Consider the following 144,179-nt stretch of genomic DNA (forward strand, 5'->3'; position numbering starts at 1 on the left):
CTGCGATCTCTCACGCCTGTTGTGTGCCAGCTTGGCCTGTATGAAGAAAAAAGAAAGGCATGTGATGAGGAGCAGAGGCTGGGTGAGATGCGTGTTCCCTGTGTGTGGTGAACCCTCCCCAGAAGGGAAAGAGGATAGAGCGTGAGCAACATGATAGATGGGATGATGATGATGTGAAAGTCTCGGTGAGAGAATGAGTGTTAATATATGTCCCCCGCTAATGGTTGTGTGAGACCCCTGAAGAAAGTAGCCGTTTGAGTGCATGAAGGCATGATGAGAGTTTGATATTGGAGGGAGTTGAAGGATGACTTACCCTGGTGGAGTGGATATGATAATTCATCCTCTTCCTGCACTGGGTGGCATTGCAGGAGTGGTTGCCAGCAGCGCTGACCTGCTCTGTGACAGCCTCCCAGGCTGGAGAAGTGAGACTTCCTGCAGCCATCCCTGGGATAGAGCAATGTTCTGTGAGCCTGCACCCCTCTGATCAAGGCCTGGAGGGCCTGTTGGTGAAGCGGGATGCTGCCTTCTTCTTCAGGCTCTCAGCCTTCTTCTTCTGGTGCAAGACATCTCTGGTGGGCTGGAGAGAATGATATTGTGTGTTAGACTGGCGTTTAAATACTGCACCCGGATCTTTGAGCCTACCAGCTGACGGCTGGCAGACGAATCAGCTCCCAACCTGCCAGGTGATTTGGACCAATACGCGCCTGTGAATAATTAATGACCCTCCAAGCACAGAATCGGGAGCAAGTTCCCGACCATTCTGGATAGTGGAGTGGGCGCTGCTGAAACTCCCACCACTGCACTTAGTCTCATTAATGGAAAATTCCGCCCAAGGTGACAGACACCTCCATTGCGCCTTGCAATCTGAGGAGTGTAGTGGACATCCCTTTCTGATGTTCCTGAGCTTGCCTTTGCAGCTCCAGCAACCGAGGTATGACCGAGTCCAGAGGTCCTCATCTGACTCAGAATCAGCTGATTTCTGGCCTCCAGCAGTCCTCCAAGTGCCGGAAACCTGGGAAGTCTCTGCTGTTGCCTGCAGCGGATCAGACAGTGTGATGTGCTCACCAGATTGTGACCCTGAGACTACTCTAGAACTAGGTCCCACCGAGGTGTGTGACTCTGTGCAGATTGAGGGCATGGGTGAGCGCTGTGACGGCTCTTCAGTTAGGGTGTCATCAGATTCTCATTCCAAGGTGCCTTCGGGGATTGAGTCGAGGATCTGGCTTGTGGACCCACTTGGCTGTTTTCCCAACGTGCCTGTGAAAGCAAGGAGAGATAATTTTTTTTATTCATTCAATGGATGTGGGCATCGCCAGCTAAGCCTGCATTTATTTCCCATCCCTAATTGCCCTTGTTTAGAGGGCATTTTAAGAGTCAACCACTAGTGCATGGCTGGGGACTGCAGAATGGGAGAATGGACGCACAGCATGGTTGTCTGATGGATGTTGCATTGCTGGATTCTCACTTGGTTGTGCACCGCTGAGCTCGCCGTCAGCACAGGAACAGTCCAGATCATCGCCAGCTAGCTCGATGTCTCTATTTTCAAAGTCTTGATGTCAGGCATTCTTCTACAAGTTTGTGACCTTTCCCTTTTGTTGTGTGCCAGCTTGTCCTGCATGAACATAGATGGAAAGAGTGTAAGCAGGACACCTGCCAGGCCTGATGATGAAGATGCCTAGCATGTGTGGGTGGTGAGTAGTGCCATGGACGGGATGAGGACATGATCTGCAGGGCAGTTGAAGGTGTGTGTGAGAGTGTGAATGGTGATGTCCCTTGAACTGGTAGTGAGTGAGATCCCTGTGGATGTGTAATGGGTTTGTGAGTGTGAGTTGAGAATGATGAGAAGAGTGATCACCCTGGTGGAGTGGAGGAGATCATTCATCCTCTTTTGGCACTGGGTGGCTGTCCTTTCCAGGGCATTGGTGCTGACCAATGCTGCCACCACCTCCCTTGCTGGATGGGGGACCTTGCTTGCTGGTCTTTGCCCAGAGTGGGGATAGAGGACTTCATGACGGGCCTCCACGGCATCCAGTAGGTATCTGAGGGGGGTATCGCTAATGTTTGGGGGCAGCATCTTCCCTCCCTTTGACAGTCCTGTCTTTCCAGCAGCTTCCAATGCCTTAGAGAGTGCTAGCTATGTGCAGGTCACCTTTTAAATATGGTGCCCTGATTACTAAAGGCGTGAGGTGATGGCGGGTTGGGCGAATCAGAGATCACCACAGCAGCGAACGGGCATGTTTCCTGGGAGTGCCTTATTAATGAGGTGGGATGTGCTGGAAATGGGACGATACAGCGTGACAAGCTACCATTGCGGCCGGCAGGTAAAATATCCTTTTTCCTGTCACTACTTTGTGCAAATCTGGAATGATTCTGCCCCAAGTGCGGTGGCGGTTGGGTTGCCACACCAGATCATCTGTTTTTTTGCTAATTATTTATGCATATAAATGAGCAGTTCATCGAATCTCGTGGCAAGGTGGGCAAGAATTCATCTGCCCCACCTTTACCTCTTTGGCTCAAGTTCCGGCCGTCACACTTAAATGGCACCCACACACACATTAACTCTCTGCAGCCCGCGACCTCTTTTGGCAAATAATGGACCCCAGACGAAACAAGCCTTCTGCCCCAAAGTTCAGCGACAGTTGCCTGGAGAGACTCCTCCAGGCAGTCCCGGACCAGTGGGAGGTCTCTGCTCTCGTGATAGAAGCTGGAGGCCCACCAGCAGGTTTGGAAGGAGGTTGCCAGGGAGGTCAGCACCTGTGGACCTCAGAAGAGGAGTGCCCTCCAGTGCCAAAAGAGGATAAATGGTCTCATCTGCTCCACAAGGTTAAATCAACCTTCTCCTCAATCTCAACTCACATTCTCTTAAGGCTATCAGGCATATGCAGGGTTACAGTCGACAGGGATCTCACACACTACCAGCAGAAGGGACATCACCACTGATACTCTCACATAAATTTTAACATCTTCATCTCTTGACATCCTGTGCAAGTCACGTCTTCAGCCCTTATATAGGATCACTCAGCACAGACAGCAGACATGCATGTTTATCATCTGTTCTTGCCCCTGTTCAGTCTATTCCTTTGACTTTATGCAGGACAAGATCGCCCACAACAAGATGAAGAGATCCCAGAGCAGAGGGAGTTTGCTAGAGCTCAGGCCATTCACCCCCTTTGAGGAGCAGGTGGCAGAGCTGGCTGGTGAGGATAGGGACCGTTGCTGTGCCGTAGGTGAAATCGGCATCTCCCAACAAGACATTGAGGGTCCATCCAGTAGTCATCGCCCATCTGCTAATTCTGAGAGTGCTATTTAATGTAGGTGACTCTCTAGCCAATCACTAATCATCCATTCTCTCTGTTACAGCCACCAGCAAGAAACTGCCTGCCTGTCCATCAGCCCCAGCCATCTGAACACCTCGGCAGTATCCAAGGAAGACCCATCAACCAGTGGAGAGAGACATACCTTAGTCATACCTAGTTCTGGAGCAGGCTCGGTGTCACCATTGGGTGAACACAGCACAGAAATGTGTCCACAGCAGACAGAGCAGTGACAGCTAAGGTCTCCAAAACTAGGAGAACTGCTGGAGGCCAGACTCCTGCTGAGTTCTTGTCCGATGACAAACTTCTGGAATCTGCCCTCTGAGAAATGTTGGAGCTTCAAAGACAGGCAAGGTTGTCAGAGGCCTTCTGTTCACATTCTACCTGATGTCATGTGTCCGACATCTGAGCGCATCGAGGACTCCATTGGAAGGGTGGCATCTGCCATGGAAACCCTGATCCAGCACTTTATGCCTGATGTGTGCTTGGACCTGCTCTAGCTATGAGTGGGATCTATCGGTAGCTAGTCGAGAGGGGTTCAGGACACCTCGATCTCCCTCCAGGTATCCCTTCTCCTCAAGGAGTCTAGAAGTGGCCCTCGGGCACTCACAGGCAGGGGGGCAACAACCAGACATCCCAGGCAATCCATCCAGGACTCTCCAAATGTGTCCAGCCGCTCCAATTCCCCTCCGCCTGTGACCCAGCAACTCCAGCTGCTAAGGCTGCCCCACAGCAGGACACTCAAATCTGGCTGGGGCCCTCCAGGCCTCGGGTCTCCAGAGGACGCACACCAAGGTAATCTCAGGCAATAGGGCATAGCAGTCAGCAGGCTGCCTCCACCTCTGCTGCAGATTTCAGGAAAGCACCTGGATGTGGCGGTAGGGTAAGGAAAATTAAGAAACACTGAGAGCACAATGGTGGCCCTGGTGTTCACTCACTAAATATACTTTGCACATGTGTAAATAAATGTTGACTTTCTGGAAGTCTCAGCTAGTGAATGGCTCTACTATCTGATGCAAAGCTCTGAGGTCATCCAAATATAACAGATGCCCCTCCAACCCACTTATCTCTCATTGTGTTCCTCAGGTATATGGTGTCTCGTTCAATTCAGTAAGTCACTTTTACGTCCACAGGAGTGACATGAACGAAGCCAGTTGCTCTATCTCAACATGGTGGTTTGGCAATTCATATGTAAGACTTGCATCAGAGGTTCATATCATGTGGCCTCATGAGTATAGATGTGGCAGTTTGGTCTATTCTCCTCATGCTGCTGCACTGAATTCTGTTCTCTGCAGATGTTATAGATTTTAAAGGCAACCAGCATTGGAATCATGCCAACCAGGTGCATTTTCATTGGCCTCCATCTAATCTCTGTCAGGTTTGGGCGTGGGTTACAGTTTAAGTAATAGTTGGGGACCTTAGCCTTTCATGGCGGCCTGCAGCGTGATGTTGTGACCATGTTTACAGCTAAACATTATTCTATTAATAGTTTCTACTCCCCACCTGCATGATGCAGAGTAAAGGCCCTAGCTAGCACTTGGTGGCTCCTGAAATGCCTGCTAGATGGCCACGGCTATGCAATGCTACAGGTGTGCGCTTAGCCTCATGATGCCAGCCTAATACATGTGAGGATGCTGGTTTGCACCTGAAGCTCTGGCCAGCATGACTTGACATAATCCTTGTGCTGGTTCTCAGAAGGGCAATCAACATGGTTTTTTGATTGTGGCAGTGCAAATCAGTGCCCTGGGCTTCCTCAAACATACCTTCATCTGCTAGATTGAAAATGTGGAGTCCTCTAATGGCATGAGAGCGGAGATCCAATACATATGCTGTGTGGTCTTTACTATCAACAAAGTTACTAAGTAATGCTTAAATGCGATGTCGAGATTGACTGGGCCAACCTACTCTCAGATGCCATAGAAATGCTGAATGTAAATTTAAGAAGCTCCTGATGAAGTTTGGGTCATGAGTGCTTGTCAATGATCAGACGATGGTGCTGTTGAAACTCTCTCTGTTCACATAAAGGTAACGTGACTTGCATCCATGATTGACAGTGACAGATCACAGGGACCTAAAGAGCGATCTCATGCTGGGGACTCAGTATGAGGATGAGGCCAGAACATTATTCATGCACGAGAGGTGGTCATTGGAGAGATGCCGCAGTCCGGATTCAGATCAGTCCTCAGACAGTCAAGTGAGAACCAGTGATTGATAATTTTCCTCCTTGAGGCACCTATGCAACATAGGCAGTGAAACGTTGGCATGATAATTAAACATGATGTGCCATATCTACTTGAGTCAGCATGTGCTGGTGGAGTTCTTATCCCATTACAAAATGGCCACATGCTCCACAGGCTGTCTAGCCTTCCAAGGATGACTCCATGCAAGATTATGACTGCCCATTCTGAGATTGATGAACTTCATTGCTGAGGATAGCAAAGAAAATGTTAATGTCTACACTGCATTGAGGGGACAGGCGAAATGGGTTTGTATGAGCTAGTCACCTTCATTGTCCTGTAGTCTTGTTGCTATAAGGGTCTCACTGGCATGTCCGCTCCATCTGGCCCATACTATGGCCTCTCCTTCAGGGGTGCCAACATCCTCAGGCTCCCAGGGTACTTTGCACAGACTTGCATAATCTGCTTCTGGTGATCACAGATCAGCTGCCTGTTGAGAAAGTGCAAGATTTTTCTATTAATAAATCATAGTGGCTGCTGCCAGGGAGCTCTTAATGTCACATGTGTGCAGTCGATGGCACCTTACACGTGTGGGAAGCCAGAGATCACTGCAAATCCCACTTCTCCGGCAGCCTGGCTAGCTTCATCCATGGAGAATTGGATGTAATTTTGTGTCTTACTGAATAGGGTGTCAGTGATATCTCGGATGCATTTGAGTGGAGGATTGTGATATTCCGCAGATGTCCCCAGTGGAGCCCTGGAACAAGACATTCACAAAAAAGTTGAGTGCGGCAGTCACCTTTAGAATCACTGGCAATGGCTGGCCTACCAGTCCCTGCGGCATCAGATTCTCCTGAAGAATGTGGTAGATGTGAGCCGCCACATCTCTTGACAAGTGAAGGCATCTTCGACATTGTCTCTCGCTCAGCTGCAAATATGAGAAGCATCTTCAGTACACCCTGGGTAGTGCCAAATGCCTCTGTGGAATTGGTCTCTCCTCTTCGGCTTCTGTGTCTTCATGGCGCCCGCTAGCCCATGTTCCTCAGGGTGAGGCTCTTCCCATTGCCTTGTCTTGAAAAGGGACTGTTGCCTGCTGCCTCCATTCTGTACTCCCTGTGTCTATGTTAACAGAGTTCAGAGACATGATTGAACCTTACCCTGCAATGATCACCTTCCATCACCAAGCTGGGGAGTCATTGTGAAGCCCTTGGGCTGCCCTCATTCCAGACATTCCATCCCCAGTTCCTCCCTTGCAGCTGTAGCAGAGCCTTAAGGAGTATTGGTAGCTGAGTTTCCCTGTGCACCCCCTGCGCTCTAAACCCCAGGCATGATAGCGCACTCCCACAAGGGGTTGGATCTGGATGAGTACAGCCAGGCGCTATCAACCTCAGTCAGGGCACTACCAGGCTGCCTCCTTTGGAGTAGACTAGAGCCCAGCCTTGCATTAATGTAATGACTGCAATTGTTGAGCCGTGTAAAGCCTGAGCCTCTCAGCTGCAATGTGTAGAGCTGTTTGGAGCATGTTGCATATGAAATTTAGCAGTGGCCCTTTTATAGTTGGATCTTTCTAATATTTTCACATTCCTCTGAGAGGGACAAATAGTCAGTTATACCAAATCTACACTTGGCCCCAAGCCCTAATGGATTCTGGCAAGAATGTGCACCATGAGCTAAGCTACAAAAATCCTTCAATTGGCATTTGAGTCTTCCTAACAACCATCAGCTGAGTCTTGCTCTCCATGTCCTGAAGTGGTAATTATTAGGCTGTCCCTTCAATTGGCCTAAAAGTACAGTGGTCAACTTCTCCCAAAAGCCCTCAGACCCCCCTCCCCTAGTGATTTTCTTCCAAAGTTATTTTTCAACTGCCTCATTCCACCGGTTGTCGAAATGGTGCTGCTCTGCTTCTACTACGAGAACAGCTTCCAACCACCACGCCCACCCTCCCAACCCCCTGTGACCATCTAAGTCCCTCCTATTGTCTTGAAAGAATATCATGTGCAAGCTTTCCTCCCTCTGATCACTCTCCTGCTTCCCACTTTAGCCCTGGAGCCCATTGTTATTTTAGTTAATATTCCTGCCCTCCTCACTGAACCATTTTCTGTTGATGTCTCCATGCCTTGTATCAGCCTCACTCCTCCCCAGCTTGAGGCTCTATGCACAGTGACCTACTGAAACACCCACACCACCACCCCCCCTCCCCCCCCCCCACCCGACCTTAAGACAATTGAATGCTCCCCTCTTACTTACCAGTTCCCCATTTACAGGCTGCAGATGCCTCCCCTGACTGTGACTGTGCCAACTATTGACCTGTACCAAGCCATCAACACATAAGACACAAATGTGTGAGGGACTAACCACATCTTGCACACCATGCGGTGCAGGCCGATGTAAGACCGTCTACCTGGTCCAAAGGTTATTTTGTCTTTACTTTGGACATCACTGACAAAACAACTTGAATGAAGTTTCACCAAAGGCAATACACCTTTATTAAATCACTAATAGTACATACTCAGGATAATACCGGGTGCTTAGCTTCCCTGCGAGCCAGAGTCCACCCAGTGGTCAATCTGATGACAACTTCCATGCACATCCTCTGAGCGATTGACCAAATTGCTCTAACCCACTGCAGCCAAAATGGTTCTGTGGACTCTTTCTCTATATCTTTCTTTGCTTTGGCCCTGTACCATATAAGGTAAAGCCTGCTTTTGCTCCATTTAATTGGTTTTTAATTACATCACTGTTAGCCTCCATATGTTCCCTGGATAGACCCCTTTGAAGTTCAAACTTGAGGTACCATAGCCAGCTTGACTCCACTTTGTTATCTCCAACACTGCTATCAATCTCCAGAGCTGGGAAAAGGAGGCACATTTATTGCCCCCTTAACAAAACTCAGTCTGTTTATGTTCCGTGGTCCGAGCCCTCCAACAGTTTATCATTTTGCAGAACTTGCTGATTCTAGTAAGGCATTCACTTGACTCAATTATGAGTCCAATGAGCCCATAGTGCAGTTCAGTACAGTTCTTTACATTTCTTCAGTCTGGGTCCTTCTTTCGCCTCAATGTTCCATGTTATTACCATGAGACAGACTCCACACACTGGGTTACACCACATCTGGTCCACATTTAATAATATAAAAAAGTAAACAGTTACATAATTAAAAAGTGATTGTACATTAAAAAAATAAATAATACATTGGTTTACACTGACACGACTCACTCAGGCCCTCCCCCTCCCCGGCCTGGGGCCAAGTCATGCATGCCAGGCATAGCCCCAATTACATTGTACACAATGCTCCTGGACTGCCTTTAATTTCGGGCCACAACTACATTGTGTGTGCTGCCCCGACTACCTCAGACTTAACCCCCTCTTCTTTTAACACCCATCCCCCACCCAGTCATTTGTCTCTGTCCACAGCTTCCCTCCTGGGCTCCAGCCACCCACCCTTCCCACCCAAGCATGTGCCCATCTTCCCTTCCTTCTAGTCTTGCCTGAGCAGCCTTGGCACGGAATTGGAGCAGCTGCAAGAGCAGTGCAGTGAAAGGTAGGTGAACGCTACGCATACAAACCTCGAAGTCGTGATTGAAGCGTACACAGGCGCACATCACTTATAAAAACAAAAAAACTGCGGATGCTGGAAATCCAAAACAAAAACAGAATTACCTGGAAAAACTCAGCAGGTCTGGCAGCATGATGCTGCCAGACCTGCTGAGTTTTTCCAGGTAATTCTGCACATCACTTATATTCGGTCGTGAAGCAGACTGATCTAATTATCCGCTGGCAGGGCAATTAGATTGGGAGTGTGAATGTGATTCTGGTGACTGGGTTTTTAATGACCATTCATAGGATGCAAAGGCATGCAAATGTGGTTCCTGACATGGCGCAGCGGGAAATCCAACCTGCCATGAAAGCCTGGAGGAGAAAATTGCAACCTGTTTCTTGCCAGCGGAAAGCTGACTTTTGGTCTCACTACGAGTTTTCTGGTCCTGTCCGCCATGATGGCCGCTGCAAGCAGGACTGGAAAACCCCACCTAATATGTTTGGGATTACTTAAGAATGCAAATGACATTTCCTGATGTAGACATCCTGCTTTCACCAGCTCAATGGAAGATATTCTCCCATTGCGCATCAATCAATCCGGCTCCAATCCATTATGTGGATAACGGGAGGCACTGAAACTTGCCATCATATGATCAAAACTAGCTGGAGGGGAGCTGAGACCTTGGCTGAGATTTTCCATTCCTGCGGTGTCCAAAATCACTGGATCTTTGGCTGGTCCATCAAATCTTCGTCCCACCTGTGACGATTCCCGCCACAGCAGGACCAGAAAATCCTGGCCCTTATCACTCCACAAGAAAACACAGCAAAGCAGTCTGAAACCAACACAACACAAGGGGGACCATTCCTTCAGCAAGAAGAATAGAACACTGCCTGAATAACCAGTCAACCTAGTCAATGAGAGAGAGAGAGAGAGAGAAAGAAAGAGGGAGAGGGCTAAGCTGTCTTCACCTGCAAACATTTGCCTCTGCAGAAACTCAACCATGACTTTGTCTGGGAAACCCGGAGACTTCCAAGTTGCATTCATCCAAAGAAACATGAGAGAGAATCCAGCCAGTCCTGCAAAGCTTACATCTTAAAGGACTGAAATTTGAAAACCTGATTTACTCCTTTTATTTTTGCTAGTCAGCCAAAAACATGCTTTGTCTCTAGAATCCATCTTTACGTGTGTGTTTGTCTGTGCATGAGGGAGTGTGTGTTTTGTTGCATTTACATTTCAGGGTATTGTGTGAATAATCATCATATTTTCTTCTGGTTTAAACATACCCAAAAGCCTGCTTCATGTTTATTACTGAAAATCATAACACCCAAAAGATTTAAAATACTCCCTTTGAAGCACATCTTGTTGCAGATAACCGAGAGGTCAGAAGAAAGGGGAACAGTTATCCCACCATCTCTCTCCCCGTAACAGGCAACTTATCTAGGTCACCATCTGACCCCTGGCATTACTGGCAGTAACCTGGTCAACACTGGAGCACAGGTTGGCTGGCCTGACATTATAGCTGTCAGTGTTTGCATAAAAATTTGCCATAAACTGAGATAATATCTTGTCAAGTGATGCCAACAAATTGATTAATAAAATCTCTTACAAGCAGTTCCTCAGCCAATACCTTGATCCTATGCTAGTTAGATGGGTATTGCTGTCCATGGTACAGTGATTGGGACCATTTCTGTTTGTAGCCTGGCATTAAAGCTATTTAAGGCAAGGTGATGCAGAGCATTCCTCAAGCACTATATATTTAAGGGCAAATTTTACAAAGGGTCCCTAATTATGTTCAGCTAATTGTCCAACCTGTCACCTGATGGGTGTTTCACTGCTCCAATCTCTGTCTTCCTGCATTAAATTAAATTGAAATTTGACATTCTGTAGACCAAATTTTCATTCCAAGGCTGTGAGCTGAGTATGGAATTGGTTTCACAAAAGGGTAAATCATACATTGTTGGAAGACAATTAAAGCAAGTGTCATGCTATCTGTTATTGAGAATGGTGATACACCATTAAAATTGTGGTACCAGGTACTGGCCAATGGCTATGAAGATAGTGTCAAGCAGGGTCAAATCAATCCGAAACTGTGATGCAAAAGAACACTTCAATGGAACTTAAAGTTTTGGTAACATTTTCTCTCCATTTTTTAAGTGTGTGAAGCAAGAATATAAACGAGCTAACCAGCAAAGACAAAAGATGAGTGGTGGATGCTGTCAAGGAGGTGAACGAAAGTGATTTTGCTAAAGAGGTGGCTGTGGGGAAATAAGCAGAGCATAGGGAACATCAAGATACTAGGGGTCTGCTCTTCCTATTCAGCTTGGCATGGCAGCCGGGGAAGTGGGTGGGATCAAGGACAGAGGCATGGAGGTACTGACCTCTGTAGGATTTGTAAGGTAAAAAAACAACCAAGAAAGTCCTAGGGTTTGTGCCCAGTATGTGCTAATTTATTTGATTCCAACCTCAGGTGAAGGAGGCAATGCTAAAAATGACCTCAGTACCCTTTAGTTAGAGAGAAGAAAATTGGCCAGAATTCATCTCCTGATTACCATCCCACAATTCTTGTCAGCAGTGCATGTACAATCTATGGACTTTTGGTCAAGGCAGGGTCAGGCTTGACTGTGGTAGCTTTCCTGAACAAAAAGCCTGCCAGTGTCAATGATCACAGTTCACTTGTATAGAATGGCTACTTGGGTGAGATACTAGAGAGTGATGAGCACCCGTAGAATCAGAACTTCAAAGAATCAAGCAGAAGATTAGCTAGGGAGAAAATTAGTATAAAATTATGGAGAAAAAAAGAGCATGGTGTAAAACAGATATTGCTTTTCTGTTGGAATTTTAAAATGTGGTTACATGTTCTGAACTTATACAGATGAAGGGAAGTCACATCTTCAACAAATACAAAGTAAATTTAAAACCCATAATTTAATCTTTCATATTCACCATAAATCATTACTCTGCTTCTGAGCATTCATTGTGGGGCTTCCTGGAATCAGGCATGGGTCTGAAATCACCAAAACCTATATTAAAGTAACATAACCGATGCAAAGAACATATAGCTTGAATGCCAATTCTGTTATTTATATTATGAAAAGAGATATTAGAACATAATTAAACTATATTCACAAAAGTGAGAGAAAACTACATGTTGTTATATAAGTTATGTCTTACCTGACACCATCTCCATTATACATTTACTTATTTTCCATCGAAATAATAACTTGAATCCTCCTCAAAATGTGAAATTGTCCATTTTGGCAGGAAGAATGAAAAATAAACATATTATCTAAATGGTGAGAGATTGCAGAGCTCTAAGATGCAGAGGAATCTGGGTGTCCTCATGCATGAATCACAAAAGGCAGGTACAGCGAGTAATTAGGAAAATTAATAGAATGTTATCGTTAATCGCAAGGGGGATTGAATACAAAAGTAGGGAGGTTATGCTTCAGTTGTACAGGGCATTGGTGAGACCACATCTGGGGTACTGTGTACAGTATTGGCCTCCTTTTTTAAGAAAGAATGTAAATGCGTTGGAAGCAGTTCAGAGAAGGTTTATCACTAATACCTGGAATGGGCGGGTTATCTTATGAGGAAAGGTTGGACAGCTAGGTATGTGTCTGCTGGAGTTTAGAACAGTAAGAAGCAGCCTGATTGAAACATAAAATCCTGAGGGGTCTTGTCAGAGTGGATGTGGAAAGGATGTTTCCTTTTATGAGAGAATCTAGAACCAGGGGTCACTGGGTTGCCCATTTAAGACAGAGATGAGGAGAATTTTTTTCTCTCAAGAGTGTCATGAGTCTTTGGAACTCTCTTCCTCAAAAGGCAATGGAAGCAGAGTCATTGAATATTTTTAAGGCAGAGGTAGATAGATTCTGGATCAGCAAAAGGCTGAAAGGTTATCAGGGTAGGTGGGAATGTGGAGTTGGGGTTACAATCAGATCAGCCATGGTCTTATTGAATGGGCCTGAGGGGCCAAGTGGCCTACTTCTGCTCATAATTCGTATGTCGGTATGTTCATGTTGCCAAAGTAGTGCGTTAGTGGCAGAGCAGAATTCTACCTGCCCACATTAGTCACTGTCAATTCATTGCGATTTCTTGCTGAGGTTTTGCTTATGCATACAGGGTAGATCTGAAGTGATGATCCTTTTACTGACAAGATTCCCACCAATGGGAGGAAAGCAAATTCAATATGGGAATATAGGAACAGGAGAAGGCCATTCAGCTCCTCGAGCCCATTAAACCATTCAACTAATCATGGCTGATCTGTTTCTTAATCCACCTTCCTTGGTTCCATAACCCCAAATAACCTTGCCTACCAAAAATGTAAGCTTTTAAATTTTCAACTGACCTCGCGTCAGCTGATATCTGGGGAGAGAGTTTCAGATTTCCACTACATAACATTTATGTGAAAAAGTGCCCCTGGCCTGACACCACCTTTAAAAGGCCCAGCTCCAATTTTAAGATTATGGCCCCTTGTTCTGAACCATCCCACCAAAGGAAACAGCACCTCTCCATGATACTCCATCAGCCCTTCCCAAACAGCTCACACAGCTCAATCAGATCACCCCTCAATATTCTACGCTCAAGGAAATACAAGCCCTTGCAACCTGACCTTACAATTTAATCTTTTTGACTTCTATTTTATCCTGGTGAATCTGGGCTGCACCATCTCCAAGGTCAATGTATCCTTTAGGAGGTGGACTGCCCAGTACTGAAAGCCATACTCAAAATGAGAACAAACCAGAGTTTTAGGAAAGGGTCAGTAGGAGAAAGAAGTCCCATGTTCTCTGCTGCATCTGTAAAAGCCAGACGAGCAAGACCAGTAGCAAGGGCAAAAACCCACGGAAGAGGGTAATTCAGGCTGTATGAAGGGAGGTGGCAGAGGCAGTTAGTGTACCCGCCATCAAGAACTAGAGTTGATAATTTCACACAGGTAGCTAAGTATAGGCACTGGTGCCAATACACACCTGGCACTCATTTAGCCTTCACTCACCTCCTTAGCTATTGTACTCTGTATTTGAGTTTCAGAGAAACTCATTAACACAAAGAGCAGCAACAGCAACAGCCATTTGCATTTATATATCACATTTAACATGGAAAATATCACCAGGCACTTCACAAGTGCACACTCAGACAAAAATGGAGGCATTAACAAGGGTGACTAAAAATTGTTTGATGACAGAGTCCATTTGTTGGTAATAGATTGGAAAGAAAGGATGTGGGAGAGAGGAAGGAAACTGATTGATTATAATGTAGGCTTTTGTGTCTCACCCCATGCTCTTGGAGGAGTATATGGGAGTGGAGGAAATGGATGAGGTTAAGAGTGAGGGAAATCACAATGGAACAATATTTCCTACAACAGCACCCTAAATACAAACTGCAGCCATTGGTGGCTCCTTCCCCCACTCCACCATCCCATACAATCCACCAACTCCTACCAGAAAGGAAACAAAAGAAAAAAAAAGCAGAAGATAAAGTGGCAAAAAGACCAAAAAGCTGCAGAATATGTACACATGTATTTGTGTCTGTGTGTCTATTTTCTGTTTAAAACAAAAACTTAATTTCTGTTACTATTTGGTAAACCTACCCTATTGTAAATTCCTATGTATGTGATAAATAAGATAAATTGCTTATGTAAACAAATCGCAATATAATCACATGTTCCTGCCGATGGCGGTGCTTCAGTGTCACCACTGGTGAGAAGGTGTAATAAGAGTGTGACAAGTTTACGTAGGCAGTTTCCATTATATTGTGGTTTTGTCCATGGGAACTCAAAATTCAGCCAGCAGTCTTCAGGTGAAGTAAGATTGGAGGGTGGAGGTTAATTGGATTGGGGTACACAACTGTCATTTGTCCTACAGTTTAAAGTCATGTTCTTATAAATTTTTATGACCAGACTGATGAATGATGTACTGAAGTTGTACACCACGCACTTCCTGTCCATCATGCTTTGTCACAGTTAAACTTCTGTGTTGAGCTGAGAACAATTCTGAAGAAACAAAGGTAGTCATTTGGAAATTAGAGAAAATCTCTCCAGGAACAAAAAATATTGAAGTCAGCAAGATAGATTTTCTGCTTTAATGTCAGAGTGTAAAAGATTGGTGGGCTGAAACCTTTATCACAAAATCAGACAAATCTTCTCAGACTTTCCATTCATTGAAATGAAGGGACTGCAATAACGAGCAGCTTGTACCTGATTGTGCGATAGTGGCTTTGTCCTGCTGAACACTTATGTTTCAGTTTTGAAGAGGAAAATCTGCCTCCGAATGTCCCTAACATCTGAATTGACTTCAAAGAATAAAAAGAAAACCTGGCTTCTGTACGCTGTCTGACCAGAAATTAACCAATTACCTCTGAATATGCCCCACCCCCGACATACATTCGCACACCCTGACTAACCCTCAGCCCAACTACTCTCCCCAGCCCCGATTATCCCCCCCAGCCCCGACTACACCTAACACCCGATTAAGCCCTCACGCCCTGACAACTCCTCCACACCTCCCTGCCCTACTAGCTCCCCTGACTATCCTCCCCACATCCCATTACACCCCAACCCCCTATTAAACCCCCCATACCAGAATTACCCTCCAGCCCCCGATTAACTCCCCACACCCCAACTACACCCCACCCCTCTATTAAGCCCCCCCCCCCAATACACTGGCCACCCCTTACACACCAACCAACCTGCCCACCTCCCTGACTACACTCCCTTGCCCCCCGACAAATCCCGATCCCCCCGATTAACCCCTCCACACCATGGCTACCTCCAACGCCTGATTAACCTCCCCAACATCCTGACTACCCTCCTCAGCCCATGACTAGCCCCCAACTCCCTGACTGGTTCCCAATCCCCCAATTAACCTCCCCACACCCCGACTATCCCCCAACCCCCGATTAACCTCCCCACACCCAATCTACACCCCAACCCCCTCGGCTATCCTCCTGAAACCTCCCACCCCCCAACTATTCCCCTGACCACCTTATCCCTCTCCCCCTTGACCACCTGATCCCTATTCCCCCTATACAACCCTCCTCCCCCTGACCACCTAACCACACACTGACCACCTTACTCCCCCAACCCAACTCTGACCCCTCCACCACCCGACCCCGACATTACCCCAGCCAACTCGACCACCCTAACCCCTCATCTTTCTTACTTTCTCCCTGGCTTCTCAAAGTGGCTGGAACCTTAAAACTTACCTGGTTTACAGCAGCTAGTGCCATAAAAGGAAGAGGGGGGGACATGGCTTCACTTCCCCTGACACTGCTGCCCTGTACTCAAAGGACTTGGGATCCAGGTACGATGCACATTTCTCACCAGGCCAGGGTCGGAAGTCTGGGCGAGAAATGTTCAGCTCCAGACTAAGGTAAGTAAAAAGGAGTGGAGTGGCAATCCGACTGTGATTGCCACTCCATGGAAGTTCTGGCCATATTTTATATATTGCATCGATAAATGCACCTAATCTTATAAAACATCAATCTACCACAAGCAGTACTATATCTAAAATGGCACATACACAAGATACTACTATGTTAGCTGTTTCTGAGCTGCAATATGAAACATTTTAGTCTGTAAATCATATGAAGCTACTGATCAGTGACATCAATGCTAAGCTTGATGGCAACCAGTGAGAAATAAACAGTATGATGGAACCCCATGGGACAGAAAACATGCTCAACGGAAATGACAAGTGTCTGCTGGACCTCTGCAACAGGAATGGGCTCAGCACTGGGACTGCATTCTTCAAACACTAGGACATCCACAAAAAGAAATGGAGATTTCCAGATGGTAACACCCTGAACAAGATTGAAAATATCAGCAACAGCAGCAGATGGAGGGCATTCTTGTAACATATATCGAGATAATGATGTAGGATCTGACCACCACCTTGTGTTAGTCAGGATGCACCTGAAGCTGAAGAAAACAATGACCATCAAGCCACAAAGGTCATTTGCAATGTTGAAACTGAAGGACAAGGGCATGTCGGAGAGTTTTCAGCTGGCTCGCTCCAACAGTTCCAAAGTACTAATGAAGTCGAGCAACATTGAGGAACAGTGGGGAATCTTCAAAAGAGGCATTAATGAGAGTGCAGAAGTCGCCACTGGGCAGAGGAGAGGAACCAAAACAGAAAGGCCAGGGAAAGAACATTGAACAAAGACGAGAAGATAAGTATAGAAGACTGGATAATGCCGTGAAGAAGAGCTGCAGGAAATGAGGATAGATAGAGTTAAAAAGCTGGGAGGAACAAGAAGCAGGAAATCAGAACAACTTCAAGACACTGTACAGGATCGTATGGGAACTGACTGGTACAAGAAGCAAGATCACTGTACCAACTAAGGCGGTGTCGGGATCGATGTGCACACAAGATTTGGCAAAGCAAGGACAGTGAGCTACTATTGACAGATGAGGTGCAGGAAGCAAAGTGGGCGGAACACTTTTGGGAGATCCTCAACCAACCAATCCCTAGCTCCAGCTTTGAGTTCAATGACAGCGTTACACTTTAGCAGCTCAATGTCAACCTGGGAGAAATTGCCAAATCAGAGATCCAAAGAGCCATCAAGAGCATGAAGAACAGCAAAGCACCTGGGATCGACGACATCCAGCAGAGCTATTGAAATATGGCAAGAGCACCATCACAAAAGAGCCCACAGACCTGTTCAACAAGATTTGGACTGAGGAGGACATCCCAGATGACGGGAGGTGAGGAGCAATTGTCAAGCTGCCAAAGAAAGGGAAGGTCATCAACTGCAACAACTGGAAGGACATAAAACCGCTGCCATAACTTGACAAGGCCTTCAGCACGGTGCTGCTCAACAGATTGAAAGCAGAAATAGATGGTACCCTTTGCGAGGAACAGGCAGGTTTCTGGGATGACAGATCATGCTATGAGCAGATCATCATGCTTGGGAACCTCATACCGCAGAGCCCAGAATATCAGAAGCCATTTGTCATCAAGTTCATTGATTTCAGGAGGGCTTTCGAAAGCATGTATCAGCAGTCACCCTGGTACATTGCAAGACACTAGGACGTCCTGGAGCAGTATATTAACATCTTCAAAGTCTTATATCATGAGTCTAGCTGCTGCATCAAGACCAGCATAGGCATCAGGAGTACGGCAAGGCTGCATACTCTCCCCTTTCCTTTTCCTCTTGGTTATCAATTTTACCATGGGGAAAGCAATGGTGAGTGCAGACTTTGGCATCCTGTGGTAACACCGCTGGTTGACAAGTCTGGATTTCACAGACAACATTGCCTTGATAGCCGAACAATCATGTGCGCTCCAAGACATGATACTAATCTTTGCGGTACCATGGTTGGTCTGCACATCAGCTGTGAAAAGACCAAGACAGTGACGGTTGGAATGTAACAAGGTTCTTCCCATCACCATTGAGGATGTCAACCACTTAGGAAGCAACATCTCCAGAGAGGGTGATGTAGAGATTGATATCCAGACAAGAACAACCAAAGCAGCATTGGTCTTCCAGTGTCTCCACATGGTCTGGCATCTAACACCATCAGCACGGCCTTGCAGCTGCAATTCTACATGTCCATAGTAATACCAACCACAATCTATGCCCGCAGGACATGGAAGAAACATCAAAGGTATCACATATGTTGGACCTCTTTCACAAGAGTTGACTATGTAAGATCTTGGTCATCTCATGGAGAGACAACATCACCAACAAAGAAGTGCTACCAGGAATTGGTGTGAAGTGCCTGTGGGACATCATTATAGAGAGACGACTGAGACTGGCAGGACATGTAATTCATCTGCCAGATGTACGCCCCACCAGAGTGACAGTAGAAAGGATACAATCAGGAGTAAAAAGACCCGAAAAAGTACATATAAGGAGGACATTCAAGAGCCAGACGCCACCTGGGCTGGAGCAAAAGAGATTGCAATTACCAGGGTCGGTGGCGGGATCTTGCTGCTGATTGTCCTGCATGCAACCAGGGGAATTAAGTCTAAGTCTAAATATACCTCAAGTTCAATTACCAGATAACTAATTAATCTGAGTAACCCCAGTTTGTATTTCCATTTGTAACAACTAATGGGTTGACTTTGGATTTGCTCATGAAAAGTCAGAAATGAGTGAATGTTCCCCAGTCAGTGCTGCTGTAGGTACAAGTATGGGAATATGCAGCTTATAGAACTTCTGAAGCTCAGTCTAGTGGTGAAAGTGTGCAGTTGCAGACTTACCTCGGTATTACAAAATGCTGATGCCCAAATAGGGAGTACAACAGAGAGAGAAAACTTAATTCAGACTGTCTGACCTTAAAGGAATAGTACATCTTAGACAAACACTAGTTTAGCACAACAATACATTGTGAATTATTTGCTAAAATATCCCTTTCATTCAAAACAGAGTATCATCCAATTCACTAAAAGGAAGATTTGCAAAGATTAGATTAAAAATGGGATGGCTGTGAATGCAGGTGCCCAAATCCAGGCATCACAGTTTATTAAAGGCTTTATTAATTAAGTTTATTAATATGTTTAGGTCTCTGGCCTGTCAAACAACACCAAGCTCAAGGAATTTCAAGAGGAAATCAATCAGAAACTACAGGATTGAATTGTCACACCATCAAGCAACATCCAAGATTTCTAGCAATCATTGAATTCCATCATTACTCATGCCTGCAAAGAAATCCTTGGATACACAACAAAAATACTCCATGACCATTGATTGTAAACAGACAGCATTCCAAACCTGGCAATCGGATCCAAACTCTACAGAAAAGAAACTTGCCACACCACAGACAAAGCTGAATTTTGAAAAAGAACCCGTGATTTGAAGAACAAATAGAAGACAAAGTAGGGTGAGCAAATTCAACTCCTCGCTGATATGCATGACACGTGTGCCTTTTTCAAGGCAACCAAAGAGACCTATGGACGCTCAACTCGCAGGCCAGCTCTGGTAAAGTCCAAAGATGACAAGGCTCTCTTCAAAGACAGGGACAGTATAACATCTGTTGGAAAGAGCATTTTATAGAGCTACTGAATTAGAACGTCACAGTGGACATGCACCTGCTGGAGAAGCTCCCACAACCTACAATCAGAAGGTGAGCTAGGTGGTGATCCAACACTCGATGAACTGATAACTGCTGTCAAACCAGATGAAAAACAACAAAGCTTATGGTCCTGACAATATCACTGCAAAAGTACTGAAACACAAAAACATGCTGATCTCATGGATGCGTATCCTCTTTGTGAAACTCTGGCAGAATGAAGAAATTTCAAGTGATTTTAGAGATTCCATGATGATCACAAACTGTACAACAATACAATTATTCATACAATTACTCTCAAGTTTTGGCAAAGTCCTAGCTGGGTTATGTCATAATTGCTTCTCACCAATTGCAGAGGAGGCCCTTCCAGAGTCCATTGTGGCTTCCAACCTGCCAGAGGAATAACCAACGTGACCTTCACAGAACGGCAACTTCAGGAAAAGTGCAGAAAGCAAAACATCTCTTTGTAAATGGCTTTCTTTGATCTCATAAAAACTTTTGACTGGGTGAATCAAACTGCCCTTGAAAGGTGCTACAGCAATATGGATGCCTGGCTAAGTGCACAAAAATCACCCATCTCCTATATGATAATATGCAAATGTGTAATGACTTACCGCAGACCCCTCCCCTGTCAAAACAGACATCAAATATGGGTGTGTCATTCACTAAGAGTATTCTCAATCTTTCTTGCAGTAATAACTTATTGCATTCATGGTAAACTCTTCAATGTTAATCTCTTGTTAATTACATTGTTAAGGTTTGTTAATTATATTGTTATGCTTAAGAGAAACAGGTGATGGGTATTAATTGTCTTTGAGCACATATAAATAGGGGAACCCCATTTATTAGTTTATTTGATTGATTTTTGGTTTTATTTAAAGAAAATATTAATAGGGGATAGCTGAGACACTGGGTAATGTGGAAGTAGAGCTATGAGACTGTACAAGTCAAAAAACTCAATGAATTAAAAAAAACTCTATGTCTTGGTTTTGGCTTCACTAACCGGCTTGGATCCTATTAACATTCAACCTCAAACTGCTGAGGGCTAAAACTAAGACAGCAACCACTTCCATAATAGAACGACAGTAGGCTGATGATGCATAAAATAGTGCTCACTCTGAAGAAGAAATACAACACGTAGTTGATGTATTCACTGAAGCCCACAAGAGCTTGGGACTTTCCATAAACACCACAAAGACCAAAGTCCTTTACCAACCCACACTAAATGTATCAAGACCGATAACTTTATTTCAAGTTCATGGTGAAGTGTGGGAAAATGTCCTTCACTTCCCGTATCTTGGAATTTGTCTATCTCAAAAAGCTGAAGTTAATGAAGAGGTACACCACTGAATCCAATGTATTAGCTTAGCCCATGATAAATTAAATAGTCAAGTTTACAAGAATCATGATATCAGACCTGACAGAAAACTCAGTCTATCAGGCAGTGGTTCTCCCCATGCTTCTCTATGGTGCTGAAGCTTGGATATCTTATCGATTCCATACCAAAGTCTGAGAGCAACATCATCAGTGCTGTCTTAGGAGGATCTTGCAAATCAAGAACAAACATGAACATCCTCCAAAACCCAGACATGCCAAATATAGAGGTCTTAGCTGATATGAGATGATATAAATAATCTCACATCAGCTGAGATGGATGGGATATGTCACCAGAATGCTCAGTTCAACACTACACAAAAAGGTGGTCTACTCAGAGATATGTCAGGGACCCCATCCTAATGAGGGCCAAAGGAAATGTTTCAAAGAAAATCTCAAACCTCCATGAAGGTCTGCTCTATTAACATCAACACATGGGGACCTTAATGCCCAATCACAACAAAAGTGGCAATCGGTCATCAAAAATGGTGTCAAGAGCTTCTAATCAAAAAGAGCAACCACTATAATCAAAAAAAGCTGTCACTGAGCGAGAGCAGTGAGAGAAATGGAAAGAGAGGGCAGCTATTCAAGCCAACATTCTGCCATCACCTCTACCAGCCGACAACCATTGTACTCACTGCAGGACAGCCTACAAATTTAAAATAGTACTCATAAAGCATCTGCAAACACACAGCCAACACTAGCATCTCACTTAAATCCAGCCATTCACATGAAGGAATCTTTCTCGACAAAGGAGATTGCCAAAGATGATAATGATGTGACTTTGTGGTCATAACAGCCATCTCCAACTCATCAGATGCATTAAGCCCTACGACTATCATGGTGTAAAACAGAATTTATCTGACTTGACTTACATGAGCAATGCCATGGAAACCTGAATATGAACTAGTGACAACTGCTCTATTAATTCATGGGATGTTAAGCATGTGATAAGTAACAACAATACCTGAAAATATGGTATAATAAAGCAGTGAGCAGAGCTGGGTCACTCATGTTGTGGAACCAACAATGGAGGCAGCTCTGAAACAACAGTGGGATTGTTAGGTAAGATTTTTCTATGATTTAAATGTTAATTTACTTTGCTTAGTTTTTCCATTAGGAATGATTACATAGAAGTTTTATTTCAAATATTGACATAAAAAAATCACAATCTATTTCTGATAATACAAAGCTGCTTTATTGAACTAAACAAAAACAAAAGATTTGAATTAGGTGAAGTAAGTAGAACAGCCAAATGGGAAAATTACCCTTAAATTGAATTAATAAATTATGCAGCATTGAATTCAGCATTAATTATACAAAATTGTGACAACAGGAAGTAAGGCTTGTGAACAGGAAGTGAGCAGTGTTGTGAAACTTTGTCTTCTGTCTAGCATGTGTGAGCCACACTTTAGACTGCAATGGAAAAGTATATACAAAAAACAAACTTCATAATTTCTACTTTGATAATTTGACATATTCCCCAATGCCAAGAACCAGGAGTTTGCTTATTTTAATTAAACTGGTAAAGGTGACACTTTTCCTCAGTGTGTTTGGCCATAAAGTCAGTATTACGATGGCCCCCTGAAAGAGCACTCTGCTAAAAATAATCTAATGGAGTTGAATCAACTAATTGAGGATTAACATGGATTAGATAGATATTTCATTATTTCAATTGAATGCCCTGCCATGTCCACAAGTTGCAGAAGGCCTGCAGCATACAGTGAACAATGCATGTTCCCTATCCAAGTCCAATTGGCTAAGGACAAGACTGTGGAAGAAAGGCAGGATGTTGGAGCAACACCCCTGGGTGCAGGGAGCAAGAATTTTCAAGTATCTGTCAATTTATTAAACAACAACAACTTGCATTTGTATAACAATTTAAAATGTCCCAAGGTGAAGTCTTGCTTCAATTGTATAGAAGGTTGGTTAGCCTGCACCTGGAGTACTGTGTGCAGTGTGGGGGAGGCAATGGCATACTGGTATTGTTGCTGGACTAATAATCCAGAGACCCAGGGTAATGCTCTGGGGACCCAGGTTTGAATCCTGCCACGGCAGATGGTGGGATTTGAATTCAATGAAAATCTGGAATTAAATGTCTAATAATGACCATGAAAACATTGTTGTAAAAACCCACCTGGTTCACTAATGTCCTTTAGGGAAGGAAATCTGCTGGCCTACATGTGACTCAAGAGCCACAGCAATGTGCTTGACTCTGAAATGCAAGGCAATTTGGGATGGGCAATAAATGCTGGCCTGCCCATGTTGCCCACATCCCATGAATGAATAATAAAAAAAAGTTTTGGCCCCCTTACCTCAGAAAGGATATTACTGCCATTTAGGGAATGCAATGAAAATTCATTTGACTTGTTCCGGGGATGATGGGACTGTCTTATGAAGAGAGTGTGGGCAAACTGGGCCTGTACTCGCTAGAGTTTTGAAGAACGAGAGGTGATCTCATTGAAATCTACAAAATACTTAAAGGAATAAACAGGTTAGTTGCAGGTAAGATGTTTCCCCTGGTTGGGGAGTTTAGAACCAGTGGTCACAATTTCAAAATAAGGGGGAAACCACTTAGCATCAAGATGAGAAGAAATGTCTTTACTCACAGGGTTGTAAATCTTTGGAATTCTCTACCCCAGAGGGCCGTGGAAGCTCAGTCATTAAGTACGTTTAAGGTAGAGATTGATATTTCTGATTAACAATAACGTAAAGGGTTATGGGGATAGTGTGGATAAAAGGCATTGAAGTGTTCGATCAGCCATGATCGTATTGAATAGCAGAGCAGACTTGCCGGGCTGAATGGCTTTCTCCTGTTCTTATGTTCCTGTGCGCCGAAGGTGCTTCATGGGAATGTCATCAGCCAAAATTTAACACCAAGCCACATAAAGAGCTATTTGAACCAGTGGTCAAAAATTGGTCAAAGGGGTTTTAAGGGACATTTTAAAACTAGGAGCAAGAGGTATACAGGCAGAGAGGTAGAGCAAGGGAATTCTAGAGCTCATGGTCTAGGCAACTGAAGGCATGGCCAGCAATGGTGAAGTGATTAAAATTGGGAATGCACAAAAGGCCAGAAATGGCAGATCAGAAGAGCTTGGAGGATTGCAGAATGAATCCATTTGGATGATTGCACTCCAGGGAACATTTGATCAAATATCCCTGTCTTATTATCTAATGGAGTCAACTGGTGAAAATGTTAAATATCAGATAGCTATAGAGTAGACCCATCAGGTTCCCTCAATGGTTGAATGACTTATGTACTCACTACCACAGAGGCAGTTGAGATTAACAGCATAGATGCATTGAGGTGATGCTAAATGAGCACAAATGAGAAAATATAATATGCTGATAGGTTAGATGAAGAGGGGTGGGAGAAGACTTGTAATGTAAACATTGGGTCAAACGGCCTGTTTCTGTGCTGTAAATTTTATGTAAATCTATATGTAAATCCACTGAATCTCTGAACCATTTTGACCAAAACAGGCATAGGCTTCAGAAATGGTCTTTGCTGAATTAGCTGATTCTTATAGCACATGTTATGAGAGAACTCAGTGGCTAGGGTAGGAGAGATTTGGTCCAATTGCCCAATTCTGACTGTTATGCTGTGATCCCTGTTAGAAATGCATGTGTGTGGTTCACATATAGTCAAGATTCACATACCATTAATGGACATTTAAGCAAAATATTGAACATTGTCCAGGGCAGGCAGAACTAAATGCCATTGAGGAGTCATAAACAGAGTCTTCCATTTATATAGCACCTTTCATAACCACCAGACATCCCAAAGCATGTTATAGATAATGAGTGCTTTTGAAGTGTAACCACTGTTTTAATGTAGGAAACATTGCAGCCAAGTTGCACACAGCAAACTCCCACAAATACCAATGTAATAATGACCAGATAATTTGTTTTTGTGATGTTGATTGAGAGATAAATCCCCAATGCTTCTTTGAAATAGTGTCATGGGATTTTTTACATTCGCTTGAGGGAAGACAGGGCCCCACTTTGACATCTCATTTGAAAGACAGCATCTTGAACAATGCAACATATGCATGAAGCGTCAGCCATGACTGAGCTTTGAACCCACAACCTTCTGACTCAGAGGCAAGTGCGCCATCAAGTCATGGCTGACACACAGATCAGTGGGAGTAATTTTAACTTTGATCAATATGGAATCAGCTGCCCATTGTAAAATCACCCAATTATCATTCCATTGACTTTGGCAGAAATGTGTAAGGGGCAGCTGTTCCAATATTACTCATTTTATACTATAGCCAAAGTCAAAATTATCCTCTCACTATCTCTTCAGAGGAGGAAAATGAGCAGGAAAAGTCTAGTGAAAATAAATATAAATAATAGAAGACTTAAATGTTGGTGTCAAACTAAATTTGCCTAGGTCGGTTCCAGTCAATACATGTGATTGCAGATGTAGAAAAAAACCTCCCCTGCCACCCAAGCCCAATAAGGGAATCATGAGAAAAGAGAGGAAGACAGACTCACTTCAGAGGATGAAATTGTGAAGGTAATTTATAACAGGAAGCTTGGCTGAGCAAATAGTTACCTCACAGAATTTCTGGTCCACTTCAGAAACTGAACATTTAGAAGCACAAGTAACAAGGTATTTGGCACACCGCTTGGAGACAAGAAAGCCGTTTTATATCAAACTGCACATACGTCATGGCTTTACTTGAATAAACATGACTAAAATCATATATTGCTTTTTTTTCCCCCAAGCTAAAAGTTCCTATAATTTAAAACTGATTTATTTTTACATAAACATGCACCATAGGAATTGCAAACATTGTAATTCCTTTAATTGATTTTAAAAGAATTTACCAGGTGTTGCATTATTTGTAAATATTTAAGAGCCAAATTGTTATTTGCACGTACATCCAGAATGCTTCATCACTCACTACTCCAAAGAGTCAAATGGTGAGCATAGCACATGGTGATATCTATGAAATACATTCGCAGAAAACTCCAGCATTTTGTGTTAAAAGCATGATCATTTTGAACTTCTGGGAACCACAATGGGTCAATCACTCATTCCACCGGGATGGGGTCATCATTATTATCGTCTTCACTGTGGATGCATCAATCACAGGCCAAAAAACAGAGATGGTCTTTTAAATTCCTATGTTATATTATTTTCAAAGCATTTTAAATTAAGCAAACTAACTAATTAGTATTGCATTAGGATTTGTTTGCAAGGATACAATTTTATTTTAGCAAATAGAATTCAAGTTGGAACATGGCTAAGAGAGATTCTATCATTAAGCAGTCAATTATCCTTAAGCCTTCCAAAGGGGAATATAACAAATTCCAATAAACTTGCACAGAATTGACCCCCCCAAAATAATCTGAAATATTATACTGTGGAAGCTAGGAACCTGAAAAAAATATTTAAAAAACACTCACCAGATCAGATATGTGAAGAGAGGAACATAATTAATGTTTCAAATCTGACTTTTTATGAGAAGAGCAATCTTATATTCCTTGTGTTATAAAATCTATTTATCTTTAAAAATGTTGGCTAGATGGCTGAAGTGTGGTGCACCATAAAGGCGCTAGTTCAATCCAGTACAGTGAAGGGCTTCCTACTTGTCTTGCCCCATGCGTGATGTGGATTGGAGCCCCCAGTGGCCCTGTCTAATCATCTTATATAGCAAGCAAGTCATGCAAACTGAGCTTCAAGGATTAAAATATTAATGTGCAGAATTTAGCTGTGACAATTGGAGACGGTCGCAAACATTGTAGAAAGAAGGAAAAAAGTTGGAAATGATCGACTGGTACTGGTCCGAACTGGAGTTCCATTTTAAGGTATGGACGATCAGTTCGGACCAGCACCAGTCATTTCCAAGTTTTACTGATAATTGAGATGATTGCAAACATGAATGATGGAGATGCAACACCAGCCAGCATCAACAATGATTGACAGCGCCGGCTCGCGCTACCCGGTCCCCGCTACTTGCAACCCACATGGTTATGGCCCCCTTTGTTTAGGTGTCCATTTCACTGCCTGACAGCCAGAACCCAACTAGGGTGACAGGGACACTCTCTTATCAGCGGGGTGAGAGTCGCCGCGGTGTTGTTGCTGTTGCGAAGCCGCTGCCCGTCGTCGCCGCCGTGTTTGTTGTGCGAGGCCCCGGCAGGCAGGCGGTGGCGCGCCCGGGGCTGCGGTTGCTGTGGGGGAGGGGGCGGGCGGCTTGGCGGGGAAGATGTCCGCCACTCTCCTCTCGCCCATTGTGGATTATTACAACGATGAGGAGGAGCTGGACAGTGTGGACGACGAGGACGACCGCAGCATCCGGGGCCGCGACTCGGATGAAGGTGAGTTTCGGTGCAAACCGGAGTGTGAAACGGGAGGCGGGCGGTTGTCGCCGCCTGATGGTGGGGCCTCATGGAGAGAGAGTGGGACCGGCGGAGGGAGAGAGGCTGTTAACTGGAAGCCGGTGTCAGTGAGAGAGACCCGTAAGAACTGCTTAGAAAATGGATGACTTATTTACATCTTGTTTTGAGGGTAAGAAGGTGAAGAGGGAGAGAGCCTGCACAAACTTTCAGAATGCCAGTCGGGGACAGACTGCCAGCCACATACTTTGCTCTTTCATGAAATTTTGGATGTACTTTCAAACTAGTCATAGTCATAAAACATTTCATAAACCCGTGTTTTCCCCATAAATTACGCGTGTGGTTTATATTTTTTTTGCAAGCATCAGTCAAGTTGAGAGCTGGTTTAGCTCAGGATACAGTACAAAACTGCAGTTCAGAGAATGAAGTGCCCTGGGTATTTTCTTTTCCCACTTCCTTCCCACTCCAACCAAAGTTTAGGGCAGAATTACATGAGAACTTTGTTATCCTTCAGGACCTTGGCCAAGTAGCTGTGAGCCTAGATATTGATCATTGGTGGACATTGAAACAAATTGCAGTGCAGCTCAGCTTGGTGTCTGGGTGGACCACTGTGCGGCAAAGTTTCTTGGATCATAATCAGGATTCAGCTGGGATTCTGGTTGAATTTCTCCCTTTCTGACACTGCCTTTTGTATTCGTGTAGCATCTTTTGTCTTTTAGAAATATCCAAAATATTTTTATATATAGTGAATTACTTTGAAATTGCAGATGTAGGCAAATATAACCCAGTGTGCTGACAGCAAGATCCCACAAACTGTGATTGGATGGATGGTCAGTTATAAAAACAAAAAACTGCGGATGCTGGAAATCCAAAACAAAAACAGAATTACCTGGAAAAACTCAGCAGGTCTGGCAGCATTGGCGGAGAAGAAGAGTTGACGTTTCGATTCCTCATGATCCTTCTGTGGAAGGATGGTCAGTTAGTTTGTTTTAGAGCTATTTGTCAAGGGAGTAATGTTGGCTTGCACTTTCCTACTTTTAAAAAAAATGCTGCGACACTTTTAATGTCCAGCTGAACTGTGGGAGCAGGCAAATATGACTGCTGTTCAATACAGAGGGGTCAGCACTCTGACACTGTACCACTCCTTCAGTAGCTAACTTGTATACCAGTCGAGATGATGGTGGAAAGGTGGACATGGAATAGAAAAAGGAGCAAAAGCTTAGAGACGATCAAAGGCATCTGTATTTATAGAGGAAGTACTCCAAATACCAGCTGTACAAGGGGAACCTAAAACTCAATCATGGGGAAGAGCCTGTTGGATTTGATAAGTGTTTTTTAAAAAACAGAAAGACAAATACCCAGGACATGAGATTGCCACCCTAAGGTATGCATTAGTAATAATCTTCCAAAGCTGTCTTAATTCTGAAATTGTGCCATTGGGTTGGAAAATTGCAAGTATCTCTTCATTATTTAAGAAGAGTGTGAAAGAAACTATGTAAATATGGACCTGTCAGTCTAATGTGATTTCTGAAGGAAGTACTAGAATCTGTCTTTAGTGACAGAGTGACTGAGCACTTGAATAAATTTCAGCTGATCTGAAAAGTCAGTGTGGATTTGTAAAGGGTGGGTCATGTTTAACCAATGTAGTTGAACTTTTTGATTAGGTTATTAATGATGTAAATATGGGGAGTATCTATGGATGTTATTTATATGGACTGCTAGAAGGCATTTGATAAGATTCCACACAAGACTGGTAGCAAAATTGAAAGTGCAGAAAGTTGGATGCAGCCTATTGATATGGATAATAAATTGGTTTGAGACAGGAGACAGCAGAGACAATGAGTATGTACTGTATAAAAACAAAAAACTGCGGATGCTGGAAATCCAAAACAAAAACAGAATTACCTGGAAAAACTCAGCAGGTCTGGCAGCATTGGCGTAGAAGAAAAGAGTTGACGTTTTGAGTCCTCATGACCCTTCGACAGGTAGTTCTGTCGAAGGGTCATGAGGACTCGAAACGTCAACTCTTTTCTTCTCCGCCGATGCTGCCAGACCTGCTGAGTTTTTCCAGGTAATTCTGTTTTTGTGTTGAGTATGTATTGTACTCTGATTGGCAGAATGTGACAAATGGTGTACCACCAGGATCTTTACTGGGGCCTTGACTTTTCATCATATTTATCAATGATTTGGATGAATGAATGGAAAGCTGAATATCAAAGTTTGCAGATGCTACCAAGTTGGGAAGTTCAGTAAGCATTGTAGATGGGAACAGGAAGTGACAACGGGACAGAGATTACTTGAATGGACAAAACTGACAAATTTAGTTCAACGTGGAAGAGTGGGAAGTCATCCACTCTTGATCCAAGAAAGACAAATTGTAGCTTCTCACCATTCAGAAAATCCTGAGAACTGTGGTGAAGCAAAGAAATTTGGGTGTCCATAGATGCAAATCACTAAAAAAAATAGGCAGGTTCAAATAGCTATCAAAATGTCAAGTGGAATGTTGGCTTTTATCTCCTGTTGGGTGAAATATAAAGGAGAGGAAGTAAGCCGTCAGTTGTACAGAGCCTTGGCCTGGCACTGTCTGGAATTATGTTTTTACTTTTGAGTATTAAACTTCAGGAAGGATATATTGGCCTTTGAGGTGGGTAGAATGCAGGTTCACCAGAATAATACCAGAGCTTAAAGGGCCAAATCATAAGGGTGGGGAGCATAAACTTTGCTTGTATTCCCTTGAGTATAAAAGATTGAGGAGTGATCTAATATGTAATGTTTAAACTGTGAAAAGAATTCATAGATGCAGAGAAACAATTTCATCTGATTGGGGAATCCACAACAAGGGGAAAAAATCTTAAACTTAGAGCTATGCCATTCAGTGAAATTAGGAAGCACTTCATACAGAGAGTAGTAGAAGTGTAGAGCTGTCAACCGCAAAAAACTTTGGATGCAAGGTCAATTAAAGCATTCAAATGTGATAGACTTATGTTAGGTAAGGGTATCGAGGGACATATAAGGCAAAAGGGAGAAAGTGAGGTTCAGGAACAGATGATCCTGATATGGTTGTTGCTAATTGAGATTACTCAAGTATTAAGTGAGGAACAAAATCAAACAGGTAACTTATGCGCATTGGGAACATTCATGGAAGCAAGGAGGATTGAGAAATCAGAGGATGTAGGACATGTAACTCTTTACAATTTGTATAAATGATTTGGATGAAAGGGCCATAGGTATGGTTTCTAAATTTGCTGATGACACAAAGGTAGGCAGGAAAGTAAATTGCGATGAGGGCATGAGGCTACAATAGTATACAGAAAAGTTAGGTGAGTAGGCAAAGATTGGGCAAGTAGAGTATAATGTGAGAAAATATGAAATTGTCCAATTTGGCAGGAAGAATAAAAAATAAGCATATTATTTAAAAAAGGAGAGATTGCAGAGCTCTCAGAGGCAGAGGGACCTGGGTGTCCTAGTGCAAGAATCACAAAAGGTTAGTATGCATGTACAGCAAGTAAGCTGGAAAGCAAATAGAATGTTATCATTTATTGTGAGGGGAATTGAATGCAAGAGTAGGGAGGTTATTCTTCAGTTATACAGGGCATTGGTGAGACTACATCTGGAGTACTGTGTACAGTATTGGTCTCTTTATTTAAGGAAGGATATAAATGCTTTGGAAGCAGCTCAGAGAAGGTTTACTAGACTAATACCTGGAATGGGTGGGTTGTCTTATGAGGAAAGGCTGGACAGGCTGGCTTGTATCCACTGGAGTTTAGAAAAGAGGCAACTTGATCGAAACGTACAAGATCCTGAGGGGACTTGGCAGAGTGGATGTGGAAAGGATGTTTCCTCTTCTGGGGGACACGAGAACTAGGGGTCACTGTTTAAAAATAAGGGGTTGCACGTTTAAGATAAGAGATGAGGAGAATTTTTTTCTCTGAGGGTCATTAGCCTTTAGAACTCTCTTCCTCAAAAGGCAGTGGAGGCAGAATCTTTGAATATTTTTAAAGCAGAGATAGATAAATTCTTGATAAGCAAGGGGGTGAAAGATTATTGGGGGTAGGCAGTAATGTGGAGTTGAGGTTACAATCAGATCAGCCATGATCTTTTTGAATGGCGGAGCAGGCTTGAGGGGCTGCTATTGCTGCTCCTAATTCGGATGTACGTTCTTATGTATGCTGAGTTTAGATGCAGATCAAGCAGAGAAGAATTACTCAATACTGAGATTTCAGTTAAAAAAAAACTTCATGGCCCTTGGAGACAGTAAGCAGTGGCATTTTAATCAGAAGTGGGAAGGATGTGCTTGGGGACATAGGCAAAAGGCCAAGATGAATGTTACAGTGCCTCTAAATTGTTTTGGTGAGGGCATGTGGTGATTGCACAACTGGAGGCGCAACTTAAATGGGAGGAAAGGGGAAGGAGTCATAAAAAATTGAGTTTTGTTCAGAACAGTGAAGTTATGTGATCTTGCAGGGTGTGGATGGGCACCTTATAACAAATGGAATGAAGTGGAGGAGATGGGTAGTTCAGAACTTGCCGGGAGGACATCAGAGAAGGCATGAGAATATTCTTTATGGGAGGGGAATTGGGGACATCATGGGAATAAAGAAGTTGTTAGTGTGTCATCAATAAGTAAGAAGAACAGGGAATACAAGGGAAATGAGGTGCTCTGACAGCTGCTAGGAGAGATTCAGATTTGTGTGGATGCTATGGAGGATGACCAGACTATACCTGCCCAGGAGCGAAGAAAGCCTGGGACAGCAGCATAATCGGAAATCGGCAGTGGGGTGGATAAGTTAGGTGATTGACAGGGGGATGGTGCTGTTGAATTAGGGGATTGAATTGGGGTGAAAAGCTAGAGAAGTTTTGATGTAGAGCAGCATCCGTGGAGCACATCTGAGTTTAATGCTGAATATTGGTCAAACAAGGAGAAAGGGAATGCTTTTAAGATTCTTTGCGGGGTTCTCTGCTTAAAACCACATGTACCTCATCCTGTCTCAATGCCCTGTGCTCAAGTGACTGTTGAGTAAGTGAGGATACTGAATGTTGTCTATTTGGTTTCAGAAGCTATCATAAATGCTGCTGTTCTTTTCTCATCAGGCATCTACATAATTGGATTTTGTGACAGGGGTTACTGATTGGTGATCAGTATGGACTTTATCTGTTTGCTCTCCTTCCCACTAACCCTGTTTGCTGACCTGGGGGTTGCTAGAACCAATTATCCCCTTACTATTGCTGAAATTAATTCTTAAGTGTATTTTGTTTCAATTCACTTAATATCAAGTTTCTTAGTTAACTTCTAAAATGTTATTATATGTGATTGTGCTTTAAGTACTTAGTTTACTTCTGACTCTTTGTAAAATATGGTGCCAAAATTGATTGTACAAATTCCCAGATGGAATAACTTTCAGCACTGTGAAGATGTATTTTAATGTTATATTTGCACTAACAATTGCTACTGTAAAATACAAATTTCAGTTCAACGAACACACCGGATCTTAGTGATCTGCTTGAGCGTCCAATATTTGCTATTCCGATAAACACTAACTGGTGTTTATTTTTCATCCCTGGTTAAGTAATTGGAAGCTTTTTGACCATTATCCTTTTTATCAGAGTCCACCTCCCCAAAACAGCATTGCCACCTATAGACTTGATCTATTTGTACTGATAATGCATGAAGTAACAGGCTTGCTGTTGGCTGTCAGTAGAAAGTGGATATGAGATTGAATGGAATTAAAATAATAATGTTCCTTGTGGTATTGTGAACTAAGAGGCAATTAATTTTGAAGCTTTGATGAGCATTTTATCTTAGTGAACATACAAATCAGGAAGAGGAGTGGGCCATTCAGCCCCTTGAACCTGCTCTACCATTTGATAAGATGGTTGTTCTGATCATGGCCTCAACTCTACTTTCCTGCTTACCCCCTATATCCTTTGATTCCCTTGTCAATCAAGAATCCATCCAACTCAGCCTTAAAAATATTCAATTGCCCTGCCTCCACTGTTCTCTGGGGAAGAGAATTCCACAGACTAATGACCCTCTGAGAGAAAATAATTTCTCACCTCTGTCTTAAATGGGGAGACCCCTTATTTTTAAACCCTGTCCCATAGTTCTGGTCTCTCCCATAAGGGGAATCATCCTATCAGCCTCCATGTCGTCAATTCTACTAAGGATCTTGTAAGTTACAATAAGATCCCCTCTTATTCTCCTGAACTCCAGGGGATACAAGCTCAACCTGTCTAACCTTTCCTCATAAGATAACTCCCTCATCTGAGGAATCAGTCGAGTGAACTGTCTCTGCCCTGCGATAAAAACAAAGAAACTGCGGATGCTAGAAATCCAAAACGACAGAACTACCTGGAAAAACCCAGCGGGTCTGGCAGCATCGGCGGAGAAGAAAAGAGTTGACGTTTCGAGTCCTCATGACCCTTCCACAGAACTAGCTGAATCCAAGGAAGGGGTGAAATATAAGCTGGTTTAAGGTGTGTGTGTGTGTGTGTGTGTGGGGGGGCGGGGGTGGGGGTGGGGGTGGGGGCTGGAGGAGAGTGGAGGGGGGTGGTGTGGTTGTAGGGACAAACAAACAGTTATAGAAGCAGATCATCAAAAGATGTCACAGACAACAGAACAAAAGAACACAGAGGTGTTAAAGTTGGTGATATTAGCTAAACGAATGTGCTAATTAAGAATGGATGGTAGGGCACTCAAGGTATAGCTCTAGTGGGGGTGGGGGGAGCATAAAAGATTTTAAAATATTTAAAAATAATGGAAATAAGTGGGAAAAGAAAAATCTATATAATTTATTGGAAAAAGAACAAAAGGAAGGGGGAAGAAACAGAAAGGGGGTGGGGATGGAGAAGGGAGCTCAAGACCTAAAGTTGTTGAATTCAATATTCAGTCCGGAAGGCTGTAAAGTGCCTAGTCGGAAGATGAGGTGTTGTTCCTCCAGTTTGCGTTGGGTTTCACTGGAACAATGCAGCAAGCCAAGGACAGACATGTGGGCAATAGAGCAGGGTGGAGTGTTAAAATGGCAAGCGACAGGGAGGTTTGGGTCATTTTTGCGGATAGACCGCAGGTGTTCTGCAAGGCGGTCGCCCAGTTTACGTTTGGTCTCTCCAATGTAGAGGAGACCACATTGGGAGCAACAAATGCAGTAGACTAAGTTGGGGGAAATGCAAGTGAAATGCTGCTTCACTTGAAAGGAGTGTTTGGGCTCTTGGACAGTGAGGAGAGAGGAAGTAAAGGGGCAGGTGTTACATCTTTTGCGTGGGCATGGGGTGGTGCCATAGGAGGGTGTTGAGGAGTAAGGGGTGATGGAGGAGTGGACCAGGGTGTCCCGGAGGGAACGATCTCCACGGAATGCTGACAGGGGGGTGAAGGGAAGATGTGTTTGGTGGTGGCATCATGCTGGAGTTGGCGGAAATGGCGGAGGATGATCCTTTGAATGCGGAGGCTGGTGGGGTGATAAGTGAGGACAAGGGGGGCCCTTATCATGTTTCTGGGAGGGAGGAGAAGGCATGAGGGCGGATGCGCGGGAGATGGGCCAGACCTGGTTGAGGGCCCTGTCAACTACCGTGGGTGGAAAACCTCAGTTAAGGAAGAAGGAGGACATGTCAGAGGAACTGTTTTTGAAGGTAGCATCATCGGAACAGATGTGATGGAGGCGAAGGAACTGAGAAAATGGGATGGAGTCCTTACAGGAAGCGGGGTGTGAGGAGCTGTAGTCAAGGTAGCTGTGGGAGTTGGTAGGTTTGTAATGGATATTGGTGGACGGTCTATCACCAGAGATTGAGACAGAGAGGTCAAGGAAGGGAAGGGAAGTGTCAGAGATGGACCACGTGAAAATGATGGAGGGGTGGAGATTGGAAGCAAAATTAATAAATTTTTCCAAGTCCCGGCGAGAGCATGAAGCAGCACCGAAGTAATCATCGATGTACCGGAGAAAGAGTTGTGATCCACCACTACTCTCCTCCGTCTGGCTAAACTTGTTCTCACACTGAACAATTTCTCCTTCAACTCCTCTCACTTCCTCCAAATAAAAGGTGTGGCTATGGGTACCCGCATTGGCCCCAGCTATGCCTGTCTCTTTATGGGGTATGTGGAACATTCCTTGTTCCAGTCCTACTCCGGCCCCCTTCCACAACTCTTTCTCCGGTACGTCGACGATTACTTCGGTGCTGCTTCATGCTCTTGTTGGGACTTGGAAAAATTTATTAATTTTGCTTCCAATCTCCACCCCTTCATCATTTTCACGTGGTCCATCTCTGACACTTCCCTTCCCTTCCTTGACCTCTCTGTCTCAATCTCTGGTGATAGACTGTCCACCAATATCCATTACAAACCTACCAACTCCCACAGCTACCTCGACTACAGCTCCTCACACCCCGCTTCCTGTAAGGACTCCATCCCATTCTTTCAGTTCCTTCGCCTCCGTCGCATCTGTTCTGATGATGCTACCTTCAAAAACAGTTCCTCTGACATGTCCTCCTTCTTCCTTAACTGAGGTTTTCCACCCACGGTCATTGACAGGGCCCTCAACCGTGTCCGGCCCATCTCCCGCGCATCCGCCCTCATGCCTTCTCCCTCCCAGAAACGTGATAGGGTCCCCCTTGTCCTCACCTATCACCCCACCAGCCTCCGCATTCCAAGGATCATCCTCCGCCATTTCCGCCAACTCCAGCATGATGCCACCACCAAACACATCTTCCCTTCACCCCCCTGTCGGCATTCTGTAGGGATCGTTCCCTCCGGGACACCCTGGACCACTTCTCCATCACCCCCTACTCCTCAACCCCTTCCTATGGCACCACCCCATATCCACGCAAAAGATGTAACACCTGCCCCTTCACTTCCTCTCTCCTCACTGTCCAAGGGCCCAAACACTCCTTTCAAGTGAAGCAGCATTTCACCTGCATTTCCCCCAACTTAGTCTACTGCATTCGTTGCTCCCAATGTGGTCTCCTCTACATTGGAGAGACCAAACGTAAACTGGGCGACTGCTTTGCAGAACACCTGCAGTCTGTCTGCAAGAATGACCCAAACCTCCCTGTCCTTGCGATTTTAACACTCCACCCTGCTCTCTTACCCACATGTCTGTCCTTGGCTTGCTGCATTGTTCCAGTGAAGCCCAACGCAAACTGGAGGAACAACACCTCATCTTCCGACTAGGCACTTTACAGTCTTCCGGACTGAATATTGAATTCAACAACTTTAGGTCTTGAGCTCCCTCCTCCATCCCCACCCCCTTTCTGTTTCTTCCCCCTTCCTTTTGTTTTTTTCCAATAAATTACATAGATTTTTCTTTTCCCAACTTTTTCCATTATTTTTAAATATTTTAAAATCTTTTATGCTCCCCCCACCCCCACTAGAGCTATACCTTGAGTGCCCTACCATCCATTCTTAATTAGCACATTCGTTTAGCTAATATCACCAACTTTAACACCTCTGTGTTCTTTTGTTCTGTTGTCTGTGACATCTTTTGATGATCTGCTTCTATAACTGTTTGTTTGTCCCTACAACCACACCACCCCCCCCCCCACCTGCCACTTCTCTCCCCCCCCCCCCCCACACACACACACACACACCTTAAACCAGCTTATTTTTCACCCCTTCCTTGGATTCACCTAGTTCTGTGGAAGGGTCATGAGGACTCGAAACGTCAACTCTTTTCTTCTCCGCTGATGCTGCCAGACCTGCTGGGTTTTTCCAGGTAGTTCTGTTTTTGTTTTGTCTCTGCCCTGCTCCTGGTTAACAATGTAAATTGTATTGTACCATTTAATATGCATACAAAATGAACATTATTGTTTATTCAGTGACCTAAAGGATGCATTATGGTAAGAGGACCTAGTGTTTTTGAAATGTAACTACTTTCTTGATATAAACTTTAGTTGCTCTAGATTGATGTTTTTGCTTTATGTCTTCAGTTTCTCTTCAGAACTTGAACTTAAACTTTAAGTTTGTGTTTTGAATTATGCCACTGTTAGATAAAAAGAAGCTTGCGCAATATGAGCATGAACACTATAGAATGCATCAGGAAGAATTTTGAGTTCAGTTGAAAGAATATTTATTTTCGGGCCACAGTAATATGTTAATTTGTTTGTTTTCCAAAACAACTGAGGCAACTGCCTTGTAAAAACAGTGTGTGCAAAATATTCAGCAGCTCAATTGGCATTTGTGGAGAAATACTCAGTAGAGTTCTGATGAAAGGTCATTGACCTGAAACGTTAACTCTGATTCTCTTTCCATAGATCCTGCCTGATCTGCTAAAAAGTTCCAGCATTTTCTGTTTCTTTCAGATTTCCACAATCTGCAGTATTTTATTTTTGCCTTGTAATCTGTTGTTTGACAGTTAATGCAGGATAATTTTTCAGTAAAACCTTTTATCTTGAATATAGGAAATGTGGCAATTCCCATTAGCATATTTGCCTTTGCCTATAAACAAGAGATAGTTAACCCTTGAGCTGATTGTAGTACATACGGTGAATGTGCTTGCTGAATGGTGTTAGCTAGTGAGTTCCAGCGTTTTGGCCCAGTGATGTTGGAAGAGTGGTGATAAGTGTCCAAGCTAGGATGGGTGTGACTTGGAGGAGAACTTGGAGGTGATGGTATTCTCATGCCTCTGCCCACATCCTTCTAGGCGGTGGATGTGGCATGTTTGGGAGGTACAGCTAAAGTATGCTGTAATTGAGTCCTTGATGTTTTCAATTTTTGATCACAGCTTTTCCATCAAGAAGTGGTGTTTTTGCCTACAAAGGAAGAAAGTGGTAAAATTAAGTACCTGGATTGCACTTGTGCATATCCTTAGGGCCAGTATTCACAGAGACCTGGGGGCAGATAAACACTCTTACTGCTTCCTCAGTGAGTCCAATTGAAAGAATATTTATTTTCGGGCCACAGTAAGTTGTTAATTTGTTTGTTTTCCAAAACAACTGAGGCAACTGCCTTGTAAAAACAGAGTATGCAAAATATTCAGCAGCTCAGTTGGCATTTGTGGTGAAATACTCAGTAGAGCTCTGATGAAAGGTCATTGACCTGAAACGTTTTGTTTCTTATTCAAGAAAATAAACTTGGAGGGAGAAATCTTTTCATACAGACAAATTATGCTGTAAGAATGGATGTTATTTTAAAAATATTTTTGAACAACCTTGTGTTATTCTGTGAAGAAGGCTCTGTGTTTGTGTATTTGATTTGATTAAGCTAGAGAAAAGTTACTAGAGACGGGTTGTTTGGGAGGTTTCAGACATGAAATGATAGAAGTGTTAGATATGCATTTGCAATGAGATATTATGGTGGGCTTGAGGTACAAGTAAATAGGTTGGTACTAACATTTGCATTTTTAGATAAGTTGAGAGTTCGTTTGAATATCAAAAGGAAGTCAGAGGTAAAAAGAAACATTTTTGCATCTTACATGAGTTCCGTGGGTAAATTGTAGAAGGTATATTACATTTTATTGACTCGAAAGCAGAGACAAAATAGAAACATGAGAGATTTTATATTTGGAAGGATTTGAGTTTCAAAGAGGTGCAAGAACAATGTAACCTGAGATGAAAGGGGGAAAAAGGTATATTAGAGTTACTGTGGAGAGTTTCGTGGTTGATTGTTGGCTGTGGGCTGTTGGCTATGTGAGGAAGATCTCCTGGAAACAGCTCTAGGCTGGGAGAAGATGCAGTTTGAATGAGCCATTCAGACAAGCCAGGAAGATCCTGGACTGCAAAAAGCGATCTTGTTCTGAAGACTTGGATCTCCACAATGGAATGGAAGGGAGTTTAAGAGGTCATGTGGCATGTCTTCATTAAAGCTGCAGCAGTTTGCCTTGGGTAATATTAGTGGAGTTTTATAGTTAAACATCTATAAGGGAGTGTGGCCTAGATGGTGTTTATTTGTGGGTCTCACCAAGTAGGGAGTCTTTTGGGGGAATGTTTTGTAAGACTAATTTTAACTGTGTAACTGTAATCTTGTGTGCCTAAGTTTTCTTTTCTTTTTGTTAATAAAACTTTTACATTTAACTTCTAAAATCCCAAAAGTGTTACTGGATTTCTTGCTGCTGAGATCAATACATTTTCTTCTTGTTTCCAGAATACAAAAAAAAGGTATCCCTCTGGGATTTGGTTTGCTCAGCAATTAACATCTGCTGTGGTCATAACAATGAATTAATCAAATTAATGAATTAAATTTTCAGTTCATGGAATGCAAGTGAATAGACTTTTTTAAAGCATCTCAAATTTAGATGTGTATTGTTTAATTTTTAAAAAGGGATTATTTGAGCTCAGTGGAGGCACTTGCGTTTAGATTTGCTTTTCCTGGCTAAAAGTTTGGCAGTGGTGTTGGGGGGGTGGAGAGAGCAGAGGTGTGGGTTTGTTCCTTGGGCACTGTTGGTAGAAAGGTATTTTCATTTGATGGCTTGGATTTTTGAGGTCAGTGGTGAAGTGACTGTGCTCACCACTTACTTTGAAGAAAGCTGCCTTGTTAGATCTAGTAATCTATGTGGTGTGGTCTTCACCTTTCCTGCTGCTAATTTGAGTCTAGCATCAGCCAAAGGGATCTCCAGGTATCCAGCAAAGTGATATTATCAAGGCAGGTAAGCAGCCAATCACTTTGAAATATTCTCACAGAAAACAAACTAGGAAGTAAGATGCAATGATTATCCTTTACTTTTTATTAAATTGTGGAGAATAAAACAAATATTTGGAACATATGTATTAGATGCTGAAATACCATAAACTTAAAAAAAGATGCCAAACTTAAAAGTTTTTATCAGAATGGAAAAAGACTAATGTTGCACAAATATAAAATTAGTTTTCCAGGACGACAGAGGGTGTTCAGCGTTAGTTTTGACATAGTACGTCATTAAAAACTCAGTTATACCTCTTGAACAAGATGAGAATTTTTGGGGGCTTTTTGACAGTGATATTAATGTACAAAAGGGCAAGCTCTTTTCAGTGATTTCTAATTGATGCAGTCTGGGGGTACTTTGACAGTGTGTCTCATTGAGAAGCATAATATCATTGGCAGAAATTTCTGGATTTCCATATTTATTTGCATGCAAAGTTGCTGTCAGTTTTGGAAGACTGATGACAGCCAACTCAGCCTGCTTCATTGTTATTACAACTGCAAAATCCAGGCCTTAATTCTCAAATCAATAATCTTATTTCTATTCAGTCCACACACTTATGTTACAACAGTGACTTCACTTGAAAAAGTACTTAATTGGCTGTAAAATGCAGGGACGTCTGGTGGTTGTGAAAGGCGCAATATAAATGCAAGTCTTTTTTCTTTTCCCTTCCCCTTCTTTTAACATTGAATACCAGAAATTCCAGATTTATTAAGCTTACAATATGTGTCATGCTACTTAAACACTTGAAAGACAGTGCAGTGAAACCTGTAAGTTTACAGCCTCATTGGGGACTTTTTGGAGGTATCTTTATGTTCAGAATGTTAACTGGATGTTGGAAATTGCGCCAAAAAGAAGACCAACATGCAATAGACCCTCGAGAGCTAGCTGTGCAGAAACTGGCATCCGCAAAGTGCTGTGAATCATTCATGCTCAGACTTCAGAACAGCTGACCTCCAAGTGATGTTGTTGAATTGTCATGATCAGCCTTCAGATCAACAGCTCTGGAAGCTGCCAGTGATGTCTGGGGAACACAAAAGAAAGCACCGAGTTTGGCTCAATGAAAATTGGCAAATTAAGGAACGGCTATAGGAGAAAAATGCAGATATCCAGAATGGCTGGGAAACAAAGATCCATGTGCTGCTAAGAAATCAGGAACCTGCAAGAGAAGCTACTTGGGATGAAAGAAGCATGATGGGTCAAACAAGTCTGAGAGCTCCAAACTGTGATCACAACATGAGGAATTTCCATAAAGCCCTGAGGACTGTGTATAGTCCTCCCTTCTGCAGCTATTCACGTGTTCTCAGCACTGACAGGGAATCTCTCTTTGACGGACAGGACAGTTATCAAAGAGCGCCGGGCTGAGCACTTTAGGAATGTGCTTAACTGCCCGCCCACTGTAAATATGATAGCTTTTAGAGAAGCTTCTCGACTGCTGAATTGTGAAAACCGGGACAGCAGTCCCTCTGCTGTGGAGGTTGACAAAACCATCAGATCCCTACCCTGAAGGAAAGCTCCAGGCTCAGATGTGATCCCAGGAGAAATTTACAAATCTAGGGGACACCAGCTAGCCATCAGATTCTCTCAATTATATCACAAGTTGTGGATCAACAAACCATTCCTCGGGAATTCGAGGATGCCATTCTTGTTCACTTGTTTAAAGGAAGAGGGCTAAAATCCATATGTGACAACCACAGAGGATTCTTGCAACTTTTGATAGCTGGTAAAATTCTGGCGAAAGTTTTCCTCAACAGACTGACAAGCCACAGAGCAGAACGTGTGCTGCCAGAAAGTCAAAGTGGGTTCAGGAAAGGTGGAGGCACTTGTGACATGATCTTCACCCTTCGACAAATACACGGGAAATGTTGCAAACAATAGGTGGAACTCTAGTGTGCCTTTGTTGACCTGACAAAGGCTTTTGACACAGCTAACAGAGAGGCCTTGTGAAAAGTCTTAGCCAAACTTGGTTGCCCTGAGCGAGTTGTAAATCTGATACAGCAGTTTCATGATCAAATGAGGGCCAGAGTGTTTGAATGTGATAAAAACACTGACACTATAAGACGTAGGGGCATAAGTATGCCATTCGGCCCTTGATTCCCTTACTGTTTAAAAATCTGTCTGCCCCAGCCTTAAATATACTTAACGACTCAGCCTCTAAAGCCCTCTGCGTAAAGAATTCCACAGATTCAGTATTCCTCCTGATCTCTGTCTTAAATGGGCGACCCCTTACTTTGAGTTTATGCCCTTTGTCCTGGACTCTCCCACAAGAAAAACAACCTCCCTTGACATAACAAGTGGTGTGAAGCAGAGTGTGTCATGGCCCTTTTGCTTTTCAGTATATTCTTCGCTGCCATGCGTTCTGGGGCATTTGATGGAATATACGTCCAATTCAGAGCAGATAGCAATCTCTTCAACTGACAAGACTGAAATCTTCAACTAATGTATCAGGGAAGATGACATGAGAATTGCTGTTTGATGATGACTGTGCCCTTGTGTCACACTCTGAGAATTGCCTTCAAAGGATCATGGACTGTTTTCAAAAGCGGCTGATGACTATGGGTTAAGTCAGCTTAAGGAAGTCAGAGATACTTCAACCACTGGTGAGTCTGCAAGGAGACTGACTCAAGCCTGCCCATCATTGGGAGCAGCAAGGACATCTGGGTAACCATACACCTTTACTCCCAAAGCCCCTCAAAGAAGCAGATCCACTATTAGAAAACAGTTAAAAAGACAATGGCAGGGTGGGGAGAGAGCAGTTGCCTGAGGTAGTGCATGGTTGCAGGGCTGGGGCAGAAAATGGTAAGAGTCGGCATGCAGTTTCCTTGATTTGGGATGCTGATGAAGTCATTGCATTGCAGGTGTGGTGGCAGTGGGTCGTAAACAGCTTTAAATGGTGCATACTTTACCCAGCATACATAGTAGCAAAGAAACTGCTATATCCTTGAGATAGAGCAGTGCAAGCATTCAACCCCATCCCACAAAAGCCATTTTTTTCATATCCGTTGCCACCTCGTGCTGACCTGCCTGTCCTGTGCTTTAAGTTATTCAAGGCTGTCAATTGTTCATAATTTGTAAGTGTCCACTAATACGGTTTCACTGCATTTATAACAGAACCTTCCTGATTTAGTTGATGGATGTAAACACGGCACAGTTCCTAATACAGTATTGTCTTCTATATCTACAAAAACCCAAATTCAAAAGGTGATGCATACTCAAGAGATTTTCCTTTGCAGAACTGCTTTTCTTGCATTTGTTATTAACTCATTAAAGTTTCCTGAAATATATGAATTAAATTTCACTGGTATGTCCTTTAAACATGTTTACCAAACTGACTAAACTGCTCGTGCTATAAGGTCAGTCTTAGTTCAACAGTACTGTGGTCACTGTTTCTAAAGTGGCTTCTACTTTCCTACTTAACAGATGAAGTCAAAAGATTACTTTTACTACAGTATAAGGAGTAATCAACAGTAATATAACATTAGCAGACCTCAGGATAGCCTCATTAACCCTTTCCTTAAAGATGCAATCCAGAAGCTGTGCCTGAAATTGCACCTGAAGCTGCACCCTCTTGCCAATTTCAAGTTGCACCCAAGTATCCCCCTACCCCTAATCTCAATAGAATGCATCCAAACTTAAAATGGGCATAAATCAGCATGAACAACCAGAACCGTGGAAAATTGCTGAACCTACATACCTGCAGTATGTTGACATTGAGTGTAAAAATTAAAGGTTTCAATTCATTTCATAACAGTTTAGGCACATCAGGCACAGGATTTGTATGCGAGGCTCACTAAGTCACAAGGTGGTTTCATGTCCCATTCCAGGACTTGAGGACAAAAATCAAGGCTGACAGTCCAGTTCATTACTGAGGGAATGCTGAGCTTTTGGATGAGACCTTAAACTGAAGCCTCAACTGCCCTTTCAGGTGGATATTAAAGACCCCATTTTGAAGAAGAGAAAGGGAGTTAGCCCCTGTGATGTAGCCAATATTTATCCTTCAATCAACATTACAAAAAAAATTGTCTTGTTATCACGTTGCCATGCAAGTTTGCTGTGCAAGTTTCCTACTTTACAACAGTGACTACACTTCAAAAGTACTTTATTGGCTGTAAAGCACTTTGGGATGGCCAGTGGCCATGAAAGGCGCTATATAAATGCAAGTCTTTTCAATTTTTAGTGTGACATACTTTTCAATAAAAGTGCATTCAAGGAAATGAATAATACAGTTCAGACCTTAGCAAGGATAAGTTTAAAAAATCTCTTAAAAAAGGGCAGCTACAAGACTGGGAAAATAACTGTTCCCTGCTGCGTCTGAAAATCTGGATGGAGCTTGAGACCCCCAAAAAGCAATTGGAGAATTCTTGCATTTAGGAGTTGGGAATGTAGACGGTTTTCAGGGTTGAAATTAGTTTGAACAGATGAACTTTAATGGATGGATGTAAAAAAAAAATCCAGGAGATTCAAACTTATTATAGTTAGTCATTAGGCCCAAAATTCTGTCATCTTTTAAACTTGGTAATTGCTTTGCATTCAGCTTTTGTGTGTGTTTGTGTGTATCTGGGCACAAGTAGAGGAAACTCCAGGCTCTTGAATTCTTGTTTCTAACTGCTACTCCCTACCAGAAACTGGAAATGGAGGGGAAGGCAGTCATTTGGGGGGGGGAAAAAATTGCACTACTCTATTTTGTTATGGTTTTTGTCAACCAAGTTTGATAGGAAGAATGTGGAGAGACAACATAAAATAAATGGTACAATTCTAAAGGGGGTGCAGGACTAGTGGAACTTGGGTGTATGTGTGCATAAATCATTGAAGGTGGCAGGACAGGTTGAGAGAGCAGTGAGTAAAACATATGTCATCCAGAGCTTTATCAATAGGGGCGTAGAGTACAAAAACAAGGAAGTTATGTTAACTTTGTATAAAACACTGCATGGCTTCAACTTGAGTATTGCATCCAACAACCCATACTTTAGGAAGGATGTGAAGGCATTAGAGGGGGTGTAGAAAAGATTCACAACAATTGTTCCAGGGATGAGGAACTTCAGTTGGGTAGATTGGAGAAGTTAGGACTGTTTTACTTGGAGAAATGAAGATTGAAAGGAGATTTGATAGAGGCAATCAAAATCATGAGGGTATGGACAATGTAGATAGGGAGAAGCTACTCCCATTGCTAGGAGGATCAAGGGCCAGAAGGCACAGATTTAAGGTAGTTGGCAAAAGAAGCAATGGTGTCATGAGGAAATGCACTGTCTGAGAGTGTGGTGGAGGCAGGTCCAATTGAGGCATTCAAGAGGGAATTGGATTATTACCTGAAAAGGAAGAATATGCAGGATGACGGGGAGAGGGCAAGGAGTGGCAGTAGGTGAATTGCCCCTTCAGAGAGCCAGCACAGACAAGACAGCCAAATGGCCTCCTTTGTTGTAACTATTCTATATGATTCTAAGTGTTAGTACTGTGTAAGGTTCTTCTATTTTTTTCCAAAGTGATTTAATGGCATTCTGTTTCCTTTATATTTGACAGATACAGAGGATGCAAGTGAGACAGATATTGCTAATAAGCAAGATGATGAAGACTACCTGGAGGTGAAAGAGCAGTGAGTATTGTTGCCATGTGATGCAATTGCCTTGTGCAATACAGTCCACAGAGTAAGAATTGCTATATTAAAAATCCCAACTGTAGCAAATAATTATATTGCATGAGCCATTTTGAATAATTTGCATGCCTCAATGAAGCATTGCTGTCTTGATTGAACAATGCAGGGTATCAAGGGCTTTGAAACAGTGGAGATTTGAATTGTCTTTGTTGTCAAGTCATAGTTAAAGCTAATGATACTTTCTGGATTGTCCAAACAGACCACAGTGTAAAAAGTCCTATTGTTGTATATCTTAGGAGCTATTTTGAGCAATTTGCTCGATAGATTTTGAGATTTTTTTTCTTTCTAACTTGCTGTAACCAGCATGATCAATATTAGTTTTACAAATGTCAATATTTGATACAATTTAATTCTTTTTAGGTTTAGATTGTAAATAGCAAAATCCTTAGTACAGTGCTGTTGATTATTGTAAGTTGTCATCAATTTGCACAGCTGTTTATCTGGCAGTCAGGCAATAAATAATTAACAGTCAGCTTTTTAAAAAAAATGTTCCCAGTAAAGCTATCTTTGTCTCCAATAACCCTATTTCTTGTAACCAATTGCTGGCTTTAGTCATTGATTTTTTCGCCTTAGCCTATTTAATTCGGAATTTTTGTTTGTGTTCCATTGAATTGATGGGGTCTCGACAAAACACTCACGTGTAATGTGAAACAGCTGAAGTGCAGGTACAGAATAAAGCCTGTTTTGCAGATTCGGGAGATGCAAGTGTTTTGGGACTATGTGACCCATTAGCAGTTACTACCTAAAACTCTTGGATGGAGTTTCTTATTTAGCCGACTGCTTATTCATTGGTATGTGGGGTTTGATCAGTATTTAGAGAATGAGGAAGACCATATCTACACTCTGGAATGTAATCTGCATTATACTTATCAGTAGATATTATTCAGGATTTTTGTCAATGGTTTGAAGTATATGTATTTTGAAAGATTTTTTTTGTATTGATAAGGTCACTGTGTTAAAAGGCTGTTAGAACTAGTTATCATAAGGATTGTAGAAAATTGCAGCACAGAAGGAGGCCATTCGGCCCTTTGTCAAAGAGATGTCCAGCCTAATCTCATGTCCCAGCATTTGGTCCTTAGCCTTGTAGGTTACAGCACTTCATGTACATAGTTAAGTAGTTTTTAAATATTATGAGGGTTTCTGCCTCAAACGCCCTTTCAGGCAGTAACTTCCAGATTCTTAACCTTAATTGATACAATTAACAGTAAGTACATACAGGTGGAGGACATCGATTGGATGGTTATTTGAGCACATGTAATGAGGCAATTACTGAGTAGAGTGGAGTCAGGAGATATATGCCTGTAATGTTTCACCCAATGAATAAATATATTCCAAGCAAAGGCTGGCTCTGGTTTCTCCCTTCGCCAACATGTTGGAACTATATAAAGCACTGGTTAGGTCACACCTGGGGTACTGCGTGCAGGTCAGTATAATAAAGATGTGAATGCAGTCGAGAGATATGGAGGAGATTTATGAGGATGTTGCCAGGACTGGAGAATTTTAATTGAGGAAGGATTGAATAGGCTAGGGTTTTTTTTATTTTGGAGCAGAGAGCTTGAGGGGAGACTAAATTGAAGTGTATAATATTGAGGGTCTAGATAGAGTGCACAGGAAGTTTTTCCTTAGTTGAAAGGTCCATAACTAGGGGGCATAGATTTTAAGGCAAGATGCAGGCGGATAAGAAGGGAAATCGTTTCCCCCAGAAAGTGGTAGAGATATGAAATGGTGGTAGAGGCAGAAAGCCTCATTACATTTAAGAGGTATTCGGATATGCACCTGAAATACTGTAACCACAGGGCTACGGATCAAGAGCTAGAAAGTGGGATTAGTCTGGATGGTTCCCTGTCAAACGAAGTGGACATGATGGGCCAGATGGCCACCTTACATGCAATAAGTCTCTCTGATAATTAGTTCTAACAGCCTTTCACCACAGTAATCTTTTCAATGCAGGAAAACGTCTTTCAAATTGCATACATTTCTTCAAACCATCAACAAAAATGATCCTGATTAATATTTACAGATTAGAATAATGCAGGTTACATTCTATAGTGTAGGTCTGAGCTTCCTCATTCTCTAAATACTGTTCAATCACCACATACTGATGAAAAGATAGTCATCCAAGTAATACACTTCATTTCAGTGTTTTGCACAATAATTGCCCAATCATTCGTGTAATCTCTAACTACTTGCTCTCCTAAATCCCTAAAATTGAGCCTGTTGGTGACTTCTGCTTTTGTTTCCAATTACTCCTCCTCTTGAGTTTTTTTTGACCTTGCCATTTCAATTCCAGCAAATCTGCGGCTGTGGTACTTTTTTTCTTATTTGTTCATGGGATGTGACCACGGTTGGCAAGGCCAGTATTTATTGCCTATCTGAAATTGCCCTTGAGAAGGTGATTGTGAGCAGCTTTCTTGAATCATTGTCATCCAAGTGGTATAAGTATACCCACAGTGCTGTTAGGGAGGGAGTTCCAGGATTTTGACCCAGCGAATGGCAATATACTTCTATTTCAGGATGGTGTGGGGCTTGGAGGGTAACTTACAGATGTTGGTGTTCCCATGTGTTGGCTGCTCTTGTCTTTCTGGATGGTAGAGGTTGGAAGTTTGAAAGGTGCTGTTGAAGGAGGCTTGGTGAATTGATGCAGTGCATCTTGTTGATGGTACTGCCACTGTGTGCCAGGGGTGGAAGGAGTGAATGTTTAAGGTGGCGAATTGGGTGCCAATCAAGCGGGCTGCTATGCTCTGGATGTGTTGAACTTCTTGAGCGTAATTGGTGCTGCACTCAAACCAGGAAAGCGAGGAGTATTCCGTCACACTCCTGAGTTTGTGCATTGTCGATGCTGGACAGACTTTGGGAGGCAGGAGGAGAATTTACAGCATATGACCTGCCCTTGAAGTCCTAATATTTAGTTGGCTGATCCAGTTGTATGCCTGGTCAATGGCAACTCCCAGGGTTTTGGTGGGGGATTCAACAATGGTTGTGCTGTTGAATGTCAAGGAGAGATGGTGAAATTCTTTCTTGTCAGAGATGGTTATTGCTTAGGACTTATGTGTTGCGAATGTTTCTTGCCACTTATCAGCCCAAACCTGAATGTTGGTCATGTCATGCTACCTGCAGGCACAGACTACTTTATCTGAGAAGTTACAAATGGTACTGAACACTGTGCAATCATCATTGACCATCCACACTTCTGACCTTATGGAGTGAAGATCATTGATGCAATAGCTGGAGATGGCTGGGTCTAGGACACTGCCCTAAAGAACTCCTGCAGTGATGTTCTGGTTTGAGATGATTGGTGGAAAGTTTTCCCTGATTCCCATTGGTTTCAGTTTTGCTAGGGCCCTTTGCCACACTCAGTCAAATGCTGCCTTGATATCAAAGGAAGTCATCTTACCTCACCTCTGGACTTTATCTCTGTTATACATATTTGGACCAAGTCTGTAATGAGGTCTAGAATCAAGTGGTCCTAGTGGAACCCAAACTGAGCAATGGTGAGCAGGTTATTGTTGAGTAAATACTTCTTGCATTGTCAATGACACCTTCCATTATTTTGCTGGTGATTGAGAGTAGACTGATGGAGGTGATATTTGGCTGGATTGGATTTGTCCTGCTTTTTGTGGACAGGACATAATTGGGCAGCAGATACTTGGAAATGCCACCACCTGGAAATGAAGAACCCTTTAAGCCACTCACTATCCTGACTTGAAATATATCGGCGTTCCTTCACTGTCACTGGGTCAAAATCCTGGAATCCCCTCCCTAACCGCACTGTGGATGTACCAATACCACGTGGACTGCAGCAGTTCAAGAAGGCACCTCACCACCACCTTCTCAAGGGCAATTAGGGATGGGCAATAAATGCTGGCCAAGCCAGCAAAGTCCACACCCTGTAAATTAATAAAAAAAAGAATTTTAATTAGATGTTAGTGTGGTTCGGGTCTGGAATGCACTGCCTGGAAGTGTAGTGGAGACAGGCTCAGTCGAGGCATTCAAGAGGGCATTAGATGATCATTTGAAAAGAAACAATATGCAAGGGTACAGTAGAAAAGGCAGGGCAATGGCACAAGGTCATTATGTTCATTTGGAGAGCAAGTGTAGACACGATGGGCGGAAGGCTTCCTTCTGTGCCATTAGAATTCTGTGATCGTGTTGTTGCTGTACTGGAACAGTTTGACTCAGGGCATGACTGGTTCTGGAGCACATGCTTTCAGCACTACTGTTGGAGCCCATGATTTTTGCTGTGACTAATGCACTCAGCCATTTCTTGATATCACATGGAGTGAGTCAAATTGACTGAAGAATGGTACCTGTGATGCTGAGGACCTCAGGAGGAGGCTGAATTGGATTGTCTACTTGGCACTTCTTGTTGAAGTTTATTGCATATGCATCAGCCTTGTCTTTTGCACTCAAATGCTGGACTCTGCCATCATTCAGGTTGAGAAGGTTCATTGAGTCACCTCCTCCCATTAGTTTTTTTTTGTCAGCTGTCATTCACAACTGGATGTGCCATGATTGCAGAATTTTGATCTATTCGTAGGTTTTGGGATTGATTAGCTCTGTCTGTAGTGTACTGCTTCTGTTTAACTTGTTAGTAGTCCTGTGTAGCTTCACCAGGTGGTACCTCATTTTCAGGTTTAGCTGGTGCTGCTCTTGGCATGCTCTTCTATACTCCTCATTGAACCATGGTTGGTCTTTTGGCTGTATGTAATAGTAGAATGAAGGGTTTGTTGGGCCAACAAGTTACAGATTCTGGTGGAGTATAATTCTGCTTCTGAAGGCTCAAAGCACCTCTGGTGGATCTGACCTGAATCTATCCCATTTAACACTGTGTTAATGCCACACATCACAAAAGAGGGTGTCCTCGTAATGATGATGGGACTTCATCTCCACAGGGGCTCTGTGGTGGTCACTCCTACTGATATTGTCATGGGTATGTGCATCAGTGGTGGATAGGTTGGTGAGGACAAGGTCAAGTAGGTTTTCCCTTCTGTTGCTTCTCTCATCATTTACTGCAGGCTCATTTTGGCAGCTGTGTCCTTCAGTCTGCAAGCTCAGTATGGTATTACTGAACGACTCTTGGTTTTGGACATTAAAGAGCCCCCCCCCACCCACCCACACATCATACTCATGGAATTATACCTTACAGATAATGTCCCAGGCGCCACCATCACCATCCCTAGGTATTTCCTGTCCCACCAGCAGGACAGACCCAACAGAGGTGGGGGCACAGAGGTATACAGTCAGGAGGGAGTTGCCCTGGGAGTCCTCAATATCGAGTCTGGAGCCTATGAAGTCTCATGGCACCAGGTCAAACACCGGAAAGGAAACCTCCTGCTGATTGCCATGTAGTCCCCCACCCCTGTCAGCTGATTTATCAGCACTCCTCCATGTTGAATAGCACTTGAAAGAATCACTGTGGGTGCAAGGGTGCGAAATGTACTCTGGGTGGAGTACTTCAATGTCCATCACCAAGAGTGGCTTGGTAACAACACTACAGGCTGACCTGGCGGAGTCCTAAAGGTATAGCTGGTAAACTGGGTCTGTGGCATGTGGTGAGGGAACTGACAAGAGGGAAAAACATACTAGACCTCATCCTCACCAACCTGCCTACCCCAGATGCATCTGTCCATGACACTATCAGTAGGAGTGACCACCTCACAGTCCTTGTGTGGACAAAGTCCTGCCTTCACATTGAGTTGTGTGGAGTACCCTCCATTGTGTTGTGTGGCACTATCACCGTACTAAATGGGATAGATTTCGAACAGATCTGGCAAATCAAGACTGGGCAACCATGAGGCACCATGGGCCATCAGCAGCAGAGTTGTACTCAACCATATTTTATGACCTCATGGCCTGGCATATCAGCCACTCTACAATTACCACCAAGCAAGTGGATCAACCCTGGTGCACTGAAGAGTGAAAGAAGGCATGCCAGGAGCAACACCATGCCTACCTAAAAATGAGGTGTCAAAATGGTGAAGCTACAACACAGGACTACTTGCATGCCAAACAGTATAAGCAGCAAGTGATAAAGCTAAGCAATTCCACAACAAACGCATCCTATCTAAGCTCTGTGGTCCTGCCACATCCAGTCATGAATTGCAGTGGATAATTGAACAATCCACTGGAGGAGGAGGCTCCCCAAATGTCCCCATCCTCAATGATGGGGGAGCCCAGTACATCAGTGCAAAAGATAAGGCTGAAGCATTTGGAATAATCTGCAGCCAGAAGTGCTGAGTGGATGGCCCATCTTGGTCTCCTTCGGAGCTCCATAGCACCACAGATTCCAGTCTTCAGCCAATTTGATTAATTCCACTTGATAGCAAGAAATGGCTGAAGGCACTGGATAGTGCAAAGGCTATGGGCCTTGAGAATATTCTGACAATAGTACTGAAAACTTGTGCTCAGAACTTTCTGCGCCCCTAGCCAAGCTGTACTAGTACAGCTAAAACACTGGCATTTGCATGGCAATGTGCAAAATTGCTGAGGTGTGTCCTGTACACAAAAAGCAGGGCAAATCCAACCTGGCCAATTACCGGCCCCATCAGTCTACTCTTGATCATCAGTAAAGTAATGGAAGGGGGTTATCAACAGTGCTATCAAGTGGCATTTGCTTAACAGTAACCTGCTCACTAACACTCAGTTTGGGTTCCGCCAAGGTCACTCAGCTCTTGACTTCATTACAGCCTTGGTTCAAACAGGGATAAAAGAGTTAAACCCCAGAGGTGAGGCGAGAGTGACTGCCCTTGGCATCAAGGCAATATTTGACCGAGTGCAGCATCAAGGAATCCTAGCAAAACTGGAGTCCGTGAGAATCAGGAGCAAAACTCTCTGCTGGTTGGAGTCATACCTAGAAGAAAGGAAGATGGTTGTTGCTGTTGGAGGTCAGTCATCCCAGTTCCAGGTCAGCAGTGCAGGAATTCCTCAGGGTACTGTCTTTGGCCCTTTCAATGACCTTTCTTCCATCATAAGGTCAGAAGTGGGAATGCTTGCTGATGATTGCACAATGTTCAGCACCATTTGCGACTCCTCCAATACTGAAGCAGTCCATGTCCACATGCAGCAAGACCTGGACAATATCCAGGCTTGTGCTGAGAAGTGGCAAGAAACATGTACGCCACGGAAGTGCCAGGCAACGATCAACATAAGAGAATCTTACCAGTGCCCCATGAATTTTAATGGCATTATCGTTGCTGAATCCCCCACTATCAACATCCTGGGAATTATCATTGACGAGAAACTGAGTTGGACTAGCCATATAAATTCTGTGGCTACAAGATCAGGTCAGAGACTAGGAATCCTGTGGTGAGTAACTCGCCTCCTGACTCCACAGAGCTTCTCCATCATCTCTACCATTTCCAAGGCACAAGTCAGGAATGTGATGGAATATTCTCCACTTGCCTGGATGAGTGCTGCTCCAACAACACTCAAGAAACTTGACACCTTTCAGGACAAAGCAACCCACTTGATTGGCACCCCTTCCACAAATATTCACTCCCTCCTCCGTCGATGCACAGTGGCAGTAGTGTGTACCATCCACAAAATGCACTGCAGCAACTCACCAAGGCTGCTTAGACAGCACCTTCTAAACCCATAACTGGGCTGCAGACACATGGGAACACCACCACTTGGAAGTTCCCCTGCAAGCCACACACCATCCTGACTTGGAAATATATCACCATTCCTTCACTGTTGCTGGGTCAATATCTTGAAACTCCCTCCTTAACCACTGTGGGAGTACCTACACTACATAGACTGCAGTGGTTCAAGAAGGAAGCTTCTCAAGGTCAGTTAGAGATGGGCAATAAATGCTGGCCTATCCATGAATAAACATGAAAAAAAAAACAAAACTGCCCTCTTATTACCCTTAGTGCCTCTTCCAGTTGATGTTCAATATGGAGGAGTACTGATTCATCAGCTGAGGGAGGCATAGTGTTATGACGTGGCAGATGATGTGTGCCAGATGGACCAAATCCACAAGGGAAACTTGGTTATGCTATCACAAAGGTTTTGCAATCTGTATTTATTACGAGATATACGCACTGAATTCAGAAGTAATAATTTTACCAAGACCTTTAGAGATTTTAAAAATTAAATTAAAATATTTATTAGCATACATGTAAGATTACAATTACTGCTATAATAACTCCTAAATTTCTTAATTAACCTGATCCCAGTTACATCACCATCAAGGCAACAGTCCAAAATAGATTTTAGATTTAAAAGAGAACCAGCAAGTTAACACAAAACCCACTTGACAATGGCTCTTCCCCAACTTCAGTTTTGTTGTATAGCAGTTATGTACAAATGGCTGGAGGTTTCATTAAGGTTATTTCACACACTCCTGTTAGATCTTACATGGCATTCTGACAAATAGCCTTTCACTTTCGTTTATATATGTTTCTCTCTTTTTAACATGTAAATTCTATGGTTCCAAATATCTTTGAAACTGTATCTTCCTCATAATATAGGACTTTCATGTTGGCAATATATATTGTCAGGAAACGTAACCACACTCCTTAGCCCTGCTTATCTAGCGAGTTATAAACAGACTAAGATCCTTTTGAAATCCAACTCCCTTTATTTATCTAAAAATGCAAATTCCCTTCACACTTTACATGCTAAGCCAACATCCATGTTTACTCATTAATATGTCAAGCACACAGCTTCTTCTGATGATTTCAAACTTGCAGTCTACTTGACTCCAGATGTAATTAAATCACACAAGCTATAGTTACCCCCATAAACCTACTTCATAATAAACCAGAAAAATATTATGAAAATTATTATACTTTTGTCATACTTCCATCCTTATGGGAAAATGAACTCTCATTTTAAAAGATGGCTTCATTTTCTTAACCCATCTTACACCACCTACTATACTTATCTATATACCCAAACTATTACATTACCAGATACACATAATATATATACAAATCCTTGATATTAACAGAGGTAATTTCAATCCAGTGTCTAGGTTTTGAATGTCCAATTTCCCTTTAAGCTTTAAACTCTCAACAGTGTATCTGCAATTAGATTTTCTCGTCCAGCCATGCGTATAATTTTTAAATTAAATGGTTGCAGTAATAAACTCCATCTGAACAGCTTTGCACTTCAGTCTCGGAATCTGTCCAGAAATTTTAAAGGCCTGTGGTCTGTATAAACAATCGTTTCTGACGAATTGTTTGCAACATAAACCTCAATATTGCAACGCTAACACCAGACCCAGAGACTCCTTTTCAGTTGTTGAATATTTTCTCTGTTGTATATTCAATTTTCATGAAAAATACCCTATGGGTTTCTCAATTCCAGTTTCTTCATCTTGCAACAGTGCAACACCAGTCATAGTCAGTACAGTTTTTAAACTGTCAAATGCCATCTGACACTCCTGTGTCCATTGAAACTTATTGTTTTTTTCAATAGTTCAGTCAATAGAGCAACCACATTGCTAAAATTTGGTACAAATTTCCGGTAAAACCCACTCATGCCTAGAAATCTCAAAACTTCTCATTTTGTTATAGGCACGGGAAATCCATGATAGCTTTGACTTTCACATATCTTGGAGCCACCTTACCATGTCCACTGGCATGGCCTAGATCTGTAACTTGCATTTTTGCAAATTCACTTTTAGCCAAGTCCATTGCTAAGTTAGCTTCTTGCAGTCGATTAAATCATTCTTCCAAATGTTGTGAATGTTCCTCCCACGTTTGACTGAAAGCTATCAGGCCATCAATATAAACAGCACAATTCATCAGTCCTGCAATTACTTTGTTTGTCAGACTTTGAAATGTTGCTGGTCCATTTTTCATACCAAATGGCATGACTTTAAACTAATATAGTCCGTGTGGCATCACAAAAGCCGATATCTCCTTTGCTCTCTCTCATAACGGTATTTGCCAATATCTTCACAGCAAGTCAATCTTTGTGATAAACTTTGATTGTCCCACTTTCTCAATGCTTTCTTCCAATCGTGGTGGGAATTAAATTCACACCTTCAGAACAGCAGTCCAGGCCTCTTGCTTACTCATCAAGCAACATTACAATTATGCTTCTGTGAGTGCACAAAGCTACAGCAGTTTATGATTGTTACTGTATGAGTAATCAAGTGTCTTAGAATAATCTAGAGAATGTGATTTCAAATTCCATAGTGGAATTTTAATTCAATTTTTAAAATCTGGAAATAAAAGTGACCTTCTGAAGTGGCCTTGCCAGCCACTCCACTGTATCCATTCAACAGGATGGCCCATTAATTGCCAGCCTTGCCAGCATCACACTCACATCAAGAATGTAGGTAAATTAATTATCTTGAAATACTTTTGAGGTTTGAACATTGGCCACGGGGATTTGTAAAGGAATGTGCTTACCAAGTACCCTGTAATAAACTGGTAATACGTGTTAAATTAGAAAAAGCTGAGGTACTGTATTTTTGTAGTGTAAGTTTGGCTTTCATTCTATCTAAGTTCCATCTTTTTATCTTGTTCATAGGATGTACCAGGAAAAATTAACATCTCTTAAGAGGCAGCTACAGCAGTTGCAAGAAGGTGAGTACCTTTTTCTTGTACTTTGGCAAATGGCGTGCATACACTGGATAGTTGTGAATTATGAAAATAAACTATTTGGTAACCAGGAAGTTTGAAAGCATATTATACTGGTAGCTTTGGTAGTGGTTTATTTTTAATAATATCCCATCGATGACTAACCTGGCTCTGTGGTAGCCTGCACTGTTAGAAGGTTATGTGTTTAATCCCGCTCCAGAAACTTGAGGCATTTTAATGCTGTACTGAGCGAGTGCTGTTGAGATGAGACATCAAACCAAGCTGAAAGATAGTTGTAGCAATTACATGAAAGATAGTTGTAGCAATTACATGCAAGATTTTTAACCCATCTTTCCAATAAGATGCAAAACCAAGAACCTATCTGCATTCTCAGGTGGGTATGGAAGATCCCATTACATTATATGAAGAAAAGCTGGAGAACTCTCTCTCTGGGCCAGTATTTATCCCTTAACTAATATTAGATTCGATTATTTAGTCATTATCTCATTGTTGTTTGTGAGAATTTCTGTGCACAAATACACCACAGCAGTGATTACACTTTAGAAAGTACCTATTTTGCTGTTAAGCCGTTAGGAATGCCCTGATGTTAGGAAAAGTGCTGTAAAAATTCATGTTCTTTAGTTTATCATTTGGTACCTATGCCCATCAAAAATCACTAAGATAAAATTGGAATGGATATTACTAGGGTAAAAGGAAAATAGGAAGAATAGCAGGAGGCTATAATGAGAATGGACAGAATAGGAGAAAGCTAAAATCATAGATAAAAATAATTGAGCCTGAGGAAGGATGCAGAGTGTGATTGGGAAAGTAGCTATTCGCTGAAATACGGTTGCAGCAGGTCCATGGTAAGACTTTTAAACCTTGCGTGTGGTATAAATTGTGCTTTTCTCCCAGATGTAGTTATAAATTTTCATTCAAAGTGAATTATAATCCCTTTTCTCTCTTCTGCATAGATGATTTATGCTAAATTAACACTGATCCTGTGAGGAAATTGCAGGTTCCTCCTATTAATCCTGCTGTTGATGAGGTACATGCAATGTACAGTGACAAAGTAATAATTGTAACCAAGAGAGAACCCATTCTGCTGCCTCTGCTGATTCCCCTTGCCCAGCAAACCAAACTTGTTAGCAAAATGAGATCTGAACCATCTTTGCTCCAATTATCTTCACATGTCCCCTGTGCTCTCAGTTCGTCTCATCGATGAAACCCACCTCCTGCTTTCTTGACCCCCATTCCCAATTTACCCATCTTTGTCCCATGCTTGCTGACATTGTAATAGTTTCCTCTTGGATGCTAATCCCTCCATTTCAAATCTATCATCGACACCCACCCTCTGTTCAAAATTATCCACATCTTTGTCCTTGCAAATTGTTACTGTCATCTCCAAATGTATATGTTCTTCAGTCCCTGAATATGTTGCTTCCACAATCAGTTTTCACCTCTCCTACAACTCCCTGTTTGATTACCTTCAGTCTGTTTTTTATCTCTCCAACTGCAGTGAAACAACCCAAGAAAAATCACGAATAACTATTATGCATTATCTCTACTTGTCCCACTCTATTACTCTGTAGCCTTTGACATATTTAACCTTGCCATTCACTAACAGCTATACTGTTTCGTTCATCTTGATGGAACTGCTCTTTGTATTTTTTATTCATTTACGGGATGTGGGCATCGCTGGCTAGACTAGCATTTATTGCCCATCCCTAGTTGCTCTTGAGAAGGTGGCGGTGAGCTGCCTTCTTGAACAGCTGCAGTCCCTGTGGTGTAGGTACACCCACAGTACTGTTAGAGAGGGAGTTCCAGGATTTTGACCCAGCGATAGTGAAGAAACGGCGATATATTTCCAAGTCAGGATGGTGAAGGGCTTGAAGGGGAACTTCCAAGTGATGGTGGTCCCATGTTTCTCCTGCCCTTGTCCATCTAGATGGTCATGGTTGTGGGTTTGGAAGGTGCTGCCTAAGGAGCCTTGGTGAGTTTCTACAGTTCACCTTGTAGATGATGCACACTGCTGGCATTGTGTAACGGTGGTGGAGGGAGTGAAAGTTTGAGGAACGGGTGTCAATCGAGTGGGCTTCTTTGTCTTGGATGGCGTTAAGCTTCTTGAGTGTTGTTGGAATGACACTCATTCAGGCAAGTGGAGAATATTCCATCACACTTCTGACTTGTGCCTTGTAGCTGGTGGAGAGGTTTTGTGGAGTCAGGAGGCGAGTTAATAACTTTTTGTAGCCACAGTATTTATGTGGCTAGTCCAGTTCAGTTTCTAGTCAATGGTAACCCCCAGAATGTTTGTGGATGATTCAGCGATGGTAATGCCATTGAATGTCAAGGGGAGTTGGTTAGATTCTCCCTTGTTGGTAAAGGCCATTGCCTGGCACTTGTGTGGTATGAATGTTACTTGCCACTTGTCAGCCCAAGCCTGGATATTGTCCAGACCTTGCTGCATTTGGACATGGACTGCTTCAGTATCTGAGGAGCACTGCGAATGGTGCTGAACATTGTGCAATCATCAGCAAACACCCCCACTTCTGACCTTCTGATGGAAGGAAGGTCATTGATGAAGCAGCTGAAGATGGTTGGGCTGAAGACACTACCCTGAGGAACTCCTACAGTGATGTCCTGGACCCTTCAGCAACCACAACCATCTTCCTTTGTGCTAGGTATGACTCCAACCAGTGGAGAGCTTTCCGCCTAATTTCCATTGAGCCCAGTTTTGCTGGGGCTCTTTGATGCCACACTCGGTCAAATGCGACCTTTATGTTGCACCTCTCTTCTGAAGTTCAGCTCTTTTATCCATGTTTGAATCAAGGCTGTGATGAGGTCAGGAGCTGAGTGGCCCTGGCGGAACCCAGACTGAGCTAAGCAAGTTCATTGATAACACTGTTGATGACCCCTTCCATCACTTTGCTGATGATCGAGAGTGGACTGATGGGGTGGCAATTGGTCCGGTTGGATTTGTCCTGCTTTTCGTGTGCAGTACTATTGCTGGAATATTGTCAGGACCCATAGCCTTCGCAGTATCCAGTATCTTCAGCCGTTTCTTGATATCAGGTGGAGTGAATTGAATTGGTTGAAGAATGGCATTGGTGTTGCTGGGGATCTCCTGAGAAGGCCAAAATGGATCAACTACTCTGCACTTCTGGCTGAAGACAGTTGCGAGTTCTTCAGCCTTATCTTTTGCACTAATGTGCTGGACTCCTCCATCATTGAGGATGGAGATATTTGTCGAGCCTCCACCTCCAGTGAGTTGTTTACTTGTCCACCACTATTCACGTCTATATGTGGCAGGACTGCAGAGCTTAGATCTAATCCGTTGGTTGTGAAATCACTTTGCTCTGTCTATCACTTGCTGCTTTTGCTGTTTGGCACATAAGCAGTCCTGTGTTGTAGCTTCACCAAGCTGACATCTCATTTTTAGGTGTGCTTTCTGCCGCTTCTGGCATGGCCTCCTGCACTTTTCATTGAACCAAGATTGATCCCTTGGCTTGGTGGTAATGGTAGAGTGGCGGATATGCCAGGCAATGAGGTTACAAATCGTGGTTGAGTACAGTTCTGCTGCTGATTGCCCCTAGTGCCTCATGGATGCCGAGTCTTGATTTGCTAGATCTATTTGAAATCTATCCCATTTAGAACTGTGGCAGTGCCACACAATATGGTGGAGGGTATCCTCAATGTGAAGATGGGACTTTGCCCCCAGAATGACTGTGCGGTGGTCACTCCTACCGATATTGTCATGTACAGATGCATCTGCGGTGGCAAGTTGGTGAGGTGAGGTCAATTATGTTTTTCCCTCTTGTTGGTTCACCTGCCGCAGAACCAGTCTGGCAGCTATGTTCTTTAGGACTCAGCCAGCTCTATCTGTGGTGCTGCTATTGAGCCACTCAACAAGGGCATTTAGGGATGGGCAATAAATGTTGGCCTAGCCAGTGACGCCCACATCCCAAGAATGAATTTTTAAAAAAAGTCCCCCACCCATACATTCTGCATCCTTGCCACCCTCAGTGCTTCCTCCAAGTGTTGTTCAACATGGAGGGGCTCTTGCTTGCTTATATTTGGGCCTCTCTGCTCAGTCAATTTTTGGAATTCCCCAAGGATCCATCCTTAGCTCTTTTCCTCATTTCCATGCTGTCTTGGCAACATCTTCTGCAGACTTGGGATCAGCTTCCATTTGCCTGCTTCTGAATCCCAGCTCTGCTGTCTGTCACCTCTCTTGACCATTCTAGTGCTTCTATGGTGTCATACTACTGACTGTACATCCACTCTTTGATAAATTGCAGTTTTTGCACCTAAACATTGGGATGACCAAAATTGTTGTTTTTTGGGCATTGCCGCATGCTCTGCCTTTACTAGCCACTGCTTCAAGTTTGCACTGAACCAAACTGCTTGCAACTTTAGTGACCTATTTAACTATGGATGGGCTTCTGACTCCATACCCTTTCCATTACAAAAACTGCCACTACTCTTTCATCACCCAACTCTGCCTTTATGCCGGCCAATCTCCTGTTGAAAACTTCATTCATGCCTTTCTCATCTCCTCCAATTTTGACCATTCAAGTGTTCATCCAGCCAATCTCCTGTCCTGCGCCCTCTGTAAACATCAGCTGTGCATAACCTATGCCTTTCAATGTTCTTGCTGACCTGCGTGGTTTCTAGTTTCACAGTGTCTCAAGTTTAAAATTTTAAACCTTTGTGATTAAATTCCCTGTGACTTCACTCTTCTCTAACTGTATTATATTCTCCAATGTTACATCCCTCAATTCGCCCTCACCTTTAGCTTCACCACGTCTTCCCGCCTAGGTCCACACTTAATTGTTACAATTTTCGCGTACTTACAAAACAATACCTTCTTGGGTTCAGTAGTGTCAGTCAGTCCTGTGAACGGATCCCAAATAGGATTTCTTAAGCTTTGTGTGTGGCTGTGTAGCAACCCAATAAGCATCGCGCAAGTTGTTCACAAATTGTTGCCAAGATACCACGTGTGCATGGCTGCATAAAAAGCAATAGGCTGTGCACAACAAAAAATATTAAGAGGGGCATTACACACGAACACCGGAAAATGATGGACAGAAAAATACCATCTAGTCTACTGAGCATGTCCCACATTGTCATGGTACAACTGAGCATCATAATGGCCTATATAAAAGCCAAATACTGCAGGTGCTGGAAACCTGAAAAAAAAACAGAAAACGCTGGAAAAACTCAGCAGGCCTCGCAGCATCTGTGGAGAAAGAAACAGAATTAATGTTTCAGCCTGTATGACTCTTCTTCAAAGCTGATGAGAGGTAAAAATACCGTTGAAGAGAGCGGGTGGAGTAAAATAGAAGGCCAGGGATCGGTGGGAGCTCTGGAGAGATTTTTTAAGGGTCAGTGCTCCCTGAAAGCAAAACATGAGAACAGGTTACAGACTGGTCTTTGTTTGGGGGGTGGGGGGAGGTCAAAATGGAGGAGAGAGTTCATGGTCTGAAGTTGTTGAACTCAATCTTGAGTCCTGAAGGCTAGAAAGTACCTAATCAGAAGATGAGGTGGTATACCGCCAGTCTGCGTGGTCTTCACTGGAACATTGTAGCAGGCCGAGGACAGAAATATGGTAATGAGAGCAAGGTGATGAATTGAAATTGCAAGTGACTGGAAGGTCAGGCTCATGCTTGCAGACTGAGTGAAGGTGTTTTGCAAAGCTATCACCCAATCTGCGCTTAGTCTCCCCAATGTAGAGGAGACGGCATTTGGAGCAGCAAATGCAGCGGACCAAATTAAAAGAAGTGCAAGTGAATCGCTGCTTCATCTGTAAGGAGTGTTTGGAGCCTTGGACAGTGAGGAAGGAGGAGGTAAAGGGGAAGGTGTTACACCAATAATGGCCAATATCCTCTGCCACCAGCAATAGTAATCTCCTGGGAGAAACAAAAAGCTAAAGAAAAATTCAAGGACAAATCAGGAAAAAACTGGGAAATTCCACTGGCTCGTGAAGAGGGTTTCATTGCTGTTTTTGTGAATTTCCTGTGTACAAAATGGCTTGCATGTTGCTTACACAACAACAGTGACTGAACTTAAGTATTAATTTATTGTATGTGAAGTGTATTAACATGGTTTGAGTAATGTAAGGCATTATATGATTGCTAACTCATTCTTGCACACAAGAAATGTGATTTGCATCATCCAGTGTCTGAAACGCATCACATCTGATAAGCACTAGTTAAGAATCCGAGCATAACCTTCCAGCATTCACAATGCAGCACTGAGTATTTAAACAAACAGGAGTTGTAAAACCGGTTCCATTTCTATAGTTGGATATTTCTGTCCAAAATTCAGATAGTTTGGTTGTTTTCAATATACAGTGAAACCTGTACCAACAGACACCCCAAACATGAACACCTACTCACTGTCCCAAATAACTTACATTATAATAGATACAAATTGCCCCATGAAACCACAGACACTTGGCAATTATGAGCTGCGATCAGCTCTCAATGCACCAAGTCTGTGTGCAACTTAAAACATATGACATGCAACTTAGTGAGAGGCAGCATCAGATGAAATGGAGACCTCTTTATTCAGCTTGCATAGTGACAGAGAAACCCCTCTATTTCTTGAATTCTACAGTTGAATTGCTATATGCTAGGGATAGATGGCATTTAAAAAGATCTCCATTACACACTGCAGGAAATAGCTGGTTAAGGAGGGAAGGAGTTGGGAATCTGACACACTAAACTGGGTTTGAGGGGTAAAATTATGGGGTTTGGGGCTCAAATTGGGGGAGAGGGAAACAGGAATGGGGACTGGGAGACAGAGTTGGAGCTGGGGGGTAATGGAAGAGAGAATGAGTACCCAATCCTTAATTTTCCCTCTTCACCTGCTCACGAGTGACCTCTTGGTTTTTGGAATTTTTCACACAGCAGCTGTTATAAAGTGAGTCTGGTTACTTTTGTATAAGTCACCTGATCAAATATCACATGGCTGGGGTATCACATGTTCAAATCTCCAGCAATGCCTCCAATCAGAGTTGCCAGCCCTCATACACCAGGTACTGATCAGCTACTAATAACCGCCTACCCACATTCCAGCACTTTAGACATTAGTAGCTGCAGCATATGGAGGGATGGTTCTGGACATGGGACTCCAGAACGTTAAATCCCCACCTGCATCTCCACGCTACCCAATTTGGCTGGACTCTGCCAGGACTCCACTCCTACAGCAGCCACCTTGCTTTGTGTCGGCTGCCGTTGAAGTAGATCCCAGGACCTGGACATACCTCCCTCAATGGCAAAGGACCACGTGATGGCAATGAACTAGGAAACCCAACAAGAAGAAATTGAACTGAATCATATTCCAGCTGTTGGAGTTCCATTTTTAAGCTGGATCCCAGGTGAGAATGAAAACAGGAAATAATGCTGTAGCAAAGATCTGACATTCACAGTATATAAATGGGTTGAATTGGGTTGTAAGGAATTGGTCCATTTAGGGTTATGCCAGAGTGATTTGTTAGTTGGATGAACTACTCAATTCTAATTCTACTTTACTTCCCCTGTATTTATATTGATTTTTTTTTTTCACCCGAAGTGACTGTTTTGTGTTGCAAACATTGGGTGATGCTAAGTAGCAGATGATATCACAGGGGGATAGTGGTAATGTCACTGGAGTAGTAATCCAGAGAGCCCAGGCTAATGCTCTGAGGGTGTGGGTTTAAATCCCACCAAGACAACTGGTGGAATTTAAATTCAATTAATAAATCTGGAATTAATGTAAAAGTACATCTGGTTCACTCATGTCCTTTCGGGAAGGAAATCTGCCATTCTTACTTGATCTGACCTACATGTGCCTTCAGAGCCACAGCAATGTGGTTGACTTTTAACTTCCCTCTGAAATGACATAGCAAACTATTCAATTCAAGGACAATTAGGAATGGGCAACAAATGCTGGCCTTGCCAGTGATGCCCACATCCCCTGAAAGAATATAGAAAAAAAAGCAAAGAGTTTGTTCAGGTGATGAATTACAAAGGCATTCTCCACATAGTGTATTAAAATATAAATTAATCCTTGATTGTAGCTATTTCTATCATGTGGTAATATAGGTACATTGCAGGAATATCAGAAACGGATGAAGAAACTAGATCAACAATACAAAGAAAGAATAAGAAATGCAGGTTAGTACTTGAATTGCCTTTATCTTAAGATGGCAATTTTTTCTACTTGTTTCAACAATTTCTCTCCTGAAGTCCCTGATTATTGCTTTGGCTATTGATCCACAATTACCAACAGTCTTTACCGAGTGGTCATCAGGATATCACAGCTGAGCATGATCTTGTCATAGCTTAATGTCCACTGTGACATGTGGGTTTTTGTCTGTCTTGGGATTTAAATTTGTATTTTATATTGACAGAAATCCCTTGCAAGAGGTTAATACTCATAATCTCTCAGTATTCCTCAAAGAAAAGCATTAGCTCAAAGACAAGATCTGATGTGCGTACTTAACATGATTTTAATAAAATCTCATCAAAAGGGGAAAACTATAGGCAATAATTTGCTGTGGCAAGGCATCGAACAGTGTCTGCTGTTGGTTGGATTTCCCCTTGCACATCTAGGTTATAATTTTTGTGTGGGAAGTTGCTGCATGTGCAAGCTAATAATGGCACAGTGAGGGAAAGCGGGTGCCTGGGACATAAGTGAGTAGGGCAAGTACCATGTATCCCCTTAACCACTCAGGTTTAAGGATTGTGAACTGAATGAGGACTGAGAAAAAAGTATAAATGAGAAAGTGAACTCAATATTAAATCAGATGCAGAAAGAGGGTGAAAGAAAAACTGGTTTAAGATAGATAAAAAAGAGGCAGAAAAGATAAGTAAAATCATACATTTCTAAGAGCTCCAACTATAATTAAACTGAAGAAATGAGAGTCCACGCTTGTAATAGTTATTTTTTTGTGCCATAGATATCATTGCCAGGTAGTAGTTAACACTTATCACCAAATGTACAAGACTTAACTTCCTGTGGCTGATTTAGTTTCCATCATCTATGTAAATACAGCAACTCCAAGCCATTCATTGCATTTCAGCGATGAGGCAGACAGTGAGCTTCCTTTTTCAAGTCTAAAAGTAGAACAATGCAACTCTAGCAGAAACATTTGGATTTTTGCCTTTAATAGCGCATTTGCTTTTCGCCTGGAGTTGCTGTGACATTTGTGCAAGCACCATTAGCTTCCCTGTTATCTTGGCAGCACATTATGGCCCAGTTTATTTTGGATGTTCTCTGTGAAGTTAGAAAACATTAGAATTTCGCATTGCTGTATTTAGAGATACCAATTGACAGCTTAAATGCAGTGCATATCTTGAATACTGCTATTTATTTCCCTTTTTTCCAGAGCTTTTTCTGCAGTTGGAGGTGAGTGTTCTTTCTTTTATTTACCCAGCTGAATTCACTTATTACATAATTGGAATCGAACAAAATATGAGTACATTAAGATTGCCCTTTCCATTGGTGCTATATGTTCTGTTTGGGAGCACCTTATGTGTAGTACAACTTGATGGAATATAAGTTTGATTTTTAAAAGACTGCTCAGTTCCTGATAGGCAGCTCTGAATGAAGTTTTAGATACATGCCTTGAGGATAAGAACATTTATTGAGCCTTTGTTTATTTCCGGGTGGTCAGCTAAAGAGCACTGGTGGAGGTGTGGCAACAGACTACTTTTAACTTTAGTGGCAATGGCAGTTGGCCTGGCAGAATTTAAAAATATTGGGTAAGTGTTAAAAATTGTGGGTAAATGCTGTTCAAAATATCATGAAGCTAAGACAATGCAACAGGTATATATGGGACTCTTCTTACAGCTTTCGAAAGGGTAAGTTCCCAATTTTCTAAAATGTTAATCACATGACTGTGACAGATAGGACTTCCTCAGGAAAAATTTGGTGGATCCAGTATGGTATTAGGAGTTGGTTGGAAAATAGATAGTTGTCTCTGTTGTTGGAAGAATAGCACACATCATTGAAGCAAGGAAAAGGATAAAAGATAAAAATACTTGCTATCAATTTGTTTAACTAACGTGTTTTGAATCTGTAGCATTATATGTACTGTGGATGGATGCTAGTGAATCTGCTCCTACATCTCTGCTAGTGTTTGGAAGAAATTAGGTGTTATGTAGTTTGTTCAAGCCCTCCAGGTATTGAACTATAATCTAACAGGCCCGTTAGCTTAAGATTTGCTGAAACACTTGTATTATTTTACAGGATTCAGAGCCTTTTATTTCCTGCCACTTTTATAAATCATTTTTAAAGAAAGAAAATACACAATATAGCAATGCTGAATCACAGGCATGATTTGGAAAAGGCATGGTCTGGATGATGTATCTGTCTCAAAGGTTTAAATCTATTTCAGAAAACCAGTTCTATAAGATGGTAATAAAATGATTGGCATTCATTTTGCAATGACTTGACCCTTACACCATAGTTCAAATTGGTTTCTGTTTTTGGATTTGAGAAAGGAAATGCAAAAGTAGCAATTAATTATTAGTACAGAATCACAGAATTGTTACAGTACAGAAGGTGGCCATTCAGCCTGATGTGTCTACATTGGCTCTCTGCATAAGCAGTCCATGTAGTGACAATCCCTGCCTTCTCCCATAACCCTGCATGTTCTTCCTTTTGAAATAACAATCTAATTCCCTTTTGAATGCTTCGATTGTCCCTGCCTCCACCATATTCAGGCAGTGCATTCTAGATTCTAACCACTCGCTCTGTGAAAAAGTTTTTCTTCATGACACCATTGCTTCTTTTGCCAATCACCTTTAAATCTGTGCCCTCTTGTTCTGGATCCTTTCATGAGTGGGAACAGTTTCTCGTTATCGACTCTGTCCAGACCCTTCATTATCAAATCTCCTCTCAGCCTTCTCTACTCCGTAAAACAATCCCAACTTCTCCAGTTGACCTTTGTAACTGAAGTTCCTCTTCCCTGAAACTATACTCCTGAATCTTTTCTGCACTTTAATTTCTTCACATTTTTCTGAGAGTGAGGTGCCCAGAACTAGACACACTATTCCAGTTAAGGCCAAACCAGTGCCTATAAGTTCAGCATAACTTCCTTGCTCTTGTACTCTGTGCCCCTTCTTCACATTGAACTTCATTTGCCATTCATCTGCCCATTCCACCAACTTGCCTCTGTCCCTGTTATGACGTGCCAGGTGGACCAAATCCACAAGGGAAACTTGGTCACATCACAACAGTTTTGCAATTTGTATTTATTATGAGATGTGTGCACTGATTCAGAAGTAATAAATCCATCAAGACCTTTAGAGATTTAAAAAATTAATTCAAATATTTATTAACAAAATATAAAAGATTTCAAGCGCATACATAAGACTACAGTTACTTACTACTATAATAACTCATATAATTAACCTGACTCTAGTCACACTTCCTTTAAGGCAATGGTCCAAAATAGATTTTAGATTTGAAACAAATTTGGCAAGTTAACACAATACCCTGGACAGTGAAATTCCAAATGGCTTTTTCCCCAACTTTGGTTTCGTTAGATAGCAGACTTATGCACAAATGCTGAAGGCTTCATTAGGACTATTTCACCCACTCCCATTAGGCCTTACATAGCATTCTGACACACAGCCTTTCATTCTCCTTTATATATGTTTCTCCCTTTTTAATATGTAAATTCTGTTGTTCTATATGTCTTTGAAACTGTATCTTCCTCATAATATAAAACTTACATGTTGCCAATATATATTGTCAGTAACCTTTGGGGAAAAAAAACACATTCCTTAGCCTTGTTTATCTGGCTAGATGTAAACAGACTAAGATCCCTTTGCAACCCAGATATCCCTTCATTTATCTAAAAATGCAAATTCCCTTCACACCTTACAAGCTAAGCCAGCATCCATGTTTACCCATTAGCATGTCAAGCACCTAGCTTCTTTTTGATGATTTCAAACTTACAGTCTACTCCAAATGTAATTAAATCTCACACAGACCCAACTATACTTACCCCCATAAACCTATTCCACAATAAATCAGAAAAATATCATGAAAATATTATACTCTCATCACTTTGAAGTTCCACACTATCCTCCTCACAGTTCAAAATGCTTCCGAGTTTCATATCATCTGCAAATTTTGAAAATGTGCCCTGTACACGAAGGTCTAAGTCATTAATATATATCAGGAAGAGCAAGGCTCCCAACATTGACCCCTGGACTACAAACCTTCGTCCAGTCTGAAAAATATCCATTAACCACAAATCTCTTTCCTGTTACTCAGCCAATGTTGCTACTGTCCCTTTTATTCCATGACCTGTAATTTTGCTCACAAGTCTGTTGTGTGACACTGTATCAATGCCTTTTGGAAGTCCATGTACATAACCTCAATAGCATTACTCCTATCAACCTCTCTGCTACCTTTCAAAAAACTCCAAGATAGTTGAACACAATTTTGCCATTACAAATCCATGCTGGCTTTCCATAAATTACCAGTACTTGCCAAAGTGACTCTTAATTTTGTCCCGAATTTTGTTTCTAGAAGGTTCCCTACCATTGAAGTTAAACTAACTGGCCTGCAGTAGCCTTTTTTGAACAAGAGTGTGCATTTGTAATTCTCCAGTCCTTTGGCACTACCCCTTTTCCAGGAAGATTGGAAAATTATGGCCAGTGCTTCAGCGATTTCCTCTTTCACTTGCCTCAGTATCCTTGGATGTATCTTGTCCGGTCTGGGTGCCTTATTAACTTTAAGTACAGACAGCCTATCCAATACTTATCAATTTTAAATCCTTCCAGTGTGTTAATTACGTCCTCTTTCACTGTGATCTGTGGAGCATCTTCTTCCCCATTTAATACCTCAGCTCTGACCCTTGCCTACATGTGTGAATGTTTTTGATCCCTATTCAGCCCCACTCCTCCTTGTACTGCCCTATTACTGTTTATGTACCTATAGAAGATTTTGGGATTTCCTCTTATGTTAGCTGCCAGTCTCTTTTCATACTCTATATTCAGCCTCGTTCGCATTTGTATTATGCCCCTGTTAACTGTCATAAGCACACTTTTTCTTCTTCCTAAGCTCTACCTCTCTTTACCCAGGAAGCTCTGGAATTGTTTGTCTGACCTTTCCCCTTTGTGGGAATATACCTTGACTCTACTTGAACATTCAGTTATTTAAAGGCAGCCCATTGTTCAGTTACAGTATCCTTTCTTGCCCCATTGAAGTTGGCTTTCCCCCAGTTAATTATTCTTATTCTGCATTGTTCTTTGCCATTTTCCATAGCCAACCTAAACCTTATGATTCAGTGATCACTCTCCCCTAAATGTTCTCCTACTGAGACTTGATCCACTAAGCCCACCTCATTCCCAAGAACCAGATCTAGCAGTATCTCCTTTCTTGTTGGACTGGAAGCACACTGCTGTTGAGAATTTTCCTGATCACACACTACGAACTCTTGCCCCTCCTTGCCCTTTACACTACTTCTAAATATGCTAATTGTACAGTAAATTGTGTTTTTTTTCATGTTTGAAGTATTGTGGCACACTTGAATAATACCTGTAGCTGCATTTCATTTTGCAATGCACTGCAATTCAAATTGCTTAGTTGCAAATTCTAACATGTTTGTGTTAATGTCAACTATTGTGCTGCTCAAGATTATATGCTAGCCCTTTATAGTACCAGTGCACTTTTTGATACAAGACACCGGTATAAAACTATTCAAAAAACGATAATCTCAAGTTCATTCAGTTAAAAGTGCTCCACTTTTGCTTGGCTGTCCCCTCTTTTGTACTACCTTGACAATTTTACGATGCACTTCATTTTTGTGATTTGTGCTTTTTATCAACTATCAAATTTTGAGAACTTATAGCCCAAATATTTTGTTTCTCTTGATTTGCATGCACAAAGCTTGTAGAAAGACCTGGAAAGGTTTTGATTGACTGTGATTCTGTCCTTGCTGATTTTTTTCTTATAAAGCCATTGCAGTGAGTCATCAATATTGTTTTTCTTTGTTCCAGACAGAACAAGTGGAAAGAAATTATATTAAAGAGAAAAAGGCAGCAGTGAAGGAATTTGAAGATAAAAAGATTGAGTTGAAAGAGAATCTGATTGCTGAATTAGAAGAAAAGAAAAAGATGATTGAGAATGAGAGACTAACAATGGAACTCACTGGAGGTGTGAGCAGAAAAATGTAACATCTTTGCGATGTTCCAAGGAAAAATGATTTGTTAGCAAGTTGTTTTGTATTTTGAACAGATTGAATTGTGTATGTCCAGTAACAATTAACTTTTAAAAATAAGGTGTGGGCTGGAAATTTACCTTTATTTTTCATAGAACTTACCTGTATTGTGCAGCATAGGATGGCGTTTTATGAAATACTTCATAAGGCATTAAGAATTTTGTTGCAATACTTGCAAATCATATAGTTTGCAAATTGGATTGTGTTGTGCTGTAGATTTATCCTCAGTTGGTAGTTAGCTCTCAACACCAACCACAATGCTTCTGTTTACTGTTGCAGATTCTATGGAGGTTAAGCCAATTATGACCAGGAAGTTGAGGAGGAGACCTAATGATCCTGTTCCAATTCCGGACAAAAGACGAAAACCTGCACCTGATATCCTTTTATTAAATTAAATATAAATTTTTTGGAATGGTCCAATCACCATTAGCCTGTTGTGAAACTAAGGATTATTTGGTATATTTGATTATTACAAATGTGTTTGTTGTGTTACTAAAATTCAAAACTTCAGTGTTTCAGTTTTTGAAACTTGTTCATTTAAAATAATATATTTTTTATCAAAGTAAACAAATCAAAATGGTAAAGAATGCCATAGATATTCATTTTTATATTTTTCTACATCTTTTGAAAAACTTTCTTATACAGTATTGGGTACTTAATACCTTCATTGTTTGGCAAATATTTGCTATTATTGGATTTCCTCTAGGATGAAAAGCAAATAATTGAATTTAAACTATAGTTGCTCTGCTGATTGTGGAAGGGTCAATCCACTGCAACAGCTAGATTTGAAAAGTTTAAGACTTTTTTAAATACCCAATCATGCATTTTCTGTTGTATCATAGTCTATATTAATTTTTAAATTATGACTTATAAAGTGATAGAAAATAGAAATAACTGAGATTTAATCTATTAATTTTAGGATAAACTTCTAGATGCATTAATCCCACCCACAGTGGTCTCCTATTGTAATAAGGAAATTGGTCCTGGCTCTGTATAGGTTCAAGCTGTCCAGCCTGTGCAGGCCCCATCTCCCCCAGAACTGATCCCAATGGCTCAAGAATCTAAAGCCTTCCTTCCTGCATCATCGCTGCAGCCACACATTCATCTGTTCTATCCTCCTATTTCAATACTCACTTGCATGTGGTACCAGGAGTAATCTGGAGATGACTATTTTTGAGGTCCTGCTTGCTAATTTCCTACCCAGCTCCCTAAATTATGACTGCAGGATCACGTCTCTCTTTTGCCTTTTGTCGTTGGCTTTGATGTGGACCACGATCGCCTGCTGTTCACACTTTTCCCTGCAGGGTGTTCTGCAGTCATTCAGCGACATCCTTGATCCTGGTATCAGGAAGGCAACATACCATCCTGGATTCACAACCGTGGGTGCAGAAATTCCTGTCTGTTACCCTAACTATTGAATCTATGATCACTACTGCTTCTGCAGTCATTTTCATGCCCCTCTATACCGTTGAGCCAGCTGTGGTGCCATGGGCTCGGCTCTAGCTACGCTCTTCAGATGAACCATCACTTCCATCTCTATTCAGAACTGAGCACAGGTTGGAGAGTGAGGTGCACTCAAGGGGATCCTTCACTATCTATTTCTTCTTGACTGCTTGATGGTCACCCATTCCCCCTCTCCCTGCATACTCTTAGGGTGTGGGGTGGCCACATCTATAAATGTGCTATCCACAAAGCTGTCAGCTATGCAGGTGTGCTGCATTGAAGGAAGTTGCTGCTCAAGCTCTGAAACTCAGAGCTCAAGCTGCTGCAGCTGACTACACAGGAAATGTCCTGGAGTTAGCGCATGGAACAGGATATGCACTCCAGGCGTTGGTGTTGCCCTGTCATTCCACTATCTATTAGATAGTAAAACTTACTACTTGAAAATATGAAGACTCAACACCTACTTTTCTTCTGTTGTCACTTCAGAATAGGGAAGGTAACTTCTACTTCCTGAACTGACTTTCATAGTGAGAACTGTAATGGAGATCACTCACTCTAGCCTCCGTCCCCCTCCCTCTCCCTCCGTCCCCCTCCCTCTCCCTCCCTCTCCCTCCGCCCCCCGCTCGCCCTCTCCCTCCGCCCCCCGCTCGCCCTCTCCCTCCGCCCCCTCCCTCGCCCTCTCCCTCCGCCCCCTCCCTCGCCCTCTCCCTCCGCCCCTCCCTCGCCCTCTCCCTCCGCCCCCCCTCGCCCTCTCCCTCCGCCCCCCCTCGCCCTGCCTTCTCTGCCCCCTCCCTCGCCCTACCTCCTCCGCCCCCCCCCCCCCCCCCCCCCCCTTGCCCTCTCTCTCTCTCTCTCTCTCTCTCTCTGGCAGACTTGGATTTATATAGTGCCTTTCATGACCACTGGATACCCCAAAGTATTTACTGTCATTAAAGTACTTTTTTTGTCACTTGTTCCATATGACCTTTCAAGAGGAGTGACCCTTGTTCTTCCATTAACATATTCTGCTTTCTCACCCTTATGCCACTATCAGCACCTTCTTTAGTCTTCACTACCATTAACGCTCCCTTTGTCGTGTATCCATAACATCTTTGTCAATCTCTCCTTAGCTCCCACCTATTTCTAACCTTCTATTCTGCTTTACATGTTCCACCCCCACAAACAGTATAAATTTCATTTCATTTCTACTTCTCTTTATCTCTGAGGAAGTCATATGGACTCGACTCTTTAACTCTGTTTTTCTCTCTCCACGGATGCTGTCAGACCTGCTGAGTTTTTCCAGCATTTTCTGTTTTTACTACTTTTTTTAAAGTATAGTCATCGTTGAAATTTAGGGAGCTCGGCAGCCAATTTGCACAAAACAAACACCCACGTATAGCTAAATGGTACACCCCAGATAATCTGTTTTTGTGATGTTGACTGAGGGATAAATGTTGGCCAGGACAGTGGGGACGTCTCCCCTGTTCTTCAAAATCAGGCCCTGGAATCTTTCAGGTTCACCTGAGAGAGCAGACGGGACCTCAATTTAATGCCTCACCTACAAGACTGCACCTTTGACAGTGCAGCTCTTCTTCAATACTGCACTGGAGTGCCAACCTAGATTGTTGTTCTTAAGTCTTGTGTGGCTTAAACCCATGATTCGGAGGTGAGCATGCCCACACAAGAGAGAAGACAAAACAAGTTGGATTACTTCAAAGGGTCACAAAGTGTCTTTTAAATTTGTTCTTTTCTAAGGCGTAGGAAGCATTTTTTGTGTTCTCCTTAACCAACAATACCGCAGTTAAATTATTTGTTAACAGATGAACAGATTATGGAGGATCTACGAACACTTAACAAGGTGATTTCCTTGGGCATGTTGGAAGTAAAGAGACTAAGTTATTATGTTTCACTTTTTTGTATTAGAAGGTTGATAGGTACATGGGACATCTTATGCACTGATGTGCTGCTTGGTGGAGTCAATGTAAACTCTGAAAGGAGAGAGTTAAGTCTATTACATTAACGTGTAAAACTGTACAAAATAGAAAATATATTGGAAAGAACTGCCTGTAGACTATAATAACTTGACAATATGCTTTGTTCCATTCTTACCGCTGTGAATACTTGTATACAAGCTGGCCCATGTATAAGATGATCCTTTTACCTTCCGTTGATAAACTTCTTCCATTGAAGACGGCCAGTGTTCTAGGCATCAGTTAGTAGTCAATGTGCACGCAATTCTCATTATACTGTTGGTTGATCATGATTTTATTTTTAAACTACTTTTCAATGTATGAATCAGGACTTACCCAGACCCTTTGTTTGAACAATGCTCCACTTGACAGCAAGCAGGCAGGATCCAAAGCCAATGGAAAATCAGTTGTTTTATTGCCAGCTGAAAGTGCTGGCAGGAATTTATCTCATTGAAAGCTGCAATCTTTCCTTTGTTAGCAGGGTAAATTGCAGTTGGGAAGCTGGGATGAGAAGGATAGCTTTTTTAGCATTTTAGCCTGTCAGTGGACTTTGGCAGCTACATAGGAATATAGGACTAAGGAGCAGGAGTAGGCTATTCGGCCCATCAAGCCTTGTCTGCCATTCAATAAGATCATGGCTGACCTGATTGTGGTCTCTCATTCCACTTTTCTGTTTGCGCCCCCCCCCCCATTACCTTTGACTCTTGTTTATCAAAAATCTATTCAAATCAGTGTTGAATAAATTCAATGACACAATCTCCAATGCTTTCTGGGGAAGAGAATTCCACAGACTAATGACCTTTGAGAGAAAACGTTTCTCCTCATCTCTGTCTTAACAGGGAGACCTCTTATTTTTAAACTGTGTCCCTAGTTCTATTTTCATCCACAAGTGGAAACATCTTCCCAGTGTCCACCCTATCAAGTCCCCTCTGGGTCTTGTGTTTCACATCTCATTCTTCTAAACTCCAATAGCCCAACCTGTTCAACCTTTCTTTATAAGATAAGCCCGTCATCCCTGAAATGAGTCAAGTAAACTTTCTCTAGACTGCTTATAATACAATTATACCCTTTTTCAAATAAGGAGACCAAACCGGTACACAGTACTCCAGGTGTGGTCTCACCAATGCCCAGTACAGCTGCAATAGAACTTCCCTACTTGTATATTCCATTCTGCTTGCAATAAACAACATTTCATTTGCCTTCCTTATCACCTGCAATACCTGTATACTAACATTTTGTGATTCATGGACCAAGACACCCAGATCCCTCTGTACCACCTGAGTCCTGATGTCTCTGTCCATCTCTTCTGTTCTTCCTGCTAAAGTGGACAAGTTCACATTTTCCCAAATTATACTCCATCTACCAAATTTTTGCTCACTCACTTAACCTACCTATACTCCTTTGTAGACTCTTTACTTCCTCTTGACAATTTACGTTCCTGCCTTGGTGTCATCAGCAAATCTAGCTGCCATACAATTCAGTCCTTTCATCCAAGTCATTGATATAGATTTTAAATGGTTGAGGCCCCAAATCTGATCCCAGTGCTGGCATTCCAATGGTTACAGCTTGCCAACCTAAAAACAATCCATTTATCCCTGCTTTCTGCTTCCTGTTACTCAACCAATCCTCTATCCATGCTAATATGCTACCCTTTACACCATGAGCTGTTATTTTGTGTATCAACCTTTGATGTGCCACCTTATCAATGCCTTTTGGAAATCCAAGTACACCACATCTACAGGTTCCCCTTTACTAACATAGCTTGTTACTTCCACATAGAACTCCGATAAATTAGTTCAACACTATTTCCCTTTCACAGAACCATGTTGATTCTGCCTGATCCCATTATGATTTTCTAAGTGTCCTACCATAGCCTTCTTACTAATGGATTATAGCAATTTTCCTGTAACAGATGTTTGGCTAACTGACCTCTAGTTTCCTGCTTTCTCCTTCCCTCTTTTCTTGAATAAAGGCGTTACATTCACTTTTTTCCAATTGGCTGGGACTCTACCAGAATCTAAGGAAATTTGGCAGATTATAACTAATGCCTCTACCATCTCTGCAGCCACTTCTTTTAAGACCCTAGGATGCATGCCAACAGGCCCAGGGGCTTGTCAGACTTTAGTTCTGATAGTTTTCCCAGTACTTTTTCCCTGGTGATGGTGATTTTTTGTTTTAAGTTACTCCCTCGCTTTCACCTGTTGATTTTCAAATATCTTTGGACAGTTTTGAAGTCTTCTACAGTGATGACAGGCACAAATACCTGATCAGTGCTTCCTCTATTTCCTCCTTTTCCATGATTAAGTCCCCAGACACATTCTATAGAGGACCAACACTCACTTAAGTTGCTCTTTTCCTTTTTAAATAATTGTAGAAACTGTTAATATCTATTTTTGTATTTCTAGCTGGTTTTCTCTCTCACTCTAATTTTTCCTTCTTTATTTTGTTTTCGTCTTTCTTTGGTTAAAATTTGTCCCAGCTTCTCACCTACCACTAATTTCCGCAGAATCATAGTGTTTTTTTCAATTTGTTACTATCCTTAACTTCCTTATTTGGCCACGCATGATGCATTCTTCTCAAAAGGTCTTTCTTTCTCGCTGGGATAAATCTTTGTTGAATGTTATAAAATGTCTCTTTAAAAGCCTGCCACTGCATCTCTAATAGCCTACCTTTTGAGCTAGTTTCCCAGTTTACTTTATCCAATTCTGCCTAAATACCCTTTATTAGTCTTTGACCCACACTTTTCACTTCCCAAGTGAATGTGAACTTTTATCGTGTTATGTTCGATGTCGCCTAGAGGCTCAGTTACTATGAGGTGACCTCTTACCTTTCCTATTTCTTATCTCTCCCCAAACTGATTCTATATCTTGCTCTTTCGAGCTAAATCATCCTTAATTAACAGAGCTACCCCACCACCTTTTCCTCGCTTCCTATCATTCCAAAATGTCAAATACCCTTCAATATTCAGGCCCTAGCCTTGCCCACATTTCAGCCATGTCTTTGTAATTGCTCTTTGGCCAAACATATTTATTTCTTTCAGGCTAACAATTCATCCATTTTGTTATGCAGATACAGAGCCTTTAACTCTGTCCTTACCATTTTTGCAATATCTGGCCTTATCTACTGGCGCACTCTTCAGTTTGTTTGCTCTGTGCCTCCCTGCCACACTCTGGCAGTCATTCCCCAAATTGCCCCCCTGCCCTATTATCTTGTTGTTTCCCTTTAATTTACCATATCTCCCTTCACATGATCCCTTCCCTCCGCTATTTGATTTAAAGCGCACTCTACCTCATTATGACTCAGTGCCATTCTCCTGCCTTTTCCCTGTAAGCCTGCACATTGTTTCTCCTTAAATAATCATCTATAGCCCTCTTGAATGCCTTGACTGACCCTGCTTCCAGTACAATTCCAGGCAGTATATTCCAGACCCGAACATCTCGCTGTGTGAAAAGGTTTTTTTCTTACATCGCATTTGCTTCTTTTGCAGACCACTTTAAACCTGTGTCCTCTTGTTCTTGTTGCTTTTACGAGCGGAAGGAGTTTCTCCCTATCTATTCTGTCCAGCCCCCTCGTTATTTTGAACACCTCCATCAAATCTCCTATTAGCCTTCTCTCTAAGGGGATCAGTCCCAATTCCTCCAATCTATCTTCATAGCTAAAATTTCTCATCCCTGGAACCATTTTTGTAAACCCCTTCTGCACTCCCTCCAATGCGTTCACATCTTTCCTAAAGTGTGGTGCCCAGAAGTCTGCACAGTATTCTAGCCGATGTCTAACCTGTGTCCTGTGCAAGTTCAGCCTTAACCCCCTTGCTCTTGTACTCTTTGCTGCAATTAATAAAGCTTAGAATACTGTTTGCTTTGTTAGCTGCCCTTTCCACCTCTCCTGCCACCTATCATGACTTATGCACATATATACCCAGGTCCCTCTGCTCCTGCACATCCTTTAGAGTGAACCCTTTGTTTTATATTGTCTCTTCATGTTCTTGCTACCAAAATGAATCACCTCACACTTCTCCGCATTGAACTTAATCTGCCACCTATCTGCCCACTGCACCAAATTGTCTACGTCTTTTGAAGTTCTGCACTGCCCTTCTCACAGTTTACAATGCTTCCAAGTTTTGTATTATCCATGGTCAGTTCGCCATCCACTTTAGTATAAAAGCAAAATACTGCTTTTGCAGGGGATCTGAAATTCAAAACAAAATGCTGGAAGAAACTTATCAGGTCTGGCAGCATCTTTGGAACTCAGTTCCCAGTTTCAAAGAAGCCATATTGGACTCAAAACTTTGGGTGGGATTTTACCAAATTTGTAGTACATGCGCTAGCAGGCAGGTAAAACGGCATGCTACCCGGCGATGGTGGGTTTTCACACTGTATCATCCTGAGCCCGCCTCTATTTATGCACCCCTGGGAAACACGCCGTTTCCTTATTCGCCCACCTGCCATCACCTCTCTTTGAACATGGCGCCCACCATGATGCAAAAGGCCAGCCGCAAGCACAGCGCTCATTGCTTCCAGCTCACCACTGCTGCCTGGGAGACATGGCCCTCAAAAGCAAGAAGACTGCAGCCAATCCCCCCCCCACCACCAAACCTTCGGTTTAATGACGGGCCCCTTGAGCGACTGCTGGATGCCATGGAGGCCTGCTGGGATGTCCTGTACCCCCGCTCTGGCCACAGGATGGGCAGCAATGTGAACACTCTCTGGCTTGGGAGGCGGTGGTCAGTGCCAATGCCCTTCAGAAGAGGGCAGCCACCCAGTGCCACAAGAGGATGAACGATCTCTGTTCCACCAGGGTACGTCACTTCTTTCATGACTCTCAGCTCTCTCAATCTCAAACCCAGCACACATCCACAGGGCCCTCACTCACTGCCAGTTCAAGGGACATCACCATTCACTCACACTCATAGTCATTGTCCTCACCACCCGCACAGGCCAGGCACGTTTATCATCTGGCTTGGCAGGTGTCCTGCTTAGACATGCAGGACATGCTGGCACACAATGAGAGAGAGAGAGATCACAGAATGGTGGCGGAATGCCCAAACCTGCTCCTCAAGGAGTTAGCCTGGGGCCCCTGGGCACCCACAGGTAGGAGGATCTGCAAGTGTACACTCTGGGCCCATCAATCCATGTGACTCCGTGAGTGTCCGGTCCATCCGGCTCCCCTCTTCCTGTGACCTCAGCCGCTCTAGCTCCACAGGCCAAGGAGGATGCCACACAGCAAGACCCTGAAAGCAGGCCGGGGCCCTCCAACTCTCGGCCCTCCAGAGGACGCCCACCGAAGTCATCACAGACAGGATGCCGCAGTCAGCCTGCTGCTCTACCTCTGCTGTGAATGTCCGGGGAGCACCAAGATGTAGCAGCAGGATTAGGACAGTTAAGGAGAATTAGTTGCACTGCATGGGCACGAGGTTTAAATTACTTGTACATACTGTTTACTATTGTCAGTAAACTCCCAAGAATGTCTCCCTGCCTACGGCTCCTTGTTCTGATGAGGATTGCTCTTGTCACTCAGATGTGAAATCTTTCTGCACAAGATAAAGGCAGGTGTCTCAGTCCAGGGCCTCTTCCCTGTGCTCGGTGTAGCCTTCAGACTAAAGTGATGGTCTGGCCTCACACTCCCTGGAGACATTATTGATGCCTGCACCTCAGCGGTGCTGGTTATTGCTGCCAGAATGTAGTGGGTAGGCGCCACAGAGTCCTCCCATTCTCTCGATGTGCTCTCAACCTCGAAGGAGAGACTGGCCCCATCTGTTCAGTATCAGTGACCACTTAAGCTGTGCTGCAACTCCTGAAGGGGCTCAGGTGCTTGAAGGCGAACAAAGCATCAGATGCTTCTAAAGTTTCATGGTTGCATCTCTATGATATGACCCTGATCATGGAGCACAAGCGAGCTGCCCTTGGCCAGACAGGAGTCAGACATTCTCAGAGGCTGTGTGAAGATTTATGGAGTGTGCTCAATGCATGATGTCATCATCCTCCTGCAATCAAGTGACTATTAGGAATTCCACCGCATTGCCATGACAGAACATTCTCACAGAGGGCATTCGTGCCTCCGTAAGCCAGGCTGGAATCAAATGTTCTGGAATCAAATGTGATTTGAGGAACTATGGTGTCACTTCACTGCAAGTCGTCATTATCCTCCACAAATCTAGCAGCTGTGAGGGCCTCCCGATTCCGCTTGCCTTGCCTAGCCGGTGTGAGGGCCTCATCCCGGCATCATTGCCTCTGAGGAGCTCCTCAGCCTCATCCCCGTTGGTGTCGTCCTCATCGGAGGGAACATGCAACCCCTCGATCTCCTCAGCCAGCTCATCGCCCCATTGGAGTGCCAGGTTGTAAAGGGCGCAGCAGACCATGACAATGTTTGACACCCTCAGCGGACCTTGTACAGGACTCCACCAGACTGCATCTTCAGCATTCCAATGGTCTGCTCCACTAAGTTGTGAGCTACAGCATGAGCCTCATTATAGTGTCCATGTGCTGCAGTCTGTGGCCGCCACATGGGTGTCATCAGCCACAGCCTCTGCACGTAGCCCTTGTCCCTGAGGAGCCATCCCTGCAGCTTCTGTGGACCCAAGAAGACTTGAGGGATCTTTGACCAACTGAGGATGTAGGTGTCATGCGCACTCCCTGGAAACCCGTGCGCACACCTGCAAGATACGTTGCTGGTGGTCGCACACCAGCTGCACATTCAGTGAATGGAAGCCCTTGCGGTTGATGTAATCCACTGTGTGTCGTGACGGAGATCTGGTACCACGTGCATGCAGTCGATCGCGCCCTGCACCTGTGGGAAACCCGAGACCTGGGTGAATCCAAACACTCTTGCTTCCTGGCTGTCCTGGTCCCGGGTGAAATGCACAAAGTTGTGTGCCCTCATGAAGATGGCATCCATACCTCATGGATGCACTTGTGGGTGGAGGCTTGAGAGATCCTACAGAGGTCACCTGTGGAGCCCTGAAAGGAGCCACTGACATAGAAATTGAGCAACATGATCACTCTCTCAGCCACTGGCAGTGGATGTTCTCCATTTCTCTGTGGTGCCAAACCCTGCAGTAAGTGGCAGATGTGAGCGACCAGTTCTGTAGATATTTGACACTGGTTCTCGGTCATATGCAAGAATGAAAGGTGGCGTCTTTAGACCCGGTGTCATTAGGCCTGCGGCGGCTCACTGTGGCTCTTGGGCGGCGTGTGCAGGAGCCCCAGCTGCCCCTTCTTTCTGAGGTTGCTGCTCCTGCCTCTGTGCAGCCAGGAGCCTCAGTTGCCCTCTCTTCTGTCTTCTTTGTGCTCTGTAGGCCAACGGGCATGCAGCTAGTTCACCAGGCTCCATGACCCTGATGTTGTACTCCTGCAAGATGTAAGAGAGAGATAAGCATGGGCGTACTAAGAACCTGTGCTGGTTAAGTGTGACGGCCCCATAACACTTCCTGGAGAGTGCTGGCCACCACGTGGATGGCCAGAGATTAGTGTGCTGCATGGCTGCCCTGTTAGCTTGAACCTTGGGGGAGACTGGTCCAAAACCACCCCCCCCCCACAACTTGCTTCAGTTGCAAGGTTGCACCTGCCCCCCAGCATCCCCCCCCCCGTTCACCTCATCTTCAGAAGTCACCTCAGAGGCAGGGTTGCACCCACCTCCCCTCACCCTCAAAAGTTGCCTTAGAGGGAAGGCGGCACTTAACCCCCCCCCCCCCACCGGTTCCCTGAAGCCTGCAAAGTAACAGGCGAGCTCTGCAGAACGTTGCTGTTCACTCACCTCCAGTTCACCCAAAGTGCAGGCCGCCAAGTGCCCTCTGTGCTGTTGTGAAACACGCTAGCGTGCTTTCCCACTGATGTGACGGGTGATCCAGTCGGGGTGCAAGATCCTGGTTGGATAGCCTGATAATGACATGCTGATATATTATAATGAGGCTCCCGATGATCGATGGCAGGAAACGCAGCCCGCCATTGGGCTGAGTGGACAATTGCGACCTGCTTTACTGCCATCATGAAACAAATCGTGCCATATTGTCCGCTCATGTCATCTATCATGCTTGCCACCAGCGGGCACAGAAAATTCCGTCCATTATCTTTGTTTCTGTCTCTATAGATGCTGCCAGACATGCTGAGCTTTTCCAACATTTTCTGTTTTTATACCGCTCATCCATCTTGCAGCCTCCCCTCTCATCCATACAAGCTGCAAGAACCTCAAACCTGTTGGACAATTGCAAGAACTGATCTCTTCCGCCTTCTACATGCCTCACTCGCAGTCACACCCCCGTGCCCCTGAACACTGACAATATTAGAAGACCCTAACTTGAGGGGTGTGATTTCCTTCTGGAACAAAGTGCCCAGGTAACTTTCCCCCTCCCTGATGCACTGCAGTGTCTGAAGCTCATTAACTCTGAGCCAAAGATCCTCAAGCAGACAGTTACTGGAGATGTGTTTGCTGTGGATCATACTGGCGTCCACGAGCCCCACATAATGCAGACACAACGCACCTCCAGCCCTGCTATCCTTCTTATGTGTTAATGATTATTTTCCTTAATTAATTTATAAATAATAAACACTACTGTTAATAAACTTTATTATTGCTAGTAAACCTTACTTTTACTAGTAAAACATTACAATTACTCATTAATTACCCGAGTTTCATACGAGTTAGGAGCAGGAGTTAGCCATTGGGTCCCTTGATCTGCTCCGCCGTTCAGTAAGATCATGGCTGATCTGATTGAAATCTCAACCCCACATTCCTGCCTACTCTGATAACCTTTCACCCCCTTGTAAGTCAAGAATCGATCTAGCTCTACCTTAAAAATATTTAAATATTAAAAATTAAAATATTAAATAAGACTCTACTTCCACTGTCTTTTGAGGAAGAGTTCCAAAGGCTCGGGACCCTCAGAAAAAATTTCTCCTCATCTTTGTCTTAAATGAGCGACCCCCTATTTTTAAACAGTGAGCCCTAGTTCTAGATTTCCCACCAGAGGAAACATCCTCCTCCACATCCACCCTGTCAAGACCCCTCAGGATCTTAAACATTTCAATCAAGTTGCCCCTTACTCTTCTAAATTCCAGTGGATACAAGCTTATAAATGATAATTGAGAAAAATACCCACCAACCAATCATTTATCTGTTTCACTGTGATGTTGCACTATATTTTCTCAGAACACAGTCAGCCCACAGACTGGCCTAGTTCTCTTAAGGTGAAGGCTCCGCCGCACACGCTCAAGCTGAAGCCTCCACCAGTCTCATGCTGTTTTTGAAGGAAAGAAGTTTTGCCTGAATACAAGGTTCAATCAGCAAGATATTTTAAATATTTTAACTAGTTAACAATTTTGTTTGAGCCATGGTAAACGATTACTGATGAATAAGAGAAACAGCCTGAAGCAATGACATAAGTTTTGTATGTATGTGCCCACTTGTTTATTCATTGTTAACGGTGACAGAGGTCTGAGAAAGTTTGATTCTCAGGGCGAGTAATTTTTTTTTTCTTTTCATTCCCTGCAGCTCAAATCTCCAAAAAGACCAGGTAGTTATGCTTTTTATAACCATTTCCCACATGGTTCAGAAACTGTTCTTCCTAAAATAATTCTTCCAGGAGAAAACAAGGGATTGTGAAACAGAATTGTTTTTGTTGATGCAGTCAACACCTTAACCATTTACATGTTTTATTTTGGCAGCGTCTCCATCTTCTCCTGAGCACCTTCCCAGCACCCCTGCTGAGTCACCAGCACAGAGATATGAAGCACGAATAGAAGATGGAAAGTTGTATTATGATAAGAGATGGTGAGTTCACCACTTACTGCTGTGGCTATAATTCAGTATAAGAATTGGTCACTTGATTAACAGACACCATTCTTGACATTTTACAGCTTTAAACTTATCGTGATAAAGGTAAATAGGGTGGTCAACAGGACTTTAAACTAGAAAATGGGGGGGAAGGGAAGGGTAAAACTCCAAGAAGTATAACTAATGGGAAACAAAGCAGCAGGTTAGTGTGTGGGGGGGTGGATTCAACTTCATGGAAAATTATGAAAAAACTGAAAAGAAAGGATACCCCAGGAGAGGCTATTAAATTCTTCAGAACACAAAATAGGACAAAGTGTTTGGAAAGGGCTAGGAATCTTCACTTCAAGCACATCAGATAAAGGGACGACAATGAGAAAGGGGACAGGAAATACAGGACTGAAGGTGTTGTATCTGTACGCACGCAGTATACAAAATAAGGTAAATGAGCTTGTGGCACAGATTGAAATTGACAGATATGATGTGGTGGGCATCATGGAGACATGTCTGCAAGGGGATCAGGACTGGGAGCTAAATATCCAAGGATATACATCCTATCAAAAAGATAGGCAGGTTGGTAGAGGGGGTGGGGTTGCTTTGATAGTAAGAAATGAAATTAAATCAATAGCAAGAAACGATGTAGGGTCAGATGATGTAGAATCTGTGTGGGTAGAGTTGAGGAATCGCAAAGGTAAAAAAACCATAATGGGAGCTATGTACAGGCCTCCGAACAGAAGTCAGAATGTGGGGCACGAGATACACCAGGAGATAGAAAAGGCGTGTAAGAAAGGCAAGGTTACAGTGATCATGGGGGGTTTCAATATGCAGGTAGACTGGGAAAATCAGATTGGTAGTGGATCCCAAGCTAAGGAAACTGTTGAATGAGATGGCTTTTTGGAGCAGCTTGTGGTGGAGTCCACTAGGGAACAGGCAATTCTATATTTAGTGATGTGTAATGAGCAGATTTGATAAGGGAGCTTAAGGTGAAGGAACCCTTAGGAGGAAGTGACCATAATATGATAGAATTTACCCTGCAATTTTTGAGAGGAAAAAGCTGGAATCAGATGTAATGGTATTACAGTCAAATAAAGGCAACTACAGAGGCATGAGGGAGTTGCTGGCCAGAATTGACTGGGAGATGAGCCTAGCTGGAAAGACAGTGGAACAGCAATGGCAGGAGTTTCTGGGAGTAATTTGGGAGACAGCAAAAATTCATCCCTAGGAAGAATAAGCATACTAAAGGGAGGACGAGGCAACCATGGCTGACAAGGGAAGTCAGGGACAGCATAAAAGCTAAAGAGAAAGCATACAAACCAGGGGATTGGGAAGCCTACAAAGACCAACAGAGGACAACTAAAAAAGAAATAAGGAGGGAGAAGATTAAATATGAGGGTAAACTAGCCAGTACTATAAAAGAAGATTGCAAGAGTTTTTTTAAATATAAAAAGGGTAAGAGAGAGGCAAAAGTGGACATTGGGCCCCTGGAAAATGACGCTGGAGAAGTAGTAGTGGGGAACAAAGAAATGGCAGTGGAACTGAATAGGTACTTTGTGTCAGTCTTCACGGTGTAAGACACGAGTACCATTCCCAAAGTTCAAGAGAATGGGGGGCAGAGGTGAGTATGGTGGCCATTACCAAGGAGAAGGTGCTAGGAAAACTGAAAGGTCTGAAGGTGGATCAATCACCTGGATCAGATGGATTACACTCCAGAGTTTTAAAGGAGATAGCTGAAGAGATAGTGGAGCTGTTAGTGGTGATCTTTCAGGAATCACTGGAGTCAGGGAGGGTCCCAGAGGACTGGAAAATCGCTATTGTAACCCCCCTGTTTAAGAAGGGAGTGAGGCAAAAGACGGGAAATTACAGGCCGATTAGCCTGATCTCGGTCGTTGGTAAGATTTTAGAGTCCATTATTAAGGATGAGATTTCAGAATACTTGGAAGTGCATGGTAAAATCGGGCAAAGTCAGCATGGTTTCTTCAAGGGGAGGTCATGCCTGACAAATCTGTTAGAATTCTTTGAGGAGATAACGAGTAGGTTAGACAAAGGAGGGCCAATGGATGTTATCTACTTGGACTTCCAGAAGGCCTTTGACAAGGTGCAGCACAGGAGGCTGCTCAGTAAGATAAGAGCCCATGGTGTTAGAGGCAAGGTACTAGCATGGATAGAAGATTGGCTGTCTGGCAGGAGGCAGAGAGTGGGGATAAGGGGGTCCTTCTCAGGATGGCAGCCAGTGACTAGTGGAGTTCTGCAGAGGTCAGTGTTGGGACCACAACTTTTCATTTTATACATTAATGATCTAGGTGAAGGAACTGAGGGCATGCTGGCTTTGCAGATGATACAAAGATAGGTGGAGGGACAGGTAATATTGAGGAGGCGGGGAGGCTGGAGAGAATTTGAATAGGTTAGGAGAATGGGCAAAGAAGTGGCAGATGGAATACAACATGGGGAAGTGTGAGGTCATGCACTTTGGTAGGAAGAATAGAGGCATAGACTATTTTCTAAATGGGGAGAGAATTCAGAAGTCTGGAGTGCAACGGGACTTGGGAGTCCTAGTCCAGGATTCTCTTAAGGTTAACTTGCAGGTTGAGTCGGTAGTTAGGAAGGCAAATGCAATGTTGGCATTTATTTCGAGAGGACTCAAATATAAAAGCAGGGACGTGCTGCTGAGGCTTTATAATGCTCTGGTCAGACCACATTTAGAATATTGTGAGCAATTTTGGGCCCTGTATCACAGGAAGGATGTGCTGGCCCTGGAAAGGGTCCAGAGGAGGTTCACGAGAATGATCCCAGGAATGAAAGGCTTAACATACGAGGAACGTTTGAGGACTCTGAGTCTATACTCGATGGAGTTTAGAAGGACGAGGGGGGATCTAATGGAAACCTACAGAATACTGAAAGGCCTGGATAGAGTGGACGTGGGGAAGATGTTTCCATTAGTAGGAGAGACTAGGACCCGAGGGCACAGCCTCAGAGTAAAGGGAAGACCTTTTAGAACAGAGATGAGGAGAAACTTCTTTAGCCAGAGAGTGGTGAATCTGTGGAGTTCATTGCCACAGAAGGCTGTAGAGGCCAAGTCATTGAGTGTATTTAAGACCGAGATAGATAGGTTCTTGATTGGTAAGGGGATCATAGGTTATGGGGAGAAGGTGGGAGAATGGGGTTGAGAAACTTATCAGCCATGATTGAATGGCGGAGCAGACTCGATGGGCCGAATGGCTTAATTTCTGCTCCTCTGTCTTCTGGTCTTATGGTGATATAAACTTGGGGTACTTTGTTCATTGATTCTTGAATTTGCCAAAGAAATGACCAGATATTCTGAATTCTCATTGTTTGTCCCACTACTGGATTGTAATGACCTATATTTTAAAAATTTTGAAAGATCATACCTATATACCATTGTGTGTTAATTCCTATAAAAACTTACCTTGTTTCTTTAAATTATATGATGTTTTTGGATCATTTTAATTAAAAAAAAATCTGCTACTTTCTGCATGTAAACTAAAAGGCCACTAGATGGTGGTATAAATCTATTATTTCGAAATTTTCATCTTATCATATTTAGCTGCTGTCCATAGTTAAAATTCATTGAAACAATCACCTGGGTTAAAATTTTCCGATTGGCGGGCCCAGGGAACGGACCGCTGACCGCGATCTGCCCCCGATCGTGATTTCATGCTGGCTGGCCAGCTAACGGCCAGTCAGTGTGAACCGCGTGCTGAAAGGCTCAGTGCTGCTGGGGTGGGGGCAGGTGGAGGGCAAGCACTGATGTCAGCAATGAAAGCTCCCTGAAGGCAGAGAGCTGCCTCAGGAAGCTGAAGAATGAAGACTGGAAACTGCAGAAAAAATTGTCCACACATCAGATTTACTTACATGAAAATATAGATGATAAATTCTGCCCAAAGATTTTTATTTTTAAAAAAATTAATAGCTGAAACTTCATCCTACCCTTGGATGAGGCTTCATCAAAAAGGCAAAGTCTGCCTGGTAGATTCGTCTGCCTGCCAACCGTAACGTTGGACCAGCAGCGAGAAATCGCTGTCAGTTGCTAATTTAACGGCCTTAATAGGCTTCCTAATTGTCACCGGGCAGGTGCGTGTGAGAGTCGATAGTGTAACCGAAATATCGCCATGATGTCGGGATGCTCGCCCGACATCATCACAACACGTGCCCGCACACCGAGTGGAAAGTTGTACCCCTGATTACCCTTGTTGTTTTCTCTAGGAATGTTGATGACATGCGCAGTATTCATGCTTCAGTGATCAAATGTTTAAATTGTCTGGTCCAGTCTCTTGTGAAAGTTTAAAAAAAATTTATGGGAAATTATAAAAACATCAACAACAAAATAATTTGTTTTTAAGGGTGAGATTCATGACATTCAAGCATTAAATGTGAAAACTAACATTTCAACACATGTACTCCTTTAATGGGGTTGAAATAGCTAAGGATAGTTGCAAGTTTAATAACCTTAGACGAGACACTCAACATATCCAACTAATGGAAAGCTGTGTTCAAGAAAACTCATCAAACATTGAACTATTTAATTGGTTCACTAAACAGGAAGTTGTCCTCGAGATTTGTAAATGGTGTAGAGAGAAGACACAAACTATTTTACCACAGCCCCTCCATAAATAAAAAAAGTTTTCTGTTCCATCTGCCATAATTCTTTTTCCAGATAGAACATTAGTATACCGTGTGCTATCCTACTGCATTCTCTTCTTTCCCAAAAATAAATATATGCTTGGACTTATGGTACCTTTTTAAACAAGTGTTCAAGGTTTATTTACCCAAATTCATTATGAATGGATATCACTGTCTATTTTACGTTCTCCTTAAGCATTTTAATTATTTGCTGCAAATTTAGCATCCTACTGCATTGTCCTTATGGGCCGTGACTGCCTAACTTCAGTGAAATAGTGATGGGAGGCTTAGTTTGAGGATTGAACAACACTGATTCTCTTCCTAAATTGCTACTCTTAAAATTAACTTGTTCCGGCTGACTGATGCACTTCCATAAATGGCTGATTGCATAATTTTCAAATGGCAGTGCTGGGACTTGGGGACTATCAGAAGTTAGTTTGTTAGCATTGTAGATGATGGGCTATTTCAGAGTGAAACATTTCCCAAAAGTTCCCCTTACTGGTGAAGGGAACCATAATGCTTGTCAGGCAAATTCCTCAATTAATTTGGATGCTGACCAACCTATGAAGCCCTGACCTGTGCAAACATCCTCTTGATATAATACAAACTAAAAACTTTAAATGTTCAAAATAATACTGTTGGGAATAGCTTATTTAGTGAGCAGGTACAATAAACAGATACACTGAGGCATCCTTCCACACATGCAGCTGTTTGGAAACCTTTTGTTCTGGATCTCACTTTATCTTGCTCATTCCTTCAAGTAGTAACTCTACTCCTTTACCAGTTGGGGGCAGCAAATGACTTTTCCTTTCTTAATCTGTATTCCTCAATTTCTTGTTATTGAATCAAATGAGTTCTTTTAAGATTCAAGCTTGCTTTTCCATAAGATGGTAATTTTCATAAATCGACCTTTAATAAAATGCACAGATGCTGATTTATTTTAACTTAGATTTCCATGTCAAAAACAACACATGAGGTAGCCCACTTATAGCAGATAGACCTTTTCCTGCCCATACATGTAAACCTTTCCCCTCAGAATAACTATCACTATCTTTGTTCACCAAACTTGCTTCTGTCTGCAATTCTGCTCGTGGGATTCTGACTTTCTGTCTGTACCTGGTTTGGAACCCTTAACCAGCTTCCTTATGTTGTGGTTGGATATCTAAATCACTCTTCTATGATGATGTTTTACTCCCCACCCTGTGCAGCATTGTGACCTTCTTTGTCGGGTCTTCTCATCTTTTCTTCATTACTCTTAAGCAATAAATGTGAAAACTAACCTTTCAATACACGTACTCCATTAATGGGGTTGAAATAGCTAAGGATAAAATTGCAAGGGATTTAATAGTCTTAGACGAGACGCTCAACATGTCCAACCAATGGAAAGCTTTATAAAAGAAAACTAATCAAATGTTGAACTATTTATCCAAAATAAAATTCAGAGAATAAAATACAATGAAAATAATATTACAGGTATAAAATTGCTCCTGTGGAGTAGCTTTAATACTGCAACTTTGTTTCAGTACCAGAGTGAGTGAACGGAATATTTGATAAGATGGCTGACCTAGGGAGATAGTGATTTTCTTGGCTATGGAAGCAATCCAAAGGTTAATTACTAATGTTCTGTAAGGTGAGGTAAAGTCTCATCTGTTGATGATTGGCAGTAAAACATAGGATCCGGAGTAGGCTGTTCAACCCCTCGAGCCTGTCCTTCCATTGCATTAGATCATGACTGATTTGTACCTCAATTCTATTTACCTGCCTTTGATCTGTATCCCCTGGTAATCTTAGCAAATAAAAATTTGTTGTTCTCAGTCTTGAAAATTTCCATTGACCCTGTACCCACAGCCTTTTGAGAGAGAGAGAATACGCATCTGCATTACTCTGTGAATGGTACTTCCTTAGTTCACTCCAGAATGGTCTTGTTCTCATTTTAAGATTGTTACCGCCACAGGAAACAGCCTCTCAATATCTGTTCTATTGTATCTTTTTAAACAGCTCATTTTCTCATCCCATAATTGTCTAAACTTGGAGGAATGCACTACAAATTTATGTAACAGTTTAACCTTTTAAATTCTAATGTAATTCTGGTATCTGTTTCTGAGGTGCAGCACCCAGAACTGAATGTAATACTCCAGATGAGGAGGTCTGACCAAGGCTTTGTACAACTGAAGCATCTCTTTCATATTAATTTCCTCCAAAACCCTTATCAGACTGCACGGCGACAGCTTAAGTAACCGTGTTAATTCATTCCGGATTTGTAAATGAGAGTCTTCAAATTAAACATTTCAAAATATTTCTTCAGCAGTGGCAAGGCTGTAAAGATTTGATTTGGGTTTGACTTCAAAAGTGTCCTGATTTTTAAATTACGGAAGTAATTTAGGGAAGAAAATCTGCCATCCTTACCTGGTCTGGCCTACATGCGACTCTAGACCCACAGCAATGTGGTTGACTCTTAAATGCCCGCTGAAATAGCCTAGCAAGCCACTCAGTTGTATCAATCCGCTAATAAGCCTAAAAGGAATGGAACTGGACAGACCACCTGGCATCGACCTAGGCACCTGAAATGACAATGGTAAACTCAGCCCTGTCGACCCTGCAAAGCCCTCCTTACTAATACCTGGGGCTGGTGCCAAAATTGAGAGAACTGTCTCAAGCAACAGCTTGATATTTCCCGTAAAGTATGTTCCATGAGTATGATTATCTCCCAGATAACACCATCACTATCCTTGGGTATGTCCTATCCCGGCAGGACAGGCCAGGCGGAGGTGGAGTCACAGTGGTATACAGTCTGGAGAGAGTTGCCCTGGGAGTCCTCAACATCGACTCCGGACCCCATGAAGCCTCATGGCATCAGGTCAAACATGAGCAAGGAAACGTCCTGCTGATTACCACATAACCCCCGCCGCCACCCCCCCCACCCGACGACCACCACCACCAGTTGATGAATCAGTGCTCCTCCATTTTGAACATCACTTGGAGGAAGCACTGAGGGTGGCAAGGGCCCAGAATGTACTCTGGGTGGAGGGGGGGGGCTTCAATGCCTATCATCAAAAGTGGCTCGGTAACGTCACTACAGATGAGCTGGCTGAGCCCTAAATGGCATTGCTGCTAGACTGGCTCTGCGGCAGGTGGTAAGGGAACCAACAAGAGGGAAAAACATACTTGACCCCATCCTCACCAACCTGCCTGCCGCGGATGCATCTGTCTATGACAGTGTCGGTAGGAGTGATCACTGCATAGTCCATGTGGAGATGAAGTCCCGCCTTCACATTTAGGATACTCTCCATCGTGTTGTGTGGCACTACCATCGTGCTAAATAGGATAGATTTCAAACAGATATAGCAACTCAAGACTGGGCATCCATGAGGCCTTGTGGGCCATCATCAGCAGCAGCAGTATCATACTCAACCACAATCTGTGACCTTGTGGCCCAGCATATGCCCCACTCTAAAATTACCACCAAACCAGAGGATCAACCCTGGTTCAATGAAGAGTGCAGGAGGGCGTGCCAGCAGCAGCACCAGGCATACCTAAAAATGAGATGTCAACCTAGTGAAGCTACAACACAGGACTAACTGCTGCCTATGCTGTTTGGCATGCAAATGATATACAGAGCTAAGTGATTCCACAATGGATCAGATCTAAACTCTGCAGCCCTGCCACATCCAGTTGTGAATAGTGGTAAACAATTAAACAACTTACTGGAGGAGGAGGCTTCACAAATATCCCCATCCTCAATGATGGGGGAGCCCAGCATATCAGTGGAAAAGATAAAGCTGAAGCATTCCCAACAATCTTCAGTCAGAAGTGTTGAGTGGATGATACATCTCAATCTCCGCCAGAGGTCCCCAGCATCACAGATGCCAGTCTTCAGCCAATTTGATTCACTCCATGTGATATAACAGTTGAAGGCCCTGGATGCTGCAAAGGCTATGCGCCCTGACAATATTCATTATTCTAGCAATAGTACTAAAGACTTGTGCTTCAAAAATTGCTGCACCCCTAGCTAAGCTGTTCCAGTACAACTATGACACTGGCATCTACCTGGCAGTGTGCAAAATTGCCCAGATCTGTCCTGTACCCAAAAAGCAAGACAAACCCAACTTGGCCAATTACTGCCCCATCAGTCTACCCTCGATCATCAGTAAAGTGATGGAAGGGGTCATCAACAGTGCTATCAAGCGGCACTTGCTTAGCAATAACCTGCTCACTGAGGTTCAGTTTGGGTTTTGCCAGGGCCACTCAGCACCTGACCTCATTACAGTTTTAGTTTAAACATGGATAACTCACGAGGTGAGGTGCGATTGACTGCCCTTGACATCAAAAGGCAGCATTTGACCAAGTGTGGCATCAAGATTGCAAGGAGCCCGAGCAAAACTGAAGTTCATAGGAATAGGGGGGAAAACTCTCTGCTGGTTGAAGTCATACCTAGCTCAAAGGAAGATGGTTGTAGTTGTTGGAGGTCAATCATCTCAGATCCAGGACGTCACTGAAGGAGTTCCTCAGGGTAGTGCCTTCAGCATAACCATCTTCAGCTGCTTCATCAGAGATCTTATTTTTGTAAGGTCAGACGTGGAGATGTTCATTGATGATTGCACAATGTTCATCATTCACGACTCCTCAGATACTGAAGCAGTCCATGTCCAAATGCAGCAAGATCTAAACAATATCCAAGCTTGGGCTGACACGTGGTAAGTAACATTTTTTTATTCATCCACAGGATATAGGCTTCACAAACTGGGCCAGCATTTAATGCCCATCCCTAGTTTCCCTTGAGAAGGTGGTGTTGAGCTGCTTTCTTGAACCGCTGCAGTCCATGTGGTGTTGGTACACCCACAGTGCCGTTGGGAAGGGAGTTCCAGGATTTTGACCCAGCGACAGTGAAGGAACAGCGATATATTTCCAAGTCAGGATGGTGAGTGGCTTGGAGGGGAACTTCCAGGTGGTGGTGTTCCCATCTATCTGCTGCCCTTGTCCTTCTAGATAGCAGTGGCTGTGGAAGGTGCTGTCGAAGGAGCCTTGGTGAATTCCTGCAGTGCATCCTGTAGGTGGCACACACTGCTGCTACTGTGCGACTGTGATGGAGGGGATGAATGTTTGTGGATGTCGTGTCAATCAAGTGGGCTGCTTTGTCCTGGATGGTGTCAAGCCTCTTGAGTGTTGTGGGAGCTGCACTGATCCAGGCAAGTGGACAGTATTCCATCACACCTCCTGATTTGTGCCTTGTAGATGGTGGACAGGCTTTGGGAGTCAGGAGGTGAGCTACTCATTGCATGATTCCTAGCCTCTGACCTGCCCTTGTGGCCACAGTATTTATATGGCTAATCCAGTTCAGTTTCTGTTCAGTGGTAATGCCCAGAATGTTGTTACTGGGGGATTCAGTGGTGGTAATGCCTTTGAACATCAAGGGGCGATGGTTGGATCTTCTCTTGTTGGAGATGGTCATTGCCTAGCACTTGTGTGGCGCGAATGTTACTTGCCACTTGTCAGCCCAAGCCTAGATGTTGTCCAGGTCTTGCTGCATTTGGACATGGACTCCTTCAGTATCTGAGGATTTGCAAATGGTGCTGGTCATTGTGCTATCATCAACGAACATCCCCACTTCTGACCTTATGGAAGGAAGGTCATTGATGAAGCAGTTGAAGATGGTTCAGCCGAGGACACTACCCTGAGGAACTCCTGCAGTGATGTCCTGAAGTTGAGATGACTGACCTCCAACAACCACAACCATCTTCCTTTGTGCTAGGCATGACTCCAACCAGCGGAGAGTTTTCCTCCTGATTCCCATTGACTCCAGTTTTGCTAGGGCTCCTTGATGCCACACTCTATCAAATATTGCCTTGATGTCAAGGGCAGTCACTCTCATCTCACCTCAGGAGTTCAGCTCTTTTGCCCATGTTTGAACCAAAGCTGTGATGAGGTCAGTAGCTGAGTGGCCCTGGTGGAACTCAAACTGGGCGTCAGTGAGCAAGTTATTGCTAAGCAATTGCCGCTTAATTGCTTAATGACCACTTCCATTACTTTACTGATGATGGAGAGTAGACTGATGGGGTGGTAATTGATCAGGTTGGATTTATCCTGCTTCTTCTGTACAGGGACATACCTGGGCAATTTCCCACATAGCTAGGTTGATGCCAGTGTTGTAGCTATATTGGAACAGCTTGGCTAGGGGTGTGGCAAGTTCTGGAGCACAAGTCTTCAGTACTATTGCTGGAATGTTGCCAAGGCCCATATCCTTTGCAGTATTCAGCACCTTCAGCCATTTCTTGATATCACGTATCGAATTGGCTGAAGGCTGGCACCTGTGATGCTGGGCACCTCCAGAGGAGGCAGAGATGGATCATCCAGTCGGCACTTCTGGATGAAGATTGTTGGGAATGCTTCAGCCTTATCTTTTGCACTGATGCACTGGGTTCCTCCATCATTTAGGATGGGGACATTTGTGGAGCCTCCTCCTCCAGTGAGTTGTTTAATTGTTCACCATCATTCACGACTGGATATGGCAGGATACAGATCTTAGAGCTGATCCGTTGGTTGTGGAATCGCTTAGCCCTGTCTATCACTTGCTGCTTATGCTGTTTGACATGCAATTAGCCCTGTGTTATAGCTTCACCAGGTTGACATCTCATTTTTAGGTATGCCTGGTGCTGCTCCTGGCATGCCGTCCTGCACTCTTCATTAAACCAGGGTTGATCCCCTGGCTTGATGGTAATGGAGCAGTGGGGGCTATGCTGGGCCATGATGTTACAGATTGTGTTCAAGTACAATTCTGCTGCTGCTGATGGCCCACAGCGTCTCATGCATGTCCAGTCTTGAATTGCTAGATGTGTTCGAAACCTATCCTATTTAGCCTACACAATGGAGGGTATCATCAATGTGAAGGCGGGACTTTGTCTCCCCAACAATGATGTGGTGGTCACTCCTACTGAAACTATCGTGGACAATTGCATCTGCGGCAGGCAGGTTCGTGAGAATGAGGTCAAGTATGTTTTTCCCTCTTGTTGGTTCCCTCACTAACTGCCACAGAGTCAGTTTAGCAGCTCTGTCATTTAGGACTCGGCCAGCTCAGTCAGTAGTGGTGCTACTGAGCCCCTCTTGGTGATGGACATTGAAGTCCCCCATCCTGAGTACATTCTGCGCCCTTGCTAGCCCCAGGGCATCCTGCAAATGGTGTTCAACATGGAGGAGCACTGATTCATCAGCTGAGGGAGGGCAGCGTGTGGTAAGCAGCAGGAGGTTTCCTTGCCTATGTTTGACTTGATACCATGAGACTTCATGGGGTCCAGAGTCGATGTTGAGGACTCCCAGGGCAACTCTCTCCCGACTGTATACCACTGTGCCTCTGCCTCTGCTGGGCCTGTTCTGCCGGTGGGACAGGACATAGCCAGGGATGGTGATTGTGGTGTTTGGGACATTATTTGTAAGGTATGATTCCATGAGGATGACCATGTCAGGCTGTTGCTTGACTAGTCTGTGAGACAGCTCTCCCAATTTCAGCACTAGCCCCCAGATGTTAGTAAGGAGGGCTTGGCAGGATCGACAGGGCTGCGATTGTCGTTGTCGTTTCCAGTGCCTAGGCCGATGCTGGGAGGTCTGTCCATTTTCCTTCCTTTTTTGTGACTTTGTAGCGGTTTGTCACAACTGAGTGGCTTGCTAGGCCATTTCAGAGGGCATTTAAGAGTCAACCACATTGCTGTGGGTCTGGAGTCACATGTAGGCCTGACCAGGTAAGGACGACAGATTTCCTTCCCTGAAGGACATTCGTGAACCAGATGGGTTTTTACAGCAAAAACAAAAATACCTGGAAAAACTCAGCAGGTCTAACAGCATCTGCGGAAAGGGATACAGTTGACATTTCGAGTCTGTATGACCCTTCATCAGAGCTAAGACATATAGAAATGAGATGAAATATAAACTGCTAGGGGGGTGGTGGGACAGGTAGAGCTCGATAGGGGGCCAGTGATAGGTGGAGGCCAAGAAGAGACTGCCAAAGATGTCATAGACTAAAAGACATAGGGGTGTTGACGGTGGTGATATTTTCTAAAGGATGTGCTGATGGGGACATTAAGGGTAGCAACAGGACAAGCTAGTGGCAGATGGCCCTTCTTGGCCTCCGCCTATCACTGGCCCCCTATCAAGCTCTACCTGCACGCCCCCCAGCTGATATTTCATCTCATTTCTAAATGTCCTAGTTCTAATGAAGGGTCATACAGACTCAAATCGTCAACTGTATCCTGCAGATACTGTCAGACCTGCTGAGTTTTTCCAGGTATTTTTGTTTTTGTTCTAGATTTCCAGCATCCGCAGTATTTTGCTTTTATCTTTGGGTTTTTACAACAATCGACAATGGTTCCATGGTCATCATTAGACTTTTAATTCCAGGTTTTTATTGAATCCAAATTCCACCATTCCTACCCGGGTCCCCAGAGTATTACCCTGGGCCTCTGGATTATTAGTCCGTCGACAATGCCACTATTGTCATCGCCTGCGCCTGTGCTACTCAAGTGCCAGGCAATGACCGTCTGCAACAAGAGAGAATCCATCCATCACCCATTGACATTCAATGGCATTACCATCGCTGAATCCCAGACTATCAACAGCATGGGAGTTACCATTGATCAGAAACTGAACTGTACTAGCCATATAAATACCATGGCTACAAGAGCAGGTCAGAGGCTAGGAATCCTGCGGCAAGTAACTCACCACCTGACCCTCCAAAGCCTGTCCACAATCTACAAGGCACAAGTCAGGAGTGTGTTGTAATACTGTCCACTTGCCTAGATCAGTGCAGCTCCAACAACACTCAAGAAGCTTGACACCGTCCAGGTCAAAGCAGACCGCTTGATAGGCACTCCATCCACAAACATTAATTCCCTCCACCACCAACGCACAGTAGCAGCAGTGTGTACCATCCACAGGATGCACTGCAGGAATTCACCAAGGCCTCTTAGTCCGCATTTTCCAAGTCCACGACCTCTACCATCTAGAAGGAAAAGAGCAGCAGACACACGGGAACACCACCACCTGGAAGTTCCTTTGCCAGCCAATCGCCATCCTGACTTGGAAATATATCCCTGTTCCTTTACTGTTGCTGGGTCAAAACCCTTGAACTTTGTCCCTAAGAACACTGTGGGTGTACATACACCACATGGACTGCAGCGGTTCAAGAAAGCAGCTCACTACCACCTTACAAGGGCAACTAGGGATGGACAATAAATCCTGGCCTAGCCAGCGACGCCCACATCCTGTAAATGAATTTTAAAAAGTATCAAGAGCACCAAAGTAACAGAATTTTTTTTGAATGTCTCCTTGAGTCAGACTTGTGTCATAACATACCCTGTTTTTGTTATAGCGGTATTGTTACTAGTAAGTCATTGCACAGCATGAAAACAAAACCCAAAGTTTTGAAGCATTTGGTGAAGTGCAAGGCTACTGTTAATCATTTTACATTGCCCTTTGAATTTCCACTGATGAAATTTTAGAGTGGAATGTAAGATGTCTCAAAACCTTGGCATCCCTGTATCATTGTGTGAAATTGAATGATACTTAAGCCTAAGTAGAACTGTAGTTTCACGGAAATAACCTTCACTATGTGGGTGGGGGTGGAGAGAAAGATACAGAAGCACATCCATGTTTCAGTGCTGCTTGTGTTTCAATGAGCCATACATGTAGTGGGTAGGAGGTAGGTTTCTGTCCTTATGTCCTTGATTTCACCAAATAGGAAAAGGATAAAGTTTGTAAGTCAATCTGGTTTGCACTTAGCCGAAGGCTGGCAATGGTTTAATTCTAAGAGTTTTACTGACCTATCTCCTTTTGAGCATGTATGTTGGAGATTGGGAATGCGGAAGGATCTGAAGGGCAACCAATTCTCATTAGCTCAATTTAATTAATTAAAAAGAAATGCATTGTTTCTAGATGAAGAGCCAAGTACTTCCCCGCTCCATCTCTGGTTTGGAGCCCTTGAGTAGCTTCCTTGTATTGTAGCTGGTTATCTAAGTCACTCTTCTATGACGTTGCATTATTCCCCGCCCTGTGCTGCATCGTGGCATTCTTTATTGGGCCTTCTCAACTTTTCTTCATTATTCTTAAGCGTTGAATGTGAAAGCTAACCCTTCAATGCATGCACTCCATTAATGGGGTTGAAATAGCTAAGGATGAAATTAGACTATTAATAGATTCCTGAATTTTAATATTCCCAGAAATGTAACATTACTTATTAAAGCACTACTTATCTACACTTGTGATAGGGGCTGAGGCAGGTACTTCCTATACTTGTGCTTACTTTTAAATATGTCTCCCCCAATATATGAAGCATGATTAATTTTGGTTATTACTTTTGTTAAACTACATAATGTAGGACAATAAACTGACATCTCCTTTTGTAACCAAACGTAAAAGAATGAGGCAGAAGGAGGTTTGTATTTAGATATCCTCTAACCATGCCTCAGGATTGCCTCGAATTGCTTCATAAGTAGTTGAATGTTTTGAAGTGCAGTTATTGTTTTCGTAAAGGCATACATACAGCAATGAGTTGATTAACTAGTTCATCTTTTTTTTATGGTAGCTGAGCGGAGATATTGGCAGGAGAGGGTAAATCCTCACTGCTCTTCTTTGAATTAAGTTCTTCAGCCTTTAATATTGACCTGAGCAAACAGAATGGGCAAAGTCTTTGATTTAACATGTCAAGCAAAGAAGCGGTACCTATGACAATGCAGCACTTTCTTAATAATGAGTTCAGGCCTGAGAGTGGATCTTGAAACAGAATGTTTCAGTTAAAAGCAATAATTTGAAGTGTGCTTACAACTGTTGCCATTCCTTCTATAGGTATCACAAAAGTCAGGCGATCTATCTGGAATCCAAGGATAATACGAAGATCAGCTGTGTAATTAGCTCAGTTGGAACAAATGAGGTACTATTTCTTCTTCTGATCTGGGTGCCTTCACATTTTAACACTCTGACGTATTTTAATTTAGGTATTTTCCCTTTAAAGCCTGTCCTGGTAACTTAAGCATTCATTCCCTCCACCACCAACACACAGTGGAAGCAGTGTGTACTGTATAATAATTGCACTGCAGCAACTCACCAAGGCTCCTTCAACAGAATCTTCCAAACCCATGACCTCTACCACTTAGAGGACAAGGGCAGCAGATGCATGGCAACACCACCAACTGCAAGTTCCCCTCTAAGCCACACACCATCCTGACTTGGAACTATATTGCAGTTCCATCACTGTCACTGGATCAAAATCCTGGAACTCCCTTCCTAACAGCACTGTGGGTGTAACCGCAGCAGATGGTCTGCAGTGGTTTAAGAAGGCGGCTCACTACCACCTTCTCAAGGGCAATTAGGGATTGGTAGTAAATGCTGGCCTAGCCAGCGACGCTCATGTCCTGTGAAAGAATAAAAAAAGAAAGTGTTTTACAGCGGGAAAACAAATCTTTAATCTCGTTATGCATCTTTAATTCATTAAGAAGATAAATAATTCAATTTTTCTGTCAAAATTCAATAACATTCGACTTTTTATGTAGCAAAATCCATGAAGCAATCTGGTGTCACGTTTTTAAAGTCCTCATTTTTATCAATAGATTTTATTTATTTATTGACCTCTCTTTATTGACCATTTCCATCTAGTATTACCTTAAATATTTATCTCCTTTCCCATCATTTCAGATTAGCAAGCTTGGAAATAGTTTCGAATGCCAACTTGACGAGATGTAAACTTGTTCCAGCATTCAGTTCTTATGTAATATATTCTAATTCAGATTAGCATGCCATTTGCTGTTCAGTTTCATTGCTGTTTAGTTATTCAGAAATGTATCTTGATACAATTGGCATGCAGCCTAGGCTTTCATAGTGAAATCTTGTGTGCTGGAGCAAAACTCTGATGTAATCAGCTGAAATGATTATTGTTGATAACATCTAAGAAAGCATCATATTCAAACGTTGGTACAGTACATTTCTCAGCTTGATTACTTTTGTATATTTGTGGTGAGTTTTTAGACGTAATGATCAAAGTTTAATGCTTCTGCACTTAGTAACCCATTAAAGTGAATGGGATGAAAATCATGGGCAAGTGAGCACAGATATGAAAATCCCTGCCTAGTATTTATTCCTATTTGCTGCACCAATCCCTGTTGAGAGCTTCTAGAAGGAATACTCTTGCCTCTGAGCCAGACAGTTGTGGGTTCAAATCTCCAGAGACTTGAGCACAAAATCTAGGCTGATACTTCAGTGCAGTATCCAGGCAGTTTGGATGAGGCATTAAACCATCGGTTATATGGATACGTTAGCATAGGGGTTATGTTACTGGATTAGTAATCCAGATGCCTGGACTACTAACCCAGAGGCATGAATTTAAAAGCCATAATGCCAGTTTGTGAATTATAAAACAACTTATATAGCAAAATGGAACGTCCCAAGATGCTTCTCAGGAGCATTATAAAACAAAGTATGACACAATACTACATAAAGACATACTAGATCAGGTGGCCAAAAGCTTGGACAAAGAGGTAGATTTTAAGAAGTGTCTTAAAGGAGGAAAGCGGGTTTGAGAGGAGGAGAGATTAGGGAAGCAATTCCAGAGTTTAGGGCCTAGGCAACTGAAGGCATGGCCACCAATGGTGGAGCAATTAAAATTGGGGATGCACAAGAGACCAGAATTAGAGGAGGGCAGATACCTTGGAAGGTTGTGGAGCTGGAGGAGATTACAAAGATAGGGAGGGGCAAGGCAATGGAGGAATTTGAAAATAAGGATAAAAATATTAAAATCAAGACTTTGCTTAACCGGGAGCCAATGTAGGTCAGCAAGAACAAGGCTGATAGGGGAATAGAACTTGCTGCTAGTTACGACAAGGTCAGCAGAGTTCTGGATGACTTCGAGTGTGCAGAAGGTAGAATGTGGTAGACCTGTCTGGAGTGTGTTGGAATAGTTGACTCCAGAGGTAACAAAAATGTGATTGAGGGTTTCAGCAACAGATGAGGAATGACTTAGACATAGTCTGGCAATGTTATGAAGGTGAAGAAAATAGGCTGTCTTAGTGATGACAAGAATATATGACCGGAAGCTCATCTTGGTATCAAGTGTGACACCAAGGTTGCAAGCACACTGGATTAATCTCAGGACTGGAGCTTGGAGCAGGGACTGAAAATAATGGCTTCAGCCTTCCTAATATTTAATTTGAGGATATATCTGCTCATTCAGCAGTGGTTGTTGGGTAAGCTGTTTGATAATTTAGCAACGGTAGAGGAGTCGAGAGGTGGCCGAGAGGTAAAGCTGACTGCCGTCAGCGCGCATAAGAAAACTAATGCTGTGCCATGAGATGATGTCGCCGAGCAGCAGCACGTAAATGAGAAATAGGAGGGGAGCAAGGATAGATTCTCTGGCTACGATTAGGTAGATGAGAATGGAGCCTCCCATCCAGCTGGAACAGAGTGGAGAAGTATGGAAGAGGATGGTGTGCTCAACCATGTCAAAGGCTGCAGACAAGTTGAGAAGGGCCAGGAGGAAAAGTTTACCTTTATCACAGCCATGTAGGAATTCTGTCAATCAAACAAATCTGGACTAAAAAGCTAGTAACAATAATGGTGACTATGAAGCGATTGGATTATTGGAAAACCCCAAACAGTTCATAATGTTCTTCAGGTTAGGAAACCTGCTGTCCTTACTCAGCCTGGCCTATATGTGACTCTAGCCCTGTGAAATGGCCAAGCAAACCCCTAATGTAGCTCTTTACCCCCTCAAAGACAATTAAAGGTGGGCAATAAATACTGGTCTTGGCAGTGACATGCACATCCCAGGAATTAAGAATATAAAAAAAAAATGAGGCCCCCATTTGCTCTCTCAAGGCACTATTTGAAGGAGAAAATCAGAGTTCTGCTTGCTGCCTTGACCAATATTTATCCATCAATCAATATCACTAAAAACAGATTAACTGGTCATTATCTGAACCCTGCTTTATGGAGCTTTGTTTTTTGAAAATTGGCTGCTGTGTTTACCCACATCACAACAGTGATTCAATGATTTTGGTGGAAAAAAAGACAGTTTTCATGAATAGACTATGAATATTCTACAGATAATATTTAGGAGTTAACTATGAAAATCTGATGTCTGGTAATTTAAATAGAACAGAACAAACTTAAATTGTGCAGAACCACCAAAAAAATAAATAGCAATTAAATATTGAGGGCTGATGCTTGCGTGTTGAATCGTTGGGAACAGTGTAAACCAGGTTGACAGCAACATTCATTTCTTGGTAGTTGAATGATAAAACTGAACTTTGGCTTTCAGTTCAATGTATGTTGAATGTATTAAAGTTTTATTTATATGTTCTGGGGTTCTTGCATTCCTGGTTGTAGTATCTCTTCTGGATCCATTTACCTGGATGTTCTAAAACTGTCTGGTAATGGACATAGTTTTCTACTGTCAGCGAAATACTGTGGAACTAAGCATATCTGTTTGGTAAGGACAGAAAATGCTGGAAGCATTTAGCAGCTTATGGCAGCATCTGTGGAGTGAAACAAAGTTAACGTTTCAGGCCTGTGACCTTTCATCTGAGAACTGGGAAAAGTTAGAGATGTAATAGGTTTTGAGCAAGGGCTAGGTGGACAAGGACAAGGGGAAGGTTTGTGATAGGGTGAGAGACATGAGAGTTAGTCTTCCAGTGCCAAAGGGAATGACAACGTGGCAAGGAAAGAAACAAGCAAAAAATGTGCCGAGAGCAGGTGTGAGCTGACTGAAATAAAAAACTGAAAAAAGGAAAGGAAACAAAATGGCGCACAGATAACCGTCTGAAATTGTTGAACTCAATGTTGAGTCCAGAACTCTGTAAAGTGCCTAATCAGAAGATGAGTTGCTGTTCCTCAAGCTTATGTTGAGGTTCACTGGAATAGTGCAGTTGGCCGAGGACATGAATGTCAGTGTGAGAGCAAGGTGGAGAATTAAAATGAATTGGAAAAAGTAATCGTTTGCTTCCAATTTCCACCTTTCTCTCAGTTACACATGGTCCATCCCTGAAACTTCCCTTCCCTTCTTTGATTTCTCTGTCTCCATTCCTGGGGATATCAACTTACATTCATTATAAGCTCACTGACTCCCACAGCTACCTTGACTACACTTCATCACACCCTACACCCTGTATTGACTCCATTCCAGTCTCCCAGTTCCTTCGTCTCCATTGGATTTGTTCTGATGATGCAAACTTCCAAAACAGTGCTTCTGAGATGCCTTCTTTTTCTCCTCAACTGAGGATTCCCCCCACCATGGTTGAAATGGCCCTTGACCGTGCCTGCCATATTTTGGCAGGCAGAATTAAAAAGAAGCATATTAATGAGAGATTGCAGCGCCCTGAGATTCAGAGGGATATTGGTGTCCTAGTGCATGAATCACAAAAGACTAGTATGCAAGTACAATAAGTAATTAGGAAAGCTAATAGAATGTTATTGTTTATTGCAAGGGGAATTGAGTTCAAAAATAGGGAGGTTATGGGCAGAATTTTGCCCTTGGTGGGCATGCGGGCCCTACTGGCTCAGCGGTGGGCGGACAGCTGACCCCCGCCACCGAAATGGGGCCCACCGCCATTTTGAGTGGGCGGGCCAATTAAGGTCCACCCAGCGGCCTGCTCGAAGCTATGCACTTCCTGTGTGGGGGGCAGAGCGAAAGAGTGCACTGTTCCCTTTGACAAAGTGCTGTCTCAGGGAGATTAGTGACTGTAAAAAACTTAAAAAATAGAAAAATATAAATATTATTAATATATCCCCTCATGTGACAATGTCACACGAGATGGGACATGTTAATAAAAACGACATAAACTTTGTTAAAGTTTTTAAAAACAGACATGAAACCTCATCCCAGTGGATGAGGTTTCATTTATTATCAGAAGCCCGCTGGGGCTCCTGGCCTGCCCACCAGCCTTAAGGTTGGACGGGCAGGTCTTTAACAATCTTAATTATGCTTGTCAATGGCCTTAATTGGCCATTGACAGGTCAGCAGGCGGACAGTGGGCCGCCCTCCTAAAAATTTAAAGGGACCGGGATGACGCCGTGGGTTCCTCCTGCATCATTCTCCCACTGGCGAGCGGGCCCTGCCCCCAAATTGCCGACGGGAAAATCCTGGCCTATGTTTCAGTTGCACTGGACACTGGTGGGACCAAATCTGGAGTACTGTGTACAGTATCGGTCTCCTTATTTAAGGAAAGATGTAAATGTGTTAGAAGCAGTTCAGAGAAGATTTACTGGACTAATGCCAGGAATTTGCAGGCTGTCTTATGAGGAATGGTTGGACTGGTTAGGCATGCATCCGCTGGAGTTTCGAAGAATAAGAAGTTACTTGATTGAAACTTTTTAAGATCCTGAGGGGTCTTGACAGATTGGCTGTGGAGAGGATGTTTCCTCTTGTGGGAGAATTAGAACTAGGGTCACTGCTTAAAAATAAGGATGGCTCATTTCAGACCAAGATGTGGAGAATTTCTTTCTCTGAGGGTTGAGAGATTTTGGAACTTTCTTCCTCAAAAGGCAGTGGAAGCAAGGTGTTTGAATATTTTTAAGGCAAAGCTAGATAGATCCTTGATTAACAAGGGGGTGAAAGGCTATTGGGGTAGGCAGGAGGTTACAATCAGATCAGCCATTATGTTATTGAATGGCAGAGCAGGCTTGAGGGGCTGAGTGGCCTACTCCTGCTCCATGTTGGTATGTTCCCACACTTGTGCTCACGCCCCTACCCCACCCTTTCAGAACCATAATACAGTTTCCCTTGTCCTCATCTCCCACCCCACCAACCTCCATTTTCAACTGATCAAATTCTGCATTTCTGCCAACTCCAGCGTGAAGCCACCACCAACCAGATCTTAGCCTCCCGTCTCAGCTTTCCAAAGGGACTGTTCCTTCTGTGATACCCTGGTCCACTCCTTAGTTACCCCAACAACCCGTCCCCTTCCCATGGCATCTTTCCATGCACCTGCCCTTTTACCTCCTCTCTCCATATCGTCCAAGGCCCCAAACATTCCTTCCAAATGAAGCAGTGATTTACATGTATTACTTTCAATCTAATCTACTGTATTCGTTGCTCACAATGTGGCCTCCTCTACACTGGGGACATCAACACAGATTGGGTGTCTGCTTTAAAGAACACCTCCGTTCAGTCCATGAGCATGACCCCGAGCTTCCAGTGACCTGTCATTTTAACTCTTCACCTTGCTCTCACACTGACTTTTCTGTTCTTGGCCTACTGTAATATTCCAGTGAAGCTCATAAGCTTGAGAAAAAGCACCTCATCTTTTGATTAGGCATTTTACAGCCTTCTGGACTCAACATTGAGTTCAACAACTGCAGACCATAATCTGTGCTCCATTTTGTTTCCTTTCATTTACTTGTTTTATTTTTTTCAGTCAGCAGCACACCTGCTCTAGGCAGATCTTCTGTTTCTTCCTTACATACATTTAATTGCTCCTGTCTGTTTTTCACCCTATCACAGACCTTTTGTCCTTGTCCCACTCTCCCCTTGCTCAAAACCTATTAAATTTGTAACTTTTCCCAGTTCTGGTGAAAGGTCACAAACCTGAAATGTTAACCCTGTTTCTCCCCACAGGTGCTGCCATAACCTGAGTGTTTCCAGCATTTCCTGTTTTTATTTCAGATTTCCAGTATTCTGCTTTTCCACATATGCTCTGTGTTATGTGGTAGCAACTGTTTAAAGAAAAACAACTCTTTAACCTTTAAAATGTTAGATATTGTATTTTGGATGAAGAAACGATATTAATGTTAAAGCTTTGCATTTTCAGTTCCTTCATTGTTATTGATCCGATTGTATTTTTGTTTCTCACAGATATGGGTGAGGAAGACGAGCGATAGCACAAAAATGCGTATATATCTGGGACAGCTACATAGAGGAGTATTTATTATACGTAGGCGATCTGCTGCCTAGCACTCTTGCCAAAACATTTGGAGACTGAGACCTTCCTGTTATCTCTCTGCTCAGAGAATGACTCCTCCCTGGTTTTTGTATGGAAATCTGTATTAATACAAGCAAACTTAGACTGAAGAACATGTAATTTGAAGACTCTTTTCAATGCCAGTTCTGATGATTGTGTATATTTTTAAGAATAAAATTCGCCTTTTCAAGGATTTTTCTTTATTTTCATCATCCTCCAAGATGAAGTTGACCATTCTTTATGGCTGGTAACTGCCAATTTGTGGATCGTTTCATTTATTCCAGGCAACAAGATGAAATGCAGTTTTGCTTCACTGCTGGACAATCTGGGACAACTGAATCTGAACAATTCAGTCACCTTTTTTTTGGAGAGGAATATGTTTTGTACATGCTGTTTATTTTGTAATAGAATGCTTTACCATAGTCACTATTGGACACAAGCCAAAAACATGTATTTTTTGTTTTTCAAAAGTGTATTAAATAATCTTGTTTCTTTGAACAAAACAACTTGAGTTTGTTTTATAGTATTCTGTAACCTTTAATAAAATTGAAAATGGTGGCGGTAGCCTGTGATTATGGTTAACACTGTTATGATCTACATTACAAAGTTCTACTGTTTTCCCTTAAAAATTAGTGGTTTACAGCCTTTAATATTGGAGCAGAATCCAATCAAATGCTCTAATTTCATGCTACTAATCTGATTGCCAGTGTACAACTATATTTTTAAGTTGCCCCTAAAAATGCTCATTGTCAATCACAGATCATTCAATAAGCTTAGAGCCTCCTCGATTTGGTTTGGCTTTCAAGAAGCATTTGAAATATTTGAAGCATTTTGCTCTGACAGAAACAACATTTGGAAGATGTGATTAAATCAAAAAATATTCCTTTTGTAGTTTAGTCACTGGTGATACTAAAACTAGTAACTAAGGCATTATCGCTGTTAATATAACTGCGTACCACAAAGGGTCTGTTGGAGTTTTTGCTGTTGCCTCTACCTTCCGCACTATCATTTAATTCTGCAATTGAGTGGGGGCAATGTTGAGTTGGGAAAATTGAATTGTGGGCTTTAGAAATTTTGAGATTTGATGTAAGGACCTTGTACTGGGGGAAAAACAACTCAGGGTAAACTTAATTTTTGTTTTGGATCAACCCTTTCTAGAAACTCAATGAACTTCAAAGCGTATTAGCTCTCTTGGATGGTACTGCTGCTAAATTTTGTTTATTAAAAGCAAAGTCATGTTAAGTCTGACATTATTTGAATTCCCCATGCAGCAAGATATGGAAATTTGATTGATTACATGTCCACCAAAACTTGTTCTAGTTTGCTGGGTAGGTGCCCTAAAAGCCCACAGTTTATTAATAGCTGTGCTACTCAAATTGCTTTTTTTTGTCAATATGATGGTGTCGTTTTCATAAATGTCCATTTAGACTTTTTTTAATACAATGTTGGGGATTAGAATTGCTGTACATAAATGGCCCATGGTGATCTTTGAGTTACAGATGCAATTACAGATATTTGAGGAATATCATGATACATCAGTATAGTGAATAATACAATGAAGACAGCAACTTCATTTTATTCATCTTTATCAACTGAAATAAAAAGTTTTTGCACTGCTTGTGTTATTCCATACAGTCTATTTTTGAATAAAACAAAGGAAATGAGTCTTTATTTTTGAAATGGTATCTTTAACAAGATGCCAGCTAGTTTTGGAGATGTCATTGACATTTTGACTGACAAGAGAGAATCTAACCATCATCCCTTGACATTCAATGGCATTACAGTCGCTGAATCCCCATGATCAACATCTTGGGGGTTACCATTGACCAGGAACGGAACTGGACTAGCCATATAAATACTGTGGCTACAAGAGGCTAGGAATCCTGCAGTGAGTAACTCACCTGACTCCACAAAGCCTGTCCATCATGTACAAGGCACAAGTCAGGAATGTAATGGAATATTCTCCACTTGCCTGGATGAGTGCAGCTCCAGCAACACCCAAGAAGCTTGACACCATCCAGGACAAAGTAGTCCGCTTGGTTGGCACCCATTTAGAAATATCCACTCCCTCCACCACTGATGCATAGTGGCAGCAGTGTGTACCATCTGCAAGATGCAAGGCAAGAACTCACCAAGCCTCCTTAGACAGTACCTTCCAAACCCACAACCACTGCCACCTAGAAGGACAAGGGCAGCAGACAGATGAAGCACCACCACCTGGACTTTCCCCTGCAACAGACTCACCAACCTGACTTGGAAATATGTCACTGTTCCTCCACTGTCACTTGGTCGAATCTGGAACTCCCTCAACAGCACTGTGGGTGTACCTGTACCTCATGGACTACATCGGTATAAGAAGGCAGCTCACCACTATCTTCTCAAGGGCACTTAGGGATGGGCAATAAATGCTGGCCTAGTCCATGAGGCCCACATCCCATGAGCACATGAAAAAGATGGTCAGACAAGAAATTGGTATATTGCATATGAATCCCAAACAATTCTACCATAATGTAATACAATGGTTAATACGCACCTACAGGACCCTTTTGTTTAGAAACAGTACAGCTCACTGAATGGTGAAAGTTTAAAAATATGGGCGAAATGTATGAAAAGTTGCCATTTAAATTTGTCCTCGCTCCTAATTTAAATAGCATTCAACCATGGGAGAATTGGATTATCGACATGTGGTGCTGTATTTTTTCACTGTGCAGATAATTTTTGAAATGATCATGACAAACTTAACAAAGACAAAGATTGCACTATATATCTCCTTCCATGTCCTCAAAGTGTTTAACAGCCAAAGAGAAAGATTAACTCTTTCTCTTTCCCCAGATGCTTTCTGACCTGCTCAATGATTTCTGACATTTTCTGTTTGTAATTGCTTTTGAAGTATGATCATTGTTATGTAGGCAAATGTAACATAAGATAAATGACCAGTTAATCTGTTTGATGATGGTGTTGATTCAGAGATAATTGTAAGACAGGACACAAACTTCCCAAACTAAAGCAAACTACTTCAGATTCTGAAAATCTGAAATAAAACCTGAAAATGTTGGAAACTCTCAGTATGTCAGGTGGCATCTGTGGCGATCGAGAAGAGTTAATGCTTCAAACTTTTGATTTTAAACTGGAAGAGTCATCTTTGAATAGAACTACCTGAACAGATTGGGTAAACCTCAGTTTAACATCTCAACTGAAAACTGCATCTCTAACAAAGCAACATATTTACTTGTCAGATTAGATTATGTGCTGAAATTCTGGAGTAGGGCTTGAATTTAACACAGGCAAGAGTGCTTTCACTGGGCCAAGTTCGTAACTGTAATGACAGTCAACTATAATGTTCTGCTACTTGTCCTGGCTTAGTGGTTGTGGGGATGTTTTTCTGATTTCTACAGTTGTGCTGGCATTAAATTAAACTTTCAGACCACTTGTACTGCTATGCATACTATTTAAAATTTTGGCTGTGATCCCCTATTAGCAGTTTGTTCAGATGTGGATCGTAGTAAGTACAGTACAGAAAAATAAACCCCATCAATCTCTTGAACAACATCAGTAAATGCCCAATTGTTAACTTGTTGGGCTGCTAGTTTCTATTTGTGCTGGTGAAGAGCTGGTAACGTACTCGGAGGCATGCAGGTGTTCCTAGTACTAGCAGTCAGTGCCAATGAAAATGGCTTTAGTTTGCAATAATTAGGGTACTGAAACATAAGGAAACTGAAACCTGAAGTAGTCCTGTGGCAAGTCAAATACCACATGGACTTCAGCAGTTCAAGAAATTGACTCACCAACTCCTCAACAGGCAACAAATGCTGGCCTTGCCAGTGACACAGTCATCCCATGAAGGAATTTTAAAAAGTCAGTAATTACTAGGTGAGAGGGGTGTATGTGTTCAGAAATTTTAATTTTAATCACTGTCAATAGCATTTTGCTCAGTTTTAAAATTCATATCCATGTGTTCAAATCTCTATGGCATTGCCAGCCCCTTTGTCATTAACCTTCTCCAGAACTTCAACCCTCTAAGAAATCTGCATTTCTCCAATTTTGACCTCGTGCCACCACTACCATTGGTGGCTATGGTTTCCTAAACTTTGGATTTCCCTCCATAAAGCTCTTCTTCTTCCCTACTCCTTTAAGACCCTGATTACAATTGATCTCTTTGATCAAGCTTTTAGTCACCTGTCCTAAATATCTCCTTTGGATCAGTGTCAGTTTTTGGCTGATTATACTTATGTGAAGCTCCATTTCCATTGTTAAAGCTATTATATAAATGTAAATTGATGTTTCATTTACTTGGTTGGAATTATAGTTTTGGAAAGGTGAATGCTGCCTACTATTACATAAATACATAGATGGTATACAGGATCTTAGACTCTTTGGGCAGAATTTTGCCGTCGGCGAGTGGGGGGCGGGGCCCACTCACTGACGCCTAAAATGACATGGGATGACGGGCGGAACCCCTGCCGTCACCCCCCCCCCATTTAAATTTTCAGGAACGCGGGAGCACAGCAAAATCAGCTGCAGGCCTGCCGACCTGTCAATGGCCACTTGAGGCCATTAATAGGATCAATTAACCAATTAAAGGACCTGACCGTCCAACCTTAAGGTTGGTGGGTCGGCCAGGAGCCCCAGCGGTAAATAGAGAAAACATGAAACCTCATCCAGCGGCGGGATGAGTTTTCATGTAGGGTTTTAAAAATTGTAATAAAATTTCTTTGTAAATTATGAACATGTCCCAACTCATGTGACATTGTCACATGAGGGGGCAGGTAAAGGATTTTTCTTTATTTTTAGTGGTTTTAAAAGTCGAGGTGATCTCCCTGAGGCTACACTTAGCCTCAGGGAGATGTGCGCCCTATCTTGCACATGCGCGAAAGAGCACACTCTCGATTTTAGGGATCACCCCCGTCTGCACAGGGAGCGCGTAGCGCTTTCTGGTGGACGTCCATGTAAAATGGCGGTGTGGTCCCAATCACTGGCAGTGATCGACTTTGCGCCTGCCCACGATTGGGTCAGGCCCACCTGCCCGACAGGCAAAAAATTCTACCCTTTGAATTACAGATCTTATTAATCCCTCCATTTGCATTGGACAAAACAAATGGGAGGGAAACTAGAGAAACTGGGGCTCTTTTGATTAGAGGTGAGAACATTAAGAGAAGATTTGATAGATAAGAAAACTGTGCAGGGTTTTGATAAAGCAAATGAAAGAAAGAAAGACTTGCTTATATAGAGTGCGTTTTATGACCAAAGGATGTCCCAAAGCACTTTACAGCCAATGGAGAACTTTTGAAAGGTAGTTGCTATTGCATTTGTAGGAAATGGGGAAAATCTATTTCCTTTTGGTCAGTGAAATCTTAACCAGAGGCCATAAATTTAAGATCACCTAAAGAATAAAGAGCTATTTATGCTAATGTTGTTGGGACATGTAACATCCTACCAGAAACAGTGATAGAGCAAAAAGCAAAGTGGCTAAATATTTGAGAAATAAACATTTAAAAATTGGTGACATGGGACTAAGTGAATAGTGCTTTTTGAAAATTAGCACAGGTGTGATCAACCAAAGGACCGCCCTGCTCCTGAATCCACATTCAGCAGGGTGCCATTCAGTATCTATCTCAACCTGCAATGATTTGATGAACATTATCTACTAATAAGGTTGACCCTAATACTTCTGCTTTGTAATTTTTCTAATTTGATGACAACTTATTCATAATTTTGAAAGATTGCAGAAAATACAGGTGGACATTACTTTTAATCAGTTGGAATGTGACCAAAAATATTTTGCACAGGACTGTTACAGCGCAGAAAGGAGGCCATTTGGCCCATCATGTCTGCACTGGCTCTCTGAATAAGCAACTCGACTAGTACCATTCCCCTGCCTTTCTTCGTAATCCTGCACATTCCTTCTTTTCAGATAACCATCTATTCCCTTTTGAATGCTTCAACTGAACCTGCCTCCATCACACTATCAGGCAATGCATTCCGAACCCTAACCACTCACTGTGTAAAAAAGTTTCTCCTCATATCACTTTTGCTTCTTCTACTCATTACTTTAAATCTGTGCCCTATCGTTCTTGATCATTTCACAAGTGGGAACAACTTCTCCCTATCTACTCCGTTGAGACCCCTCATGATTTTGAATACCTCTATCAAATTTCTTCTCAGCCTCCTTTTCTCTAATAAAAAGAGTCCTAACTCCTCCAGTCTATCTTCATAACTGAAGTTCCTCATCCCTGGAACCATTCTTGTGAATCTTTTCTAACGCATTCACATCCTTCCTAAAGTACGATGCCCGGAACTGGACGCAATACCCTAGCTAAGGCCGAACTAGTGACTTATACAAATTCAATATAATGTCCTTGTTCTTGTACTCTATACTCCTATTAATAAAACCCAGGATACTGTACACTTCATTAACTGCTCTCTCAACCTGTCATGCTATCTTCAGGTTTATGTATATAATACAGCGGTCCCTCTGCTCCTGCACCCCACTTTAGAGTTGTACCCGTAAGTTTACATTGTCTCTCCATGTGCTTCCTACCAAATTGAATCACTTCACACTTCCCTGCATTGAACTTTGTCTTTGATTGCCTATGATATTTTAACTTAATTGTGTCTTTTAGTTTCAAAGCATAATACCTCTACTAAAAATTGTTGAGTGAATACAAAATCATTGGCTGGAGGAAAAAGGTCAATAACAAACCTTTGAAGGAACACAAGTATCCTTAATATGCAATTACTGTAAGTGACATCGAAACTCATTAACCTAATCAAGGAGATTGCTTTAGTCTTAATTCAGAATAGGTCATTAGAACTAATGGAGCTTTGAACCAGACGTCACTGGGGTATGTTTAACAGCCCAAACAGACAAATCATAATTGTCTTTCCTTGAAGTTTATAGATTATCAATGTGCATGTTGCTTACCTGCCTCTCAGATAATTTTTCAACATGTTTTATGTGTATTAATATCCCATATGTTCAAGCGATATAGCTTGGTTTTATTTAGCTGTGGCATGCAGCAGCAAAATGCAGCTCGAAGTACACACTTGTAAATCCTGCAAAGATGTTATTGCCCATCTGGAAATGCAGACTAATACCTCTGAAAAGTATTTATTTTACCTCAAGTTGTGCAAAGAAGCTATTAAGTGACCTCGGATGTTGTTTTTTGTTCAAACTTCCAAATGTCTTTCCTGTATTTTTGGACTATTTCTTGTGAAATTTTAGAAAGAATAGGAAGGAACCTGTTACAACATTAATTGTACAGTCTTTTTCCACAACCACAATTTCAACATTTGGCTTTTTTTTAGAAGAATTGAATTTTCTTCAATTGAATCATTTATGTAGGAAGAATTCTTGAACTCATGAAGCGCAGTTTATCATGTGATGAATTATAATTGGGATCGGTACTTGTAAATTGTGTAAAATGTCCTGCAAATGGGAGATTTATCAAGTGTTAGGGGAACTATCTTCTATATTCTCTGCCCAGCCACCACCATTCCCATGACATACGTGCACGTGCAGACACACACGGCCTCCGCCCCCCAACACAAACATATAGTTTGTATGTTTTTGTAAGGACTATTTGTTTTCCTATGACATTTCTCATGGTGAGTCCAAGTAATGGAGATCACATTCACAAAGTCTGCTAGGATAATGTTCCAGGAAGTGCCAACTATACACTGGATTTTGAATGCTTTATTAGTCAATCTTTTGTGGTGTTCCATGAAGGATCAAAATGAAATGTTTATAATTCTATTGAAGCAGGTGTGACTAATTGGAATTGATGTTTTTCAGTCTGCATTTTAAAATCGTACATGCTGGCTTTATTTGTATATAATGCACAGATTTTGTATTATTAAATATCAAAACTTAAGGCAATTTGGTAAACAGAGTTGGTTGGACGTTTATGAGTCTCTGCAGTTCAGGCAGAGGAGCTGGGAGATGCAAAACCACCAGTGGCAGCTTGACAAGTTTGCATAGGCAGATGCAAATTTTTTATTATAGATATGTCGTTTGTTAAAATGCCTATGAATCTGTCCATTTTAGGCAATGTGACGTCTTAATGATGTAAAACCTCCTGCAACATAATGCGTGGTAAGAAATTGCAAAACTATTTTAAAAATAATTTTGGCTATTGCCTTAAGCTGACCTGTTCCTCCACCCCTACCAGCGCCCCCGCCACCCCCCCGCCCCTCCCCTGCTCCCTTGCCGGTAAACTCAATTATTAATTTCACAAGGTTTATTATTTCCTCTACTTACCCAAAATATGTGCATTCTTCTCCTCTGCCAGAAGGGTGCAAAGATAGACGAACTGTTTGTGGCCCTGTGTTGTCTCAGTTGGTTTGTAGAGGAGGAATGGCAATGATGCAGTGGAACGAAGGTGAACTGAATCATTCTGTATTTTCCCAGGGCATGGACTCAACTAAAAATCTTCAAGTAACCTTACAGAGAATCTGCAACTATCACTGTTCTATAATACCATCCATGTTGTGTAATCAAATTGGCTCTGATTATTAATGTATTCATTTTTTAAAGAGTGTATGAAAAGATGCCACTTTACTGATTGAGCCAATTATTATAAGAAAATAATCACATGTTGAAATTTTTTTGCATTACAGATTCTGGAAGAATTTAAATATGTGGTTATGAAAGTTGTTTTCATTTTCAAATTACTTCTGATCATTAAATTGTTCTGCATGGTTTCAGTTCTTATGATCCAAGGATTAATGTCCTATAAAATGTTATTTTTAATGATAAGAGCCAGTTTGATCACAAAATTACACTGCACTCTGAGATCTAGAATGTGATTTCTCTAAAGAATTGTATTATCAACAATGTTGGAGCAGGGAAAGTGTTCAGTTTCAGTATCACGTATATTTCTTTTTTTAAAATCATACCAGACAAGCCATTTTTTGGACTTAATATGCATTCATTAAAAAATAGAACTTGCTGTATACAAAGACAGCTACTACCTTTCCACAGGAGCTTTGCAATCCTAAATCTTTGTCATTTACTAGCTCTCATTTGATCCTAATTGCTGTTCATGTTTTTAGAATTGCTAGTGTCAGGGAGCATTGCTTACAATGATGAAATGTTGAGCAAAAATAGATTGAGGTACACAAGTAAATGTTCCAATAATCTCACTTTAGTTGCAGTCAAATCAGTATTTAAGCATCGCCAAAAAATGACCCAAACATGTTTTACGTAAAATAATCTAATTGCCATTTAGAGTACAATATATAAAACTGTAAAATGTTTGAAATAGAATATTGCTCTCCATCTGCAACGTGATTTACCCTCTAGATGGTGAGTTAACTAGTCTTGCATAGGATTTAGTTAGTTGTTGTTAACCATTTCCATGCCAAAAAAATAATGGTTGAAGCATTTTTGACCCTATTGAATTACCCTGTAGAAAGAAAAAACATTCAGAGATTCATGGTGAAAGTAAAGATATTTTAGAAGCAGCTGTGTTCAAGAAGTCTTAAGGATCTAACTAAACCAGTTAGAGATGGTATTTACAGGAGGACACAACAATTTTTAATAGCAATTTACCACAAAGTTCATAACAAGATACTTCCCCTTGACAGGATTAAATGTTTTCAACTTGTAATAGACTGCACAATGGTTTGGAATTTTCTTGGAATTTCTACTGTATTTCAGACATAAGTTATGTCATGAGTGGGAGCAACTCCAAGACTAAACAGTGCACAGAGCTAGATTTGATATTTGAGGTTGGTGGTAAAGTTGTCAATTCATCAGCTATATAATTTTGCTGATGTACCTTACTCTCTAGTATTGAGGCCACGTAACTCATATTGGCATAAGTGTTTTAAAATAAATTAGTGCAAGATTCCATTGTCTAGCTTCTTATTTAAATTAACATAAAATATTTAGTCCATTCACTCAATGGGTTTGCTTAGCATAATTTTGATGGTTATGACACATGATGGTTCAGATGATATTCCCTAGGCATGGATGGTAAACCTTTAGATAATTCTTTAATGAGAAGTTATGTGTTTTTTTAAAATAAAAGCTCTTTTCTTTTTCTTCTTAAGGATGCAATGTGAAATTGAGGCCTCACTTGCCTGTACTAGTGGGCGCAACTGCTCCCACGGCTCTTTTGGAGAACATTGAGCCATCCTAGTCTCCTGACCGACATTCCTCCCTTAGCCTATATCCCCAAAAATAATTGTCACTTTTCTTATTTCTTGTTTGCTGCATCTTCCAGTCTGTAAAATTTGCTGCTGCCTACATTGACAATTTAAAAACTAATTAATTGGATGTGAAGTAACTTGGGACACCCTGAGCATGTGATAAGGTGTTTGCTGTGTAAATGCAAGTATTTTCTCTATTTCTGCCTGCAATGATGTAGATAGACCTTTTTTCTTCAAAACTGTCAAAGCCTTCATGATTTTGCTCAATTCTTCTTAACGGCATGTTTCTAGTTAGCAGCTTGTGCTCCTTTCTTAAGAGCATCATAAATATTCATTAAATGGACTTTTATGAAACCCTCAAGTTTTAAATGTTTTTGTACCTTAGTGACTAATGTAACATTAACACAAATGCTTTGGACATTTCCAATTAGAGTTATTGTCAAAGTCACCACAGACTGGGGGTCTCTATGACAAGAGCAAGCTACAGATATTCTTCTCTTGTATACAATAAAAACATCTGTTTAAACACAGAGACTTCATGTCTATGTGTGATAAGCTGGTTTACATCACATTTTGGACACTCCACAGCTACTCCCTATTCTTAACTATTCAACCTCAATAACCAAGGAAAAATGTTATATATCTGTATCTCCAAATTTTCCATGCTTCACATTATCAGCAGAGTATTTTATGTAATACACTGCTTCATAGAGCTGCTGCTTAAATTCTTTTCAATCTTTCAATTATATGTTCCACTAAGCTAACTATGGAGTAGTCATGAGAGCATGTTCCACACAGCTCATCAGTAAGGGAGTGGGGACAAAATGCAAAGGTTATCGTTAAAGGAGAACGGTGAACATATCACCTAGATTTTCAAAAGGAAGCATTACAATGTCACATTGCATAGAAGTTCAAGAAGACAAATCTTTACACCTGTGGTGAGATATAGCTCTATCCAATGGACTTGTTTAAGATTCATTTGACTTCTGGAAGGACGAGATCTGAATTATGAGAAATCGTGCCTCAATAAGGCAAAGTTTAAATGATTTTCCGCAATGGAGCCATAAACAAAAGGTTACTGGTCCCCAACTGACAAAATTGTGGGTCTCATCTGGGACTGTAACAAAATTTGGGGGTCTGGTCTTGGACCGTGACAGCTTTGAGTCCTGGGAGAAGTTCACCCAGAATTGCTGCACCTGACCCAGCCACAAATGAAGGCCTCCTTCAAAAGCAAGTGCATATCAGAGGCAGAGAGAAAACGAAAGGAGAGATAATCCTGAGCCAACAACTCACCCAAAATTCAATTGTCTATGGTATCCTGCCTATTTGCAGCAGAACGTTCCGGGCACAGATTGGCCTAATCAGTACCCATTGGAATCCTACCAAAAGCCCCAGATGATCAACATGAAGGACAAGCAAGGACCTGTTCAAGGTACAAAAAATATCGCTATGACTTGCCAACATGGAAATGATTTCATTTCTCAGTATTGTCATTCTGATTTCACAAGATCAAAAAAGTTACTACAAAGTTAAAAAGCTGCTTATTCAATTAAGAAATAGAGCTAACAGGATGTACATAAAGGGTAGAATTTTCCATTCCAGGAGTCATGACAGGCAGGGCGACTAAATTTGGCATGATGGAAAGAGTCAGTTTCCTGCTAGCGGGAGATTAGTTTGGAATTTTGTTCTTCTGACTTTGATGGCAGGTCAACGGCTGGTCAAGTTTCCCACTGATCTATGTTGGGACCCGCACTTGCATCATTTGCATCTCTTGAATTCTCATTTTCAGGCCAACTCACCGGAATTATGGCCCTCTCCAAATTAAGTGTCCCGCCAGAGGATAATTAGTTCGGTCTGTTTCACAACTGTTAAAAAATGGCATGCACCTGGCAAGCTTCAGTTCATCCATGACTTAGAGATATGTAGATGCTATTTTCGCCTTCCTAGAAGAATGTAGATGCCTATAGCACAAGATGCATCAAAGCTGGGCATAGGAGGCAAGGCCAGTATGGAGGTGTGAGATGGAGGCAGGATAAGTGGGGTGGTGTAGAACACGAGGGGAGAAGGGGACGACAGAAGCAGGACTTGGGGGATAAACATGAGAGGGGAGGGGGCAGACAGAGGCAGGACTGGGGGTGAACATGAGAGGGGAGGAGGCAGACAGAGGCAGGACTTGTGGAAGGGAAACATGAGAGGGAAGGGGTAGATGGAGACAAGACTAGAGGGTGGTCAAGGAACAGAGTAGAGTAGTCCTGGGCAAGAGTTATAAGACTGTCCAAGGAAGAGTCAGAGACATTCCTGGGGCTGAGGCCATGCTGTTGGGGCATATTGAAGAGACTGCCTTGGGACTGTATGGGCAATGTTAGGGGGATCTGCATGGCAGGCATGTCTTGGGTGGGGAAAGACACAGTATGGTGTGCAGGATAGACTCATAGAATCACAGAGGTTTACAGCACAGAAGGAGGTCATTCGGCCCATCGTGTCTGCGCTGGTCAACAAAGATCTGAATACACTAATTCCATTTTCCAGTGCTTGGCCCATAGCCCTGGAGACTATGGCAACGCAAGTGAATATCTAAATACTTCTTAAATGTTATGAGAGTTTCTGATTCAACCACCCTTTCAGGCAGTGAGTTCCAGACTCCACCACCCCCTGGATGAAAGAATTTCTCCTCAACTCCCCTCTTAGCCTTCTACTTCTTATCTTAAATCTATGCCCCTTGGTTATTGACACCTCTACTAATGGAAAAATTGCCTCTGATCTTCAGTACTTTCCAGGGTCCTACCTGTTGTCTTGTTAGCCCTCCCCAGGTGCATTACCTCACACTTTTCCAAGTTGAATTCCATTTGCCACTGTTCTGTCCACGTGACCAGTCCATTGATATCCTCCTGCATTTTATGGCAATCCTCCTCACTATTTACCACCCTACCAATTTTCATGTCATCCGTGAACTTCTTGATCATACCCCCTACATTTAAGTCCAAATCATTTATGTACACCACAAACATCAAGGGTCCCAGCACCAAGCCCTGCAGAACCCCACAGGAAACAGACTTCCAGTCATAGAAACATCCATCTGCCATCACCCTCTGCTCCCTGCATCTCAGCCAATTTTGGATCCAATGTGCCACTTTGCCTTGGATCCCATGGGCTCTTACTTTCCTGACCAGTCTGCCATGAGGGACCTTATCAAAAGCCTTGCTAAAGTCCATGTAGACCACATCAAATGCATTACCCTCATCAACACTTCTGGTTATCTCCTCAAAAAATTCAATCAAATTTGTCAAACACAACCTTCCCTTAAGAAATCCATGCTGACTATTCCTGATTAATTCCTGTTTCTCCAAGTGCAAATATATTCTGTCCCTCAGAATTCTTTCTGGTAACTTTCCCACCACCGAGCTTAGACTATCTGGCCTGTAATTTCCTGGTCTATCCCTTCCTCCCTTTTTTAATAAAGGACAATGTTAGCAGTCCTCCAGTCCTCTGGCACCTCACCTGTGGCCAGAGAGGATTTGAAAATTATTGCCAGGGCCCTTGATATCTCTTCCCTTGACTCCCTCAACAACCTGGGATATATCTCAACTGGGCCTGTGGATTTATCCACACTTAAGGCTGCTAAACTTGCTATTACCTCCTCTCTATCTATGTTAATTTCCTCTAATATCTCACAGTCCTCCACCCTGATGTCTATACCTGCGTCATTCTTTTCCATTGTGAAGGCTGACACAAAGTATTCATGGAGGACTGTACTCTAGTCTTCCAGATCCGCACACAGATTACCTCTGTGGTCCCTAATTGACCCTATTCTGCGTTCTGTTGAAGAGTCATAGAGACTCAAAACATTAACTGTGTTCCTCTCTGCAGATGCTGTCAGACCTGCTGAGTTTTTCCAGGTATTTTTATTTTTGTTTTGGATTTCCAGCACCCGCAGTTTTTTGCTTTTATTTTGACCCTATTCTTTCCCTAGCTATTCCCTTGTACTTTATATATTAAAAAAACTCTTTAGATTTTCCTTTATTCAACCCACCAATGCTTTCTCATGCATTCTCTTAGCTTACCTAATTTCCTTTTTAAACCCCTCTGCACTTTTTATACTCCTCCAGGGACTCTACAGTATTGAGCCCTTGGTATCTGCCATAAGCTTCTCTTTTCTTCTTAATCCTAAACTTTATGTCCTTTGACATCCAGGAATCTCCGGACTTGGTCCACCCCTTTGTCTTTACAGGAACATATTTGCCCTGCACTCTCGCTATTCCTTCCTTGAATGCCTCCCACTGCTCTGACACAATTTTATCTGCAAGTAGCTGCTCCCAGTCCACTTGGGCCAAATAATACCTCATCTTAGTAAAATTAGCCTTTCCCCAGTTTAGAACTTTTATTCCCAGCCTAACCTTATGCTTTTCCATAACTATCCTAAATCTAATTGAGTTATGGTTGATATCTCCAAAATGCTCCCCTACTGCTCCCTTCCACCAGCCCAGGATCATTTCTGAATATTAGATCCAGAACTGTCCCCTCCCTTGTTGGACTTTCTATATACTTGCTAAAAAATTGCTCCTGGATGCAACTTACTAATTTTCCCTCCCTGCCTTGCACACTAAAACCGTCCCAGTTAATAGTTGGGTTGTTAAAATCCCCTACTATTACTGCCTTATTATTCTTACACTTCTCTGAAATTTGATTACAGATCCTCTATCTCTCTCTGACTGGTTGGGGGCCAATAATACACACCCAACAGTGTGTTTGCCCCTTTTGTGTTTTTACTTCTACCCATATGGCCTTATTTGATGATCCTTTCAAGATATCATCCCTCCTCACTGCTATAATTAATTCTTTGATCAATATTGTGACCCCCCTCCTCTTCTATCTCTCTCTCTATCTCATCTGAATACCCAATAACCAGGAATGTTGAGCTGCCAATCTTGCCCTTCTTTTAGCCAAGTCTCAGTCATAGCTGTGCTATCACAATCCCACATGCCTATCTGTGCCCTCAGCTCATCTGTCTTGTTCCCCAGGCTCCTTGCATTAAAATATATTCCATTTAGCATTGCTAAATTTACTTCTTTCTAATCTAGCCTATGTTTCCTCTGCCCTCCAGACTCACTCACCAGCGTTTTGATTTCTAGTTCCATTTCAGCTTCTCTCCCCTCTGAACTACTTTTCAGGATCCCATCCCCCTGCCAATTTAGTTTAAATCCGCCCCAACAGCATTAGTAAACCTCCCCGTGAGGATGTTGGTCCCATTCCTGTTCAGATGTAACCCGTCCAACTTGTACAGGTCCCACCTCCCCCAGAAATGGTCCCAATGCCCCAGGAATCTAAAGCCCTCCTTCCTGCACCATCTCTCCAGCCATGCACTCATCTGCTCCATCCTCCTGTTCCTATACTCACTACTGAGCAGCACCGGGAGTAATCCGGATATTACTACCTTTGAAGTCCTGCTTTTCAATTTCTCACCTAACTCCCTGAAGCCTGCTTGCAGGACCTTGTTTCTCTTTCTTCCTATGTCATTGGTCCCAACATGGACCACGGCCTCAGGCTGTTCCCCTCCCCCTTCAGAATGCCCTGCAGCTGTTCTGCGATATCCTTGACCCTGGCACACAGGAGGCAACATGCCATCCTGGAGTCACGTCTACGGCCACAGAAGCACCTGTCTACTCACCTCACTAATGAATCCCCTACCACTATTGCCTTTCCACACTTCTTCCTCCCATCCCCCTGAGCAGCTGGACCACCCATAGTGCCACAGCCCTGGCTCTGGTTGGCCTCCATAGAGGAGCTATCACTCTCACCATTTTCCAAGACCAAGAAACAGTTTGCGAGCAAGAATCACTCGGGGAGGGGTCCCCTCATGACCTGCCTGGTGCCGTTCTTCTGTCTGGCGGTCACCAATTCCCTCTCTGCTTGCACATCCTTAAGCTGCAGGGTGACCACATCCTGAAATGTGCTATCCGCAAACCTTTCAGCCTCGTGAATGCACCGTAGTGCCCCCAACTGCTGCTCAAGCTCCCAAAACCTGGAGCTCGAGTTGGTCCAGTTGGAGGCACCTCCTGCAAACACAGCCAGGCGCGTCTAGGATTTCCTACATAACGCAGGATGTGCAAGTCGCGGAACTGAGCTCCCCAGACATATCTTAACTAAATAGAATATGGACCCTTGCTTTTATTTTACCCTTACTCCTACTTGAGTATAGACTAGATCTTAGATCCTCTGGATAGACTAGATCACCTAGGTGCTGCTGACTGCCAGTCCTAGGGTCCTCATCTCGCAATCTCATCTAGATGCTACTGACTGCCTAGCTTGGGGTCCTCCCCTCACACTCTCCTCTAGGTCCTGCTGACTGCCTTTCCCAGGGTCCTCCTCTCGCACCCTCCTCTCCTCAGTCATCTAAGGTATTTTGTACTGGGGGTTTGAGTCACGGTACTGTGAGGCAGATGGCATAGTAATGTTCAGGGGAGGCATCTAGATCCCATAAGTCAGTAGTTGAAATGTCATGGTAGGGTTTTGGATGGTCTCATGGTGGGGGACCCCAAAAGCTAAGGCTACATGTGGCCTTGAGGAGACGAGGAGTCAAGCCAACAAACGGCATGTGGGTATCAATATGGGTTCAGGAGAGAGAACAGATATATCCACATGAACAATGATGGGATCAAGGGTAATAGGGTGAGGCTGGATAGTGATTGGAGGATTAGAAATGAGGAAGCAGTGAGTATGGAAGCAGATGGGAGGAACTTGGTGGATATTGGGGGAGGTTAGAAGCTGGTCTCACGCACGAAGTTAGCAGCACCATTTTCACATTCACATAAGAATGACAAGTTTGAGGAACAAGATAGAAAAAATGGATTGAGAAGGGATCTCAGGGTGTGTGGGAAGAGTTCAGCACAATAATTTTTGGCCAATTGAAGGGCACTCTCTAAATTTCCTGCTCAAACCATGGAGAGCATGGGTCAGTTGAGTGCTGGGATCGAGAGCCTAATGCACAATGAACGTGCTTAGCTCATTCACTAATGTTTCATATTCAGGCGGGAATCCATTAAGTTCAGGTGCTGTGGTGCATTTGGTCTTAGTTGGCATCTGATCCTTACAGAAGCCTGGGAGATGTAGGGTCAAACAATCAAGGGCCGTGGCTGCTGCACAGAGGAAGCATGGACTCTACAAGCCTTCATGTTCCCAGTGCTTTGGTCATGGCATTTGAGGCATTATGCTTGCTGTCATGATATAAATGCAAGGATTGGGTATTGATAGTTATTGTCAAGGCCACTGGAGGACAACAACCAGAAGCATGACTGTGGGTTATAGCACATGAGACCCTAATTAAGACCTTTGTTCTAAATGCACAGTCATGTCTGAGGGGAAAGCTCAGCCACCTGTTGTCCTCCAGGATGATAACATCCTGCAAGGGGTCGTCTTGTCATGTGATGTGCAAACTGAGAAAAAGTCAAAGGCTGGAGACTGCATTCCTGCTGTGTATATGGAGGGAGACCATTCAAGGGGAACTGCTACCACTGATTGCTCAATTCTATCTGTTCACAGATGCAAGGATAAGTGGAGAATGCAGGATGCAGGTAACACTGCCTTGCTGTTAGCTATGGTTAGAATGAGGAGAAGAAGGGCCCATCACTGATTGGCAGAGCTCAGGGAAGACCATCGCCCTGAGGGTCAAGAGCCAGCGAGGCCCCAGGAAGTCCCAAATGCTGACGAGGAGGGGCCAAATCCATGAAGACTTTTGGCGCGACCAAGGACCTACAGAAGGCACAGCTCATATAAGGAGTTGAGTGAAAGGCAGTGCTGCAGGCACCTTCACTTGTCTAGGGATATGGCAGCTCATATTTGACACATTCTCCATGAAGAACTTATGCTGCACGATATTTGAAGGATACTCAGTGACAGTTGATCTGAAGGTTACCACCGCACTGAAATTTTTTGCCTGCTGATCCTTCCAGGGCTCCACTGGGGACCTTTGCGGAATCTCACAATTGGCAACACACAAATGCAAAAGGGACAGATGCCCTTTTCAGTAAAGCTCACCATTATGTGCAGTTCCACAAGGATGATGCAAGCCAGGCTGCCAGAGTTGCAGGATTCAAGCTTCCCACAAGTGTAGGATGCCATCGACCGCATACATGTGGCTTTGAGAGCTCCCTGGAAGCAGCCTGTGAGATTCATTGTTAGAAAAGGATTTCACTCTCTGACCGTCCAGCTCATTTGTGATCACAGAAAGCAGATCCAGCATGTTTGTGCTCGGTACCCAGGGAGCTCACAGGACTCATACATATCGAGTCACTCCCAGGTGCCAGAGATATTTGAGGGAGCTTGGCACTTAGAGAGTTGGCTCCTCGGAGATAAGGGGTACCTACAGAAGACATGGTTAATGACGCATGTTCGTCGGGCATAGAGTGCATCTGAGGAGAGCTACAATGCTGCACATTCCACCGCAAAGTCCTTAATAGGTCAAACTATTGGCCTTCTAGAGATGCATTTCCGATGCTTGGACCAGTCAGGTGGAGCTCTGCAAAACTCACCATGGAGATTGTCATGCATCATTGTTGCTTGCTGCACACTGCACAACCTAGCATTGCAAAGGGAGTATGTGTTGCAGAGAGAGACATTGAGCAGTTAGACGTCTCATCGGACGAGGTGGACTTGGAAGAAGATGAATTTGAAGAGGGTGAGGGTTCAGATGAGCAACATGAGGATGCCATTGCACAGGCACAACAGGCTTGCCCGTGACTACCTCGTAGCTACAAAATTTCAAGAGGAATAAGGTAAAGAGAAGTTTTCACAATTGAAGTTCTCGTCAGGCTTCTATACAGTGGACACAAGAAACCTTTATTCTCAGTGTCAACATATAAGGAAAGGTCACCAATCTCACAATGATCACAGAAGCAGCATAAGTAATCTTCATCCTTAATGATGGGTCATCTTTGGAAAGCGCAATAGCCTAGGGAACATATTGCCACTGTAGCATGTGCTTAGCATTCCATTCACATACCTCCTTAAGCAACAACACATGGTGCAGTCCTTTCGGCCATGGCATCAACAAGTCAATGGGCATGGCAGCCTTCAAGTGGCTGAAACACCATTGCCCATATGGATGTACTCATGCCAGTATGACAGCAGCTTAACAAGGAGGCACTAACAGGAAAAACATTTGTCAATGGTTAGCGCTTGACCATCACAAGAGGGAGCAGCATCCAGACAGCGTGATCTCCCTCCAATCACCAGCTTTCATGGATTAATAATGCAGAGGCCTCATCTTGCTAGTGAGCCCTAATGTGCCTTTGGATATTAGGACGCAGTGACCTGTTACTCTACATCATGCACGCAAATCTGTGAGTTATATTTACAGTGTCCTCTCGGAGAGTGGCTCAGCAGGACCATGGTTTGATTTTTTTTAGACACTCATGACCATGCATTTGTTGGAAGCCCGCTAAGCCTACATCCTGCATTACTTTGGCATTTGAGAGAGACGTCGCCCAGTCAGATGCGGTAGTCAATGACAACCTCTTCCCTTCATAGATTCTGCTGAGGACCCAGGAGATGTGCCATAGTATTACAGTCCTTGACCTTGTCCATCTCACAAAGGCCAATCCTTTCTGGCTACCATAAGTCAATGAGTGCACAGTCATGCAATGAATTCCATATCAAGTTGTGTAACATATCTTAACTGAAGGATTTTGTAAAGCACTGCCAGGCAGCCGTTCAGGAACAAAGTACAATCCTCACAAGTAAGTAGGCGGCTTCATCAGGATGATCACACATCTCTGACATCACACACTCATTCCCCTCCAGCAGACATTTCTAATGTCACTGAGTAGAACCTACTTCCAAAGCTCAGCATCATGCATGGGGAGAGTGGGGACTAAGTAATGAATAATGTTCAGCCTTAAACATGGAGACAATAACACTCTTCAGGGAAGCATGAAAGAGTATGGTGCTCGACGATAAATACCACTTTTCCCAAAAACTCACTGTCATAAAATATAAAGTGCACTTGGGTGACAAGATTCTAATGTTGGTTGTGACAAATACTTGTTGCATCCACAAATTACAGACTTCAGTGTGACAGCATCAAGATAATCACTAACCTTGATGAGCAATTCTCCTGAGGCCAATAATGTCTGCCTGAGATCTAAGGGTCACAGGTGTATTGTCCAGCCATCATTGTCACATATGAAGTGCCTTTGTCCATGTTGCAGATGTGGAACTAAAGGCAATTCACTGTGATGAGATTGAGTTAGACTTAACTGAACTGAGGATACAGATGAGAGCTAACTTGGAGGAGGGAGGGTGACATTTTGCATCCTTGAGTGAATGTGGAACCTTGCATCATATTGATTAGCCATTGAATACCTGAGACTTGGAGAGGGAAAAATGAGAACTATATTTACAATAGTGAAGAGCATATCTAGTGAATGAACACCCATGTCACCATTGTGCTTTCAAAACTTCTTAATTTTTCTTACCCTACTGCTGTGCCTAGGTGCAGCCCTGACATCTGCAACAGAGATGGAGGCAGCCTGCTGACCATTGTCTGAGATGACTTTCGTGGGCATCCTCTGGTGCTCAAGGCATGGAGGGTCCTGGCCTGTTAATGGTCTGCTGCTCTGGGGCAGGTGCATCCTCCTCGGCCTGACCTGTTGGAGTTGATGGGGTCACTGGCAAAAGGGATTGGGAGCGGCAGGACACCCTTGGAGTGTCCTGGGTGGATGCCCATGAGGTTCCTGGCTGGCATTCCTCCTCCCTTTGGGTGCCTGAGGGCCTCTCCATGACTCCTTCAGGAGAAGGGACACCTGGAGGGAGGTCGAGGTGACCCATCCCCCTCTTGCCTAGCCACTTCTGGAACCCACCCATGGCTAGAGTGATAGTGTGTAGCTCCGAGCACAAATCCGGCAGAAACCAAGGTGGCCTCCTTCCTTCCCATGAAGACTTTGATTTGCTCAAATGCCGAAGCCATGACATCAGACAGAAGATGGATGGACCCCTCCATTCTTTATTCCAGTCTGCTGATGCCCACTGACAAACTCTGTCTGATGTTCTCCTCTCAGCCTCTGCATCTCCAACATTTCTCCCCACGCCGATTCCATAGGCTCGTCATTGGACTCAGTCTCAGCAGTGGCCTGGTCTCCAGCTGTCCTCTGAGTGTCACAGACCTCAGCTGTCAATGCTTCCACCTGCTGTGGACCTGTGTCAGTGAGGTAATCACCAGATTGCAAGCCTGAGCCTATTGTAGAATGAGGTCCCGCTGAGATGTGTGTATAGTGCTGGTGGAGGGTGCAAGTGAACACAGTGATGGGTCTTCATCAGATAGGTGTGCAGCACCCTCATCATAGGTGGTTTGTGGGCTGGGGCTGAGGCTCAGGGATGCCCTTTGCCTTTTCTTCCTGGTATCTGGAATAGAGAAAAGAGATAATTAGTGATTAACTAGGCAGGCTCCAACATCATAGGTCACTCACAGTCATTGTCTGCATGTGGCTGATGTATGCTGGATAGACCCTCACTGGCTTGTTGGGGGATGTCAATCTTGCCTTCCACGCAGGAATGCTCTTTATCCACTCCAGCGATCTCTGCCATTTGTTCCTTGTAGGTGGGGAGTGTCCTCAACTCTGAGCTCCTCGCTCCGGTCTTGGCTGTCTCCCGTTTGTTGTAGGCAATCTTGTCCTGCTTGAGGACAGGTGGATTGACTGTGAGCACTATGGACGAAAGAGCAGTTCAGAAGCCTGCATGCCTGCTGGATGTGCTGAACCCTCCCCAGTAAGGAATTAAGATGCTGTTTGTGCAAGAACTTATATGAGAAGGTGAGCTTAAAGTGGCTGGCAGACATTCAATTCTGATGAAGAGTCATACGGACTCGAAACGTTAACTCTGTCTTCCTCTCCACAGATGCTGTCAGACCTGCTGAGTTTTTCCAGCTATTTTTGTTTTTGTTTCAATTCTGATGTCCCATCTGCTGATAACGTGTAACACCCCTGTGGACTCTAACCTTTAGGCTGCCTGATGCCCTTATGTGAGTTTGGAGTGAGGTTTCATTTACCCTGCAGAACGCAGTGCATTATTCATCCTTTTCCTGCATTGGGAGTGGTCCTTTTTTGTTGGCCACGGGCTCTGACCTCCCTGGCGATCTCCCCCCCCCCAGGTCCACGTGGTCAAGTGGGAGAACCCACCGTCTTTCCCAGACAGCCCGGAGAAGAATCCCCAGGGATGCCTCACTGAACCTTGGAGCGGAGCATTTGGTTCTTTTAGGTGCCAGTGAGAACCTGAATGACACAACACACCTGGCCTAAAGTGAGCAAACGTTTACGCAGGTGTCGTTTAAAGATGGCAACAGGACCTTTGACCCTATGAGGTAACCGCGGGGCGGATGAACCCCTGCCAGCTCCACCATGAGAATTGACAAGCTCCTTGCCGATAGATAATTAATGACCTGAGAAGTGGAAGATTGTGCAGATTAATCCAGCCCACTGCCTGGAGGGAATCATGCCGACTTTCCTACCCGCCACCATATTTCGACTCCAGGTTGGAAAATTGAGCCCAAGGACTGGGTGAAGTGAGAGAAATGCTAGTAGACATTAAGAACCAAACCAGAATGTTTATTACATTAGCACATATGATTTGGATAAAAGGAATTTGCAAGTATACTTATTTTAACCAATCATGACATTTTTTTTTGTTTTAATCTTATATTCTCTCGATACCATCCCACTTATAAAGGTGTGCATGTAATGACACTCGTGAAATTTGATCATCTCTGTACTAGAATATTCCCCATTTTTTCAAGAGCTCCCCGACCCTTAACAACATGCCATCAACCCACCCAACCCCCCACACTGCCCCCATCCCATTACAATCAGGATCCCTCCCTTACTAAACACTGGGGGCTGTCCTGTGCTACAAAACTGCGGTACTTCATCCCAGTTTTACCAACCCGCAAGGCTCTCACTGTTGCCAAACATATAAGCCAGGATTTTCCATTTGTCTGGGGGTGGGGGGGTGGGAGGGAGCGGGAGCTTGCGTGGGTGGGAGTGGACCCAATCGCTACCCGTGATCAGGTCTGCACCGCCATTTTGCCCAGGCGGGCCAATTAAGGCCCGCGCAGCGTATTTGCCGACTCCCATGGATAGGGAGGGTGTGGGCTGCGGCGGGTATGCACAATGGTGACCCGGCAGTCTGTTTAAAAGAAGGCCTGGCAGCCTTTTGTAGGCTGCTCACAATAGCCAGTTCCAGGCCACAGCAGTGGGGCTCGGATAAGCAGGCCAGGCTGGAGGGTAAGCCAGAGGATCAGGTCAGGCTGGAGGGTAGGCCAGCGGGTGCCAATACGCCCCTTGTTTTCCTGAAGACTGCCTTGCTGCTCCCCTTGAGGAGGTGGCAGCACGATGGGAGGTGTTGGTCCCCCAGGATGGGAGGGGGAGGCCCCCCAACATGACAAAATGTGCCTGAGAGGAGGTTGCGGAGGTGGTGAGCTCCCACAATGTGGTGCAGCGCACCTGGATCCAGTGCTGCAAGCACTTCAATTATTTGTTGCGCTCTGGCAGGGTGAGTGCCATGTTGGCATTGGGGATATAACCCAGCAGGTAGCCTTAACCTCTGTGGCTACTCCGCCAAGTCTTAGTGTCGTGACTGCATTGAATCATTGAGAGCATTTTTCCTTTGCTGGGTGGGCAAGCAGATAGTGCCCATGCTGAGGTCAGCCTGAGTGAGTCATGAGGAGATGAGTTTTCCCCTGCAGCATATGTTGATCTTAGTCCCACATGACTGGTTTGGGGGCAACCTGGAGGAGCTGCAGCTAGGCGCATACTCAGAACTCCAGGTTGCCCTAGTCAGGGTGATGAGATGGTGGAAGGGGAGCCTCAAGGTGCCATGGCAACGAACCATCTGCTGCCCTCCAAGTTGCACGTGCTTGCGCCTCCTTGCTATGGGAGGAAATACCGGGTGGTTGGGGGGGTGGGGAGCAGGCCTAGCATCTTTGTCTGAGTGATCAGCAGCAGTGGGGTGAGGAGGCACTGGAGGCCTGATATGCCTCATTCTGGTTGGAGCGTACCATGTGCAAGCAGAGCCCTTGTGCAATTTCCCTAATCAATGCTCTTCTCTCTTTCTCAGGACGTGGCCGAGCATGTGAGGACTCGAGGTGGCCAGGCACAGCTCTCCATATTAAGCCGCTTCGATTAGGAGGCCCTTGAGCTAAAGAGGCCCATGCACCCAGGTCTACTGGTGTCAGTGAGGCTGGGATGGCACGGCCAGGTACTTAAGGCCAACAGTGAGGTCCGCATTGTCCTCCCAACAGCCATAACACTGATGTTGTTACATTAGTTATTGTTGCAACATTGCTGGGCCATTGGTTCTGGAAGGTTGAGTGCATAATGAGCCGGGGGGACAGGGATGAGCTTTGTCAGTGTCTGCACGCTAACTGATCCACTGTCCTTGTTCTTCCTTTGAGAATCATCAGAGCAGCACCAGGGGGAGGAGCAGCAGATGCTCCCTCTCACACCTGAGGGCCCTGAAGTCTCACCAGCGTCACACCATCTCTGCCAGGCAGGCACCAGCACAGATACTAGCACCTCGGTGGGAATTAGAACAACGGCTAGTGCCTCGGAGGCACAGTGGTGACGGCACTTCACACTTGCTGGATGCACTGGTAGATACAGAGAGTGCCCATGGTGCCAGCAGTTGGAGGACTGCAGGGGACCAGGCACATGCTCAGTTGGTGCCTAATGATGTGCCTCTGGAGTGGTCCATGACGCAGCAGCAGCAGGAGATGCGATCAGGTGTGTGGGAGCGTCTGGGGGAGATACATGAGGCTATGCTTGGCTTGGTCTCCATGGTGGAGGAGTCTACGTGGACGCTCGTCGAAGCAATGAGCCACATGTCCGAGTGCCAAATGTCCCCCATGGAGAGAGTGGTGACTCTCGTGGAGAAGCTCCTCCAGGAGACCTGCCAGGGCTTCCTGGGGAAGCGCTCTGAACAGCAAGCCTTCACATCGGCAATGACCTCAGCTGGTCAGTGCCAGTATGGAAGATGGTCTGGGCGTCAAGCTTCCCAGCTGGTTGCACAACCATCCATGGTGAACAGGGAGGTCCGAAGCTACTTCACGTTGGCACAGCTACTGCCTGTCGTCTCTGCAGGCTCCTCTCAGGATGCACTGGATGAGGGCTGCAGCTCCTCTGCCCCTGTCCCAGTGATTGTATCATCTGGTGAGGCTGTGGAACTGGAAGCTCCCTCCCAGGCAGGGCCAGCACAGGCTCCATGGGCCAGAGGACAACCGCCAAGGTCATCAAGGCCAACAGGACAGCAGAGTCAGCAGGCTGTCTCAGATGTCACTCCGAAGCATGGGCAACACCAAGATGTAGCACCCGTAAGTGAAAGCATAAGGCATCTTAGGCACACCACGGGTTCTTCACTGGTGCTTTTGTGTTGGCCCGAGATTAGGTCCATATGATTTCATTTTGATTGTTTACACTGTTGTTTTTCATTTGTGATTACTTCTACTTCACACATTAAATGCCAGATATGTAACCATGGCTGAGGGTGCCTCACTTCTTCTGCATGTGTATGTTTAAGAAAAGTGTAATGAGAGATTTGTTGGACATTCAGCTTTATGTACAAGGTTAGCGCTTAGTTAGTGCTGCTGACCAAGCAGAATTTGCACTTAGCTGTCGATTATCGAGGCACCAGCCCAGGCTTGTCCTGGTGATCCATCTGTGTTGTGCTAGCTGAAGGTGCATTGGGTTAAAGCATCCCGGGTGCCCCTGCCTCCCTGGACTAGTCATGGGTCAGCATCTAGCCCCTCAGCATTTCCCTGTGCATGCTCATCCTCGAAATCACTGCCGGACTCATCGTGTGCAGCCGCAGACACTGCGTTGATGTCTTCATCATCTACTGTGTCCCCCCTTTCCAACACAAGATTGTGGAGAGCGCAGCATGCAACCACTATCACCGAGACACACGGTCTGGGGGATACTGGAGTGCGGCCCCTGAATGGTCCAGGCATCAGAAGCGCATCTTGAGAAGACCGATGGTTCTCTCCACCACAGCCCTTGTGGAGGCATGGCTCCTATTGTACCACTGCTCAGCTTCTGCTCTTGGATGGCAGAGAGGTGTCATGAGCCACCTTCTGAAGGGAACCCAGCAGCCATCCATCAAGCTGGGCCAGAGCACTGAAGACACCTGGCACCTGCGAGTGTCTGAGGATGTAGGCGTCATTGGAGCTGCCTGGGTACCTTGCACGCACTTGTAGAATCAGCATCCTGTGATCACACACTATCTGCACATTCATGGAGTGGAAGCCCTTCCTGTAGACGAAGGCACTGGGCTGACCTGCTGGCACCTTGATGGCCACATGTGTGCAGTCTATTGCACCCTGGACACGGGGGAAGCCAGCAATTGCCACAAAGTCTCTGGTTCGCTGTATCTGGCTTGCCTGGTCCCAAGGGAAATGGATGAAGGTCAATGCACGCCTGAACAGAGCGTCTGTAACCTGCTTGACACAAGTGTGGACAGCTAATTGGGAGACACTGGAATATGAACCTCTGCATGTACTGACTGCCTGCTGAAGCAAGGTATGCGCACCTCTGTTTACAGGTACATGTGTGAGGATACTGAAAGGTAGTCAGAGCACTCCTTTCTTGGTCCTTATATTCTTTCTTTGAACATCTCAGATATCTGGGAAGTCACATGCAGAAAACCCATTGGTTGCCCCCAGTGGAGTTGTATGAAGGATAAAATAAGAATTAGAACAATTGTCACCGAGGCCTGGAAGGAGCCAAAGGCATAGAAGTTGAGGGCAGCTGCGACCTTCAGAGCCACTGGCATGGGGTGTCCATCAATACAGTTAGGGGAGATCTCAGACCCAATCATCTGACAGATATAGTTGACTGTCTCCCTTGAGTGTCGAAACCTACTTCAGCACTGCACTTCATACATATTGAGGTAACTGCTTCACCGCCTGTATACCCTGGCAGCAGGATAGTGCTTCTGCGGCCCCTTCCACCTTGGACTACCTCTTGGCCCTGCGCCCCTTGTGTCTGCGCCTGTCCTCCCAAAGGTGGCTCCTCTGGAAGCTGAATGTGCACTCCTGGCCTTCTCCCCCTTCTAGCCGTCCCTTCCTCCTCAGAGGAGATGCCTCCAGTGGACAGATCAGATCCCATACCCAGGCTAAGGGAAGGCTTCCTGAAGCTTGCAGGCCTGGAAAATATTTCTCACTGCAGGGTGCTGACCTGAAGGTTAAGAGTCCAGAAAAAGCTGCTGGTCTGTGTTCTGAAGCACTGCAGTTCACACAGGCAAGTTTAAAAACTTTCACCTATTAGTACTTTACAGAGCAGATTCATGACCCCACTGAGCCCTCTTATCCCGCCTGTGGATCAAGTTAATCCAAATGTCTCCTACCTGCCTGTCCATTGTGCTTGTGCGCCAACCCGAAGATTGCACGGGCACTGAAAACTTGGAGTCAATTGAAGACTAAAGGGCCTTAAGTGGCCCATTAATTAATAGCGGGCGTGCGTCGGTCTTCACCGCGCACCTGCCCAGTGAAATATCGTGATGGCGCGCGGTAATGTCGGGACGCTCGCCTGACGTCACTGCGCATCATTTTACATGTGGACATGTGGGGCCTGCCCCCCCCACATCAAACTGAAAATTCTGCCCATAAATTCTCTCCAAACCCCACCTCCCCCACCCCCAGCAGCAAATATAGCAATGCAACACTAATTGACAAAGCAGCTATTTGGGGAACAGTTTCCAAATTCTTGTCATCAATTTGCACCCATTATTTTTTGATGCACTGTTATTTTGTGTTTTAAATGTGTACAGTGTTTATATATCACTTTGAAGGGTAAAATGGAATTTTCTGACAGGAGCTTAAGTGCTGTATATACAAACTAAACTATTGCAATAAGAATTGCTAGAGAAAGCCTATAAGCTTCTATAAATCTAATATTTTAGTTGTTTAACGATTATCATGCTTTCACAATTAGAGGGTAGCCTCCATTGTCTCTCCTCCAATTATTCACCTTCCTGATTAATTATCATAATTCTTGAGGGATATAATCTCATGGGAGTTAATACTTTGTTGACTAGGCTGTTAACATCAATCAAGTTCTGTCTACTATATGGAGACTCTCGGCCCAAAAAAAAGATGTAATTCAAAGCACGCTATTTGGATTGTATTTATCTACATGAATAAGGTACCAAGATCAAAATATGGAGACTTTCAAATATCCACGAATTACCACTGAATGCACAAACATAATATAGTTGGGACACTTCTAAAGAAGCATTCAGCATTACAGTTAGTCTTTCATTCATATTTAATATCTATGTCATCCAATCTGCTCTCATAGCCTTTCTTGGGAATAGGAAACTCTGCATTTACTGATTGCCTGCTGAAGCAAGGTATGCGCACCTCTGTTTACAGATACATGTGTGAGGATACTGACAGGTAGCCAGAGCACACCTTTCGTGGACCTTATTCTTTCTTTGAACATCTCAGGTATCTGGGAATTCACGTGCAGAAAACCCACTGGTTGCCCCCAGTGGAGCTGTATGAAGGATAAAATAAAAATTAGAACAATTGTCCAAAGGCTCCTGAAAACCTAAGTGGAGCAGAACAAAAAGAAAACTAGTGCAATAAATTGCTCACTGAATCTCCTTGTATGCCCTCTAAACACATTTCCATAAAGAGTTTAGTGCCTGGTAACCCTGGATGACCATTATATACAGGCAGAAAGAATACCATGTCAGGAATTTGTGTATATAGCACACATTCATTTTAATATTTCAGTGAGGCTCTGGCCTGTTCCTTTGCCAGTGGAAATGTGCACTGACTGCAATCTTTCTTACAGGTAGTAGGATGAAAGTCTGCCAAATTTCCTGCTTCGGTGCAGATGGCCTATATCAGTGAAAGCTGGTCTCTTACACTATTTCTAGCCATTCTGGACTAAAAACAAAAAAACTGCGGATGCTGGAAATCCAAAACAAAAACAGAATTACCTGGAAAAACTCAGCAGGTCTGGCAACATCAGCGGAGAAGAAAAGAGTTGACGTTTCGAGTCCTCATGACCCTTCGACCGAACTGGTCGAAGGGTCATGAGGACTCGAAACGTCAACTCTTTTTTTCTCCGCCGATGCTGCCAGACCTGCTGAGTTTTTCCAGGTAATTCTGTTTTCATTCTGGACTAAAGTTCGTCAGGATCAGAAAATCTAGGCTGTCATAAACTAAACAAACAACTCAAATCGATCTTTATGCTCAAGGTTAATGTAGTCTGATGGAACCTCTATTGGGGTTTAGGCATTGACTTTTTGAAGAGTCATTGTAGTGGGACTTGCAGGCCCAGTCAAAGGTCACTGTCATGTTATCTGTGGAAAATGATGCATTAGGTTAAATGATGCACAGGTTAAAGACATCTCCCGATACTTCTGTAATTTGTTTCTTCCCCATGTGAAATATAATAATTGCAATTATGAAATGTACTATATTTGGAAAGCTGAAAAGTCTTTTAACCCAACTTTTCAATATTTGCTTCCTGTGTATGGAAATAATGCATTTGAGAAAGAGAATCCCATTTTGTTCAGGCTGTTTCTGGCTGTCCCTATGTGCACTGTTTACATCCAAGGAATGGAACTATTAAGAAAAAGCAGATAGTTTGTTTAAAGTAGCATTATTTAATTGCTATGTGTACTGTTATAAATTGAAAAGAATTCTATATAATCTGAAATCTGTATAAATGTACACGCCCAAAAAAAACTGACAGCTGCAAAAAAATGGACGCTTACTGAGACACAACATGTGTCTTACATTGTGAAATACATAAGAAGCACTCTGAAACCATGGGCACTCACAGATTGCAAACTGCTGACAACCTTCAATGCACCAAGCCCTCTTGCAACTTGGGATACAGCCTGATGTCAGCGAATATTCTACCATTATTTAAAAAGAGTGTGAGAGATAGGCCAAATAATTATAGGCTGGTTAGCCTGACTTTGGTGGTGGGCAAATTATTAGAATCAATTCCGAGAGACAGGATAAACTGTCACTTACAAAGGAACAGATTAATCAGGGATAGTCAGCATGGTTTTGTTAGGAGAAGATCGTGTCTTATTAACTTAATCAAATTTTTTGAGGAAGTAACAAAGAGGATTGATGAGGGTTGTGTAGTGGATGTTGTCTACATGGATTTTAGTAAGGCATTTGACAAGGTTACACATAGCAGACTGGTCAGAAAAATAAAAGCCCATGGGACAAAGGGGAATGTGGTGAGTGGGATCCAAAATTGGCTCAGTGCTTAAGTGGACTTAAATTTGGGTGACATGATTGGGAAATTTGCAGATGACACCAAAATTGGCTGTGCAGTTGATTGTGAAGAGGATAGCTGTTGTCTCCAGAGTTACATCAATGATTTGGTTGGGTGAGTGAAAAGTGACAAATGGAATTCAATCCAGAGAAATGTAAGATAATGCGTTTGGGGAGGCAAACAAAGCTAGAGAATTCACAATGAATGGGAGGATATTGAGAGGGCTAGAGGAAGTGAGACACTTCGGAGGGCATGTCTACAGGTCTTTTAAGGTGGCAAAACAGGCAGATAAGATGGTAAAGAAAGCTTATGGAATGCTTTCTTTTATTGGACAAGGAATAGAATACAAAAGCAGGGATGTAATGATGGAACTATATAAAGTGCTGGTTAGGCCACAGCTGGAATTTTGTCCAGAGTTCTGGTTGCCACATTGCAGGAAGGATATAATTGTTCTGGAGAAATTACAGAGGAGATTTACAAGAATGTTGCCAGAGCTTGAAAATTGCAGCTATGAGGAAAGATTAATAGGCTAGGGTTGTTTTCCTTGGTACTGAGGAGGCTGAGTTATGATCTGATTGAGGTGTACAAGATTATGAAAGGCCTAGATAGAGTAGACAGGGATGTCCTGTTTCCCCTATCAGAGAGATCAGTTACCAGGCGGCACAGATTTAAGGTGATTGGTAGAAGGATTAGAGTGGACATGAAGAAAAACATCTTCACCTAGAAAGTGGGTGTTTGGAACTTGCTGCCTGGATTGCTGGTGGAGGCAAAAACCCTCAGCTCATTTAAAAGGTCCCTGGATCTGTACTTGAAGTGCTGTAACCTGCAAGGCCACGGACCAGGTTCTGGAAAGTGGAATTAAATGGACCACTAGTTTTTTATTTTTTATTTTTCGGCCAGTGTAGACACAATGAACTGAATGGTCTTTCTGTGCTGTAACTTTTCTATGGTTCTATGGTCACACTTAAAAATGTTCAAAATGCACATTTGAAACTGAATATGGAGATTGTGATGACCAATTGATGTTACTGGAGCCCTTTATCTCCATGCTGATATCAGAGTTTGAATCATCCCTGCAGTAGCTGTTACCAAAAGCAACCTTGTTGTCAAAGCATTTCAGAGGATGTGAGTGCATTCCAACTCAGAGGGTGTGCAGGCACCTAATCCCATGTGGACCCAAAAGAGTACACACAAGCCCCAAAACGGAACCAGAAATACAAAAATACCTGATCCCACATGGATCTGGAAGTTTCTCTTTTTTTTCTCAAGAAGTATACTTTATTCATGAAATTTGTAAAAGTACATTAACATGACAGTTCAATTTTGATGTTACGTAAAGTACAATATAGTTTGATTTCTTTCAATACAGCATGTGGCTCTCTGATGTGCCTCACTACACTTACAATCATAGGTTATATTTACAATATACATTTCATGTCAAATATATAGGCCCAGGGGTTTTCAGCCCCTCAGTATTCTATGGCGGGAGGGCCTCAGACTGTGGCCTTTCCCCATGTTGAAGCTCTGTGGTGGCTGCTCCCTCAGTACTTCATCCTGGAACTTGGAATGTTCCATTCGGCAATACTTGGCTACGAACAGCTCTTCTTCTGCAAGACCAATAAGTTTCAGGCAGACCAGAGAACATCTTTCACTGAGTTGATGGTCATCCAACAGCAGCTGATGTTTGTTTCAGTCTGTATCTCTGTGAACAGCCCATAGAGCACAGTGTACTGTATTACATTGCTGTTTGGGATGATCCTTGGCAAAAGCCACTGCGTTTCTTTCTAGACCTTCTTTGCAAAGGCCCATTTTAGAAGGAGATGGGGTGGTTCTTTTCCCCACCACAGCTGCCTCGAGGACAGCACAGTGGTGCTAAGACTCCAGATGTGCATGAAGAATTTGACAAGGAGGGCCCTTCTCACTACCAGCCAAGCTATGTCTTGATGCTTGTTTGAAAGTTCTCTCAATGAAACATTTTGCCAAATGATTTTGACTGTCTGCTCAGGGAACCATCTGACAGGATCCACAACTTCCTTTTCCTACAGGTCCTTGAGGACATTACATGCGGCCCACTGCCTGATAGGCTTGTGGTCAAAGGTGTTTTCTGCACAAACTTTTCTATGAGGTACAGGTGAAATGACAAGGTGTGCGCATGCACCTGGCCCCAGATGATAATAAATAGGAACAGTAGTAGGCAATTCGGTCCTTCGAGCGTGCTCTGCCATTCAATAAGATCATGGCCAATCGTCTTGTGTTTCGATTTCCACATTCCCATCTAACCCCGATAACCTTTGATTCACTTGCCCCACAAGAATCTATTCACCTCTGCCTTAAAAATATTCAATGACCCCACTTCCGCTACTTTATGAGGCAGATAATTCCAAAACTGCACAACCCTCTGAGAGAAAAAATTTCTCCTCATCTCTGCCCTAAAAGGGTGACCCCTAATTTTAAAACAGTGCCCCCTAGTTCTGGACTCACCCACAAGAGGAACCATCCTTTCGACGTCCACCTTGTCAAAGCCATTCACGATCTTGTATACTTCAATCAAATCACCCTCGCTCTTCTAAACTCCAGTGGAAACAAGCCCAGTCTGTCCAACAGTTCCTCATAAGACCACCCACTCATTCCAGGTATCAATCTAGTAAACCTCCTTTGAAACTTCTCCAATGCATTTACATCCTTCCTTAAATAAGGAGGCCAAAAAACACAGTATTTGAGGTGCAGTCTCACCAATACCCTGTATAACTGAAGCATAACATCCTTACTTTTATGTTCAATCCCTCTCGTATTAAAGGATAACGTTCTGTTAGTTTTCTTAATTACTTGCTGCATACTAACTTTTTGTGACTCATGTACTAGAACACCTAGATCCCTCCGCACCTCAGGATTATATAGCTGTTCTCCATTTAAGTAATACTCTGCTTTTTTGTTCTTCCTGCCAAAGTGAACAACTTCACATTTTCCCACATTAAACTCCATTTGCCAGATCTTTGCCCACTCACTCAACATATCTATACCCATCTGCAACCTCCTCATGTCCTCTTCACAACGTACTTTCCTACCTACCTTTGTATCATCTGCTTATTTAGCAACCATGTCTTCACTCCCCTCATCTAAATCATTGACATAAATCATAAAAATGTGAGGCCCCAGCACAAAACCCTGTAGGAATCCATTCGTCACATCCTGCCAATAAGAAAAAGACCCATTTATGCATAATGCCTGCTTTCTTCCAGCCAACCAACCTTCAGTCCATGCTAATATGTTACTCCCTACACCTTGCGCTTTTATTTTCCATAATAATCTTTGATGTGGCACCTTATTAAATGCCTTCTGAAAATCCAAATATAGTACATCTACAGGCTCCCCTTTATCCACTGCACATGTTACTCCTTCAAAAAGTGCCAATAAATTGGTTAAACATGATTTTCCTTACACAAAACCATGCTGACTCTTCCCTAGCACCTTGAGCTCTCCTAAGTGCCCAGCTATAATCTCCTTAATGATTGATTCTAATAACTTTCCCACGACAGACGTCAAGCTAACTGGCCTATAGTTTCCTATTTTCTGCCTCCCTCCCTCCTTGAATAGAGGGGTTATATTTGCCACTTTCCAATCTGATGGAACCTTCCCAGAACCTAGTGAATTTTAGAAAAATAACACCATTGCAAGGATTACCTCATTAGCCACCTCTTTTAAGACCCTAGGATGTAGTCCATCGGGACGCGGAGACTTGCAAGCCTGCAGCTTCATTTATTTGCTCAGTACTGTTTGCTAGTGATTTCAATTTACCAAGTTCCTTTCTCCCGTTCACCTCCTTGCAGCTATTACTGGAATGTTTTTTGTATTGAAAACATAAGCAAAATATTTGTTCATTTCTTCTGCCATTTCCTTATTATCTACTATTAACTCCCCAATGTCACTCTTTAGAGGACCAATACTCACTTTACTTTTCATTTTTAAACTCCTGTAGAAACTCTTGCTATCCGTTTTTATGTTTCTAGCTAGCTTCCACTCATACTCTAATTTCTTTCTCCTGATTAAACTTTTAGTCATTCTCTGCCATTCTTTATATTCTGTCCAAACATCTGTCCTGCCACTCATCTTTACGGAGTTGTATGCTTTTTCCTTAAGCTTGATGCGTTCCTTAACATCTTTAATTAACCACTGATGGTTGGTCCTCCCTTTAGAATTTTCCTTTATAGTAGGAAAGTACTTATTCTGAATAATCTGAAATATCCCCTTAAATGTCTGCCACTGCTTCGCTATTGATCTATCCTCTAGCCTAGTTTCCCACTTCACTTCAGCCAGCTCAGCTTTCATCTCCACATAGTTGCCCTTATTTAAATTTAAGATACTTGTCTTAGACCCGCTCACCTCCCTTTCAAACTGGATGTAAAATTCAATCATATTGTGGTTGCTGCTACCTAGGGGTGCCTTTACTCTGAGGTCATTAATTAATTCTGTCACGTTACTCAATACCAAGTCTAATATAACCTGCTCTCTGGTTGGTTCCAGAACATGCTGCTCTAAGAAACTATCTTGAAAGCATTTTAAGAACTCCTCATCCAGGCTACTACTGCCAATCTGATCTTTCCAGTTTATGTGTAGATTAAAATCACCCATGATTATCACAAGCACATAATATTTTCTCTTGAATACTTTGTCCTATATTGTGGCCACTGTTAGAGGGCCTGTAGACCACCCCCACTAATGACTTATTTCCCTTACTATTCCTCACTTATATCCAAACCAATCCTACATCCTGATCTCCCAAACCAAGGTCATCTCTAATTATTGCACCAATGCCCTCTTTGATTAACAGTGCTACCCCTCCACCTTTGCCTAGCTTCCTATTCTTCTTGAATGTCATGTACCCTTCAATATTAAGGACATAATCTTTGTTGCCCTATAGCCACGTCTCCGTAAATGCTGTCTGATCGTATTTATTTACTTCAACGTGGGCCATCAATTCATTTACTTTGTTATGAATGCTACGTGCATTCAGGTAGAGAGCCTTCATTTTGTATTTTTGTTACCTCTTAACATCTAGTCTTGACTGTTGGTGTATTCTTAGGTTTTTTTCTCTCTGACCCTTCCTGCTATTCTTGGACACGCATTTCTCCTTTGCTCTCCTGTCTTGACTCTACACCTTGAATTGCTAGCTCTACCCAAGCTTGATCCCTCGCCCCTTTTGTTTAGATTAAAGCCCTCTCTACTTCCCTAGTTATGCAATTTGTAAGGACACTCATTCCAGGATGGCTCAGGTATAAACTGTCCCAACAGTACAGCCCCACTTTCCCCAGTACCGATGCCAGTGCCCCACAAACCAGAACCCACTTCTCCCCACCAGTCTTTGAGCCACACATTCGTCTCTCTAATCTTACTTGCCCTATTATAATTTGTGCATGGCTCTGGTAATAATCCAGAGATATAATAATCCAGAACCTTTGAGGTAACAACTCCTCATACTGACTTTGCAGAACCTCTTTCCTAGTTCTACCTATGTCATTGGTACCTACATGGACCATGACAACTGGATCCTCCCCCTCCCAATGCAAGTTCCTCTCCAGCGCTGAACAGATGTTCCGAACCCTGGCACCGGGCAGGCAACATTGCCATCTGCACACACGCTTTTTGCTGCAGAGAACAGTGTTAATCCTGTCACTGTATTAACTCCTACTAGCAGTTCATTCCTTTATGCTCCCCCTGCTTGAATGTCTTCCTGTACCCCAGTGCCATGGCCAGTCAGCTCATCCACCTTGCAGACTTCGTTTTCATCCACACAGGTTGTGAGCACCTCAAACCTGTTTGACAACTGCAAAGCCTGAGGCTCCTCCCCTACTGTCTGCTCGGTCCCATTACCTGCCTGACCGACAGTTACATCCTCCAGTCCCTCACTGCTGACCAAAACTTCTAAGAGGTGTGGCTGTCTTCTGGAACAGCGTATCCAGGTATTTCTCCCCCTTCATTATGTTGCGCAGTGTCTGTATTTCTGCTTCCAGATCAATAATCCTGAACCAAAAGTCCTCAAGCTGCTTACACTTCCTGCAGACGTGTTTGTCATGGATCACCTTGGTGTCCAAATGCTCCCATATCCCACAGCTGTCCTGCCATTCTAACTTATGGGCAGAATTTTTCCCTTGTTGGGCGGGCTCGGCAGGAGCGGGTGGGTCGGTCGGGAAGCCAGTTTCGTGTGAGCGGGCCAATTAAAAGCTGCCCTGCATGGACTGTGAGTGGCAGCCCTGAGTGCCACTCATGCGGGCAGGGGGGAGGAGGGAGACTGGGCCTGGCACGCAGTTCACACAGGCGTGTGAGAGAGTGCACAGAGCTGCCTCAGGGAGATTGAAGCGCTTTTTAAAAAAATTACTATCGACAGTAAAAATAAAAAAAAACGTGTCCCCTCATTTGTCTCTGTCACATGAGCTGGGACATGTTTTTAATTCAAAAATAAAGTTTTAGTTAATGTTTATGTGCTTTAGAAAACCTCATCCCGCTCGTGGATGAGGTTGCCTAAAAAATGTAAAGGCCGTTTGGCCGGGCAGCGTTAATTTGATTTTAATGAGCTTGTTAATGGCCTTAATAGGCCTTTCAATTATTGGCAGGCACACAGTCGACTCTGGCACACGCCCGCCAAACAAAATATTACACGAGTGTGCGATGACATAGGGACGCACGCCCGATGTCATCGCACGTCATATCCTGCTTGGTGTACTGGGTGCGTGTACACATGCCGAATGTAAAGTGCCACCCCGTGCTATTTAGTTAATTGACTTTAATTACTTTCTTCCTATGTGTGCTACAATTTACTGTATTTGTTGAACGCTAGCACCACTGACAACTAAAGGTTATATGCTTCTTAACTACAAGGTGTTTTAGATCAAAAACCTGGAAAAACTCAGCAGGTCTGGCAGCATCGGCGGAGAAGAAAAGAGTTGACGTTTCGAGTCCTCATGACCCTTCGACAGAACTTGAGTTTGAGTCCAAGAAAGAGTTGAAATATAAGACATATTTGAAATATTTGGCTTAAATTTCAACTCTTTCTTGGACTCGAACTCAAGTTCTGTCGAAGGGTCATGAGGACTCAAAACGTCAACTCTTTTCTTCTCCGCCGATGCTGCCAGCCCTGCTGAGCTTTTCCAGGTAGTTCTGTTTTTGTTTTGGATTTCCAGCATCCGCAGTTTTTTTGTTTTTATCTAAGGTGTTTTAGATGTTTGTTTAAATTACTTTATTTTTATTATTTTTTT

The 144,179-nt window shown here is 43.2% G+C and overlaps 1 protein-coding gene across 1 annotated transcript; it reads left to right on the forward strand.

Annotated features, from left to right (window-relative positions):
• Window positions 1–27,585: 27,585 nt before the first annotated feature.
• suds3 (SDS3 homolog, SIN3A corepressor complex component) lies at window positions 27,586–108,108 on the forward strand. The gene is made up of 12 exons (XM_041201888.1): window positions 27,586–27,744; window positions 45,879–45,951; window positions 56,497–56,552; window positions 64,634–64,705; window positions 65,920–65,939; window positions 70,550–70,706; window positions 71,050–71,145; window positions 73,989–74,050; window positions 83,649–83,670; window positions 83,822–83,927; window positions 99,393–99,477; window positions 106,387–108,108. Exons 1-12 carry the CDS (start codon window positions 27,633–27,635, stop codon window positions 106,483–106,485), a joined length of 960 nt encoding a protein of 319 aa, XP_041057822.1. The 5' UTR covers window positions 27,586–27,632; the 3' UTR covers window positions 106,486–108,108.
• The last annotated feature ends 36,071 nt before the right edge of the window (window positions 108,109–144,179 follow it).

This window comes from Carcharodon carcharias, chromosome 13, assembly GCF_017639515.1.
Source record: "Carcharodon carcharias isolate sCarCar2 chromosome 13, sCarCar2.pri, whole genome shotgun sequence".
Lineage (NCBI taxonomy): Eukaryota > Metazoa > Chordata > Chondrichthyes > Lamniformes > Lamnidae > Carcharodon > Carcharodon carcharias.

What these genes read in the sequence shown, in the direction of transcription:
- suds3 (XM_041201888.1), top strand. Translation starts at nt 27,633, where the DNA reads ATGTCCGCCACTCTCCTCTCGCCCATTGTGGATTATTACAACGATGAG. An exon ending in AGAAAGAATAAGAAATGCAG is followed by an intron (nt 64,706 to 65,919) that starts GTTAGTACTTGA and finishes CCTTTTTTCCAG; the next exon opens with AGCTTTTTCTGCAGTTGGAG. An exon ending in TTGTATTATGATAAGAGATG is followed by an intron (nt 83,928 to 99,392) that starts GTGAGTTCACCA and finishes TTCCTTCTATAG; the next exon opens with GTATCACAAAAGTCAGGCGA.